At 41.1% G+C, this 143141-nt stretch overlaps 9 protein-coding genes and 1 long non-coding RNA gene across 18 annotated transcripts; 7 read left to right on the top strand and 3 right to left on the bottom strand.

Annotated features, from left to right (window-relative positions):
* The first annotated feature begins 12228 nt into the window (after positions 1-12228).
* tmsb2 (thymosin beta 2) lies at positions 12229-14285 on the top strand. The gene is made up of 3 exons (XM_046407114.1): positions 12229-12355; positions 13474-13578; positions 13820-14285. Exons 2-3 carry the CDS (start codon positions 13479-13481, stop codon positions 13855-13857), a joined length of 138 nt encoding a protein of 45 aa, XP_046263070.1. The 5' UTR covers positions 12229-12355; positions 13474-13478; the 3' UTR covers positions 13858-14285.
* Positions 14286-17268: 2983 nt separating this feature from the next.
* On the top strand, positions 17269-19532 carry LOC124068700 (protein Wnt-8a-like). The gene is made up of 6 exons (XM_046407115.1): positions 17269-17416; positions 17538-17571; positions 17738-17876; positions 18058-18183; positions 18273-18415; positions 18650-19532. The coding sequence occupies exons 1-6, from the start codon at positions 17346-17348 to the stop codon at positions 19214-19216; spliced, it is 1080 nt and encodes a 359-aa protein (XP_046263071.1). The 5' UTR covers positions 17269-17345; the 3' UTR covers positions 19217-19532.
* A 184-nt stretch (positions 19533-19716) lies between these two features.
* LOC124068317 (protein Wnt-8a-like) lies at positions 19717-21834 on the top strand. Its single transcript, XM_046406474.1, has 6 exons — positions 19717-19906; positions 19997-20030; positions 20130-20259; positions 20660-20785; positions 20923-21065; positions 21156-21834. The coding sequence occupies exons 1-6, from the start codon at positions 19839-19841 to the stop codon at positions 21711-21713; spliced, it is 1059 nt and encodes a 352-aa protein (XP_046262430.1). The 5' UTR covers positions 19717-19838; the 3' UTR covers positions 21714-21834.
* A 6506-nt stretch (positions 21835-28340) lies between these two features.
* Positions 28341-29484, bottom strand: syce3 (synaptonemal complex central element protein 3). Its single transcript, XM_046407126.1, has 3 exons — positions 29431-29484; positions 28985-29090; positions 28341-28856 (listed from the first exon to the last, which is right to left on the bottom strand). Exons 2-3 carry the CDS (start codon positions 29088-29090, stop codon positions 28672-28674), a joined length of 291 nt encoding a protein of 96 aa, XP_046263082.1. The 5' UTR covers positions 29431-29484; the 3' UTR covers positions 28341-28671.
* An 821-nt stretch (positions 29485-30305) lies between these two features.
* foxi3b (forkhead box I3b) lies at positions 30306-32634 on the top strand. Its single transcript, XM_046406993.1, has 2 exons — positions 30306-31126; positions 31327-32634. The coding sequence occupies exons 1-2, from the start codon at positions 30526-30528 to the stop codon at positions 31902-31904; spliced, it is 1179 nt and encodes a 392-aa protein (XP_046262949.1). The 5' UTR covers positions 30306-30525; the 3' UTR covers positions 31905-32634.
* Positions 32635-33683: 1049 nt separating this feature from the next.
* LOC124068602 lies at positions 33684-39795 on the top strand. The gene is made up of 3 exons (XR_006844947.1): positions 33684-33888; positions 34117-34203; positions 38980-39795. It is a non-coding gene; the product is annotated as an uncharacterized LOC124068602 (long non-coding RNA).
* Positions 39796-49096: 9301 nt separating this feature from the next.
* LOC124068152 (gamma-aminobutyric acid type A receptor subunit pi) lies at positions 49097-54285 on the top strand. Its single transcript, XM_046406120.1, has 10 exons — positions 49097-49333; positions 50383-50459; positions 50621-50733; positions 50842-50909; positions 51007-51224; positions 52121-52203; positions 52384-52521; positions 52609-52761; positions 53117-53310; positions 53417-54285. The coding sequence occupies exons 2-10, from the start codon at positions 50407-50409 to the stop codon at positions 53747-53749; spliced, it is 1353 nt and encodes a 450-aa protein (XP_046262076.1). The 5' UTR covers positions 49097-49333; positions 50383-50406; the 3' UTR covers positions 53750-54285.
* Positions 54286-76767, bottom strand: afap1l1a (actin filament associated protein 1-like 1a). 4 transcript variants are annotated; one of them, XM_046406115.1, is made up of 19 exons: positions 76593-76767; positions 63683-63808; positions 63456-63539; positions 63286-63365; positions 62763-62901; positions 62485-62580; positions 62172-62386; positions 61879-62058; positions 61632-61715; positions 60940-61015; positions 60558-60677; positions 60267-60478; positions 59670-59815; positions 59489-59561; positions 58829-58943; positions 57407-57574; positions 56042-56217; positions 55832-55957; positions 54286-55237 (listed from the first exon to the last, which is right to left on the bottom strand). In XM_046406115.1, exons 1-19 carry the CDS (start codon positions 76612-76614, stop codon positions 55211-55213), a joined length of 2265 nt encoding a protein of 754 aa, XP_046262071.1. In that variant the 5' UTR covers positions 76615-76767; the 3' UTR covers positions 54286-55210. The 4 variants fall into 4 exon arrangements, with proteins under 4 accessions (XP_046262071.1, XP_046262069.1, XP_046262070.1 ...); XM_046406113.1 differs by lacking the exon at positions 76593-76767 and adding an exon at positions 67111-67272; XM_046406114.1 differs by lacking the exon at positions 76593-76767 and adding an exon at positions 67111-67271 and having other exon boundaries at positions 62763-62898.
* Positions 76768-77463: 696 nt separating this feature from the next.
* ablim3 (actin binding LIM protein family, member 3) lies at positions 77464-118800 on the bottom strand. 2 transcript variants are annotated; one of them, XM_046406119.1, is made up of 23 exons: positions 117495-118800; positions 109221-109358; positions 99405-99588; positions 95371-95486; positions 93114-93240; positions 92843-92936; positions 89642-89729; positions 89482-89540; positions 89320-89391; positions 87310-87471; positions 86482-86511; positions 86217-86343; positions 85371-85466; positions 84611-84661; positions 82076-82204; positions 81818-81888; positions 81410-81578; positions 80237-80266; positions 79829-79884; positions 79439-79505; positions 79334-79341; positions 79123-79203; positions 77464-78733 (listed from the first exon to the last, which is right to left on the bottom strand). In XM_046406119.1, the coding sequence occupies exons 1-23, from the start codon at positions 117505-117507 to the stop codon at positions 78620-78622; spliced, it is 2082 nt and encodes a 693-aa protein (XP_046262075.1). In that variant the 5' UTR covers positions 117508-118800; the 3' UTR covers positions 77464-78619. The 2 variants fall into 2 exon arrangements, with proteins under 2 accessions (XP_046262075.1, XP_046262074.1); XM_046406118.1 differs by lacking the exon at positions 84611-84661 and having other exon boundaries at positions 79334-79344; positions 117495-118798.
* A 2226-nt stretch (positions 118801-121026) lies between these two features.
* sh3tc2 (SH3 domain and tetratricopeptide repeats 2) lies at positions 121027-139718 on the top strand. Of its 5 annotated transcripts, none has more exons than XM_046405555.1 (22): positions 121027-121046; positions 126407-126505; positions 128121-128252; positions 128968-129095; positions 129268-129373; positions 129918-130061; positions 130898-131099; positions 131250-131323; positions 132150-132345; positions 132565-132701; positions 132933-132983; positions 133106-133410; positions 133986-134180; positions 134374-135234; positions 135335-135555; positions 135660-135826; positions 136146-136323; positions 136430-136580; positions 136838-136960; positions 137132-137282; positions 137423-137619; positions 138578-139718. In XM_046405555.1, exons 2-22 carry the CDS (start codon positions 126496-126498, stop codon positions 139367-139369), a joined length of 4521 nt encoding a protein of 1506 aa, XP_046261511.1. In that variant the 5' UTR covers positions 121027-121046; positions 126407-126495; the 3' UTR covers positions 139370-139718. The 5 variants fall into 5 exon arrangements, with proteins under 5 accessions (XP_046261511.1, XP_046261508.1, XP_046261509.1 ...); XM_046405552.1 differs by lacking the exon at positions 121027-121046 and adding an exon at positions 121087-121639; XM_046405553.1 differs by lacking the exon at positions 121027-121046 and adding an exon at positions 124057-125040.
* The last annotated feature ends 3423 nt before the right edge of the window (positions 139719-143141 follow it).

Below are 143141 nucleotides of genomic sequence, written 5' to 3'. Positions count from 1 at the left end.
AGTGCGTTCTGTATGAGAATAAAATGTCTTGATGAGATTAAAGAAAGTATGACATTTCCATGACATGACAATTATACCCCATGATGCAACTCAGTGGTGTTAACTGTGACTGTACGCCAACAGTAGAGTGAGTTAGAAAATAACATTTGGCTCCCAGGTGGGGAGCAAAAGCCAGTTGATTATCCTGGGCATTATTCTGGCTATGGGCCACACACATGACAAAGCGCATATGACATCTTTGCACTGGGAGCTTTAAAACAATTCACACATCCATTCATGTGAATCTGGTGACTCTTGCATGAGTCTCACGTGACCTTAACAACTCTCATGTATTAGCAAAATGCAAATCAACCACATAGCTAAAATAATCATCCACCAGGATGTTGATTCTCGATTGACGCATATTATCCAGCCCATAGTCCCGAGGAATTACATTCATATAATATGTTTCTGTAGCTCCAGCTGCCAGAGTTTGAGTAATTGTCGCCCATTACTTTCTGATAATGGACATTATCCCTTACGTATCTAACTGCATAGATCTCACTGAAATGCAGCCTGCTGTGAGTAAATGAATGTAACTGGATACATGATTTTTATAATGATAATAACAAAGAAACTGTTTAATATGGATCTGTCCTGTCAGTGCCTGATCCCCTCAATAATGCAGATTTGAAATATTGCATCAGTGCATGCCTAATGTTTTATTCTCAGAAGTTACACAGTAACTTGAGATAACATTCATCTTGCCAAGTATTATACCAGCAATGCTTGTTTGCATTGACCATGTGTTCTTGACTGATGTTTAATTGCACTGCAAATTAAGTCATCAGGCATTGAATTTTCAATTATCAACTGTCGGTCTTAGCATGAAAAATAAACAAGGTCTTCCCATGATCAACATGTCAGATTTTATTCCATCAAATCCATTCACAACTTTTTGTGGTATTGAGACAAACTGTTGGAATGGGATAAGGTTTGCCTTATTGCAATACTCAACAGTGAAGGAATGCGCAAAAGAGGAAAATGTTCCAAAAGCTGATGATGATACCTTAAGATCCGGTGAGCAAGCTGGCATGGCAGTGAAGACAATGGGATGCAGGGGACCTGAGGGGAAGGACAGGTGACCCATGCTGTGGGTCAAGCATGGACTCACACCCTGTAGCATTGGCTAGACAAAACAATACTAATCTGATCAGAGTAGGTCAGGTCAAAAATCTGTGCACTCACAGGTAAGCACACTCAAACAGTTACACTCACTCACACACATATGCACACGCACACACACACAAAAAAGCCTACACACAGTTTACTCATAGCTTTGACAAAAGGTGCACAGGCTGCTCACAGCATTGGCAAAACGACATATTCAAAGGTGTGAAAGAGGGGGAGAGTTTGGGTGGAGGGGAGGAGTAAACATCTAGGTCAACAATCAGTATCTCGCTCCCTCTAATTATCTACCCTGCATCCTAATTTTTCCTCTCCATACAGTCCTCTCCGTTTAGCATCTTTCCATCAACAAGACTCTCATCTGTTCTCCATTAACCCCCCCCACCACCACCACCACCCCTTTTCTTCTTCTTCCTGTTCTTCTTCTTCTTCTCTTTCAGTGCATCAGGAGGCCCACATTTCTTCTCTGGGTTTGGCTTTAATGGAACCATTTTCAACGCAGAAGCACACATGCACATACACCAAAACAGGGAGACACAAATACACACACACACGTGGTTTGATGTAAGGTTAGCTTCTAATGCCATCGTCATAGTAACGCTGCCTTGCTCCTCTGCTCACACAAACGAGAAGAGCACACACACCAGGAATCTGTATGTTATGTAACTACACAACCCCACGCAAAGATAAAGAGACAGACAGACGGCTAGATGGAACTGAGTCAGTGCTGAACCACATAGTGAGAGCATCTGTCATCAATGTTATACCTTTCACTGTGACAAGAACAGTATGTACCGCTGTGTTACTTCAGCCTCATTATAAGACACACTCCAGCACCACACAAATGCACACCCCCACACACGCACACACATACACAAACACGCACATCAGAGGCTTCGTCACTGTTTCACTACATAGTGAGAGGGGGAAGTAGCTGTTTAACTACTTACGGCAACACCAGGCTCATGTATCAGCATACTAATTACTCGTTTTCCTCCCTTAGGGCGCTGCGTGTGGAACTGGTGTGGGTAAGAGGGGAGAGGAGGGCTGGAGAAATATGAATGGGGTCAGTAGAGGCATCACTATTGATATAATGAAGTAACTAGTAATTTCTCATGGTACAGCAATGCGGGAGAGAAACATGAAGGGAACAAAAGAGGAGATAACGACTTGCGCAAGCCTATTTACGCCCTGTGTATGGGTTTAAGTGTGAAGGAATGAGCAAAGTGCAAGTGTGAAACGCATGAGTACATGGCATCCTGCATCAGAGTGTTCAGGAAATGGAAGGTGGTGGAGTGTGTCCACATCCTCGGCCACTTGTTTACCTTATGTGTGGAGTATCTGCTGTTTTTCCATCAGCCTTGGTGTTGCAATGATACATTTGTATGTGTGGTTGGTTGATGCATTGCTCTCACTATACCGGATGCCTGGTGTATGATTTAAAACAGGGTGCCAAATGGGTGAACAGGTTCAGAGAGGTTTGATTAGTAGGTGAGTTTCCACCAGGTTGATTCAAGGTGCCAGAGTTAGTTGTTTTTATTTACAGATGATACACAGCAGATTCACTGACTGCAAAAGTTAACAAATCTGTTTGCTTCTTTTTACGCCAAATGAAGCTATGGTAGGTTGCAACTCGCTGATATGTTCACATTTAGCAGATTTTCCATAAGGGGGAGCTGTTCAGAGCAGCTCTACACATGCCAACCTGAAACATCTGCAGGACAGAAAAGTAACAACAGCTACAATTTGGACCTGCAGCTACTGTAGAAGGCAGATTTATAGTTGTTGGGGTTAGGTTTATATGGCCGTTGGGCTACGCTTGTAGTTCCTCCTTAGAAAAGCAGCGATTCTCACAATCCCACTGTTGTTCTTATCAGTGCAAACAAAGATCCTGTAAAGAGTATAATGAAAGCACAATACGGCCAGATCATGGACATTACATTTGCGCTGATGTTGAACATAGAAATCCAGTGTTAAAATATGGAAAATTAATCCATAGGAATCTACAGTGGGACACTCTTCAACCATCAGTGTTAAGTATACTGTATATCCTAAAGAATACAGTATGTCAGTGTCACCACCTACAGGCATGTAGCGCTACAGCTGTTGTTTTTCTTGGTGTGAAAACACACACACACAATCCAGTTTGCAGCTATGAAACAAAATATTACATGAATGTCAGAAATTGTCTTTTTTGTAATACCTATAGATGATTACACATCAGATTTCTAGCTGATCTTATTCTCCCTGCCTATGAGTGAAACTGCTTCTCTTCTCTCCTCCTACAGTGCAGGACTGCATGTCAGAAACATCTGGTATTCCAGTTTTGTGGACTGATGATATTGGCTGGATGCTGTGCTCTGCATCTATGAAACTGTGTCCTCACCAGTTACACACTCATCTCTGCCTTTTTCCTTTTTTCTCTTCTTGTTTGTATCTCTAACAGCCAACCACTGTTATGCTATCTGAAATGCATACAGCATCAAGAGTGGCAAGCCTTTCACAGCACAAGCTAACATACATAAGCACATTTTAATACACATGCAAACGAGCATATGTGCACATACCCACAGCTCTTGTTTAGGGAGATTTACACAGTGTGCAGGCTAAGCACAACAGGCTGTTCTATGTACTCCAATGGAGAGTGTTTCTATTTGTAAAGAAAGGAACGTATTATATCCACATATAGTGCAAATGTTGAAATGTGTTTATCTTCTCCATCTACTCTACTTGGTAAGGCTGTCTCACCATACTAACAGGATCAGAGCTGACAAGTAGTACAATCTCTGCAGCTTTGTTTTACGCTCATACAAGGAGGTGAGGTGAGGAATGTATGGTAATCAGCAGCCAGTGGCTCAGTCACAATTGGGTCCTCAAAATCGTCATGTCTGTGAAAGCTTCCTGAAGGAACTGCAAGACCAATCATCTCTTCTACTCCAAGAGAGCACGGCCTGTGGTGCATGAAATCTGACTGTCAGGGTCTGCTGACGCACCTGCCTGCAGAAATGCACTGACGCATTAACAAATGCACACGCACACATAGACAAACACACACTGAAGCAGGTAATTGGGCTCATAAAGCCAAAGGACAAGAACAGCAAAATTTCACCTCCTGTCTTTGTGTGGTGTGTGTTTTCAAACATGTGTGCAAGTGGTTCTCTGTGCTGCAGTTCAAATGCCCTGACATACTCGCGTCCTCCTAAAATCGGGCAATTTCCTGTGAGACCATCGGAGTGTGACAGCAGCAGGTGCCTAATGGGCAAAGCTTAAGAAACAGGGCATTACCAAAATCCAGCAAACTCAATTGTATTAATCCTCTGGATTAGCGGCTTTAATTCTCAACAGTTTAAAAAGTCTTATTTCCTCACTGAAAATGGGAGTAGCACGTGAAGTGAATATGCAACTATTTCAAGTGTGGCAGGAGTTTGCCTCCTTGTTTTTGTTGGAAAAAACTCTGACCACACGTGTAGGGCTCAGATCAGAGAATCCTGTCAGTGTGTTTTCTACATGAACGTTCAAATCTATGGTTTACCTGTTAGTTTCATGATGAGCGCAGTTCTTGCTAATTAACTCTGTGATCAATCCCTTGCTGATACTAAAGGCTGATTATCTTAACCCCACTCTGCACACTGCACCCAAGACCACTGAAAACTGTCAGTCTTAATCTCCTTCCTGCCACTGCCCTCCCATCTCTCTTACACACACACACACACACACACACACACACACACCCACACTATACATACAGAGAGAGAGAGAGAGAGAGAGAGAGCACTTTCAAATAAGGGATTTAGATTACAGTGAACAGCACTGGCTTCATGATGATGAAGTGTGTGTACTCTGAGGGTGAGCCTTATTGGAATTCATATGATGTTTGTCGACTCCCTTCATATAAACAGGTGGCTGTGTGGAGATAACATACAGCATATTGTGCAGACGATACATGCACCCATACACGCACGCGCACAAGCGCATCTGTTTTTTGTTTTTTTTTTTTAAATCCTAAAGCAGTCAGAGGGACATTTATTAATCTCTCTATTTCAGAAGAAGAGTGCCAAAGCCTTTCAGGTATATGAGCAGGGATTCCTGAACAGATGTCACCTCATATCTACACAGTGCAGAGATGCAACAACAAAACAAAACAAAAAACTGTTTTACTTTGTTGCCAGTGCCGCAGAAAGGTGCATGACAAAAGGCTCTATTTTTCTGCTCTCCATCCCCTGCTGTTATTCTCTCACATATACTTCCACTTTATTATCATGGCCTCATATCACCAATTTAGATGATTCCTAAGGTCAGATGAGTAGTTTGGATACGCCTGACAGAAAAGATGAATACAGTTTTTGAAAAGCATGAAAGAGGAGTGGGAGAACTCACACATGCAAGCACAGTGAAGCACCTTTATTTGACTCCTCATTGTCAAGTTAACAAGAACCTGACTGTCACCTTAGAAGAGCACAGTTCCTCTCATTATGAACTGAGTGTCGGGGGGAATATATGCAGGGGATAGGTGTGTTTGTCTTTTAGATAAGTGTGTGTCTGTGTGTATACAGCTACGTGTTTTCCAATGTGAGCAGTCCTTTCTTTGATCCTAACAAAAGACTATGTCTGACTATGAAGACGTCCTGACCTTGCCCCTTCACATCCAGTGGTGGGCCTACCTCTGCACTGGTCCCTCATTTCCAAGGCCCAGAAACACAGGCTGACAGAGCCATTATATTACGATCAAGTCTGTGCTGAACTGATTTAGGGCCCTTGTTAAAGATGTTTTAAATAACACTTTTACACAACAAAGTAAGATACAGTATACGCTACACAGACAAAAGCATCCAGACGCACCTCTTTATGGGTCTATTTTTTCAGGGGTTGGGTTCAGCCCCTGACTTCCATTGAAGGGAAATTTTAGTGCTTCAACACATTTCGGACAATGCTATGCTTTCAACTTTGTGACAACAGTTTGGGGAAGGCCCTTTTCTATTCCAGCATGACTGTGCCCCAGTGCAAAAAGCCAAAAAGTCCATAAAGACATGGTTGGATGAGTTTGGTGTGGAAGAACTTGACTGGCCCACACAGAGTCCTGACCTCTACCCAATCCAACACCTTTGGGATGAACTGAAATGGAGATTGTGAGCCAAGCCTTTTGGTCCAACATCAGTACCTGACTTCACAAATGCTCTACTATGGGAATGAGCAAAAATTCCCACAGAAACACTGTGGGAGCTGATAAAGCTGCAAAGAGGGGACCAACTGCATATTAATGTCTATGCATTTAGAATGCAATTACCCTGTTGGTGTAATGGGCAGATGCCCCAATACTTTTGTCTATATAGTGTATGTGCAATGTAACATAGTATAAGACTGAGCTTGCATTTCCAAATTAAGATAGAAGACAGCGCTTTTAGTGACTGCTGCAGTAAACTGCATAACTGTTGCATCCTAAAATAGCTTTTCTGCACCAGATGTTAAAACCAGGTTTCAGTTAATCTGCTACCTTATTGTATTTCTGTCCCTTAAAGGCCCCCATACGCTGTGCCAGAAATGGAGATGTACAGTTTCTTGGTCACCATTAGATGCTTGGACAGTATAATCCTTTAACAAATAACCCCTGCTTTGAGAGCAGCTATATGACTCAGTCAGCACACACAGTTTTTATTTGAATGTTACAGTAAACCACTAATAGCCCTCTTACTGTATGAGGTCATAAAGGCTACAACATCATCATCATCATTGGCCGCTGGCAGAGGAGAACAAAATGCATATTCTACTGGACTGTGAAGAAAACAAAAATAAAATGCTTTTAGCATTATTATAACAAAGAGAGAAATGTACTGAAGAATTACCATAAATGTGTCTGCTTTAGTCTATGTAGAAATACTTATGCTGTATACTGTACATTTTGCTCTATAATGTGTGTCATTATTTTTGAAATATGCAAATGGACAGCTCAGACACTGAAGGGCTCCAATGTGCACTTGAATTGAACTTTCGGTGGTTTCATCATAGATGCCAAACGAATTATGAAGAAACTGAGGAAAATATTTTAAAGGGGAGTTTCTGAATTAAAAGGGGACACTGTCGGCCAGTACTTTCCCCCAGCTAGTTTGGCACAGTGTGGCACTATCAACGTCACTATTTTTTATGTAGTATTATGTATTTACATTCCATACCCTATACAATGCGTGTCACATTAAAAAGAAGGTCGTGAACTCCTGCACACTGCTCACTGCAAACACTAAGTGCACATGACCTGACAACTTTGGCTTCTGGCAAACATACTACTTTATTTCTACCCTCACTGGAAGAGGCAAAATAAAATAGGAAGGTAAATTAGGAATATATTAAAGAAGGGATGGGATTAATACGACTAGTTGGCAATGTTTCCCTCAACATGAACAGGAGTTGCTGGACACTTGACTTCTTTTCTGCTTTTCTCTTTCTCTTGCTAATTAGTCAACAATATAGGTGTCCAGCGGTCACATGACAGACCTTTCTACTGATCATGTTTTTGTCTTATTAGCTGAGACTGACTTGGTGGAATTTGAGCTTTCTGTTCTGCCCATTTCCGCAAACTAACAAATACACATTTGTTATGCACTTTAAATGCCAGGCATGAATCAATAAAATAACTGCTAGATTAATCAATAATGAAAACCACTGTTAGTTAGAACCCAAGCAGAAATGTATAAAAAAAAATGCTCTCTTGCAACTGCTCTGATTTATCTGTAAGAAATCCATACATGGGTTATAAAGCTGTGTTACTGCAACAACATTTAGTCACTAATTGTTATTTTAATTGCCAGCGATAAACAACTTAGCAACACATTCAATTCTGTATTCCTTAAGGCAAGTGATCACTCTTTCAAAGCCCTTCCTGTTTTCAATTTTAACAAATGAGTTAAATTGTTTGTGTTGTCACTCATTTGTTCATTTAATTTACTGATGCAAGGATTTAAAGGATTTATCATTTGCTTAATCCATCCAAGCCTTCACTTGTGTGCATGCGTAATGTACTGCATTTGTCCCTGAGAGAAAGGCAAGGAATCACCATGAGGGAGGCATGCTGAAAGAGAGAATCCATTTAGAATATTTACTTTGATGTGTTAAGCTTTGCAAACAAAGCTTAAACTCACCCTCAAAGTATAGATGTTTCGGGAAAAATTATGTTATACGCACACAAACGCCATTACCAACACCATGACCACACACAGACTATGATGGGCATCAGATTTGGAGTCATTACTTCCTAATACCTGATAAGGTACCAAAGGCTTTTTGTGTTTATAGCAATGCTGCAATCTTCCATCTATCGCTTCATCTCTCATGGATCCTCAACCCCCATCTTTGTCTCCATCTCCACTGTGTTCCTTCTTCTCTTTTCATCTCTGTCTCTGTCCTCCAGCTGGCTAGGTGAGATAACTCCACCACACTGAGATACTCTCAGCTCATTGGTTTGGTGATGGAACACAGGGCACCAATCAAATGCTGCATCATTAGTTGTGGAGATCATGAGCTGAGGCAGTGCGTTTATCTGGTCTTACTGATCCTGTACTGTCCTAATCAATCATACATATCCCACAGACTCTCTAGAGACACACTCTATTCTGGCTTCTCTGCACAGTAGCTCCATTGTGTTTAAACACCTAATTCTCCCTTGAAGGCAAAGTAATCAGATTTGTTTGAGCGACAACTCAGCACTCTTACAATGACTGACAAAGTAAAAGGATTAATTTTGCTGCTGCATACCTGGGTTCCTTCATTCTTTTGGTTTAAGGCTGATAAAAGTGTCTGGCAGAATTTAATTTGTGTGAATGTGGTTTGTAATTACACTTCATTCAATGACAACACACAACTTGCATGTGGAAAAATAATTTATGTGCAAGTTTGCGTAAGTGCGAGCTAATGTCTGAGCCTATTCCTGTGCACATTTAATGTATCTTAGAGCGCAGACACTGCTTTTGTCCGGTTTGTTAAAAAATCTATTATGCACTAATGCTAAAAATGTTTTGTTTATTGTTGCACAGGCTTCTTCATTTCCCCCCTATGTGAGTTTGAACGTGATATGTTTGAATAACGCCAGGCAAGTGTACATTTAATATTTCATGTCTCTCTAGAGACCGATATAAAGTTTGGTTAGAAACCGAACAATATAATGACCAACATGCGAGATTTGCAAAGAGTTTCAGTTCCACGGAGAAGAAGAACTCACAAATCATGCCAAGGGAACAAAGCACATCCAGGATGAGAGATGTGAGAGATGGTTTTCTAGTGCAGGAATTTTTCAACTCAACGAAGAACACAGCGAGACCAGCGAGTGTACCAGGGTCTATCTCTAGTCAGAGCTATATATAGCACACATCCAGCACAGATTTTTACTGTGACTTCAGCTACTGACACACACAAGGTATGTATGACCTGTGAGGAACGTATGTATTTATAATACAATGTATTAAGATATACTCTGCCGTATAGTACACACACAGACTGGTTAAACACATTTTTACTCATGTGTTTACAGGATGTGAAGGCAAAATTCTGTTATGGGTCCTTAAAGAAATCATGGAAAGATTTTATTATTTGTTCCATTACAATGTGTGGCAGCCCTGGGAAAAGCATTTTTATCATCTCCTGCTTACTCTTAGAGTCAAACTAAGCAAACTGGCTTGAAACTCTGCCGTTAAAACACAAGTTTGGAAGAAACCCCGTTTGGAAACGTGAGTTTTCTTCCTTTTTTTTTTTTTTTAATTGTCATTATCACATTAGTAACATGGAATTCAAGCTGTTACAAACTGTTATGATGAGTGTGCTGAGGGACGAGTGCACCCTTGTGGTGCTTCATAAAGTATTCACCTCGGTGCTTGGAATAAATCTTTGTAAGAAAACAGTCCTGTGCTGCCATCCTGTGTTTACACCACACGAGTGTTAACATTCACTATGCACCAACAAGTATTTCAATCCTCTTCAATAAAGAGTAATACCTTAACTAGAATTATCTATCCATCTATCTATCTCTGTATCCGTCTATCTATCTACCACCACATCTTAAACTGCATGGCGCTGCCACCGCCTAGCTGTTTCCATACATAACAACAAAGTGTACTCATCACTCACACTATCATCCATCTAAACATTGACAAATAGCAAAGAAACAGATTTCAAAAAGGTTCCCTGCTCTAATACCATCCACCAACAAGCAGTGGTCTGTCTGACTGTTGTGACAGGCCTTTGGCTGCTAGGTCTGACCTTTGTCAGTGTGTATCTTGTCTCCAAGGCTCAAATATGATGACATTTCAAACAGAAAGGTTAATAGGGGTGCTGGGGCAAATTTAGAAAAGGTCAAAGATCTCCACCCCCCGACACACAACATTACAAAGAAATAAACAACTCAAAGGAAGCACACGTCTGAAAGGCTGAATCTGTAAGTTATTTGAAGAGCATAATTAGCTCTATAAGACCATCACATAGCTTAGTCTGGATTACTAGATATTGTGCTTAGCAATCTTCATGTCAGGCAAAGTGTTAACAAGGCGGCAAATTATCATCCATTTTCTCTGAAATGTGTCAAAAGTCCACAATGAAGCAGTTCCAAACTTCAGCCAGCAGGTGGTACTGCAGAGCACTCAGAGGTATTAAATGACCTCACTGTAAGCCAGTAAAACCCATAGTCATAATATGATGTCATACATTAACACAGTGCTTACCAGAACGTGCACCCCCTTGCTCGGCTCACTGTATCATTTCAAGAGTTGAGATCATGTTGACTCATCATCATTGTGCTATTCTGAGACGACCTGTCTGCTAAACAGATAAATGTCCTCAGCGGCTGGCATCAACGGGCTGTAACCGTTTCTCTGGGAAGATTAAAGATGTAAGACAAATAAGTTTCATGATGTCAGCAAAGTGCAATAAGCCCGACACATCATGGCTTTATTAGAGCCTGACGTAATCAAGAGCTACTTGATCAGTCGCAAAATGAAGGATGTGACACATAATGTAGCTCAGATTAACACTATAGCAAGCTAAAAAGTGTTGCAAAGTAAAATGTAATTTGGTTGTAACAAAAAGTTAATGACAATGTATTTAAAAGATATTAACACCATTTAAATTAGCTGACTGATTCTTTTCATTCATCATTAATACACATTTTAAAGAAACAAAGAATAAAGACAAAAAAAACTTTAAAAAAAAACAAACTACTTCCAATCTTTTTCTTGATAATAAAAGCCCTTGTAAGGGTGGGGACTTCGGCTATGAATGCATGCTATGTTGCAGTGGCCCATTATCTATATTTGTCCCATTAAAAGTAAATATTAAATATATATAATATGCTTTCATAGAGTGCTTTGATGGCAAGAACAGGTATGAGCTGTAATACTGTCCTGTTTTTACAGGACATATAAATTCACAGACTACTGTTGAAGTGTTATGGTGATTCTAAGAGATTTTAAGGTAAGGTTTTGCTTTTAGTGATATTTGATTCATTTTTCTTCTCAGCTTTGCGTGTTTGTATAAAAGGCCTGTCTAAGCATTCGCACTGCAAAGTAGCTTAGGCTATAAACACTGCTGTATGTGGCTCTGGTCCATGTCATATAGTTGCACCTCTAAAAATATAACAATACACACAAAATGAGCACAAGAAAATATTTCATCATAAAAATAAACATCATCATTACATGGCTTGGTGCAATTTTTAAAAATTCATAGTTCTCAGCATGAAATGGATATTTATTTTTAGGAAAAAAGGTGTTGGAGTAAATATAAATTTCATATAAACCATTAAGATTAGTTATAGAAGTAGACAAAATGCAGTGTGCCCCTGGCCTACTCAGCAAAAACACTGCATGATACAATCTTTAATACACGCAATGTATTAGCTAAATAATTTATCATAATCAATCTCAGATGAGCTTATTAACACAGCTGTTTCCTATCAATGGTTGGTTTCCTCGAGTCTTTTCCCTAGAGAACATTAATATTGATGACAGAAAGGCAGGCTGACCAAGCTTTCTCTCTCTCTCTCTCTCTCCCCCCTCCCTCCCTCTTATACCCACACCCTAGATTCAGGCAGGCGTGCACACACCGGCAGATTCTCTCAGCTTCTGCATCGCTGTCCCTTCTCCCTCTCTGTGCCTCTATCACTACCTACTCTCTCCGCTGGTAGATTTAAACCCACTGCTGTACAGCAACACCGGTAAGAACAAATCATCTCTCCTTCGGTGTGTCCTTTATGTCTCTGTCGTGTGTCTCTTTCTCGTTCTGTTTTATTAGACTCGAACAAAGGATTGGGGTGTGGCTGGATGAGGAGAAGCTGACTGCTGATGGCAGCTATGAAATGATGTGAAAGAGGGATTCTGAAAATGATGATGATGGTGGTGATAAGGGAACAACAGGGCAAATGTTGTAATGATTAGGTTTACTGACAAATTGAAGAAAGGTGAAATTATGACTCCTACTGTTGATAGTCCAGATTCGGCAGGGCTGGATATAGACACCATTTCCAGCTGGGGGTAAATGAGAAATGATTCCTTGCTTCAAGAAACAACATTATTTATAATTCTGGCCATGTGCCCAGCATGTCTATTCTTATATATCAGGCCCTTCAGACCAAATTCAGACCAGTGAGAATAATTTTACAGTAGCTTGGTTTGCAAATGACTGGCTGCAGGCTGGTGGGTTTGCCACATTTCCACAGCAGTCTCAGACAGAGCAGTGGTTCAAACAGGCATGACTGGGCCAGACTGTGCAAGACAGATTAGTCAGACCAGAGGGTAGGTCAGAGTATATGACTGCAGTGGAGCCTGTGGAGCCTCGATCCACGAGGCTGCAGGGGTGGATGCAGAGATAGAGGGAGGGAGAAGGAGAGGGAGAGAGAGAAGGAGGAGAGGGATACAGAGGGAGAGAACAAAGACCTCAGCCTTGGAGAAGGAAAAGAAGAGACAAAGGAACGAACAGACAGCTGGATAAAAATAGGCACAGGCTAGCTATATAGGCTTTTTGGAGAGGAGAATATCAAGACAGAGCATGTGTGGGAGGCAGCCACCACCTACAGGCATGCATGTGGATGTGTCTGAGCTGCACATGTTGGAGCCACTCCCTTTATGTGCAGTCGGTTATTTCAAGTGTCAGACGAAGCCAGTAAAATTTTTGGCCTCTCTTGTGATGACTTTATATTATTATGACTCATTACGGTATCAAATGTATCTTACACAATATGAGTATGAGATCTTTAATGTTATTTTGCGTTATCAGTATGGGCTGACAGGAAAGGTCAAACCTGCGCACTCAGGTTTATCTTTTCATCTCTCACAGGCAAGATGTCCGACAAGCCTGACATGACTGAGATTGCCCGTTTCGACAAGACGAAACTCAAGAAGACAGAGACAAAAGAAAAAAACCCTCTGCCCACCAAAGAGAGTGAGTGTCCCTTGTGTGTGCATGTTTGTGAGCAGTACTGAAGGCTTGGTCGCCCTGCAACAATTTACTTGTCAGTTGCTCATCATTTGCACTGCTGCCAAAAACACTACATACTCAGCAGGCAGAGCAGTAAAAAAAAGATGCTGCAACATCAGCACATTACTGATTTACAGCATAGCTCTCACATATTCGCTAAACACATGCCTGCTGACCTAAACTATCTTACTCTTTTCTTTCCCAGCCATTGAGCAAGAGAGGAAAGGCGATGCCACGCCTTGACTTCAGAGCACATGAAGAAAAGAAGCTGAGATGCCGCAGCAAAAAGCACTTTCTTTTAATCATCACAGTATTTCAATCTCTTACTTTGTCTTCAGATAAGGGTGCTCTTGAGCTCCTTGGGGTGCCATAAGGGTACATGGCATCTTCACATGGGGGCTCTCTTACCACTCGGGTGGAAAAACTTTAGCGTGGGTGCCTGTCTTTTACTGTTAGCCTATAGCTAACATGTCTCCAATATTGCCAAACTGGAGATGGTGTAATGATGTAGCACAGAGAGAGAGACAGGCATCCAGGCTAGGGAGAGGTATGTGGGGAGGGGGGTATGAACAGACGTGGGAGCAATCGGAGTCTAATCATGTGGGATGTTTTCTTAATAAACTTTTTACTTTTCTTTATCAAATAAATATGAAGATGTGAAACCAGTCAGACCATGCTATCTACTTTATGTCTATTTATGCAAATTTCAGACTATGAGGCATGGACTGAACATCCACAGCCAATAATAAATACACTGTAATAAAAAAAATGACAATAAAGTATTTCACTATACAGTTATGTAACTCACTTCACTCACCTCATATATGAAAGCAAACTCAAAGTCATAGACATCAGTGGGTGAAGGATTGAAGGTGTGCCCACAGACAGAAAAGAAAGGCAAAGTTGTTCAAATGCTCAAACAGGCCACATTTTAGTCTACATGTGATGCTTGTGATGAACATTTCATCATCAAACACACTTTTCCAAATGTTAATAAGAACAAAATATTCCAAATGGCTAACATTAAATGCATACCCATATGCATATACTCAGAAAACTAAGCTAACTTGTTAATAAACTACAAAACTGTAGAATAAATAAATGAATTATTCAAACTAGGTTGCTCGGAACGACTTTGCTTTTTGATTGCCTCAACAAGGCAGCCTTGGGTCCTGATAAATTATGCTTTGTCTGTTTTCATTCTTTTATTGACCAATCAATTGTTGAAATAATAGCACAGAAAACAATGGGCAGAAGGATCATGAAAATCACCATTAGTTGCAGCCCTGCTTGTCAGTGAAACAGTAATATCACTGATATGATTTTAAGATACATCATTCTGTGAAGTGGGACACAAAGACAGCACTGTGGGTTTCTCTTTTGTTGCTATAGCTGACAGAGCTAGCTTCCTGGATGCAGCATGGCACGTGCTGAGGATTGAGGATATGTGGTTGGCTGAAAGGCGAGGGGGGCGGGGCTTGGTCATAACAATACCGTCAAGACAGGTGACGAAATATTAAAGTGTCAATGTAAAAAATATGAATATGAAACAAAACAATAGACAAACTCACTATCAAACACAATTAAGATTGAATGCTAACATTATATTTCAAACCAATTATTTGTTTTTTAATGTCTTACATTAGTTCTTCTTTTTTTTTTTGCTTAACTGAACTTTTCTGCATTAGCGCCTATTGTGTGTTTACTGGGCTAAATTATTTAATTCCACAACAGCAGCCTACGACAGCGGTCATTTACATCCCAACATCTCGGCCTGACTAATGACTCTCTGGCGTCACCAGTCCTGCCACCCTTCTTCGGCCTGTCAAACCTCTCACCTCCCGAGCCTTTATCTCACCTGCGCGCTACCATAAATCAGCCGTCAACGCTCCCTGGTCGGCCTAATGTGTCTGAAATGTCTGTTGGAACAATTTAATTAACACGCATTTTTACTTCATGTTATTCTAAGCATAGCGTAACTCAGATATCTTGACCGTGCCGTTTCCTCAGCTGTAAGGTTGGAATACACATCATACGAACCTGCATAAAAATAATATGCATAATTAAGTACTTGACATGCTATTGTTATTATATTTATTATTATTAGTAGTAGTAGTAGTAGAAGTAGTAGTAGTATTTCAAATATTCGACTTCATACCTTCGGCAGGTGACGAAACTTTAAGTCATAATAATAAAGACATTAAATATATTTCTTTAACCGACAACTTAACAGCGCACGTGAGTTTCGGTGTTTATGAGGCATGTAGCACCCAGGCTGAAACACCCCCATCTAGATAGACTACGAGGCTTTTGTTTGCAGGTTATTAACCCATTAAATTCGTTAAAAAGAGCCTTAGCAAAGTACAAATTACTAAGCATCCTAGATTGATTTTTAATCGCTCTGTATCATTTCCCAGCCAGGTGTTGAGGGGCTTTGAGTTTCAGTCATATTGCAGAATAATGTGGGCGACATCTAATTAGTAAGGATTATCCTCACCCACACCTTTCTGCTGTTGTGTGGAGGACCTCGCCCAGCAGTCCGCCTATTGTCCGCCGCGCTGAGTGAATTGTTGTTTTAAAGGATTTTGAGTGGCTTAAAGGGGATTTGACAAGTGTAAGCGATTTAATTTAAAAACTGTAATGTTAATCACTAACTCGGAAACTTCTCTCACATCAAGTCACAGTATAAGCAGGCGATGACAGAAACTGGCGTGATGACTGTTGATGATCGCAGGATCATCCCAGATTTCTATAATGAATGATCAATGTGATTTTAATCTTTTTTTTTTTTTTTTTTAGATTTGGCCAGAAGTCTACAAATTACAACAATATGTAGAACACAATGCCCAAGCATACAATAATCGCCGTTGCAATTTAATTCTTAAAACTTTCAAGCCCATACTTGTTTATACTCTTGTAAATTCCAGACTGTTTTCACACCAAGTTGTTTCCCAGGGAAACATCTGTTATCCTATTATCACGACGATGCCAATGTCGCCGATGTGTGAGGCAGTATTTACATGACTATGTACCATCAGCTCCTGAAAGACTTTATGGCTTTGTAGTCACTGTCTTTCCCACTGGGACGCTGGTGCCATTTCCCAAATGTTTCCATCAGCACATGAAGGTTCACGACGGCATTCACTGCCATATTTCCATAATGTAGGGGGGAAATAGGAAGGAATGTATTTTGATGAAACCGAGTTGTGCTGTTAAAGTTATGTTCGTGGCCTTGTCGTTTTTCTATGTCTATATAATATGATGGAATGATTACATGAGGTTGCTCAATTATGGTCGCCTCCTTGCATCATTTTATTATTCTCAACTTTCTGGCTTTATCTTAATTAAGCCAAAGTTAAATAATTATTTCAACATAGATTGTTTATTTTTGTAATGAATATATGTGATGATGTGCTTCAATTCGTGGGAAAATGTACAAGGATTAGCCTGGGAGCGACAGGTGAATGAATGAGGGGCTGTCCGCGTCACGTCTTTGAAGTGCACTTATGCGCCGACGGCTCCTATTTGTCTAAGACGCGGCAATCAGTGACGTGGTTGGCGCATTTTCACAGCGAACCGTTACCTGCAGGACAAATCTGTCAATCAAAGGGGCAAGACCATATAAATATCATCAGCGTGGAGTCTGGCTACAGCTTCAGTTGCTTCTCTCTCTTTCTTGGCATTCACATCTGGGATAGGAACGAACAGGCCTCTGTTGGGATACAGCCGCCATGGGATATCTGAATCTCCTTCCAGTCATGGTTATATCCATGTTCTGTCATGTTCAGTTTGGATCAGCTTGGTATGTCGCTTACGTTTGGAAGAAAGGAGGAGGAATTACTTTACTTTAAATATTACAGTGCAATGTCTGCTTGCTGTTTGTGATCTGGGATTAAGGTGGTTGTCTTGTTTTCTTTTTACAGGACGGTGAATAATTTCCTCATGACTGGACCTAAGGTAATTACGTTTTTTGCCTTTAGGCTATCTGGCCTCATAAACATAAAACAGCTTCTGTGCCTGCATTCAAAACAAATACATTAGCTGATGTTTTGTCATGAGTAAATGCCCTTTCCTGTCGGTTACATGTAATAACGACCTACATTTTTCTTGTCTCCCTCCCAAGGCTTTTTTGACTTATGCCAGCAGTGTGCAAATGGGCGCACAAAGTGGAATACAAGAGTGTAAACACCAGTTCGCGTGGGACAGGTGGAACTGCCCAGAAAACACACTCCAATTATCCACACACAAAGACCTTCGACGTGGTAAGAAACAAATACAAACGGGAATCACCCACCCATCCAACATACCCAACGCTGTTACCCTTTGAATCTCAAGTAATGATTTTACGCACGGTTTACGCACAGTATTTGAGTGTATTTACGGGTGCCAAATCGGACTGTTAAATATAAAGCTGTGGTTTGCGTTCTTTGTGATTTGTTGTAGCTACAAGGGAGACGTCTTTTGTCCATGCCATCAGCGCAGCTGGGGTGATGTACACGCTCACCAAGAACTGTAGTATGGGAGACTTTGACAACTGCGGCTGCGATGACTCCAGAATAGGACAGACAGGTACATCTACGTTCTAAGTTGTCTAAATTGCGTAAGATTGAACGTTTGTGTTTGGAGCTGAATAACAATATGGATTTTTGAATCTGTAGGCGGTAGAGGATGGATCTGGGGAGGCTGTAGTGATAATGTGGCGTTTGGGGAGAAGATCTCCAAGCAGTTTGTGGACGCGCTGGAAGGTGGACATGATTCGCGAGCAGCTGTTAATCTGCATAACAACGAGGCAGGCAGACTGGTGAGTTATGATGAGATATTACTGGACTCACTCAAGTTTTTGTTTCACATTACTTTTTATGGGCTGTGTTGTCAAATTCAGACATTTGCTGACACCCCAGGTCAGGAAAATAAAAATGAATAATTTTCATGTCTTTTGTCAGTGGCAATTACGCCGATGTTCAATCAGAACAAGAGCAAAGTCGTTCAGGTTTGATAATTACAATTCCCTCTAACTCTCTCATTCTCTTGTAAGGCCATCAAAGCTACAATGAGGAGAGCCTGTAAGTGCCACGGAGTGTCTGGGAGCTGCAGCATCCAAACCTGCTGGATGCAGCTGGCCGACTTCAGGGAGGTCGGCAACTATCTAAAGATGAAGTACGAACATGCAAAGAAACTGGAGATGGACAAGAAGCCTGCGAGGGCAGGGAACAGCGCAGACAACAGAGGGGCCATTGCGCACACCTTTCGGAGCATCGCAAGGACGGAGCTCATTTACCTGGAGGATTCCCCGGATTACTGCGTCAAGAACCAGAGCCTGGAATTTCAGGGCACAGAGGGGCGGGAGTGCCTGAAGGGTGACAAGAGCACGTCCCAGTGGGAGAGAAAAAGTTGCCGCAGGCTGTGTTATGAATGCGGCCTCAGAGTGGTGGAGAAGCGCATTGAGGTTGTCAGCAGCTGCAACTGCAAATTTCACTGGTGCTGCACAGTTAAATGTGACAGGTGCACGCAGGTTGTTACTAAATATTACTGTGCGCGTAAGGAAGGCGGGAGAAAACCGCACAACAAAACAAAGCGCAGACACCACGCGCGGCGGAGCTGATTGGTGCGTGGTGCATTAAGTCAGTGTCCTTATCACTTTTAAATTAATCATTATGGACATCAGTAGCATTATTCTGTATTATATGAATAGTAATTTCATTTTGAACTGTTACATCACCTGAAACCTTTTAATGCACTTTAGCTCAACGACTTGATTCTGTACATAAATCAAATTAAGTTTTTTTTTAAGGACCAAACTCTCCACGCATGCTCAGTAGGTTATGTAGTTGTTTATGAGACAACTGGTCGTACTTGTTGGGGTTGTCTTCTATGAAGTCTGAAAGTGGTCTAATATTTTATATGTATTTTTGATGAAAAATGTGACCTAATAAATATTTTTTCTACAATATGACTCAGTCTGATTTGTCAGCAGCAAAACTCTGATTGCGTTATTTTGTGTATTGGTGTCTGGAGTCAAACAGCTCTGGGTAAGAAAATAAACGGGCGCCTAATGTCTTTGAAGTGCGCTAAGAGGCGTTTCCTGAACCCATCAACCAATCAGCTTTCACGGACCCAGGGGGCAATGAAAAAGAGTTCCATTTGTCCTTCATCCAAATAAAAGAGAAAGCTGCAGCACACAGGGTAAAATAACGAGATCTCTGCTTTGAGGGCGAACGGTGTAGATGACAATGCTGCATCCATTATTTTGGCTCCTACTTCTTTTACACAAAATGTGTCCAGGGCGTGCTTGGTAAGAGACTACACCATACCTACATGTTTTTCTATATGTGTAAACTTCAGACAAACTGACCTCATTCTCTGTCATCTATCTTCTTCTCAGGCTAGCAAGTAACTTTCTTATGACCGGGCCAAAGGTAAATAGCAAATATCTGATTGCTGGAATTACCGTAACAAGTGAAATTTTAAAGTGGGAATCAGAATGAGGCCAACACATAACTTTCCCTCTTCTGCAGGCCCATCTGTCCTATGCAAGAAGCGTGCAGGTGGGTGCGCAGAGTGGGCTTGAGGAGTGCAAACACCAATTCGCCTGGGATAGATGGAACTGTCCCGACAGCGCGACCCAGCTCAAAGGACTAAAACGCGGTAGGCTGGGTTGTAAATGTGTTTCTTCGATTGAGTTCTATGTGCAGGTCTATGAATGCTGAAGAATAATATAATTAGTAAAGAATAGAACCGTTTTCATGCTCCTACATAAAAACACATTTGCTGTACAGGTCAACAAAATGAACGTGAATGTCATTTTTTTTCTTTTTTAAGCAGGCTATTTTCATGTGGCCTAGTCAGGCCCATACAGAACTCCATTTGAATTTTATGTAATTTTTAAGGTACAGTTGTAGGTAAATATATATATTTTTTTACAGTAGTATTCTTAATATCTACTGGTCCTTTTAATTTTTGAAGGTGAAATAACCAATGAATGTTTGAAATGCATTTGCTCTACATGAGATACAAAACGTGATTGCCCATTTTCTCTCACTGACAGCCACCAGAGAGACTTCGTTCGTCCACGCAATCAGTGCAGCGGGGGTTATGTACACTCTGACCAGGAACTGCAGCCTAGGAGACCTCGACGACTGCGGGTGCGATGTCTCCAAGAACGGGAAAATTGGTGAACATACATTAGACTGCTCAGAATATTATACCTTGCTATGTGGAACTTATATCTGATCTGCAGACAGCTAAAGTTATGATATTCCTGTTCTTTAGTGGGTGATCTGATTTTTTTTTGTTATATTTTGTGTGCAGGCGGTCGCGGCTGGCTGTGGGGTGGCTGTAGTGATAATGTGGATTTTGGAGAGAGGATTTCTAAACAGTACGTGGATGCGCAGGAGACAGGTCAGGACTCCAGGGCTGCTGTCAACCTGCACAACAACGCGGCTGGGCGGCTGGTAAGTTCAAAGTTCATACCACAAGAATTTATCTGACGTTACACGATGTTATGTCAATGGCAGTAATTAATTTCCCCCGATTTCCAACAGGCTGTGAAGGCAACAATGAGGCGCATCTGTAGATGTCACGGCATGTCAGAGAGTTGCAGTGTCCAAACCTGCTGGACACAGCTTTCAAATTTCAGAGAAATCGGCAACTACCTGAAAATCAAGCACAGTCAAGCCCAAAAACTGGACATCGACAAAAAGCGCCTGAGGGCAGGTAACAGCGCGGACAACCGAGGTGCCATCGTGGACGCGCTGGGTAGCATCGCTCAGACAGAGCTCATCTACCTGGAGGACTCCCCGGACTACTGCAAGAGGAACATCAGCTTGGGGCTGTACGGCACCGAGGGCCGGGAGTGTGTGCAGCACGGAGAGGCTTTAACCCAGTGGGAGAGGCGCAGCTGCCGCAGGTTGTGTCATGAATGCGGCTTGAAGGTGGAAGAGAGGCGCACGGAGGTGGTGAGCAGCTGCAACTGCAAATTCCACTGGTGCTGCACGGTGAACTGTGATGACTGCTCTCAGGTTACAGTGAAACATGTGTGCGCCAGGAGGGAAGGTACTGATGGGCACGGTTTCAGACGCAGACACCGTGGACCCAAATGAAAAACAAAAAAAAAAAAAAAGAAAAATCAGATGGATCTCTGTCCGGATCTGAGTCTGTTAAATAAGAGGTTAAATGTTTGTTTGCACTTTTCATCGCTTTCATCGTGTCTTTTCACGTCCATTTGTAACCTATTAATTCTTGCGTTTCTATTTATAAATATTGTTCTTTGTTTCATTAAAATAAAAATGAATGTCAAATTTCGTTATTTTATTTTTTAAATTACAGATTCATTCGATTTTAAGACAGGGCGCACAAGTATCTTAGTGTATTAGAATATGAATGGACTGAATACACTTAACATAGGATTACATGGATAACATGGTGCAGTTCGCACCTAACCTAGGTGTTGATCCTCCGTTGATCCACTTTGATGTCAGCGTGTATTGAGCTCATTCAAAAGAGCAGCGAGGCTTTCAAAGACACATTAGGGAAGTTATTTCTACTCCTAGAAGTTAGGCATTTAGTCTGATAATCCGGGTCACCGCAGCCCGTCTTTGTCACATGCCACAGGCGACGCACATGTATCACAATACATCAAAGCCTATGAGGGGAAATGCGTTGGCAGAGTCTATAATAGCCTTTAAAAAAAAAAAATCAAAAACCAAACTTCAAGATAGTCTTCCTCAGCATACTTGAGTCCAGATGTTACACTAAATCCAGCGAGGATTTCAGGGGAGAGAGAGAGGATTCACATTCCTCCTTGGATGCGAGTTCATTTCTGATCTTATAATTTGCAAGTAATTAGTTCTAAGAGGAGTCTCGTCTCCGCCCTCTGGCCTATCTGTGTCTTAAGAGCCATTCACTCTTGCCTCTACCCCCCGTGTCTCCAAAAAATCTTGCTCTCAGTTGGACGTGTCATAAATCTGCCACTGTCTCAGCTTAAGTGAGTGATGGCCTGGATATTACCTTCATAAGGGGGTCCATGCCTGAAGGAGGGATGCAAAGAGGGGGTGGAACAAAGCTGTTGAACTATCTTTAATGAACAGCAGATAACAAGGTTAAGTGAGAAATTAGAGCAAAGATTATCTTCACATCATACTCCAGACCAGCTGGTGTGATGTTAGATCCATAAAAACTGTGCCAGCATCATTTTTCTCCATTTGAGCAAATGCTGCTTGCTATTCAAAATTTTACATATTGGGTACTGACAAGAAAACACCCAGACCGCATAACACTTAAACACCACGTCAAACAAAACACAGTTCCACATAAATGTAAAGCATATGGAGAAATTTACTTTTCCTTTGAGGACCAAATGGGTTATTGGCACAGGAAATGTCAGACAGAAAAGCTGAGAAACTACAGAGAGTAAAAGTACTCACACAGACCAAAACACTCCCTCCCATCCTTCCCATCTGTCTGTTTGCCTCCAGGGATGTCCTGTATTTCCCATGCTGTCCTGCTGTGTGTTAATGAAGGTTTCACCCCACTGGAAGCCCTCACTGATCCACCCTTTATCTCTGGCCTCTACTGAGTACATTACTGACTCCATACTGGTCCCATGTGATGCTGTTTGGTTGCGCTCCACAAGTGAGATGACCACATCTGTTCTTCTGTTTGTCTCTGCTGATAATCTCTCTTTTGCCTACAGAAAGAGTAATTTCTACAGAGAGGGTCAGTTATTCATTCCTGCAACAGTATTCCTCCTCTACATGTCTTTCATTGGGGGGGGGGGGTGCTTCTCAATCAGGACAGAGGAGAAAAACAGAGGAGGGGGCTGATCTCCCACAAGGACCCCCCAGGAGGACTCATGTATTCACTCAGACATGCCTGGGGGTCTAGAGGTATCCGGACGTGATTGATCATCCCTCCTCTCTGCTGCCCTCCTCTCTCACCTGGGTGTGAGATACCAAGAGAGTACGGGATGCAAGACCTGACACACGCCTTTGACAATGCATTCATAAAATGTGACAACATGACTCAGAACAAACAGCAACATTAACGTGTGCACACAATAAAATAATTGCATACAAGTGTACATTGCTTATGAATTAAAAAGTTAAATATTAAAAAAAAATCTCTGTTATATCTAGCACACCTACATATTCTGCATATGTAGGTGTGAGACAGGAAATCACTAGTGTGTGACATATTCTCAGCTGTGACAAAGTAATGATGAATGGCAGCGTAACCGGAGTGCAGTTCATGAAGTAAGTGTGTCTAAATCTGTCACGGCTTTTAAACTTACTATTCTGAAATAACCAGAGTAATGGATTTTATAAGGCTTATTAATATTCAAATCTATATCATCCAGCAAATGAGCAAGTGTGACCTTCATGTTTTCCCAAGCCTTTATGTCCCATGAGTGACTGAAAATATATTTTTTTTCTTTCACACCAAGAAGTTTTCTAGTCAAAATATTGCTAAACAATCCACCAGTCAGCCAATATATGTTAAGGCATACATGTTCAATGTGGCCTTGTATGTATGGCAAGACACAAGAGATTATATATTATCCTCTAACATTGTATAATCTGTATTAATTTGTTGCAGCTCATGGTAGTCTGGGCCACAGTCACAAGCAGCCTGGCAGAGTAGTACTGCAATACCAAATATATTAGTCTTATTTTGTTATCTTTTGGTCTTCTATCTTTACAGAATAATTACTAAGATCCAAAGTGACATCAAGAAAGAGGAGGAGAAGAGTACCTTTGGTCCAAAGTAAGAAAATAGATTTTATTTTATGGCATCTACTGAATGTGTAACTGTAACTGAGCAATAATGCACAATTGCAATTTTTATTTATTGTACAGATAAAGGGAAAAATCAAGATACGGAACACTTGGGCTTAAATATGGCACTGATATCATGAAGTTATCTCTCATTACTTAGGTCTAATACTATTCTTTTCACAGTTTTTATACAGTATATTTAAAAGAAGAAGTTTGAAGCTTGCATGAGTTTGTAAGTAAACTACACGTTATCTTAACAGAATTTTATCCAATTTGTAATGATAAAGAATTCAGGGTCAAAGTACATTATTGAAAGCATGTGATAATCTGACTACTTACTAATTCACACAACTGTATTCTGTGATCTCAGTTGCACTTACAACTTATGTCATGTCTGGGCCGCGATCAGGACAATGAGAGTGAATGTAAGGATGCACACCAGGAGGGGGCAGGATGCAACTGTATTTGGGCCCTGACCGAGCCACAGACAGCTGACCAAAAAGAGTGTGAAGAGACCAGTGCAGAAGACTATGAGCTGCATCCCTCTGCTTACACAATGAAGCCACTTCAACGTCAAAGACTGGCTCCACGTCAGGATGATCTCTACAGACGTAACAACAAGCAACCCCAACAACAGCAATGTACAGAGAGAAATGTCAGTGTATCTGATATTTTTCTGCTTTTATATTCTTTAGAATTCGTGTTCATGCTTCGTTCTGGCCCTACTTAAAAAAATCTGTGTATGTGTAGATCCTGTTCATGATTACTCCCCTGCTGTTAGGACCTCAAAACCTTCCATATGCCCAGCAATCAAGAATGAACCATGCCCCTCTAAGACCTTTCAAACTAGCAGGTAACTGTATGGAAAATGACTCTACAACTGCCCGATTTACTGATAATGATCTAAAAATAGTGTAAAACACGTTTCCATTTCTAATAACATACATACTGACAGGGAGCAAGACGGACAATCCAGCCCACCCAGACGGATTTTACAAAATGAAAATATTATGATTATTATGTAGCTTCGAGGGTGGTTATAACATTTGAACAGCCAAGTGTTTTAACGTTGCCACAATATTACACTATCTATCACATCCACAAGAGGGCAGCACTGTCAAGGCTCCCACCTCATCCACCAGCAAGATCTCTGAACAAAGAGCCTCCAAACATACAGATATACCCAACTGCCAATCAGAAGAATTTAGTCTGGCAAGCTTTTCACTCTGAGTAAAGCAATTATTAAAATCTAAGTTTAAAACTTTGATGTTCCATTTCATTTATCCCCTCCCAGAGCCAAAATACACATTTCAGCTCAAACTCAACTTGCTATGTTTACGGGTTCAATACCAGGGTGAGAATCCAAACCAGAATGACAATTAAGTCAAAATTTTCAGATGTAATTTTTCAGATACAAATGATACTAAGGATGAGCTTTTCTGTGCTTTTTTGTACTTTCAGAAGGGAACCAGCAGATGGCAATGTTGTAAGAAGAACACAACTGAAACACATTTCTGTCACTGCAAAAAAGAACTCGAGGAATGAGTTAGTTTATTTAATCCTTACTATGGCAGTTTTATTATGGTGTATCCAGGGATGGATCCTAAATGGTATAGGGGAAAGGTGACCAGACATCAAGCTGAAGGATTCTCTCAGACAACTGGACAATGTTGAGTACTGACCCTCACATCCTCACGTTGTCTTTCTGGAGCAAAGCAAGATGAATGAACACACAAAAACTCAGCTGACATTTCACAGAATTTTACTTACAATATTATTTTAAATTGACTGAGGTTCTGAACATGTAAATTTGCACGTTTGTGTCTTTAGGATGGGGCATTTGTGGTGAGGGACAGCTCACTTACACCCTGATTCCAAGGAAACAAGGCAAGATTTACAACATCAAGATGCATAACTAAAGAACTTCCTATTCTCTCAGCAGCGCTCTCAACAGCACCAAGGTGAACTGAAAATGATGACGTAGTTATCAGCACTGTTAAAATAATAGGAAAAGTGTTCACTCAAAGTAAACTGAAACATTCACATCTTGTGGTACGCCTCGGGGAGTGTTTGCTGTTGACTTGTGCTGCGCTGCGTCATTAGGTTCCTGTCATCTTTTTTTGTTTTGCTGTGCTGTAGTTTCCCCGGGGTGAAGGAGATGATTACCCATCCCACACACCCCACTGCTGCTCATTGATGCCACAGACCGCAGCTCTGAAGCACTGAGCCAGTGCTGCCTGCTGTACCCCACGGGACTCTGACCGGCACCAACACCAAGATAAATGTGCCTGTTAGCGTCTCTGTTTCTTTATGCTAATGTGTGTGCACGCATACGTGAGGCTTGTTCAGAAGCCTTTTGGGAATATCCAAACAAATGTCACAGTTTTCGCAAAGGTCATTGTTATGTAATTCCTTGTTTTGGTAACTTCAATTTTTGGCAAAAAGAGAGAGAGAGAAATACATTTCTGATGGTTTGTGTATTTTATTGCATTCTTCAGACACCCAGCATTACCTCTGTTCAGTTTTGTTCACCTCAGTTTCAGTTTTCAGATCATGCTGGGGGGCTGATGCTCCTTCAGTGACTCCTGGATTTTCAGCAACGTCAACTTATCAGGGTGGCCAACGCAAATGATCAGATCACATTGCCTCTGCTGGGTGCGCACTGCAGGCAGAGAACACTTTGTTTCACAACTGCCTCAGGTCAATTGCAACTCAAATTTACATACCAAGATGATAGTACTTAACAGGAAATCACCTGAAAGGTTTAACTGTATGTATTCAACTGTTTTGTTTTGTTATTCCGCAGTACTGGTTGCTCAGTGTGTGCAGCTGGCACTGAGATACATTATTCAAACAGATGTACATCGCACTAACACTTATTAACCCCAAATACTACACATCTTCTACAGACTACAGATCATTGTGAAAATAGTTTTCTTTCTGCTTTTAAAAATCAGTTTGACTGACATCTGTTGGAGCATGTCTTTTATCATTTCTTACAAAATGGTACAAAAAATAGTTCAATTTTTAAAATATTTCTTACATTTTTAAATAAAATACCATTTTACTTGTATTCAAAACAGTACATACAGAAGCAATAAATTAACAGCAATAAGCAATAAATAAACACACAAAGGACAAAGCACTGAGTGTCACACCACCACAAATCCTTCCACTTACCTTTTTGGTTGCTTATTGGTTTCAAGGCTTTGAGCAATTTAAGTAAGAGGATATTTATAACCACTTAAGACAACACAGTCTGACTGCCTCTTTGCCCACAACTGTCCCCCGTGGCAAAAAAGATCTTGCAACATCATGCATCACATCAAATGGTCTGATGAGCAACCATGTGTGTGAAATCCTTCAGTTACTCCTATTTACCCATCAGTAGAGTGCGATCTGACAGACATCGTGTAGCATCATGTAACTCTGCACCGCACTGACATCTACAAGCAAGGCTAAGTTGCACAGCAGCTGGTGTACAATAATCCACTTTTGGCTATCATATTTCAGATCTAGTATAACAGTTCCATCACGTGCTTTGCATAATTGCAAATCGATCATCAGTCATCTTATCCCATAATTGACACCTACTGACATTTTAGTAGTGCAAGGAGTGTGGGTGTGAATAGACAGTCATACATACATGCCAGTTGATCCATGCAGTTGGACAAGGACTCCAGTCCTTTCAGTATGTTTTCCAGATTAATGCTGGCAGTTGAGGTGGCTTGTTCTGTGGTCTTCTTGTCGTTGTCCATCTGGAAATCAATTACAAAAGAGCAAAACATGCCACATCAACTAAAAATCTATCCCATACACAAACCTGAAATGCAAATCTGAGTGGTGGTGTAACATTTCAATTGCAAGTTACACATTAAACAACATTAGTACAATAATAAAATGGCACCAGACATTCAAGTCTATGCTGATGAAAAACAAACAACAGAACGCATGCTCATTTAATTTTTTTTATTACTCAATTTCACAGGCTAAACAAATCAGAACACTTTAGTAACTACAAAACAAACAATTCGCAGTCCATGTGAACAACAGTTAAGGAGCTGCAGTCGGTACATTACTCACTGAAACATCTGTTTCACAGAAGACACATCAGCCAAAATACTGACTTATCCATATCAAAATAAATTTAGTGCTTTAACATTTACTTTAAAACACCAAAAACATTTAAAACATTTTTAATGACACCTCAGTGGGGTACTTTAATGAACTGAAAACCCTATCGGTATCAGATCATATGATCTGATAATATATCATATATATATCATCATATCTGAGTCAGTGTTGTGGTATTAGGATCAGGACAACTGCACTTCTCTGTCCCCTCTTCTGGTTCTTCACAGACAGCAGCTCTGCACCTATGATAAGTCTCTTCCAGTTTCCGCATAGAGGCCTCCAGTTCGGGACTGGTACGCAATGCCACCATGTCATAAGCCATCCAAGTCAGCTGCACTACAGGTGGACAGAACACATAAGGATGAAATTGCACCTAATTATTCATTAAGACTCCCAAAATACTGCAATATGAAAAGAAAAGGGTCTAACACTGTGCTATAATACATTGAGATGAAGTTACGTACCTGATACAATTTCAATGTTTTCTATTATCTCTTCTAAATCTTTGTTGAGCTCCCACACGTCGTTGTTGTTTCGAGGAAGTTCGGGGAGCGAAGATGGACGGGCCATCTAACAATCATAAACCGGTACACGGGTTTAGGCAGTTGTTGGTTAGTCACACGGAGCCCAAATAAATCAAGTAAAATAACGTCAGCTAACACCGTCCCTGCCTTTAACTTGTCATGGTAGCAAAGGTAAATGTCAGTTAGGAAATGTTAATTGTTAGTTAGCTTAAAACGCTAAGGTGTAAAGTTAGCCAGGTGACCCTGGAAACGTTAGCATGGTAAGGTTTTCTATTGATTGATTATCAGTTTTCAAGAGGAACAGCGGTATCTGCAAATACTATATAGAACTTGTCAGTTTGTTGGGCTAAGGGGCAATATCCAATTAAAAAATATGTAAAACTTACGCTAGAAGGCTTTCCTTCTTTAAGTTAGCTTGAAATAGAAACTTCTCACGGAGTTGAGGAAAAACGACGCAATGCGCATTCGCAATTTCACAGGCGATGATGTAACTTCCTACGATTTTCGGGATCGTTTTCGCGAAATTAGGATTATGTAAGAACGGTGGTTTCTTACATAATCCTAATTTCTAATAACTGGCTTCTGTCTTGGCGAGGATTTGGCATAAAATGATCAAAAACAATAATCTGAGATATCAGTAAATAAAAATTCTCAAACAATATTAACCTACACATATGAGAGGCAATAGGTTAAGTCCCCTACAGTTACAGAGGCAAAAAAATGAATTGGCTAAAAAATATCAAAGTTCTAATGTTCAAAATTAAACAATGTAAGCAATTTTATTGCAGTGGAGCCTATTGTTCCTACGTCTGCAACAGACTAAGTAGACATGATATTTCTACTGCTAAAGAATATCACAATATTGTTTTGTTCATCATCATCATCACTATTTATGAATAGGCTTTCAATGGGAACCCAAGATTTAGGCTACAGAACATATTAATATAATAGACAGTATTGTATAATTTAATATTATATAAATTAAACATATTCTAAATAAGCCAAACTATTATTTCAGTCTGTTTACATTTGCATCATAATCACCAAATTTACAGAAGACTGAACTCAATTAATGTTAGAATAACAGCTTGAGTGGAAAATTATTTAATTGTGGGTGAACAAAACCCCTGGAGGAACTGAACTAGCTGACAGCGGGGAAAAAAAAGAGAAAGCAGGAACAGGCGGCTCACCTGAGAAAACAACCAATCAAACTAGACAGGGGGCGTTTCCAGGGAAACAGATAAAGCAGGTATGACAGGTGACATCTTGACATAAAGCAAGGGCAAGCAGAGAAGAACAAGGTGGAGAATAGCAGCCTATCACTTGGATGCCATCATTTGGATTAGCTCACATTCAGTGCCTACAAATATCTGAAGAGGAACAGGACCGGACAAAATCACTGCAAAGAGTTACACACAGAAAAGGACAACTAAAGGCAATAGGTTAAGAAGAGAATCTGAGAGCTGAGAAGAAATTTGCCAATGTCTTCATTTGAGGCACAGGGCCAGTCTCCTCCTCGGTGTGGCCCGCAGTTCCCCAGCCTCGGACAGGAGCCCCCAGAACTCAGCATGTACAGTGACTGTTACTATCCGCCTCCCTCTCTGCCGAGTCCTCAGCGCACCACACCGACATCTTACGACCTGGGGGACTACACGACCTCCTCCCCAAACCCTTACCTCTGGTTCAACGGCTCCAGCATTAACACACCTCCGTATCTTGCTGCCACTGGCCCACCTGGTAACCCGGGCCCCCCCTTTGTCCCGCAGCACTATGGCATGCAGAGGCCTTACCTGGGTCCTGCTGGAGCTGGAGGTCCAGGAGGGGAGCTGGGCTGGTTCTCTCTCCCCTCTCAAGAAGACTTGATGAAATTGGTCAGGCCACCATACTCTTACTCTGCTCTTATTGCCATGGCTATCCACGGAGCACCAGACAGAAGACTGACCTTGAGTCAGATTTACCAGTACGTTGCTGACAATTTCCCTTTCTACAATAAGAGTAAAGCGGGCTGGCAGAATTCCATTAGACACAACCTGTCACTCAACGACTGCTTCAAAAAAGTACCAAGAGATGAGGATGATCCAGGTAATATTTTTTAATATGGCTTTGTTTCATATCTCTCTCTGACCAGGAAATACTTAAGAGTTTAATTCTCTTCTATTTAGAGTTTCATCGCACTGTTTTTTTTAGAATGTGTTGTATTGGTCTGTTGTATATTATAAAATATACTTTTCCATTCTCAAATTGAAATTGAACCATTCCAACTCTGCATTCTTATGTCACAGGCAAGGGCAACTACTGGACACTTGACCCCAACTGTGAAAAAATGTTTGACAATGGAAACTTTCGCCGCAAAAGGAAGAGGAAGTCTGATTCCCTCACTGGTGGTGATAGCGTTTCAGGGGCTCCAGAGTCAGGTGACAGTGAGAGGGGAAGCCCCAAACACTCTGGCAACTCTGCCATTAACATCTCTCCTACCGCAGAAAGGATCCCCTCTCCTTCATCATCAGGTCCTGCATCTTGTCTTAGCAGCTTCTTATCCGAGATGTCTGGAGTGACCACTGGAGCAGCCACTGAGGTGGGAGGCGATGGGCTAAGCAGGCCATTGCAGATCAACCTTCCTTTAGATGGGCCTCAGAGACCCACACAACCTGGGAGCTTCAGTAGCTACTCCACCAGCTCAGGTGGCCCAGAGTGGGGACCACAAGTGCCAGGTCCCCCTGTGCTCTCCTCTTCACCCACCCACTCTTCCCTAGGTTACACTAGCCCCATCCTCAGCCAGTACAGTGGGTCCAGTGGGCATTTCTACCCTGCACTGGGCTCGACAGGAATCATATACCACCGTGAGGGCACAGAGGTCTAATAAGACATTGAGGGATGAGAAAATTTGGTTTGAAAAGACTCTTGACAGGAAATTTTACCTGTCTGGTCACTTTTGTTCTTGAGAGGGTCTGTTGTGAAAGACAATACACACACACGCACACACACACGCAAAGTTTGTAAACGCTGACTGAGACAGTTGAGATCACTATAGCGTGTGACAGTAGAGTAAAAAGGCTTTGATTCCCACAGGAACAGCTGAGTCAGCCACAATGGACGACAAGTGTCACTCCCTGAAACCGCAGTCAGTCTCACTATCAGATCCTCAGTCAGCTTTTATTCTACCTAAAGCTAGTCTCTATCAGATCTGACTCATTATTAACAGATCTTAGATCCGATCTGCTGACATCAGGCCATTCCACACCATGCTATCTGTGTTCATTCTTTGATGATATCACCCACACAACGCTCAGACAGCACATTTAGAGGAGTAGTTAAATTACGCTATTGTCTACGTAAAGTGTGTGAGTACTGCAAACAAAAGGTAAATGGTAGACTTTCTGTCATGTTAGTAAAAAGATGAACTTACAGTCTTGGAGAATGATACATAAGTGATAATTGTACTTTGTAAATATGTCAATGTGTTGTGTAATTTCCATTTATATTGTTGGTTTGTTGGCACAGCTGTTATTGTACAAACTGGATTCCTAATGTATGGTGTATGCTATGTATCTTATGTTTTTGATATGAATAAAAGGTTTTAGAGTTCTACATTTCAAATTTTCAGTTTATTGTTTTATAATTGTTACTCAGGAGTAATTGGATATCATTCCTCAAAGGCACCCCCCATCCCAACCCCCACCCCCCTGTAAAAAATAGCAAGCAACACAATAAGAGCTCCTTGACAGAAAACAGTCCTGTCAGAAAAGCAATGACCAATAGTGCAGAACCTGCATGTCGATGTAACCTGATCTCTGCATGATAGATAGTTAACTGCTTCTCCTAAACGGTGAAAATCCACATTCCCATGCTGTCTCTCCTCACTCCAGTAAACAGTGACTTCCTTGCACAGATACTGCTGACTGGATGTAAACAGCTTTCTCATAAGAGAGGAGAATGACTGTATAAAGCTATAAAGATACTGAAGCCTGTATTAACTGCTCGATCACCACTAGACATAGTTCATGACAAATGCGAGGAGGAATTTCACCACCAACATCATAGTTATTCAACATCATAGACAGTTGAGAGTCTGTGAAAGATAGGCAATAGATAAGCAATAGGTGTGTATTATGTCTGACACTTTATTGCCATAAGCACAGAGAAACAAGTTTGCAGAGTACAAAGAAAATGATGGCTTGCTTTCTTATGGCACTACCATTCATAAAAAGGAAAAAAAAAAAAGGAAAAACTAGAGTAATATGTAATGTACATTAAAAGATCACAGAACTGAGTAGTACAGTCAGATGTGAAGTCATTTGTACATTAAATCAGAAGCTCTTAAGTTACAAAAATCTGAGCAGAAGATTCAAATTTATTTATGAAACTATTAATGTGTTGCTGTTTATTTTCTCTCTTGATACATCAATTGTAATCCATTTAATAACATAACATCACAGATCATATTTCTTATTCAAACACTTGGAGCATGTCATTGTATGTCCATGATTGTCTCGCCATTTGGGGTTTACTTAATCATTGGCCATTTTCTATATTGATTAATTTAATAGCCAAAAGTGGTTAAGTGCTCATAGCATTTTGCTCATTGTTATCCTGTTGTCCTTCACGTATCTTATTTTATAACCTCTCTGATCCGTGTCACCCTCAGGCCTTTATTTACCCTGAAACATAGGCAGCATGACAGTCATTTACACTAAACAAAAGAAAGAAAGAAAGAAAGAAAGACAGAAAGAAAGAAAGACAGAAAGAAAGAAAGACAGACAGAAAGAAAGAAAGAAAGACAGAAAGAAAGAAAGAAACCCAAGTGGAATTTAACATCTTGTGTATCAGTGTATCAGTGGTTGGAGGTAAGGGGGTCAACCTGTCAAATTTGCATAACTGATTTTAAAATAAGTGAAGAGTTTGAATTTGGATATCTTGTGAAGAACTGCTTTTTTAGTTGTGTCTGTCTTACAAGCATACCTGATTTACCTGTGTGAAATGTCCTGCCTAATGCTGTGCCATAAGCCTCAGAACTCATTCATGCTTCATGATATGCCAAGTCCTTATGAAAACAACATCATCTTTTCCTGCAGATATTACAGAGTGGATCAGGAGCTTTTTTGAGTCAAGAGAGCAAGCTGTGGGGGATAAGCAAAGACGAAGGGAGACAAAAGAGAAAGGTACTTTAAATATCAGAGGTACCACTGTTCCAACACGTCATACTTCCCTCCCAAATTGTCTTGGCACTTTGAATCATTTGTGCAGCCACCTGCTTTGTTTTGTCTCCATATCTTATCCAGCCTTTAAGCTGGCAGGTGAAAGATGTGCCAAAGTGAATTAGGGTCTTTTGCCTCATCCATCTAACGTGAGCTCTTTTTTAACATTATAGGGCTTTGTCTCGGAGACTTCATTAACAGTAGACATCGCCTTCTGCTGTCCTATTCAGACAGTTCTGTTGTCTGTTTGTTCAGACAGTTTCAAATTGATGCAAATTTGCAGCTGTTAATCACGCCAGTGGATGGGGATGACAAGGTCAGAGGGAGAACGTGTTTCAGATGGAGTGTTGTAGATAAAAAGCAGTAAAACCTGAGGGATTTACCTTACATTAAGACGACAAATTGTCTTAGGTAATGTAATTTACTGAAACTCTAAACACAGCACACATTTGCTATTCCTTTGTCTGTTTTTTACTTTTTGTATTTTGTACTGAATATCTTCTTTGTTTGAAGCCTCATCCACAGGTCACCCTCTTATCTAATTTGGTGTAATATTTAATGATTAGTTTTAATAAAAAATAAATTAAAAATAATAAAATGTTTTCCCCATCTTATTTCTTCTTCTTCTGATTTTTTTCCCCCTCTGTTTTTGTCCTTTTCTCAGCAGATAGTAACAATTGAAACCCATACTGGTTTCTGGTTTCTTTACCTTACAGTGAATTCAGTTTCAAAATTAAACTGTGATATATTGACTCTCAAGCTGTTATACATTGTGTGTATTTTGGAACACACTAGTTTCACTATGATTCAGGGATACCCAGCACAGCATCAATAAATCACGTGTTACTGTAGCTATGGACCTTCCTTGCCTTAGGCAGTAGAATTATTGCTCAACAGAGTGATACGATTAAAATCTATAAATCCTCATCTCCACCTGCCGCCTGGCTCGTGGCACTCCTCCACACACCTGTCGAACTAACGGAACACACTCTCACAAACTCACGTTGTTTCTGTGTTTTTGCGTGTGTGTACGTGTTCGTGCAGTGCAGGACGTACAAGTGGGTGGTGTTTATAATGTAAACTCAGACAGAGAACGATTATACCAGAGGTGCTATGCTTGAGAGATTTGTGTTTGTAAGAACTGTCCTGATTATGGAGGCGTAAAAAAGATTTCATATCTCTGTGTGTAGTGGATAAAGACTTTGTAAAGCATAACAGCTTGTAAATCTGTTTTATTCCTTCTGAAGTGAGGAGCTGCACTACTTCACTTTGGATAACTGCTTCCTGAACGGAAAGCTAACTGTCCTGGTAACAAATCAACCCAAAACACACACACACACACACACACACACACACACACACACACACACACACACCTTCTGTATTTACTAAAACAGTCAAGTCCTATCAAGGCTGTTTAGTAAACGGTAGAAGAGAACGTCAAGTCTGGAGACATGTCGTCATGCCCAGTGCACCAGCTCTGCATTACCAGCTTGCTGTTATGTGTAAACATCTACACACTCCAGACACACGCATACAGGTGATGAAAGGAATGAAATACCTTGCCCTTAGTTTGGAAGTTATTGAACAACCTTCTTCTTTTATGAACTCTTTCTTTAGAGGTCAGTGGAAAATGCTGTACACTTTCTTAGATCAGATGTTGTATCCAAGTGCTGTTGACACATTTTTGACACACATGAAATGCTCTTACATTGAAAATTCTCACTTCTAAAACACAATAGTTGTTCTATTGAATGTCACAAATCCTAATGTCATTCCTTAACATTGGCAATGCCTCAATGTTCAGAAATCCGCCAAGTTGTTATCACCCAAATTCCAGCAATGTTAGTCCGTAGAAAGTCCCAGTTTGCCCAAATCCCATTCAAGTTCTCCATGACAAAATGGATAAAAAAAATTAAAAATGCTGCAGCTCTGTCTTTGCAAAATAGTGTATCCCAGTGTCTCTGACTCCACACAATAAGGCGGCGAGTGATCTCCCCTTCCTAAACATGGCTTATATACACGATTTGGGGAAAAGCGAAGTTTAAAGACAAACACAGACTACAGTGCGAGTGTGTGTATATATGAATCATTGTTATTTCACCCTAAAATATTTTCCATGTCAACATGCAGTAAACATGGCGATATGAACAGGGCTTTGCAGTGAGGGAGGGAGAAGAAGGGGGGATAAAGTGTATATGTTTAACTGGATGTCCTGCTTGACTGAGAGGGGAATTTAAGAATATGGAAGAATTGTGTAATGTGAGACTTTCATCCATTTTTTCCTCCATTTCTCACTTGGTGACTAATGGCACACTGAGAATTGTACTTTCATGGTTTTACTTGATGGGTTAGCAGAGGACATGCAATACATACTACTTTGCCTGTACTACCACAGTTAGTGTAACATTTTTAGCTTTAATGAAATATTTTCACATTAATTATATGACTTGAAAGTTTCGTAAAACGAATGGTTGGTGTCCGAATGAATCCTAAGGACTTTGAAGAGCACTTTTCTTACAGTGCCACACTGAGGCTGATGGAGTTCTGGGGTTCTGAGAAAAATGTCTCAATAACTATTGGATGGCTCGCCAAGTAATTTGGTATAGACATTAATGCCCCTGTCAGCGTGATTTCTGATCACTTTGGTATTCTCATGATTGTTCTTCTAGCCCAATCATCAGATCAAAACATATTTAATTTAATTTGATTTATTTAATTTTATTATTAGCTTCTTCTTTTATTGTTTCTTCTGGAATAAGAAATAAAATTGCTCTCTGACTATAAAGCCCACATGACCGGGTCTTCGAGATAACGGCCGACTGACACTGATTTTACAGGGCTTTATTTCAGTTGAGGACCGAATCTATTTAGAAAATATAGTTGTCACAGTTCAAATTCAGATCCAGGTTGCGCCCATTTAGAAGATAAATCACTCAACAGAAAACAGGAATGACTTAGTTTCCAGTCTCCAAATGAGGCCATTACCCTTCAGACATGAGCTCTCCTCCTCAGTTTTGCCTCTGGCAGGTGCAGTGTAAGGAAGAAAGACCAGAAAGAAAGTTGTTTGTTGTGTCACACTGCAATAATGATAATGAAAAGCTGTGGTGTGCTGTAAAACCCCACCCGAAACCAAAATCTCACTATTTTCAATATTCTGAGAGAAGGCTTTTTTAAAAATTTGTTTCTATTTTTGGGTCAGCAATGATGAATGTGATAAAAATGTCAGAGTGACAGCTCTGTTTGTACAGTCATTCAGATGCAGCAGTGGAATTCTTTCATTAATGCATTCTGTGCAACTCTGCGCAACATCTTTATATTTACCACAATTATTACATCATGTATATTTGTCATTACACAGTTATCTAACATTTTAACAGATTTATTGGGATTAAATCCAAGTTTTAACCTGTTTAAAAGTTTTCTCCAGGCTTTACATTTTGTCATAACTGATATTTTTGTAAATGCTGTACATTATACACTGAACATTTATACACACCAAGAATGACTAAGTCCACAACAGGCTGTCTAAGGTCCTCCTAAATTTTGAATGCAGCATATGCTCGATGTGAATAACATGGTTTAGGCTAAGAATTTCAGCCACCCATTCAAACTTAATAGGCAAAATACACAAATAAAATTAGGTGTCAGAGACAATAAATCTCACCACAGAGGGCATCACTTATGGTCATAAAGCCTTCAGTCTCAAACCAGTCTGTTATTGTGAGTGCCTGAAGGTCACAGTAAATAACAGTAAATGTCTTAGATATATTGTTGGTCCTACATCCTTGAGGGGACCGAACCCTCATAACTGTTGTGTTATGACACACTGCTCTGACTTCCATGACAAAACAAAGGCTCCTGACTCCACTGGTTAGATGGGTACTGTTAAGGATTTTCCTGCTGCCATTTGATATCTTAGTATAAAAAATATGTTCCTAATATTTTAAAACCAGCAACATAAGCTAGCTTAACATGCACAACTGCACAAACTAGGGCCAGATCCAAACTTTGTTTACCACATTTATTTTTTATGTTTGGAAAAAACGTTTTTGGCGACATGGGCAGTTTGGCTCAATTGGCAAAAGAGGATGAAATGAGTTTGATACACAGCAGCTGCAGAGCAACAGTATTTAGCCCATATGAGGTCTAACGGCATGGCAAATTCCTTCACGCCTCATGCCATCAAGCTTTTGAATTCTCAGAATGAGTTATCCATATTGTATTTTATGTTACACTGTCACTGATGCCCATTGTTTAATGTGAACTTGGGTGTATGACACATTTTAAATATATAATAATATGATTCATTTGTGTTTTATATTCAAGTCTTTTTCTGTGTTTTATGTGGTTGTAAGACAAAGTGCAGCTCATTAATTACAGTCATGAATCTTAAACATGCTTTTCAATAACTGCCATAGTTTATTGAATAACACCCAACTGTGACATTTTCTAGTTGTGTGGGACTGTATGGATTTGCATGTTGTTACTTGCACACATTTCCAATGAATAGTTTGATGATATACATGATTTGACTAACAAAGAGTCATCGAGGAGCACTTTTTTTTTGGTAAAAGTGATGCAGTTAGGTGAGTATTTTCATAGATTTTAACCTCTGGCATTATTAACTTAAATGGAACTGCGTCACAAGAATACTGGGCTATACCAGGTGTGTTAATGAAGATACAAAAGCCACCAACCTTTTCTACAAAGTCCATCTGCTTTGTCATTACTTTGCAGGTCTCTGAGGGTCAAAGTGAAAATCAATGGCAAATTAAGTATCTGCATTGTGCTGGAGAAGTGAGGGTTTCACACATGGCTGGCCTGGATAGATAGTCAATTCACTGGAAGACTGGACTGATACGCTGGCCACTTAATGGGTCTATAAGCACATCACAAACTGGATTATCAAACAGATGGAAGCATGGTATATGCCGTAGTGAATATATTAATGATGTACTGTGAATGATGAAGAATATATTATCCATGCAGTGACATTTGTGCTGATTATTTTTGAATTCCCGTTCTTTTATTCTGTGCTATGGTGCAATCTCTTGATGCCTTACTTGAATAATAGATCATAACGTTGGAGACTGGAGACACAGGATATGACTTTGCGTTTGCACTGACATTTATTTCGGCAACTGCAGAACATTCAGACAACTTGACGATATGGAGAATTTGTACTGAAATAAGCCACTAATGTGTGACCATACTCGGAAAACACCAAGGAGCACTGGAAGCTCCCAGAGCAGGAATAAATTACTTTACTTTCCACATGACAGTCATTAAAACAGATTTTTCCACCAAGGACTCCAGACGCCATTCAATATGCTGTTCAAGTTTCACATTGACAGCTAAATGTAGTATTTACCAAGGAAATTGCAAATCCTTACATAAGTCAAAATATAGCATGTGGCACACAAAGTGGCTGCACTCATTGACCCATATATTTATTGTTTTCTTCCTCACACTAATGTTTCAAAACACCTTTTTTTCTGTGCAATGTGACACAGACGTCACACTGAATATTTGAATATTCAAATAAAACAGTGTCAAGTTCATGTTTTTCATTTCTTAATGGAGGAATCTTGTAACAATAAATTGAAAATGAAAGCAGAGCTGCATTTGCTTGAACAACCACACTAATCTTTGAAAACCCAATCTAGAAACATATCAATAGAAAATAAGGCTGTCTAGGTTAATACCTTCACTGTCATATTTTGTTCACGTAGCTCATCACCTGTAGGAATTTACATATTGATGTGGGAGAACCAGTAAATGAATAATAATTTGTTCATGTCGTTGTCTTATCACTACAGAAAAGGGATTGCTGTGATGTGAAGTGGATAAGAGCAATATGAATGTTAATGCCCATTACCCTGTAACTGGCTATTTCACTCTAGCTTCCCTCAAAAGTCACTTACACTTTCAAGAAACAGCTGTGTGCCACATTATTCTTACTGTAATGTCAAATGTTAGTCTAATGTTAGCTGAGGCTAAAAACACAGCTTTGGACCTCTGAACCTTCAGCTTCCCTTTGAGCTTCACTTCATTTCCTGAGTAAATCAACTGGTGCATCCTAATTTGTGTGATTTTATCCCTGCGGCAAAAGGAGGACCAGCATGTGTGTGCAAGTGTGCATATATTTGAGCGTGCGTGTGGATGCATATTCCTGTAGTTGTGGGGACAAAAATCTGTTCACACAGTCACATTGTGAGGACCCACCTTACTTACGGGGACAAAAGACTTGCTTTAAGGTTAGGCTGAGATCAGGGTTAGGTTAAGGTCAGGGTTAGGATTAGGCAAGTAATGTTTATTGTTATGGTTAGGTGGCGGTTAAGCTTCCAGGAAATTGATGTAATTCGATGCAATGACCCCAAACGTGATGGAAATAAGGCTGTGTGTGTGTGTGTGTGTATTTATCAGATTTTTTTTTTTTTTTTTACGTGTTAGGAAATATCAAATGGAAGGCCCTGTATGAGTTAACAGACTGAGTCAAGCAGATGCCATATGATGTGTAGCTCTGTTTGAATCTGTGCACTTCTTGCAGTTGTCTTGTAAAACAGCCAGCCACGTAAAACATGAAAGCGGTATCAATCTTCTCATTTAATCCTCTGCAATCCTCTGACCTGGTTTGTTGTCACACATTCATCTTTACAATGACAGTCGTAACTTGCTATCACCAATTTCAACGTAAAACAAACATGGTACACTCTGGACTGGTAGTCACAAAATTATGACCATTCTGTTTATAACAACAAAACATAAGGCTGAAATAAAATTCCTAACAGATCATCCTGACTAGCTTAGAATGATTTAAAAAAGACAATGCAAAACAGACTTTCCACATATACACAAGGCAAAGACACAGGCTATCAGCATTATATTTTCTTCTTCTAAGTAACATTAGTCCATCAGTGCTGGCAGGATGAAGGTGACATGGCAACTTATTTCTGCTCACCTCTTACCATCCTGTGGAATTAAAATGAGATGTCACCCAGGTTGAGACGAAAAATGCTCCTGACACTCCACTCATCTGAATTTCAAGTAGAAAGGCAAAAGGGACAGGACATGCTCCAGGGAGAGGGGGTAATTCTGGAAACTATGGGTCAGCAGACTGATTTGATAATGTAAGAAGAAGTGCCACTGTAAACAGAATACAGTCGAGAAATTACGTACGAGAGAGGTCAGTTGTAAAAGCTAATGCTGTGATTAGACAGGTGCAGGTCAGAAGAAAGGAAACGGATGGAAAGGAAATGAGTCATAATGTAAATTAACCTACAGGTAATCGACCCACAGAAAAATAAACACCATGATAACAGCAATTCTTCTTAGCATTAACTAGAAGTGCTTCCATGTGGTACACCCTTGAATCTGCCTTTTCTGCAGTTGCTTCCAGAGTTAAAGGGTTATTAGATGACCTGAACCAACATGAGATCCTATTGGATCCACTGGGATGGTTGATGGATTCATATTTCATGCTAAATAAAATAGTACTCACTTGATTGGCAAAAAAAAGGATGACAGAGATATGGAGACAACTGAGAAGATGTCATAGAGACAGCAAGAGATGGAATGAGGAAGGACGGTTTAAAGAGAGTTTCACAGCAAGCATGGAGCCTTCAACATTATGGGAAATATGCTTATTTACATTCTTGTATTCTTAGATGAGAAGACTGACACCAAGAATTTATGGTAATTATATAAAGCTACAGCTAACAGTGTGTCGGCATAGTGCTGGAAAGAAACAGCTAGCCTGGTATTGTCAGAAGATAACTTCTAATCTTATCTCTGAAAGCTTACAAATGATGTTGTTTCTTTAGCCTGTAAATTGTTGCGTTCACACCCTATGTTTATTCTTTTATGCATATTAAACAAAACTAGAAGATAAATGACAAATGTGATGGGGGTATTTTTACTGAAACACCAATCTCTATTCGGGAAGGTCCTCCACCTTGGCGCTCAGCATCTACTTTTCTCTCCACACTGCATCCATCTGCAGTTAACTAGTCCCACTGGTACCTTGTAGTTTAATGTCTGCATGTGCATTTTAAAGCACTCAAAATGTAAAACTCTGTCTCAATATTTTTGCCATATTTTGCTTCATTGCTCGTGGAATTATCCCATGACAGACAAGACCGACTGATTGAATGGAAGCAAATTGCAACTGGCGAGGCAGCGCTCCAATTCCCAGGCTATAGTGTGATGGCTTAGGGAAATATTGATGTCCCACAGCTATGCTAAGGAAGAATAAAATTGAATTTCTGATGTGATAGGAATACTTATTCAAGGTAGGGCTTGACACATCTTGCCTATAAGTGGTGGAAGAAGTATTACTTAATGAACCAAAAGCAGGATTATTAATAACCAATAATAAAACCAGTCCATAAATACTGTAGTTTAGTGTGGCTTTTTTTTGAGATTTTGCTGCAAAATAAAAGTCACAAACTTGTAATTAACTTTAATTTTACTGAAGTCAAAACACAGAAGTATGCACAGCATATCACAGAAGTATCTGAATCTGGACTGAATTAATGTACTTTGTTGCTGTCATTAGAGTGGATCTTTTAGTCTTCTCAGCTGCTGACAGCTCTAATAACAGCCTGAGTGGACCTGAGGGCAGAACACACAGGAGCTATTGTATGTAGCCAAGAGAGCGTGGCTCATACTCTCGCTCTTTGAGCATACATTTAGCTAAAATAAATGCAGTATAAATGATTGAAATACAGTGCAATATTATTACTGTATCAACAGAAAATTTGCTTATTACTGAATGCAAATTGATAAGGCCAAAGTTAGCAATGCTATATTTTGTAAAAAGATGGGACTGGTTGCAGATGGCTAATTGAGTGTTATTATCTTGAGACTAAGATTAACAGTCTGTTAAAATCATGCAAATTTTCTCTGCCCTACCAGCTACATTTCAGATCAAACAGTCAATGACTTACTCACTTACTCGGGTGAGTGTCTGACTTAATGGATTGTCAAAATGTCAGTTTGCCTTTTCTGAAGATAATTATATCACATCACTGTCTGTAAGACCACCTTAAAGTTGAACCTGTATTCTAGCCGTGATGATTTCCAGTTTGGGGGATACAGAGGTTTGAAGCTTAAATGACCTCCCAGCCATTTCAAGTAGCAGTTGGCTAAAGACAGAAAATAAGGTAACATGGGTAAGCAGCTTATTCCTCACTAGATTGTTATATTTTTCATCCCCTCTGGTTTGAAGCCCAGAGAAGCTGCTTCTCTTCTAATAAATCCAAAAAGGCTGCTGTGTGACTCTGCCTGCTATACAAGTTGTCTTGAACACTCATCCTCACAATGTCACCTCTACTTGACGAACGAAGTCGGTGTTCAGTCTACAACCTGCATTAGGCCTTACCTACATTTACACACTTAGTCCACTTATTCTTTGACCTCCAGTGGTCCACAGCAGTAACAGCATCATCATCAGTGTCAAAGTGGTGATCACTAATCTCTTCCTTCATCGTGGGAAGAGGCAGTAGTCTGAGGGCACCACCCTTCTCTATGTTGCTACAATGTCTTCACGGACCTCCTTTGGTGATCGGCCCTTGAGAATGAGGCAAAGGAAGATGGTATGAAGGCCAATGTTGTCCATTTTCTCAGACAGTACTGACTTGCAATTATCAAAAACAGAAATATCACATATGTTACTTGTTTCAAATTTCTTACTCAATCACTCAAAGAGTTTGATTGCAGGTGCATAGAATTAGAGTGATATAACTTTCTTCTGCCTTTAGCCACAGACTCATCAATCCCCCCTCCAAAGTCACTGTGTACACAGCGACATCCAAGGGGGTGAATACTTTATAAAAATATTCACCCCCTTGGATGTTCTCCCCCTTTATTGCTTTTATAAATGGGATCACAGTCAATATAATTTGGCTTTTTTATTGGACAAAAATTTACAAAAAAGCTTTTTAATGTCAGAGTTCTACAGAGTAATTTCAATTAATTAAAATAGGTAATGTAAAATAAGTGACTGTCATTGTGTTGATGTGCAGTGTTTGGTGCACATCAACACATAGCATCTTGTCTCCCACATGTCTTTAGATGAACAGTCATCAAGATTTAATATGAGCTTTCTTCAGCAGTGGCTTTCTCCTATGAACCTTTGACTGGTGAAGAGCCCGGGCAACAGTTGTTGTCTCAGCTGCTGAAGATTGTAACTTCTTCAGAGTAGTCATAGGTGTCTTGATGACCTTCTTTGCTCATCTCCTTCTTGCACGGTCACTCAGTTTGTGAGGCCACGTGCTCTAGGCCGATTTGTGCCACATTCCTTCCATTTCTCAGTGATGGATTTAATTGAACTCCAGGGGATGTTCAGTAACTGAAAATTTTCTTTGTATTCATCTCGATTTATTCTTGTGAATAAACTTTCTGAGTTGTTGAGTGTTTTTTTTTTTTTTTTCTTCATGGTGTAATTTTAATCAGGAATACTGCTTAAACAGTGACCAGACCTTCCAGACACAAGTGTCTTTATACTGCAGTCATTTGAGACACATTCACTGCACTCCATTTCACTAATTGTGAGACTACCAGCACCACTTGGCTGGAACTATATATATATATGTATATTCTATTTATAAAAGCAATAAAAGGGAAAAATGTCCAAGGGGTGAATACTTTTTACAGGGAGTGTAAGAGAAAAGATCAAGCATCAGTTAAATAAGATTTTTTTTCAGCCTTAATATTTGTTCGTTTTAGGCCAAAAACATAATTTTTATATTCAACACACACCTAAACTTGTAATATTCTTTTCCTTTAGATGGTGAGTTTAGTCTGTATTCATATCGATGATTTTTAGAATCCAGGGATACACAAAGTATTCTTTGTGTATCCCTGGATTCTAAAAATCAAAAATCAAATCAAAAATCAAAAATCAAATTACACCTACTAACAAACACACATAAATTTTAATTAATCAGGTAATCTAACCTAACTGGTTGCTAATCATAACGTATTCACAAATCATATGCATAGACATTCAAGTTGGAGAAAATCTGCTAAAAGGGGGGAAAAGAGAAAGAAAGCTAACTACTTAATTTCACAAAAAATGCTGGTAAGTCTTGGGAATTCAAGAGATTGTCAGTATACTTTTATTATACTTATTATTACATCCTAACCTGTATTGATTTATGTATTAACTGATGTGCAGATTTCAGGTTTTATCTGAAAGCAGAGGTTCCCTTCAGCCATTATTTTATTATGTTGTTTCTATTTCTCTGAGGGTCGGTTTTAATATGATATTCTAGATAAGATATGCCTGTAAGTTGGTGTCTGCTCCCAGTCCCAAACAGAATGCTGTGCCATGCTCTATGAACACTGTCTTCAAAATAATTATGCTTTTGTGAATATACACTTCTTGTGAGACCAGGCAGCTAATGTCACACATGTGATCATATCTCAAGGGACAGAAGCTCCACCAAAACTTTGACAGTGAAGACATGAAACAATAATAACATCAGATTTCTGTGTCTGACAGGAACTTTTTGAAGCAAATTCCACAGCGAGAAATAATGGATGCAGGGTAATGGATTTGGGATCAATAAGTGCAAATGCAGGAGAATAAAGAGAATGAGACACTGCACAAAGACACAAGTGTCACAAAAGAAGCACTGCCTTAACCTCTGCCAAAGATAAAGCCAAAGACACAAGCCAGCAGAGCCTGAATGAGTAGGCCCTTTGGGAAACAAAGAGTAATATTTAATTACAGTTTTTTTCCATTATATCTGAAGAAAGTCAACTGAAAACACTTCATCTACATCAAGTAGTCACATGGGAAGACATGACAGGTGGCTCAGCATGCAGGGCTCAATTTCCACATTGCATTAATTCATACGTGTTCCTTCTGGGCATGGCTGCCATCATTTAGGAGAGAATTATCTCTGTCCTTCTCACAGGCAGTAATGTGACATTTCCATTTGTCACATATCAGCAATTCACCGGGGCCAATGTTTAGGCTGTGATGTTTCCATTTTCTGGTGATTCTGTGAATGAGAATATGCAAAATGCAATATACAGAGGGATTCAGGGATAAGATAATTATGCAACAAGAGACTGATAGGAAAAGAATCAGAGTGCAGCATTAAGTGTTCTTGGCTGGACAGAAGATGATGGATAAGGATGTGTGCATGTATGTTTTATGGAATTCTTGGGTAAATGGATGAATGGAAGAGCAAGGGAGAAAGTGACAGCTATATACAAAAGGAGAATGGATCAGAAAACTGGAAAGGAACTGCCAACTGCATTTAAAAGTTTTTTGGTTTATGTCAGAAGTTTAATTGAGGACAGCAATATTGCTGTTCTATGTTCATTTTAAATAATACTAATTTAAGTGCCCTCCATATGAGCTTAACATGAAAAATTGGGGGAAGTGGCTATCCTGGCACTGTCCTCTCCCCTTCTCTTGCCTCTAAAGCTTAGCCTACGTACTTGTTATAGCTTGCTTAATCCACACTAAAACCAAGGTATGAAAAGGACAACGCACTGCTTCACAGAGGTGCCAGAGCAGCTTTTTCTAGTGTCTTTGTTAAACTAAGCTAAGGTTTGGTAACTTGCTGCTGGCTCTATGAGTTTATATTTAGCAGACAGACCAATTGGGAGGTTTTCCAACCAAGTGTCAGAAGTTATGAATCAAGGATGCATCCACCCAAGTTTCCTGTAGTCTCAGCCCAGCTTAAAGGAGTGGTATTGATCTCCTTATCTAACTCTCCTATCTAACTCTCTAAGCATATTTACCAAATGTCAGATTATTTTAACTACCAGTCCGTTATAAATTGAGAGATGTGTATTTTTGCAGTGAACGATAGCCTTCATGGTTTAGAATGAGTTACAACAAGTCAGTTGATTCAGATAGCTATTGAAGAAGTTAATGATGTGCCTGAAAACTGAAAAATACATAAATAAATAAACATTCATAACAACAAATGCATAAAGCTCTGCTTAGTAAATACTTAGAACTAAGTGTGAACTGGTGAACAGCTGTTGCAACTGGCTCCTAGTCCAGAAGGCTATTAGTTCAGCTTTAACAAACCAAATCTCGCCAGTTGTGTCTCAGCCAGTGTCAGGCCTCATCAGCTTTTGGCATGTTTCTAATCTTGGACATTTGGACTTAACAGCAGCCACAATCAGACTTTGAGTATATGAAGCATCTGTGATTTTTTATAAGACATTAAAGATGAATTTACTGAGGAAAGCAGCCCCAAAGGAACATTGAACTGCCAGATAAACAGTCAGAGGATTTGAGTTAGGTTTTAAAGAGGCACAAACACAGCATCAAACAACAAAATATGAAGAAGGAGCTAGCTAATAACCAAGTCAGAGAAATGAACTGGCGGACCAGGTATGGTGAGAAAAACATAGAGGCGAAACATACTCAATCACATGCAGATGAGAGAAATTTACATGCAGAAAGGTAGGCACAGGCAGCCAGTTGGATGCTGACTAACACTGACTTGTCTGCTGCTCCAACACACCGCCACACCATCTACTATTATTCATTAGCCCCCTAACTCACAGATCAAACATTTACATCCTCCCCCTCAGGTGCTTCACATCTCCATTTGTCTCTTTCACATGATTTCCTTGGTGGGTGCAAATCAGAATATCTTATGCTTTTCACCATTGTCATTAATGGTAAAAAAGACTGTTTATTTGAGAATACAGTCAACAGAGAATGAAACCAACAATAAAAAAGCTTTATGACTAAAGTGAGTTATTGATCCAGTAAATAATAACCTGGGGTAGTGACATATCATCTCGTTAGCAACCAATTAACAGTAATCAGTACTGGGGAATGCAGCCTGGAAAAGCAATAGGCTGGAGCAGGTCAAGCGCTTACACTGGGATCTCATAAGGCCTTATTTGGCTGTATACCCTGTGGGCTTTCTCACATAGCTCCTACCGGTATGCTCTGAGAGGGCAGGCTATATAATTAGACCTGAAGCTCTGCTGTAAAGCCAATAGCTAATAGAGAATAATCACAATTTCAGGAACAAAAAGATTAACGGTGTAGCACAGAAATTGCTTGAATCTCTAGACTGTAGTTGATCGCTCTTTATGGAAAAGTCATCATCATTGCTATCATCATCATCGTCATCATTACCATTACCAATACCAAGATTCACCTATGGGATATTATAGCCAGTAATAAAGCAGCCACATTAAGAGTCTCAATGCACTTTTCAATGGCCAAAATGTGGAAAGTAGGGGTAAGCTGCAGTAGGGGGGAAAAGACAAGACTAATATTTTCAAGAAGGTTTTATGAGAGACAAATCGAGAAGTGCTGTTGAAAATGGTCCTTTCCTCTTATACATGAGCCACATGGGTATTTTATTACAGTGACAATGCAGTAAGGGACAGAGCTGAGGGGAATCTAATCTAGATGATGACGTTGATGAAACGGAACAGAGTTTGAGGTGAAGAGCGAGAAGGCATGAAGGAATGAAACAGAGCTTCAAAGCCCAGAAGGAGGTGTGATGTCAGGGTAAATTGGAGGAGGAGGACGTAGATAGAGACTAAGGGTCAAAAGAATAAGAATGTGTGGGAGGAGGAGACTGAAAAAAAACAAAAAAAACAATAATAAGTGAAATGGCAAACATGTGTATGTGTGCATACCGAGTTTGTGTATGTGTGTGTGTGTGTGTGTACGTGTACGTGTACGTGTAGGTGAGGGGCAGTGAAAAAACAGGGGAGAGGTGCAGTGCAAATGAGAGGTGGAGTGGCATAAACAGAGGAAGAGAGAGAGAGAGAGGGAGGGGGTGCATAGAGGCTCTGAGGGGAGATGAATACAGCTGTGCAGAGAGGCATGGGGAGATGCACAAACAGTAAAACAGCCAACAGTAGCCCACACACCAGAACCACATAATAGAAGCAGCTATGGTTTTTATAAGTAGATGGTACTAACATTGGGATATAATCACAAATAACCAAGGAAGAAGACCTGTCTCAGCCAATCACAGCATCTGGAACAGGGGGAAGCAGAAGAGTGGGGGAAGGAAACAAAAGAAAGAGTGGAAAGAGAAGAGTGACCTGACGTGGAAAAAAGGAAAGCAGAAGCCTGGAACAGGTAGGAGACAGAGAGAAGCATGATGAGACAAACCTGACGATGAGAAAAATATGAATAAATGTAAAGGTAGATGGAAAAATCTTTATTTGTGGGATCAAATGAGATGTACACATTTCTTTCAGATGTGCATGCCCACACAAAAAGAGAAGGAAGGGAGCATGCACAACAATGAATTAATCATCTGCCGGCATGTGTAGAAAAACAAGCAGCGTTTAATAACATTCTTTAATCTTCATTTAGGGAAATCAGCAGTGTTCATGTGCATCATCATTTACAGTGGCAGTGCTGTGTAAATAATTCATTCAATATTTAATGGAGATGCTTTGCTGGAGGTTCTGGTAACATATCAATATAATGTTAGCAAAACATTGTTTTGGGAATAACTGGAAACACAAACACGCCCCTGATGCATTTATATTATTTGGTTAAAAGTAAGAGGGAAGGCTTGTTGAAGGCTATTACTGACAGTGAAATTTATCTGCATGTGGCAAAGGGAGGGGAGTGACAGTGGGTAACAACCAGACAGTGGGGAATCCTTGATGAGTTGGAGACGGGGTTAGTTATCAGGGAGGCTTTGTGAATAAACCATGAGGTAGCAGTCACATAAATCAGCAGGTCTCAAGTGGTGCTACACACTTGTGTGAAAGAAACATGCAAAAACAGGCATGGAAATGCCTAGATGGACTCATGCAACCTTATCTAGACACTGTCTTTATCTCTTTTAGTGCTCTTAAATGCACGTGTGTGAGGGACCTAATTGGAGCAGTTACTACTATATTCATGGAACAGGGAGACGAGGATCGATACATGTTTCCACTACATTTTGCAAGTTTGAGAGCAGAGAGAAAACACAGTTTTGTAACATCAAAGGGTGAGAATGGCTACCATGCTGCACATTTCCCACAAGGTCTGTGAGCACATTCGGTTAGGTGCTGCCACCACATGGTAAAACGGTGTTATTCTATAAAATGTGAACGTACAGGAGAATGATTTGTGGATTTGCATTTATCAGTTCATGTTTTGAGTTTGTCACATCTCTCTGAGCACAGCTGACCTCTGCCTGGTGAATCACAATGTCTGTCCAGCTGCACGCACTACTGATCCTCTTCCTGAGCTCCACACAAGGGTGAGAGATGACCTGAGGGCAGAAACACCTGTGCAGGCTCGAGAACACACACTGATTTTGATATTTAAATTGACTTAAAATGGAATACCTGTGCTAACCTTTATAGGCCAATTATCCATCTCTTGTCTCATGTCTTTTTCATTTCTCTTTGTTGTTATCAGTGGTTGTATGCATCCGAGCCCCCACTGGGGAGAATGGAATGACTCTCAGCTTCTGCCAACAATTCAAAAGCTGATGAAAGGATACAATCGCTATCTCAGGCCAAATTTCAATGGTAAGAATGAGCATGATAATGATTAATTTGGACCAGAAGAGACTGCTCTACAGCAGTTATTGCGAAACGGACTAATTTCCCAACCTTCTGTGTCTCTGTCTGTGATAGAGGGCCCTGTGGAAATTGGAATGAGTCTCGATATCGCTAGCATCGATGCCATCTCCGAAATCAATATGGTATACAGCTCTTCCCACTATTTTTAATGTTGGCAGGTGGACTGGAATGAATCAAAGCATTATCTTTTTTATATATATATATATATAATCTTTTCAGGACTACACTGCAACTATCTTCCTCCGTCAGCGTTGGCGTGATTCCAGACTGGTATTCCCAGGAAGTGAGAGCATCAGCATGGACGGACGCCTCGTGTCACTGCTCTGGATCCCTGACACCTTTATCCCGGACTCTAAGCGCTCCTTCCTGCATGACGTCACGGTGGAAAATCGCCTCATACGCATCTTCAGCAATGGAACAGTTCTCTATGCCCTTCGGTACTTTTCTTCTTTTGTTTTAAGGTTTAGATGTATTAACATTTAATGAGTTTTTAAGCTGTTGCACGTGTCACGGATTCTGCAGAGCTTGTCTGAGGAAATTTACCTCAGAGGAGCGAAAATAAAAGGACACCACTCACAGAAAAATGTAGAAAGATCAAAATAAGGATAGGAGAGGAAGAAAAATAGACTATAAGTCATGTTGTTTTCAGTTTTTGTCAGTTTTAATGCTGTTTTTGTTTCTTGTGGTAATCAACAATGAATTCTACTAAAGTCTACTAGTTCTACTAAGTTCTAGTTCTACTAAATAAGGAAAAAGAAACACTTGTGTATCATCACTCTGTCATGTAACTTAAGGGGAATACCACTGCATTTCTGTATTTTTCACGCCCTTCAATTTCATATTATGTTAGTAAAGATTGGCAAGGTTCCCTACAGCTGCAGTAAGTTTGTCCTGATGTCTAATGTCTAAAAAGAAACACATTTTGATTTGTCAATGTTTGTGGAATGTGATTTTAAAAAGCTGATTCAATATTTTAAACAGTAACAGGAGATCCATGTTAATGTCTGACATTTTCATAGCAATTAGTATCACTATAATGTGCCTATATACACAAATAAGTCCCTATGATGTCCTCAGCAGCATTTCCAGCATTGATATCATGAAAATATCAGCAGAAAAATTTTAATTCTAATGCATTCCAAATATTTCTTAATGCATCTGATACAGAAATGACTGATGTTGATAAAATCTTCGATATGAATCTCCGTTCTTGTGATTGTTGCTCAGGGGGAGTTAATTACTGTAACTGCCCTGTCCTACATCAGAGGATATACAGTGTTTCGGAGGGAGCTTTTGAAGGTTTTTTAATAATCTTGCTCTGAATACACAACAGCATCACAGCAACAATTGCCTGCAACATGGACCTGACCAAGTACCCCATGGACAGACAGGTGTGCACCCTGCAGCTGGAGAGCTGTGAGTACCTGTCTCCAACCATCCATCAAGTGTGTATCACCACCATCTCACCATCACCATCACCATTTTCATCATCAGTGTAGTGAGTATTAAATGAAAGACCCAGTGTTATCCTTAGCAGGTCAGATTCATCAAACCTTATTATCAAACCTGTTTGTGTGTTCGTGTGTGTGTGGTCAGGGGGATACAACCTGCAGGATGTGGTGTTCTACTGGACCAGAGGGAATGACTCAGTGAGGGGTCTTGACACACTCCGGCTGGCTCAGTACAGCGTAGAGAGCTACCATACATCAGTGTCAGAGGCTGTGTATGAGACAGGTAGGACACTTCAATTCCCAGAATTCCCCCTCACATGTGGAGCTAAATAAGAATCATCTTTAATTTTGTTGTATTGTCTCTTCACAGGACAATACCCCAAGCTGGTGTTGCATTTTGCACTGCGTAGGAACGTGCTGTTCTTTATCTTGGAGACATATGTTCCCTCCATCCTGCTAGTGGTTCTCTCTTGGGTCTCTTTCTGGATCAGCCAGTCCTCTGTCCCAGCTAGAACCTGCATTGGTCAGTAAGACAAGTATAACACATATTCCAACATAACCATGTATTTTCCAACACAAAATATTTTATTGTCTCCATTGAAAAAAATCTATTGAGTCCTAAAAGTTGTCATAGCCTAAATACTCCGTACTATATACTGATGTAGTCAGCTGTGAATGTTCAGGAATGCACTTTAGCTGTGCTGAATCCATAAAATCTAAATATCAATACCTCATCATCATGTTAGCACCTGTTCAACACACGTTTTGATGCTTATATGATGCACTCAGACTAAGAAATCTGAACTTATATACATGTATTAATAATACATGAGAGATTCAACCACTGCCTTACAAAACAATGCTGTCATATTCTCAAGGAGTGACAACAGTCCTGACGATGACCACGCTGATGATGGGCGCCCGTACTTCTCTGCCCAATGCCAACTGCTTCATCAAGGCCATAGATGTTTACTTGGGAATCTGCTTCACCTTCATTTTTGGTGCACTGCTGGAGTACGCCTGTGCTCACTTCTACACCATGCAGCACCAGACCATAGAGGATTTACAAAGGGTGAGAAAATGGTTTACATTTAAATAACACAAAACAAAACAAAACACCACCATCATCACCAACAAAATGTTAGATAATGAAACACTGTAATTTATGCATCTGTCAGGATCTTCTGCGGGAGTTCAATGAATCCAGTGGAAATGGCTCCATCCCCGTCGTCACATCCACCCAACCAAACCAGTCCCTGGAGGTCGCCTCCGCTGCAGAGGACCCTGTGGAGAAGCCAGCGGACAGTGATTCTCGGAACAATGCTGGATCAAAAGAGAACACGCCAGGACAGGGCTGCGGCCTGTCTTCCTTGAAGAACGCATCGCGCAGGGCAGCATCCATCTTCACTGTGGAAAATCCTCACAACATTGATTGTCATGCTCGCACCATTTTCCCCATGGCCTTCCTCTTTGTCAATATCCTCTATTGGCTTTACTATCTCTTTCTCTGAGCACTTCTTCCAAAGCTACTGCATTGTTAATTTCACCTTCCTGAAGCTGCTCATTACCAGTCGCCACTGCCCAGATCTGATCAGAGAAGCGTCTTATATCACACACATTAGACCTTTGTGTCACACAGACAAGGTGACAAAGTGATGAAAAAGCATTTGACTTTCTTCTTTGTATCACACTGGAAAGCCATTACTGATCATTTATGAATGGATTCCTACCAAATTATTGACATGTAAGTGCCAATGCAAAGCGTCTATCTGTCTATTTAGTGACATCCATAGAAAAATAAAATGAGGATGAGTTAATTAGCTATAAACAACAGAATGCCTGAACTGTATCACACTATACTGTGCTGCATTGAATTGCTGTCATCAGCTGATGTAGATGTGTTTTGGTTTTCATACATTGTTTGTATCAGACCATATTTACTACCATGTGAAATTAAAACAATAAATCAGTGAATGGACATGTTGGTGCATTTTTTAATATATTTCCATTCGGTGTCTTTATGGCAATAAATGAACAAATGATCAACTGTTTGAGAGTGAGACACATTTATTATTCCCTTATCCAGGCAGGAGAGCAGTAAAGTGCAAAAGTGAAGCATAGGTTCAACAGAAAAGTTGTTAGAATGACATACAGTGGAGATTTTCCCATTCACAACAAGATTTGTCTGTATCTTTGAATTTTGCTGGTCACTCAGTCATCTCTGCTATGGGTATTTAATGTGTGCCAAGGAGGGTCAAGTGGGTGCAGGTTCTGGTTCCACAGAAATTACTCAAGCAGACGGTTTTGCTGTGTAGCACAGCTTCAACCAGAGCAATCAGCACTCAGCTGATTACTTCCATTACGTGAGTCTTAAGGTGATGGTGAGAAATGAACAGTATAAAAGTAAGAAACATAAAAAACAGTAGTCGTAACACACCTTGTACGACACAACATGGCATAAACTGCCTCATCCCCTTATTTTCAAGACACGTTACGTTTCCCACATAGCACTCTAACAATGAAACATTTCACCCCATGCAACACTGGATGAGAACACAATCCTATGTTGCATTTCCATTACAGTTCTGTAATCTATGCACATGCTGTGCTTTTCAATACACTTTTCATGAGTCCTTCTTTTACAACCCCTGCTTTTTTTTCTCTTTCCTGATTGCCACGTTTGAATCATTGATCAAAGACAACAAAAACACTTGGATACAGACAGCCAACAGTCTTTGGTTTTCTCACATTTGGAGTAGTGCTTTTTGGAAAACAGAAGAGTAGATATTCAGTGAGATGTACCTCCACCTAGTGGTTAATTTCTTTCATTACACTTTATTTCCTCAATCAACAATGAAACAAGTCTGTGCTTTGGGATGTACATGGAGGATTATCCTATGCAGGTCTGAATGTCACAATTGTTATCCTGAAATCTATTCATTCTTTCTCCAGTCCTTTTCAGCAAATTACTCCTAGGTTCCTTTCTTTGACTCCCATTCCTGTAAAAATAGAAAACATGTAGGCAATTTAGTAACAATCCAAAAAATATAAGGTTGTTCGAGAAAATTTCAGTTGAAATTTGCACAAGCAATAAGCTATGCAAAATACAGAAGAACACCAAATCAGACAGTTTCAGCAATGCTATTGTACTATAATAAAGAAACAAACAAGCAAAACCAAATTTATTGAAGCCCACTGCCCTGGTTTGCAGTTTGGAATGATTATTATGATTATGATTATTAGAGTTAAAAAGTTAGACTATCCAGCTTGAGAACAGTGCCTCACTGAGATTTTTAGAAACAATTTTTTGACAAAATTGAACAGAAATGCAATTTCCTTTTCAGCCCTCAGGGCAGAAATAGGTAGAAATATTGTGAATCGTATTGTACAGGTCGGAACAGCTGATCAAAGTGGCTGCACCACCACATGCAGACTGTCTATCTATCCATGTGGGAACCGTGAAACCCTATTAGGCAAAGGCACATGCTGCTGTGAATATACTTAATCCCATTAGAAACCTGACACACAAATCTGTCCATGCTAACAGAGAGGAATTCATCTAAAATGAGTCTGGAGAAAACAGTTTGCGTTACCTTTGCCTTCCGCATGACAGTTCCTGTAGAGGAAGCACAAAGGGATGGAGGCCGCCTTCGCATTTCTAAGGCACAGTTTACTGGTAAAGACTCACTGTAGATGTTCTGTGTCTTCTTACTGGACGCCTGCACAAAAAAGTAAATACAAAGAAGTAAATATAATATGTGTATGCAGGCAGGTATGAACATGTACTTCAGCAACGAGTATACCTTAACATGGGTTTTAGTCTCAGCAGGTGCACCAAGCACTCCACCAGCCAGGCTCTTCTTTAGGTTGTCTTGGACATGAGTCAGTCGCAGCTCCAGGTCCACCCTGTCTGCCTCTTTAGCTCGACAGGTGTCATCGAGTTGGGACAAACGCTTATTCAGGGAGGACTTCCTCCACTCTGATCCACAGAGACACAAGGATGCACACAACCAATGAGACAAGCGGAGATCATAAAATCAGACTGCATCAGTGCAATTTTGCCAGACTTTTACTTGACTTGAGTGTTTCCATATTATGCCACTTTGTACCACTTTGTACTCCATTAAATTAAAGAGTATATTAGAGTATATTTACAATCTGATATGCTACTTTTACTTCAAAACTACAAATACGTCTTCCAGCACTGCCAGCAGCATTCAACTGTAGGTAATTAATTAGATTGAGAAGGAATTTTATTTAATAATAAAAACAATTGGCTGTTTTATTTATCCCTCTGGGAAAAATCTGTTCGCATAGCCCTCTAATAATTGAGGTCTGACTGCAGGGTCACATACAGAGCAGGGATACAGAACATGCACTTGATTTGCAAGCCATCTGGTTAATTTGCAGATAAATGCTCAACTGTGTGGCTGGAGAGCTTTAGAGTCATATTGAAAATTAGTTCAGCAAACGCTGAGTTTGTGAAGCATTGGCTTTGTGTTTTGCTTTGTATCTTACTTTGGCAGATTCTCTAGAAACATAATATATTGCTACTATACCATGTTCTACATTATAATAGAGGCCTACATCAAAATGTACTGAATATCAATATCAACACACAATATGCCATTTTACTCACATTTAATGTTAAGTTGCATGATTAAAAGAAAGCAATGGGGTTTTGAAGGGGTGTGACTGAAAAGTTTTGAATCTCAAGGGTGCAGGCAGTCCTCATTAAAATGCCTAAGCTCAGCATAGAGCATACCCAAGCATACTATACGTTAAGTTACTGAAAAGCATTGGAGCACTGGATGCCTTCCCGTTCATTGGCATATAAACATATCAGACCTGTTAGATGCCAGTACATGCATGCCTAGACATGTATTGGTATTAAAAAAAAGTGTTTGCCTGCAATTGCTTCAGGAGATGAGAACTTTGCAATAAGAGCTTAAGTTTAGGAAAAAAAGGGGTTGCACAGTCACTCTGTCTTCAGTTTGTCTCCAGAGGTAAACTCAGATTTTGCTTATCTGTATGACAATAAAACTCGATTGTATCAAAATCTGACTGTCTCCAGTGCGTCTTTTTGACTCAGTTAAGTGTTGGAGAGGAGGTTCAGACTTATATCCTGTCCCTGTCCCTGGACAACTCATCTCTATCAGTCTCCTTACCAGAGGCTGTCTTCAGCTCTTCCCTCAGCTCTCTCTTCTCCTGTCGTAGGGTCACTAGTGCATTTCGAATTGCATCCCTCATTCTTTCCAGCTCCTCTTTCTCTTTCAGGTAACGCTTGGCATCCTCTTCAGCTCGCGTTTTCCCATACCTTCCATACTGGTTGGCGTCTAGGTGAAGATGTCAGAGGAGAGCAAAGGTGAAGGGTTAAATGTGCAGAGGTTATGGGAAAAAGACAAAATATCTCACTAAATTATTTCTGCCTGTCTTTGTTAATGTCATGCTCATTCCATCACTTCTACACCTCAAACAAAACCATAGCACACAAACTTTTCCTTTTTCAGAAGTCAAAGAGTGTTTGGAGAGAACAATTACATTTTCATTGATGCATGAATAAAAGATAAACATACACACACAGACACACACACACTCCTCCAGATGGAGAGGTCAGGAGGCAAGACAGTGAATCTAATGTGATTGTCCAATAAATCTCAGGTTACATCCTGATGCTGTCAGCCATGACGAGCCCTGGCTCTTTGATGTGTCAGATTGTCACAGTGAAGGCCTGTGAACCAGCAGTGAGAGGAGCACTGAGACATCAACCATACCAATATCACTTTCCTATACTCAGGACGCTCATCTCCACAGGGGCCAGCTGACAGAATGAAGTAAAGAGGGATGAGATTATGGAGGGAAAGTGAGAAGATGACTGAGAGGAGGGAAGAAAAACGGGAATATTGAGCTGGATAAAAGCTCAAATTTTATGACTGTGGATTGGTACACCACTGAAAGGATGAAGACTTTAAGCCACAGCAAAACAAGAGCTTTGCCATATAATTACAACTATATTAAGAGGTGTAAACTGTATTATTCTTGTCTCCCTCGATGGGGAGCAAGCTGCTAACTTTATTTAATTTTATTTAAGGAGTGTGAAGCCAAAAGACCCAGGAGGGGAGCCTCTAAAAAGATTTGGTCCTACTGCACATACACATCCCAAATGTCCGGTGGTTGAGAATGACTAGTTTACATAAACGTTTAAGTGTAGGTCTGTTCAGCAAACTTTCATTATGTTTTCGATATAGTACAAATCACAATCTGTAACCTCTATCTGTAAACAGACTTTCACGTGTAAAATTGGCAAAATTGATTTCAATTATGGTGATGTGGTTTATACTCACACATCAGTTGACCATTTCACTACTTGCACTAGCATCACTACATCCCATACAAAAAAGGAAAGTGGAAATTTCTATCCCAAAATAATAATAAACGCTGTGTCTTTTTTTTTACTTTTAGAGAACTGACTCAAATGCAGCCTACATATCTCAATGCACTGCATAAATAAAGCAGTATAGTTCATGAGAACAGGCTCAACACAAGATGTACAGATATGTTACTTCAGAAAATCAACTAAACTCACTTACTTGAGCCTGTTCGTTTGAGAGAGACTAAAGGCTTGGTTCTGTCAGAGTCACTGCTGGAGAAACTTGAGCGTCGCTTCCCCTGATTCCCAGACTGCTGCCTGCGGTTCTCCCTTGACTGGGTGGAGTAGAGAGGGGGGTGTATGGAGTGTGAGGTGGGGGTGGGGGGGGCATGACAGATGTGGGAGGATGCAAAAAGAAAGATGATGAGAGATGAAAAAAGGCAGTTTGTATATTAGGTTAAGCAATAAACTAAACTTCTGACTGTCTGATCTGAGACCAGTGAGGTGTGTGTTTGTGGCTGTAGGTGGTGAGAGGTATGTGTTTAAGTGTATGTCAGTTGGGTTAAGAAAAGGGTTTACAGGCTGTAAAACTGTCATGACCTCTTGCCTTCCTGTCACCAGTTTGATTGCTTTTTCTTTTTTGGTCTTTTTTCTTCCACTCCCACGTCTACACACCTTTTTCTCTGGTCTACAGAAAGCCGTCAGGGATAGGCATGTAATAGAGTACTGTCTGTTCAGGTGACTGACAGTCACAGTCCTCAACAGCTGCACACACACAGACCTGCTTCTAATCTTGCCACATCAAAGTGAAGCATTGCACATAAGGTTTAACTGAACTTGAAAATATATATGTGTGTGTATCTGAGCACATGCGTCCCACCTGCACGTCCTCATTAGGGACCTCATCATATGTTCTGGAGTCTGTGGAGGTACTGCTGGAGGATGTGGCCCACCTAGGGTCAGAGAAAAAAGGGAAATGAAATCAGCATCAATGCACTGATCTCTGGCCCTGCTTTGACCTCGTCCAAGTATTTCGACTCCCCCCACTTTGTCTCACTCACAGGAAGGAATGCCGCGCGGCATCGCGGATGTTGGCAATGGTTTCCACGTCAACATAGTCATAATGCAGTGACTCTGGACCTGTTGCGGAGCCTGTCTCTGCCAATAGCACACCAAGCCACCTTCCCAGGTCCTCAGAGCTGCTAGCCTAAAAAGAGGAAGGACAAATCAGCATTTAAAATGTGAGTATTATTAAATCAGTATTCATTTAGTTTGTGGCCACTTGTAGGCAGCAGAACAAGCTGGAAACCCCACACTGATATATTATCCCATGACTGTTACTTGTTATGTAAAATTTGTTAGCAAGTGGTTGCCTGTTTACATATCCAGACAACATGAACCCATATCAGCACTGATTTGGAGTCAAGTTTCTGTCACCACAACACATGAAAGTCTAATATTCACTCTCCTTTTAGTTCTGTTTGGGTCCCAACCAAACTCCTGTACAAAATATCTGGCTCTTCAACTGCTAAATGCTTAACCTCTGCCTGATGCTGGTCAATATATTGGAATTTTACAAAGCCAAGCAACCAATTATTAAAATAAAAATACTGATTAGTTAGGCTTTTAAATAAAGAATAAATGGCTCAGTGTTTTACCTCCAGAGCAGCTAATTCCGTGCTGTTCCGAAGGATTCGGAAGGCAAAGGGATGTTTGGGTCCCAGCCCTGGGACAACCTCACACCCTCGGAGAGGAAGCGAAGGCAGGGACGTCCGAAGGTCTCCTTTGTCATGGTAGAAGTGCAGGGAGCCTCTGCACACACAAGACCACTGTTCCCGCCACACCTGATTCACCAGCAATGACAGGTAGCCTACGTGGACAGAAAGGGAAAAAAATGACGCATCTGCAAATTTGAACACTTAAAGAATGACAGTAAAGCGGCATCTGACCTTGTCGAGGGTCGCTGTAGGATATCCGTGGATCTCCTGGCCGAGGGGGCTTCTTCTTGGAGAAGCTGATGATACGTGTGATTTTTCGGCCTGCAGCAAAAGCCCCCCGTTTTACCTTGCCTACATCAAAAACATAATTACACAGTTGCTTTTTGTTTGAATTTATCTTTACCGTTTAAACACTGCAATTTACTTAAAATGTCCCTTAAATCCCTTAAAACAGTAAAGATTGTAGCACAGGTTGTAAATAGCATTTTGACAAACAAGTTGTTTTTTTTTTCCAGAGGCATCATCTGCTTCTCATCATCAGCAGATGAATATTTTGTTTATGACACACACAAACAAAAGTAGGTGGACCTTGAGTAAATAGTTTTATTCTCACCATTTTCTCTGCCGTTCTCTACAGATGGAACACCCACACCGTCTGAATCTGATGTGTTCCTCTCTGTAGACAACCTCTGAGGAAGAAGCAAACAAACACAGGCTTATACTTTCAATGGCAGAATCCAAGTCCTGCTGAACTACACAAACAGCTAAATAAGATAAGGATATATAGATATGTGCATGTATATATGTATATGTCTGTGTCTGTGTGTGTGTGTGTGTGTGTGTGTGTGTGTGTGTGTGTGTGTGTGCCTCTGAGTTCTTTCATCCTCTCACACACTGTCTCATAACCATAAAACACATAATGACACAGAGCAAATGTATTCTGTGCCTTTTTTCTTCCACCAGCTCGATGCTCACTCCTCTCTTTTCAACCTGTGCTTTCAGTCATGACAGGGTCTTCTGCAGTTTATGTCTTGATGATAGACTGGGATGCTTTAAAGAGGATGAGCCTGTTACAACACCTACTCACTACAACCCCTATCATTGCTGTCTTAACACCCAATTATGCTACAAGCCAAATACAGGTATCACAGTGTACTGTGCCGAGCCAAGCAATTGTTTAGGAAGATTGATGGTGACAACACAATTGCTGCTTGCCACCAACTTTTTCTCACCACATCTGTGAATAAAAATTGTGTATTCGGTGTAAAAACAACAGGGGCGTGCTGAGATGTTTTCTACACTTACCTTGTCAAGCTCAGTTTTTCTTGGAATGACGGGAGATGCAGATTCCTCAGGGCCTGTGCTCTGCCCGCTCACCTCTCTAACAACCTGTAGGGATGTTAAAACGGGCCACTCTGAGCTGTACACTTAGCATTGAGGTGTGTTTTTCCACATTGTCAAACCTACTTACAGTGATTGATGCCAAGACTGATGAGCGTGTTGCCAGTCTGTACTTCTGCACTCCTACATTTCATTTCAAAATGTAGCTTACCCTGAGCCATCTGTGGGCCTGCTCCTTGCTTTGTACTGCCAGCACCAGTGCATCTCCATTTGGCAATGTGAAGCGGAGTTCATGGTGTTTCCTCTTGCTGTCTTTGGGTGCGTAGACCACAGTGCACTGGGGCAGCAGCAGGTCCACATAGGGACATGTGTCCTTAGAACTTTTGTAGCACTTCAGAAAGGTGGAAACAACGGGACAAGTTGAAGATGTGTAAGCTAAAGAGAAGAAGAACGGCAGAGGCTGTCTATGTATCTCGCATGCAGGACCACATGAAGGCTTCTCACCTGTAGTCTGTTTTCTCGTATGACAGTGAGCTGTTTTGCCCATTGGCCGAAGCGTTTCTTGCGCAGCAGGAAGGCACAGATGCGACAGTCTCTTGCAGGAGGCATGGAGCTCTCATCCGAGGGCCACTGATGAGTGAGTCGGACGCCAGAGCTCCTCTCTTCGTCGTCCTCCTCGTAGGACTCGTAGGAACTGCTCAGAGCATCTGAGTCATTGACTGAGAGAGCAACAACAGAGAAGATAAAGTGTGTTTTATTTGTTGTAAAAGAAAAGGCTGCTTTTACCTTCTAAATGTTGAAGAGTAACTCAACTTACATGAGTTTTTGCGGTGTGAGTTTATGCAGGTAGTCGGGTAGTTGTTTTCTGCATCTTCATACCCATCTTCTATAGAGTTTGGAGGGCTTGGCCTGACTGAAAGTGGAGGATATGAAAGAAATCCCTAATTAGTTGCTATGTTCCAACTTGTACTTTGTAATTATGTTTTTAAAAGTGCTAGATGACTACATTTATGTAATTTAAATGCTGAGTACTGACTTAGGGATTTTTAATGGGAAAATGTCACTGAGTTCAGCAGGAGAGGGGAAGATGCTGACCTCGTGTAATGATGTACTCTGGCATCATGCCAGGACTGAGGGGCACAGCCTCCTCATAGTACTCCTCAGGAGGAGGCGTTGTGGGCAGAGGGGGAGGAGAGTCAGCTGAGTGCAGGGCTGAGGAATCTGCACAGTTCTGCTGAGGGAGACACAGAGACACAGCTCTCAAATTTTTCCACAACCACAAAAGACTTTTTTTCACAGAAGAACTACATGATCAAAGAGATACACATGTCCTCAAAATGGCATCCATTAAACAGATGTATGGGCTCTGGGCAGGTCCTTAAATCTTAACATCTTACACAGTGATGAGCATGTAAGCATGGGAAACCACAGCAACATGAAATACGATCCCTATTTTCTTTACTTTTTCTCCATAAGTCATTTAGAGGTGTAACAGTCTTTTGCAGAGTTGCTTTTCAGTGAGTGCTGAAAAGACACAGAGCACATGATGTACATACAACAACATACATCCTTCATTTTACTTCTTGATTTAGGAATTTAATACATATTGGCCACTTGCCTGTTTTAAAGTGTCAGCTTGGGTGTTCTCATCTTCTTTCACATCATCTGTAACATCCTTCAAGTCTCCCAGCTCGCAGTCTACAAAAAGACAACAAAGTGAAGTCACACTTTGCATACATAAAGACATAGCAAAGCATTTAACAGCACCATGTCGGAACTCAAACTCACCAAATGTCTCAAAGAGTGACTCTACAAAGCTGGTGCCATTTCTATACACTGCTGAGTTCATGTAGATGTAGTCTGTTCCTGACACTGGAGTTGGGGAAAGAGGAGACATACTCACTTAATGTTTGGTAAGAAATGATCTCTGACATTTTACTACAATTTAGTGCAAAGGTTCTCTGACCTCCATCCCTGAAATAAAACAAAAAGTGTCTCCATCTGTGTTTCCAAACCTGATGGCTGTATCTGCTGCAGGAGGTTCCACACAGAGGTTTTCTTCTCCTGCGTGGAGGTGCTGAGGTTCTCCTGGTCCAGCATCTTCAGCAGTATGCCCAGCTCACTCACCAAGACCTCCATCGCTGCACACAGAGGGGGCAAAGGTCAGTGGGGCACGGGTTCAGTATATCAGCAGAGAGGGCAAAGGTCAGACTCACAAGTCCAAACAAACCCCACGGTGTGTGTCAAAGAGTCTCTCTCTCTGCTTTGCTTTTCCTGTGCCTCTCTTTCATTTTCTGTCACTTTGCTTCACAGTTTGCCAATAACAAGCCACCATCTTCTCACACAGTCTCCCTCCTGTCTTTCTCTGTCTGTTACCAGCCAGACTAAACAACGATGAAAGGCTCGGGGGACAGGAAATAAGTTTGCTAATTGCTCATTAACCCCCAAAGAAAAGTAAAACTGAAGCGACCAAAAACCACTCTACGACACAGAGCATGAACAGATCGTCCTGCACATGGCGCAAAGAAAACCAGTGTTGTGTTCCTACAACAGGCCTGATATGTTACTGGCTCACACACTTATGGGCACGCACCCAAATTTCAATTGTCACTTTCAGTGCTGAGAGGGTAAATTAAGTGCACTGCAAATACTGTCAAGATGTTGGCAGAAATATGAGATTCTGACAAGAATAACTGAAGGACCACTTTACAGAGCCCAGGAAAGACCAAATGTACCAGCAAGCAGGGACATGATCTTTATCTAAGCTGGCTCAGTGTATAGGAAATATATATACTTCAACATCTATGTTGATCTGAGAGGTGGGATCGGTCCACTCCCTGATTTTGGAAGACAACTTAAATAAACCATCTCACTCCCCCAGCTGCTGGACACCCTGAGAACAGGTCCACAACCTGCTGTATTTGTACTCCTCCTTCAGCATCATTTGTATTGTCTCCCTCTGAGTTGATGTGCCCTGATCCACATTTCTCTACCCTGTTAATCCTCAAATCCTCCATGAAACCTGACAACTGGCTGAGTCACTGCTGATCCCCACCTCCCACACGCACACCTCCATCTCTCCCTCTTTCACTCAATCCCCCGTTTTCACAGCCCAGCCACATTGGACTTGCTGAACCATGCATCTTGCTGGGGTCACCCATGGGACAACTACTGAGCCAGAAAAGCCTTTGCTCGGTGGGCGGTCATATGAGAACAAGACCTGTTGCACTGAACAAACTGAACACATAGACATGTAAAAATGTAAATCCCACAGGAGCATACTGTATGATGCGTGTTTAGTGGGCTGAGTCAAATGCCTGTTGTGTGTGGGCCAGTCTGAGGTGCATATTACGAGTTTCGGCAGAATGTTGGACTCATAGATGTGTTACTCTGACACAGCCATCTCAGATGTAATCACCACTGACAGGCCGAAAGTCTTGAAGAGCTGGGAGATGTATCTGGTGTTTGTCACTGATGTGTGCTCTACACTGCAGACTGCTCCCACTCCTTAAAGACAGACATACTTTCCTGAGGTGGGTCTTCCTATGGGCTTAACAATGCCCTGACAAGGCCGCAGTCAAGAGCAATAAGAGATGCAGTAGGTGTGTGTTTGCTTAAGCCCGTGTTACCACTTTATTATCTTTACTAGTGCAGTTTCCTTCGATTGTGATAAAAGCATGCTCACACACTGAGATGTGGGCATGAGGAATTAATTCGTGGAGGGATCCAAAATGCTCATTAAGATTTATTTCACTCTGGGGAAATAAAGAGATGGAAAGGGAGGAAGGAAACTCATGAGAGTGGGATATCTTTTCCTGGTGAGTGCTGTCTCTCTGCCAGAGGTTCCAGCTGTTTAGATTTTGGCTCTTGCACAGCATTGGGCTTCCCCTAACCGAGTGGAAGACATAACCTTATCCACAGCATGACTCATTTGCGGGAGAGAGACATCGAAATTCACACTAGTCAGCATTCAATCAAATATAACACAAGAAATCGAGGATTTCTTTTCGAACACTGAAAAAGGACATGAAAAAGGTCACGACACTCAAAACTATTTCACTGTTTCACTTGGACGCATGTTCTAAAGAGATGATCATTCAAATAGACAATTACAGCGTTATTCCACTTGTGCCAAAATAAGCAAAGAGGAATTACTGTGTAGTATCTGGCATGTGAGGCACACCCTTTAGCACCTAGCCATGCTTTTATAATCAGCACCACACTACACACACATCTTTAACAACACACGATCCAGTAAATCTCTGCTGTAAGTGTGTAATCTGTGCAAGAGGGTGATGTGTGTCCTTGATGCCTTTAAGAGCCAGAAAAAACAGATTCTGAGTCATGCACCTGGGGGAAGCTATACTACTACCCAAACATATGATAATAATGCTACGTTAAAACAGGTTGGTATATGATTTGACTAAAGCCACACCAGCCTGAAATTGTAATATGTTCATCTAGAAAAGCAAACCATAACCTCAGTCCATATACTGATTACTTTTTAATCATTAAGGGAAACCTTCATAAATACAGCTTTAGACAGGACAAAAGATGGGTGCAGGCAGTGCACCTTACCTTCTGGAATGTGAAAAGCCATCCAAAGCTTTGGATACACTCAAACATTTACCTCCTCACACTAGTCTGACAACTGCTGTTAAACACTAAACACATTCATCACTTTGTTAAAAGAGTGAGACTCTGCAAAGTGCTTTGTGTGTGTGTGTGTGTGTGTGTGTGTGTGTGTGTGTGTGTGTGCGTGCATGTGTAGTGAAGGTGAGACAGTAGTTTAAGAGTGCAGACTCAGAGATTTAAAAGAGGCTTGCATTAGCAGACTTTATGTACAAACTCTCTGAGGGAGTGAGAGAACAGGGGAGTGGGGGTGAATAATGTCAGCAAGTTGAGCACCTGTGCTAACATGTCCAACCAACTCTGATATGAAGAATAATGTGACCTCAGTGGAGTGCAGTTTTTTTTAACTCCTTCCTTTTCATGCCAAAAGTTTTCTTCACGCTGAACTTAACTTGTCTTGCCACACATCACACACAAATTACAGCATGATGAAAGCGACAAAATTCAGTGGTTCGGCAGCAGCTCTGTTTCACAATATTGTTGCAGACAGGCATTCCAGCCAATCATGCAAGAAACTGCATCCCACAAAGAGTCTCTAGTGGCTCAGCTATTGAGCCTGGTTGGCGAACTGTTTCTTTCTCAACAATTCAACATTACTGCCTTTCTTGGTAATTCAGCGAGCTGGCATGATGCTTAAGGCTTGAAGCAAACATCACCTGACGTCTTGCATTCAGTTTCATGTTTACAACACCTTTACAGCTTCACATTGTTCCAGATATTTACATACCTTTACAAATCCTTGCACCCTCTTTAGCTTTAGATGCCTGCTGTGTTAATATCCTAACTATAAAGACTTCCCTTCAGCACTTACCCTCCACAGCAGTGGACGAGAGTCCCACCATTTTCCAAGGTTAACAAGGAGACAAACTGGCTCATTCATACATAAGCAGATTCTATAGGAAGATATTCCGGAGTCAAAGCCTCCCTCTGTGTGCTCCGTCCTGTGAAGTCTTTGTAGTGGAGGTGAGCTGAAGTCTGCCTACTGTTGCATTCACACTTCCTTTACCTCTCCCTTCCTCCCTCTAATCTGTTATCTCCCTCCCTCCCACCAGCCTGCCCCCCTTCTCTTTTCTGGGGGGGGGTTGGGGGCTCCCGTGTGTGTGTGTGTGTGTGTGTAGCCCTTTTGAATCCCCCTCAACTGTAATCCTTGGGATCGTATAGCACCTGGGAAAGGCTTGCTGTGTAAACACACACACACACACACACACACTCACTAATAGCCAACTCCCAGGCTTTATTCTTTCACATTCCTTCCCCCAATACATTAACCTTTAACTAGTTGCACATTAACGCTCACATCCATAAGATGCCAGTGAACCCACTGGCACGGTAGTGAGGCACTGTATTACTTTAAAAAAAAAACAAAAAAAAAAAACTTTACAACATCTTAAACACAGATCTAAACTGTAAAAACACCTGTAAAAAACCCCCAGTGAACCTGTCGCTGCAATCCCTATATTTTAAATGCATTTATTTGAAAGTATAAAGCGAAAGATACTGAAGCGATTGAGTAAAGGCTGTGCAGTGGAGGCAGAGGCAAGTTGAGACTCTTCAGAGTTACACGTGGATGACTTGTTGCCTTGAGGCAGACTCATGTGCCTCGACACGATGCAACATGCTGCCTTTCAATCATATGCCCACAAACGCTGCACAAACAAACTCACAAGCACACACAGACACATACACAACCATACGGACAACAATGCAGAAACTCACTTGCAGGGATAAAACAAACTTCTTTTAAGAGCAGAATTTTGCTGGATATCAGTCAAAGAAATGAAAACAGCAGGCTGCACAAGACTGCTTAATACATGTGCAACATAAGATCACCTCTTGTTTTGGATGCTGGTACGTCCCCTTTGACCCCTCATTCTGACCTCAATAAACTTTAGGAATACATTTTTTGGAGTTATTCAATGAGAAGATCAATATCACTTTTATGTTACTACTAACAAATTAATGCTAAAGTCTTTATGCCAAGCTTACTGGTTAGACATCATACTCTGTATCACTGATTGATATATATATATTATATATATAATGCATAATATATAATCCAATTATAGCTGGGTGATCAAAGCCATATTTTCTATTCCAGTAAAAATTGGTAGAAAAAAAGATATCAGTAATGACTAAAGATCTTTAAAGTTAAAGGTGAGCTTGGTGAAGAACATGATAGAAATATCCCTGAACAATGAATGACAAAAAAGGGAAACGAGTGGCCTAATTATGTAGACAGGACTACAGTCTGATTGGATACAGGCCAGAAGGTTTCCCTGAGGCATTTACTTTGTTTCACAACTTTTCCCAAAATCTTCTCTTGCTGTGACAAATGCCACAGACACACCCTGCTAGTCTAGGTTATAGCCTGAAAAACTGCTCCTCGCTGTGACTAAATGTGACCTCTGAACTTCTCGGCAAAGCTGTGAACTCACACAGGACAGTGGATGCCAGAGGAGGGGGCAGGAGAGCACACCGTTATGTAAAGAATGCATCATTTTTTTCCCATTACGACTTGGTACAACAGCTCTCATGTCTTTGAGTAAACATGACATAAACAGCTAACTGCTGAAACAGGATGAACTATTAATCAAGGAAACAGCATTTTCCAGGTTTACATCAAGTCCACAATACAAAACTTAGAACCACAAAGAGGTAAGTCCTGCCAGACAAAGCTGCTGTGAGGAACTCAAACAAGTGTACCATCTGAGACTCCGCAAGAGATCAGTATCTAATGAAAACTGCTGCGTTTTTCTTGGAAGTCTCCCTTTCCTTATTGTCTTTGGACATGCTGGATAAGAGCAATTTCCCAGCCTGGTCTGACATGAAAGACCACTGCAAGGTTGAAGACTTTGAGGTGTCCAGAAACAAAGTGTAGGAGCCCGTCTTTATCTCATCTCTAAGTGCAGTTGAACAATATGACCCAGCAATTTTTGAAAGAAAAGGAAGAACATTCTTGTTTTAGAAAAAGCATAATCTTATCTCATCTGAAGTGAGTCACTGGAGAGGTTTTTCAGCTAAGAGACAGCAGGATTTGAATGTAATCTTCATGCCGTGTGAGGCTTATCTATATACCATCATCCAGCTCAGTCATCAAAGCTGGGCCATGCATGTTTAAAGAAAATAGCTGAATCATAACACTGATGAAAAACTGATGTCACATCTTAAGTTCAACAACAACCAGCTTATCATAACCGTTTGCTCCAGATGTCGAGGTGTGCAGCCAACACATGCTAACAAAGGTGAGGTAAACCAGATTGCCAGACGTGCTTGAGGTTTTTAATTGCATTAAGAGCGGGGCAAACAGTGTCTTCTCTCATCAGCCTGTGCCCTATCATAATGAAATCCCCTCCCACTCTACTCCTCAGATTCCAGGCATTTCCCAGGTCCGATGGTTCTCCTCTCCCTGGCACATAACATGTCTGGGCATTCACAAACTGATAACTCCAGAGCCCACAGTAGGTAAACAGAGACAGCATTGGATCATTCGGATGATGATACAAAGCAGCAATGGCCGCAACTGTGCCTGTTACTTTCTTTCTGTTGCTATTTGGTTTGTGTGTTCATCATGGGTGGGTGAACACAGCTTGATTAAAATATGCAATTCTGATAATATTTCTGAAGGCCGCAGATATCTTAAGCTGTTATTATCTGTATCTATAGACTAACAGGGAATCAAATTACTATATTCATGTAAAAGAGCTCACTTGTAGTGATGATTATCATCCAACTCTGCAGTAATCCTGGTTCTACGGAGCATTGTACCATCTTCCAGCTCACTGTCTTGGTTTAACAGCCCATAAAGTTACCGTCTTGCTACCTCCTCAGCACCAAACAGCCCAGCTGGTTGCTCAGGTTGGTAACTAGCTGGTGATCACGGTGGAACAGTCAGCAGCTGAAGAGCCAGATATTTCCATCAGGAGTTGGTGGAGAACAAAACAGAGCTAAGAGGACACTGAATGCTGGAAGGTATTATTAATATTATTGTTGGCACTACCACCTAGCAGGTAGCAGAAATACCTGCCATACTATGATGGATATAAAGAGACTAGGCTGCAAATCATCAGAACAGCCATTGTCTGATAAGCGAACTACTGAACACCCTTAGAGACCGATTCTGATCTTATTCCACATGTTGCCAACAAAACACTCCTTCCTGTCCTACATTAGTTAATGGGCTGACCAACTGGGGATGCCCCATGTGCCCCCTATAGAGAAGGACTTCCTCCTTCTACTGATGACATCACTTATCATCTCTGGCCTTCTGTTTCCTCTTCCTGTCAGCTGACCCATACCCCCTTTTACAGTACAGTCTCTGGTGACCCCATTTTCAATGCAATCTCTAGATCTTACAATTGATAGAATTGAATGTGGCTGCTTCTACAACTGTATTTCAAAGAATGACAATATAATAGAGCACTTAAAGCACTTAAACATACTATTGCAGGCAGCGCCCTTGAGAGTGAGAATTCCTTTCACATGGCTTTGACATGTACATTTATTATACAGGAGGACATATTAAACAAATACGTATTCTAAATAATACAGTACACTACAAAATGTGCTAAGGTTGAGCCACAGGTGAGGGAAGCATGTGGAAATACTTATTTGGTTTGGAGCAGTTGTAAAGGTGTGCAAATTAAGGGGAGAGGGGGAAAACAAGTTCTCCCTACTGTTTTTTTATGGTATATGGGAAGATGCTTCAGGTTACCATAAAATACAGCAAGGATCCCACACTCCATGATACTCACTACAAGTCAAAAGGTGGAAAAAGTTGAGGAAAACAGGTTTGCTTGCCTTTGTTCATACAGTGGGTATTATTCTGTCCTAGTTATTTATTGTGGGATTAACTGATGCACTCACTCATAGACTGACACTTAAGCTGACTGCTTACTTGAAAACACCATATCATAACCTTGAATTAGGCAAAACGTAAAGTATTTGGACAGTGCATTCCACAGCACAATTACTTTCGAGCCGTACATCTTAGTTCAAATCTGACAAGTACAGCAAGGCTTAGGTTGAATTCCTTCTTAGAAGATATTTCTAGACATTATTTAAACAGGGTGTGTATGTATCCTGCAGTCAGTGTCTATGACAAATTTCTAGTTTGAACGTGCATCCTCACTCCTTCTAATTAGGCCACTCTAATTAGCCTGTCACAGAGACAGAAATCTACTCAAAGTCATTAGGCCTCTTGTGCGTCTGGGACTTTTCATGGTGATGGAGCAAGAGAATTATGGGTTGGCGCACTCCCGCTCACCTGTTTAAGCATTAACTGGCTTTTAAAGGGCAGCAATGAAGCACTGAAGCTTTTGATGTTCACAGATACACACACACACACACACACAGAGCAAACCACGGCTTCACTGCAGTTGAGAAATTTAGTTTTAGAAAGTTAGTTTTAGCAATCTTAAAACTGCTTCTCCTGCATGTATTAATGTAAAATACACTGAATTGCCCCTGTGTAATAAATGTGCTATATAAATAATTTTCAATTTGCTTGCGTGCTTAGATGAGTTTCTCCTTATCATATTAAATCTATTGTGTCTGACAATGCACAACAATAGCTCATCATCAAATCCTTCTGTTTAGCATCTGTTGATAGATTGGCAAGCTCTCAAGGGGATTTCCCTTGTCATTATGAGATAGGCTGGGAGGCTTGAATAGAAAGATGGACATAAATGGTGTGTTGGTGGAACTGAACAGGTGGTAATGGCTGCATCTGTGTATTTCAATACGAATTTGGGTTCAAGGTTCAAAAGGTCAAAAGTCACACTACTGACCATGATGTAGGGGGTGTCTGTCTGCTAAACCCTCTTCTGCTCTTTCACATTTTTCATCTTGTGCTTCCCTCATTTATTCAGGTCTGAGATGGCACAGAGGCCTTGACTCAGCCTGCTGCCAGACAAAGACTCTACAGTGCAGTCAGTATTATTCAGATCCCATATCTGCCCTGACTCCTATGAGATCATCACAATGCTATGTCTCCCTCACAGAAAAAGTATTCACATACTGAGAAAGATGCGATTCTGCAAGTGGAAGCACTGCTTTACTGATGTTGCACAGACAAGGGTAGACAGAACACACATACACGCACTCACACACAGACACACACACAGAATCACCAGCACACAGAATCACCAGCACACATACACAAAAGGGAAAAAGGAGCTGCTTTGTCTCCACTTAGGATTTTTTGTGTTAATGGGATTTTGACCAGAGCAGAGTGCTGTCTTCAGTCATTCACCAGAAAACTAGGACACACACTCAGTCTTCTTGCTGTTGACTGAATGTAACCATCTTTAGTTCATGAGGATGATTTAAGCTGCCTTTTGCATTCTCCTTATATTATGTAGTGTAACGATTTACCTCATAAATTTCGGAAATACAACATTGCTGGGGTTTTATTGCGTAAAGATATCATTAGTCTTTATTAAACATAACATTTCTGCACACTGTATATCTGAAGACAATACAGTCTTTACAGTCACTTGTAAATTATTGTTAAATGACCATTGTTAATGTCGTTGCTGTAGGATGAATGTTACGAAGTGCAGAAGCGCATTTACATTTTTGTTTCTGGATTAACAGGTGAATCCTTGCTTAATTCATCTTCAAAATTTCCAAAATCAGTGAGTTCTAGCTTTTCTATATTCCCAAATGCAAGTTTCACTATGCATTGCTAAACAAATGAGACCAGAATGTCAATTCACCACCACAATCTGATTCTTACATTTCTTACAAGTACAGTGCTTAAAAGAATTCTTGTTGATATCACACATTATCACACATACTTATCTGTGGGATAAAATGGTGGTACACAGTTTTCCAAGAATCATGTTTAAACACTTCTGCGTGCACACCAGAAGCACATTTTGGCAGTACACTCTGCACACTGTGAATAGCTAACTTGGATTTATCCATAACGCCAACAAAATTACACTTTCTTTACCTGTATAATAACATAACAGTCATATTTTATTACTAAATTATGGCTCTTGTCAAATAACCTATAGTAAAACTGATAAAAAAAACTGAGGTAAGGTAAGACCCTCTTATATTCTGCCAAGCCTCTGCAATAAATCTGAAATTTCCTCACAAGTACACTGCTTGTACCTGTATGCATTCATACCCCAAGCAGACTCACTTTACAGACTTTCTCTTTCTGCAGAAAAAGAAAAACATCATACAGAACCATATACTGTCATATAAACTTTGCAGCCCCCTGCTGTAATGTTATGCAGCATATCACCATGGAAACCTTAGACAAACAGATGTACAGAGAATGACCATTGCCATATACACAATGCACATGTGCACACCCACACAGGCACACGCATGCCCTGCACGTATCCGAGTCATTTCATGATCTGCTCATCTCACAAGGGTTAAAGAGGGGAATTCCATTTGGGCTGGTCCACAATCATCCATGATTTACAGCTCACGCATGATAGGGCATTTACATACATGTACAGTATCATGTGTATGAGCTTCAACTTGTCTGCAAACTATGCCAAAAAACTCTTCAGAAAGTCTAATATCAGAAGCAAAACAGAGTTAGACCCAGGATGTAAAATACTGTATCAGTCTGTGAAAAGTTTGGAGTCAAGTTGTATCCACAAACTGCTTCTGTGATGCCAAAATGCAGATTAAGTCATACATAATGAGAAATATGGTATGAGTATACATGCAGTGAGGTCACTCACCACCGGCCAGATGACGACAGCAAACTGAATTTTAATTCTGCCCTTTTGCTCTGCTAACCCATATCCTGTGAACCATGTTTCAACTTCAAATCTTAACAATTCAAATCCTTGTTGACTCTCAAAAAATATTCTCCACATGCCTAAAGATGTAGATTTGTGTCACAAAAAAATAAATTATCACTCAGAGCGTCATTGGTGACTGTCGTATGTGAATTTGATGGAATAAATCCAGCTCATGTGTTGAATAAACCAGGGACCGACATGCTTAAAGAAAGACATGCTCATGCCAGCACACAGGTTCTTTTTTTCATACATATCTCAGTGGAATTTGGATGTGTGCAGCACTCAAACTATCTCATTAGAGGAATGACACTGATGCATAAGGGATTTCACACACATGCAGCAGACTTGTGCTTACATGAGCAGTATGTAACATTTATGCATCACCGTGGAGTCCACAGCAGAAGACTGTTTGGGTCCTCGAGTTCTTTCATATGCTCCAAAACATCCTGACAATGGCCATGATTCATCAGGATCTGCCGGAGTAATTCATAGACAATCCCATCGCAGCAATGCATGTCTGTAGGGACAGCCTCTCCCCTCTCACACCCACCTGATGCTCTGCTTCTCACAGTGAGCAGTGAAAACAAAACCTTTATTTCCATGCTGCTCCAGCTGAATTGGATAGTGCATAATAAGAAGCTTCCACTATTCAAGCTCATACCTGCCTCTCATCAATCTTACCAAGCTTGATATCTGAACTCATGTAAAAACACGAATGATTACATGATCAACTGAACGACACAAAATTAACACTTAACAAATAATCCACACGGAGCTATAGTATAAATAAAGTTAGCGACTGGTGGTAGGCAGACATGAGCATGACTGCCAATGAATGCTAACATTGTTACCTCTTTGTCATGTGTGTGAAGAGGTTGTTTTCCCCATTGACTTTTCCACACCAATTACTGATTAATGCTGCTTTAGTCATCAATTATTTTAAGTAATATATCAAATTAAAATATTTGTATCTCCTCAAATGTGAGGATTTGTAACATTTCTCTATAACCGAATCCCTTTGGGTTTTTAAATTGTTGCTCAGCCAAAATAAATGATTAAGGAGGTGCCACTTGGGAATCTGGTAGCTTGTGAAAGGCATTTGTTAAAGTTAAACCTTTTATAAGACAAGTCAATGAAAAGTAATTCATCGACTGCCACCCAGAGGATTCAAAGACCATATAAACAGTAAGGTGTCCCTCGGGGGTCACCAGCCGTCATTGTGTGTTTTCTCTTGTGGTGTTTACACAAACACAAAGCTAAGATAGAGAGTCAGTCAAGCAAAATTCCTGTGTGTTTGTAAGTGACTGTGTGTGTGTTGAGAAAGACAGGAGTGACAGGCAGGGATTTCTCTCAACATGGACAAGACCGAAAGACACCTCCCCCTTTGGACACACCAAAGTACACTTGACATAATCCACATTCACTGACAAGGTGATGATGGATAGAAAAGAAATAACTCGTACAGGACGACAAAAGTGACACATATGACTAGGAAAAAATGGATTTTTCTTGTTGGCAAAGAAGGTCTTAAAAGGTGTTGTGAATAAGTTTGCCCCCATTTTCTTTTACCTCCAGCAAGCTGAGTCAAAAAAAGTCTTTACCTGTCCAGTGGCTGGAAACAAGTCTATGAAAACAACCCTTAAGTCTCTGCAGCTTTAAAAGGAGTAACGTGATACAAGCAACATCAGCTGAAATGCAAATACAAGATCAAACAAACTTAAATCAACTGTACACTGAAATCATATCTTCATATTTGAAATGCTGATCTGGGTCACACCTTGCCCTGGGATTTCTTCTTTCTTCTAACCACATGCCAAAGCCCGCAAGGGGGCCAGTGTATTTGTTTTCTATTACAATGTGGAAAAATGTTGTACTGTGCAGGGGGCCAAGTGTACCCCTCCCAGAAAAAACACATGGGGGCGGAAACACATTTTGTATTTCTTGCTATTTCAACACAAACGCACTGCAGAGCATCAGAGTTCTCTGTCGGTGGGGTCCAAAAATCATACATTGACTGTCTAATCTCCAAATATCTCATCTCCACATCCTGATATTTGACTTGAGTCAGGATGAGTTAGATCCACTTTTCATGAAAACAATCAAACTTCAAATGAGCACTTGGTTCTCTGCCTCTCCAAGCAGCTGGCGGGGAAGACCAAAGTTACATTATTTATATTTTCAGTGCACCTCCATAGTGAGTAAGAATTACGAGTCGGTGTCCTCAGACAGCACGCCTGGAAATAATAGAAATTTAGAGAATAACATGAGAGCAAATTGTGCAATTTGGTCATAAGTTTCCCACATGTTCTGATTAAGGCTTAGTGAAGGTGGTGCAGTGAGAGGTGTGGTAGAAAGGAAACACACTCGGTGGGTGTGTGAAAGGCTCCAACTGTTTTGGACAGCCGCGAAAAACGACCAATTAACACACAAAACAAACAGCCATTTACAGCAGCACACTCGGCACTCAGCGCAGCAGTCAGTCTCTTTCGCAGCGGCGTTTCAGGTTGAAAAATGAACTTACATTTTGTGCCTTTTGTGTCCATTCCGCTGCTGTTGCTGTCCAGTTGATGAAGTTTAATACAGGATCATGACTGAGTGTGTGAACGTGTGTGTGTATGTGTGCATGTGTGAGTAAGTGCGTGAAGGTGTGTAGAAGCACTGCTGACAGATACGGTCTCTACATTACAGACTCTCAGCCCCAGCGCTGGTCGGGAACTTGAGGCAGGCTGCTTCTCTGCTGGGTCCTAGCGCCTGCCGCCACAACGAGCTGCAGCGTCGAGCTAGATTCATTATTCCTAAAGTTCGATGAATAGTTTGATACCTTATTTGATTATATTATTGACACTCCATTATGATTTATTAGTTCGCTTTCTTGCCGAGTTAGATGCCCAGAGTGACATCACTTTTCTGTAAGATATTGGTTTAACATGCAATTTAGGTAGCTAGCTGAAGCCAGCACCTGGGCCACTTTATAAACACTGTGTTGAGAAACAGCTAGGCTAACAGCTAAGGGAACTCATGAATAAGTTTTTACATGTAATTTTTTTTATTTCATACAAAAACCTGAGTAAAACACATAATTTTGGGGGTATTATATGCCCCAAATTGTGTCTTGGCTAAAGAAACTGGGATGTTTGTGAACTTTTCACTCTCCTTAATAAAAGGCCTTTGTCAGCTGGCAAACTGTCTCCCCTTGTTTCCAATCCCCTTGTTTTTTTGTTTGTTTGTTTTTTGGTCCAATCAAAAAGCGAGTTTGACTGTTTACTCCACGCAACTAGCTTATTTCTCTCAAGACAAATGCATCACATAATTCCCAAAATGTCAACAATTTCTAACTATTTGAGATATACAAGTGAATGGTTCCTAACTACCAATAAAAAGAGGAGACTGAATTTGTTTCAAGTTTAATTTTTAATGACAAAATCAAAAATAACCCTGGATCTTTGTCTGCAGAGTGTTTCATTGTGAGTGAATATAATCTCTGTAGCTACAAAATTATTGGATTATCATTCTAAAAGAATATAAATAATGGTGAATGTAAATGTGTGGATGACTTAGCCAATACATTTAGTCATTCTATTGCAATGAGCTGGGAAACATGGAGCAGGAGGACTGAATTCTTGTTTCCCTTATCTATTTAATCTAACATTACTGGGTTGCACATTCTTTAAGGTTACCGTACAGCTGCACAGTGAACTGTATCTACTGGTGACCTTTAACTATTTAACCAGAACATTACATGAAAGTGATATGCTAATCTGTATAATTGCACCCTCACTTTGGTTCTCTTTGCACACAAATATTGCAGGTAGCGCGTAGAATTGAAAAAGCTGTGTCCACCTCGGATTGTTTCTTGTTTCACTCTGTATCAATTGGTGTAAACCAGAGGGACACAGTACTGTATGTGAAATAGCAAAAACCAGAAAACAGGTAAACAAAAAGCATCTTTATAAACCAAAGTAGAGTTATACCATGTAACCACTCACCCATTCTTCTCATCTAATCATTCACCCTGATAAAGTTTCATAAATGATATACTGTATCTACATTCTACTCATTCAGATTGCTGGTGCTGCACACTCATAACTAAGAGAGCATAACAAATAAGGCAAAGCCAAAATTCTCCTCTTCAGCCTATGTTTTAGTTCTGCGGCTCTGGTCGCAGACATCCCCTCATGTGGCCTTATAGGGGCACAGTCATGCTTTACTCCATTCCTCAGGCTTAAGAAAAGCATAACACACCTGTACTACAGTCTCTATTGCTTACACATCACTCCAGCACACAGCCACAGTTGCACTGGCAGCCATGTAACAGTTTATTAGTCCTTCTGTGCATAATATCTCTATGGCTTTCCCTCAGTATCTCAGATGTTCGCGCTGGTGTGACCGGAATTTGGTTGATCATATGAGAAGATCTAAAGTAGAACAGGGTCTCAGCCATGGCAGTGAAACTGAGTGGAAGTCTTCCTATCTCTTTCTTCACCCTCTCACGGTCAGTCAAGTCTCTCGTTCTAGTTATGGCAGTATTCAACAGATGTCCGTATGTTATTAAAACAATCGGGCCTGTTTCTTGAGCTCATTTCTCTTCCACAGAGCCAGCCGGTCAAAATCTTCCATGGTCATTCCAAACACTTGGACAAACTCCTCTGGGGACAAGTGACGCTGAGAACCCAAGGACAAAGAGACAACTCACAGTTATCACATTATATACTAAGAGTTAGCAAAATTATAACAACAGTAATGACAACAACAACAACAACTATAAAAATGATAATAATAATACATGTATTGAATAAATATTAGAAATAATGCACTTTTTCACCAGAATTATGCAGCAGGAAACACAATTTACAGAAATCATAAATTATATCTTAACTATTAAATTAATAACTTTCTTTCTACATAGAAAGAAGAGTGTTTGGTTGGAGGCTTGTCAGAAGTTTCTTAGGTGGACACGGTTCTGCTGTGGGTGCAGCTGGAGCTAAATTCTAACTGAACCAGGGTAAACTTCCCAGCACAATTAGCCAGATGACCCATTCATAACCTCTTACCTCCAGCCTGGCTCGGTCTACATCTTTGGGGAGCCTGTTGCGACCTCTGGTGGTGACAATGAGTGCTTCATAGGGGTATATCTGCAGAGGGCGAGAGGCAGCCATGCTTTATGAAACCTCAGACAATGCATTAAAGTAACACTGGGACAGTTCAACATATCATTCAGTTCACATGGAATTAATTATTTAAATGGTTATTTTAAAACCTCACCTTGTATTCTGCTGGGAGGAAAGAGAAAGAAAATTAAGTCAGTACACCAGAAAAAAAATGTTGAATTAACTGTTTCAATCAAGTTTTAAATTAATATTAAATTACCTCTGCTTCCCCAGTTGACCTCACTCCCACTGTCATACTGGTACTGATAGCAATCTGCACTCTGAGGCTGAAGGTGTAGAGAAGGACGACAGCTTCTTAAACTTCTTATTACATTCGTGCAACAAACTTGTAAAACAAACATAATATTACACGTGTAAACACATGGTATGTGAAAAGATTTGGGACAATAACAGCCCTAACAATACACAGTTCTACTGCCATAAGGTCAGTGTTAATAATTATATAATTATTAATATCATTTCATATAACAGATGCGATGTTAAAGATGTGACACACATTAAAAATAAGCCCCAGTGCTATAATAAATGTAGCTGATCATGCTGTGTTGTGCTGTGTAGCTGTCTAGTGTCTTGTTCACTGTGGTCTCACCCTCTGGATGCCATTGCGTCCGTATCCTGGTAGTGAGGCGGACTTACAAACAAAATCTAAAATACAGAAAACAATATAACAATAAAATATCTACCTAATCAAGCCAAAAGTTGCTTAAATTTCCAACTTTTTTTCATTTGGTATGGCAAATTAGTATCATACAGTATAGTTAGTGCCAGGTCAATGCCAGAAGATGGCGCTCATGACTAACCCAAAAATTCCTTAAGTTCCAGATGTGAGATAGATGTGACATAATTCTTTAGCTTTGTTGAAGTAAGACCATTGAATTTAGCACAAACACATCCTTAAAACAGCGGTAATCTAAATAAGCCAACATTACAAAGTGAGCTAGTCTGCATTAAGCTTAAATCATTTTAGAAAACTTTGAAATATATTTGATAAACTCACCACTATCAGCACTGTACTGAGATCTGGGAGCTGTGAAATAAGGAGATCATGTAATTACATGGCTTCTTCCTTGTTGCAAAAACACAAATACTGCAGCATCTTTCATCTGCCTTGCACTACATTTTGATTAAATTCCTCAGAAAATAATTGTGGAAAATTGTGGAGATTTGACAGCCATCTGTCTAGTTAGAGGCATAGAAAAGAACCAGAAGAGAACAGATAAGAACACAAAACACTAAAGTTCACATAAGGCAGAGAGAGGCCAGGCAGGACTGCTTCAGGGAAGAAAGGGAGAAATTCAAAATATAAAACCAGCATACATACAGCCACTGCACCATCTAATCGCACAATACAGCTTGGTTGGTTACAAGCCTTTGCTGCCTTTCAACCACAGCCAACAGATTCCCATTCAGTTGTGTCCCCTCCCATCAGGGAAACATCTTTAATGAGAGATCTTACAGCTCATAAATAAACCAGGACATGGGACACCAGCTGTGAGAGGGAGAGAGTGAAGTACATACACAGATAGATGGATGAATAGATAGAGAGTTGGAGAGTTAACAGAGGAGAACATAGAGAGTCATAAGGAGAGAGAGGAGGAGAAAAAGAAAGCTGGAATAAGCATGCAAACCGAAGAAGATGTTTAAAGAGAACGAACAAGGAAGTGGAAAAAAGAGGAAACCACGTCTGAATGTCAGGCACTAAAATAACTGCTCCAATATGCTGCAGGACGAGTGGAGCTTGGTCCTCACAAACAAACAACTCTTCCAGCTTCAGGTGCGGCTTTATCACATATGGCAGGTCTGCACACATGGTTGCAAAACTGTTGGTAGCTTGAAATGTTCAGCGTGATCAGATGCCTCAACAACAATGACAGGCCACATCTGCTGCTCGGCAGGAGCTGTTCAGCCTCAACATCTTTCCAATCTCAATAAACTGCCCAGCCTACAGCAGCCATGACTCTCTCTGACCTACATCCACAAGCTCCCTGCCCTTACCCAAGCCCCAATGACAGCATATTGAGGCTCATAAAAAGTCCTTGTGGGAACAGAATATATGATCACACTGGGAGAGTCAAAAGCATAGCTGTAAACAAATACAGTCATAGGTGTTTATGAACTTGCAGAAACAGAAAGAAAAGAAATATGTGTAAGGGGCAGGGTGCATCCTTACATCCATTGACAGTGTTATTGTATGCTGTGGTGCCGTAGCCTGTAGTGTTGAGTGTTTCCTTGCTCCCACTTCGAGAATTCCTCGCACTGCCCCAGGGGTCGTTGTCATAGGAACCAGATCTGGCTTTCATCTCCTCCTTTAGGATCATCCTCCCGATGCCACTCCCAATCTGAGAGGGAGTGAGGAAAGAGGCAGAAGGGGGGAGGAAAAAAAAAGAAAAAGACATACGGGAAAACTGCTAATTTAATATACAGTGAATGCAAAATGGAGAAAAAAGCAAGTGAAGAAAAATAGGATAGTTTAGGAACCATACCAAAAGAAGTGCATTATTTATGTATGTATCTGAGGAGGTGGCTTTCTACCACCAGATGTTGAAGAAGGAGAGTAAGAAAATAATGAAGCTCTTACTCTTTGAAGACTGTGGCTCCAACTCTCTTCATCTCCTCCTGTCGAGAAGCGTCTTCTCGGCATGCGATAGGCTGAGAGCAAACAGATAAAAGAGATTTCCTTGTACGAATGTAGAGCTCAGAGTTGAGGACAACAGAGTGTGTGAGTGAATAAATATGACAACACAGAGCTATAAAAGAGAGAGAGAGGAAAATGAGAAAATGCATCTGATTATGCAGCGTGCCATTCTAAACTCAGTGAAATGATACTGTTTCCTACCCTTGGGGGATCTGGTGTACGGGTAGTAGTCTGACTGGTTGTACGGCTCAGGAGAGAAGGTGGACAGTCTGGAGGCTCTGAGGATGTCCTCGCTGGTTCTGCTTTTAGTGGCTGCATTCATGTGATTGTCTGTGAAGAAATGGATCAGGTTAGTAGAGAAAGAAAGAACACAAGTAATTGGGAATTCTGAAACATATAATTATTCCCTTTTTGGCCTAGAGTGAGATGAGATGAAGATCAATACAATAGAATATTACTATCTATAATAGAATATTACTAATACTAGCTGTTTCCCCCTTTTTATGCTAAGCAAAACTGACTCCTGACTCCAGCCTCATATTGACAGATATGAGAGTGGCATCAATCTTCTCATCTCGCAGCTCTTGGCAAGAAAGTGATTACCGTAAGTGTAGTTCCCAAAATGACAGTATAAGACAGTGTACTGCCATGTTGTATGGAGGAACATGTGAATACCACAAAGATGTACAGTAAGGGAGAACAAATACCCTACAAATCCTCTGTTCCTGTCCAAGCTCAATATTTCGGCTAACATCATGAAAATAACCAGCATCATCTTGAGTTCAGTTCCTGCTCAGGATGAGGCACATATCGTTTCATGAGTGGTGTGAGGCAAGGATATTCATGCCAGTCTGCACTAAAGCACAATCAATGGAACTCAATGGGGGTGACATGCGGTGTAATGTCAGATAGATCACTCTTCACTCTGTTAGCCATTAGCCATACCAGTCCCAATCCATAATACATTGAATTCCTATATACATGATGCATGACACCAATGGCAGACATTCTTTGGGACGTACACTCTCAACTCAAGCTTCTACACTTACACACACACACACACAAACACACGCATTCACACAGAGTAAATATACATTATTGACATGTGATGACAAACACAGGAAGAAAAATATATACTGCACACAGAGAGAGAGAGGCATATGAAATATCTATCTTCCATCAGTGAGTGAAACAGCCTGACAAGGAGGGAGATACTTACAGTGGTAAGGTCACCAGGGAAAGTGGAGCAGAAGGTGGGGGAAATGAATAAAAGTGATTGGATGCAATAAAAAAAGAGATGAAAAGAAAAGGGAAACATTATTGGAGTATCCCCAAGAGAGATGTGGCATTGTGAGAGCTACCCATACAAAAAGCCTATAAACACGACTCTGATCAAGCCTCTTTTCTATACAGGTAGCAAACTTGTTAAATAGTACATAACAGGCCTTGGATGCACACAGTAACACAACTTCACATGTGTTTGTGGTGGATTTGGATTTACGTCAATCGTGTAAATGCTGAAACAAAAATTAATACCGTAATAGGAAGACCAAAGTCCAAAAAGGATCAACATGACTGATGTTGAGGTGTGTGTTGCCTCTAACAAGGCAAGCTTAAAGGTTTTTGAACTTGCCACTTACAGTAGATGTTGAAATTACTTTATGAATTATTATCTTTAAACAAAAATGTGTCTGTGCATGAAAACACGGCCAGTGATGTACTAATTATAGCTGAGAAACGTGGAAGGGTGAAAGTGTCCATATGTTGACAAGGTTCACTAACTACTGAACAAATACCAACAACACACAGTACAGAAGAACATGCATGACCACAACAAAGAAAAACTATCCTCCATCAAGAGCTCACTTGTGACTTGGGAATGAAAAGCCTTATCCAATAAAATGTGACAAGAAGATAGTGAATCTTTTTCTGATGAATGTACACTATCCAGATGGCTGAACTGCACAAGTTTAATGACTTGCAAAAAAGGCAAAAATAGCATCTTGTGCCAGCTGCACTGTCATGGTATTTGAATGAGCGACAAAATAAATCCACACAATTAAGATATCAGACTTCGGTTCTCACATACTCCCTATGTTTTCTACAACAAAAACAAGCACAACAGCTTACAATTACAGTCACAACCACATAATCACACACTTGTTAACCAGGCTAGGCTGAGAAATAAAAAAAAAAAGTCTCTACAGCAAATATAAATTCCAGTTATAATACAGTTTTCCACTCTGCTTTGTTCCATTGTTCTGTTTAATTCTGGTGAATTGTGTGTCCTCAGAGTCCCATTTACTCAAAACTTGTTATGCTCGAGCAACCTTCACTTCTTTCATGGACTATTCAAACCCCATTTGCAGACAAGCACCTGCCTTGCTGAGGTAACTGTGAGCAAATCTCAAGCATGTGTGTACAAAGGAAATAAGTCTAATTGTCTGATCTGAAAAATCTGATCTTCAATTTTGAGAAGAATCTTAAAAGCCAAACTCTTTTCTCGAGGGGCAACATAAAACACCATCCCTTCAAGTTCATCCTTTTCATTTATGTGGTTTTGTTATTGATGGCTTCAATTTAAGTGATAACTGAAACGTCAATACTAATAAATTACAAGGGGCAGTTGAAAAACATGAATAGGTCAATAAAAACATCTCCACTGAGGACTCAAGCACAGCATGACTAAAGCGACAGGAGGACAGGCAGGCTATGGCGGGGCTAACTGCACTGTACCCGCTCGCTTATAGATGGGAGGCTTCCTGTAGATGTTGGGGTCTCCTGTGGCTGAGGAGAGAAAGAGGAGATGGAGAGTTGAAACGTGGAGGAGTAAAGGAAGAGAGGATGTGAGATTGTGTCTGGTTGATCAGAGGAGCGGAGATGGAGGTCGACGGGACGATTGTAAAGGAAGGTTTAAAAAAAAGTAACGGTGCAGTATGAGATAAAAATGCCAGAGCAGCTACACCGATCAGCCACAGCACTAAAACCACCTGCTTGATATTGTTTAGGTCCCCTTTGTGCCACCAAAACTGCTCTGACATGTCAGGGGTAGGGACTCAGGACCTCTGGGGGTATTTTGTGTTCTGAATGTTGGATCCTTTGGGTCCTGTGGTCCTGTGCAAGTTGGGGCCTCCAGGTGGGAGGCTCCTCCAGGTGGGGGTCAGAAATGTTTGGGTGGGTGGTGTGTGTGTCAAAGAATATCCACATGATTGCCAAAATCCAAAGTTTCCCCACAGAACATTGTATTTTAAGCATATTATTAGTGTTATTCACTTCAATTGTCATTCACCTGTCAGAGGTATTAATGTTTTGGCTCAGTGGTGTATATGTGGTATGACAGTATGATACATTTTCATACCCCCCCCTTTCCTATGGAACTCAAAATGTCCCTTCTGCACGATTTGCATTAGTGAATAATGGCTGATGAAGTCTTCCCCACAGAAAAAAAAAATCCATGAGATTATGAGAAGTGCAATGAGGATATGTGGAGTCATACCTGGTACATGAAAATGTTTAGGGGGCTGGTTTGTGGTGGGTGTGCTTGATCGCCCTTCTTGGCCGTAATAAGGTGAACTTCTGCCACTTTCAGAGCCTGCAGCCAGCCACAGCCAATCACAGCAAAGGAAACATGGGCATGACGGAAGGTGTCAACACAAGTCTCATCCATGCAGATGGCAACCAAACACGATAAACATTCATTCAAATTGCACAGTGGCATAACTTTTCCACTTGTGTGATGACAAAGGTTATTGACTTGTCTTCTTACGACAGTAATTGCATTGTCAATGCACATGTGTAAGAGTTAAATGAAATGCCAGCCATGGAGCAACTGCAGCACATGAGATAACAAAACAACTATTTTCTATTTAAAGTGAAAGACACTAAGGCCCTAAGGTCATGAATTTGTACATCTTTTGTCACCACCAATTCTATGATGGCATATTCATTAAAACATAAGAGCAGTGATGACACACAAATGCAAATAGTAAGCAATGTGACATTTCAGGAAATATGCTCATTGTTTTGCCGCTTGAATTTATCAAACATCCAGATGTAGGTTAGCTTATCTTAGCCTAAATGCCAGAAAGGGGGAAGCAGCTTTCCTGGCTCTGTCCAAAAATGACAAATCTCTAAAGCTTACGTCTCAACTCAATATCAACAAGAGAGCAACTATGCATATTCCTCAAAATGTCAGACTAATCCTTTAACTTAAGTTCAGTAGAATCAGTCCTAAAATTCTGAATTCAAAAAAAGTATTCAGCTCAGAAACTCTATTTTTCAATTTTTCAATATACTGATACTAAACTCTGAGGTTTTAAGGAGTGAATGCCATTTGACTCACCAGGGTAGCCATAGTGCTGCGGAGAGTGAGGCATGATGGGGGACATGCCTTGACGACTATATGTTGGAGAGTCAATATAGCCTGGACTGGAGCACCGCCTCTGCCTCATATCCAGACTGTCATAATCCTGAAGAGACACGGAGAAGGTGAAAGAAGTGGAAAGGGGGCAACAGCGCTCTTCTGCTTAGTGACAGACCAAAATGACAACAGTTCACTTGTGTAAACCTGGTGCTCTGATACATAAAGTGGGAGAAAGAAGGCTTACCTGAGAATAAGGAGAGAGTGTCCCGAGAGACTGCAAATCAGTGAAGAGAAAAAAAGTTGTTATTTATACTGTAGCACCACGATAAAACGAAAAACAATGTACAATATATCCTATATAATGGATTTACAGACCATACAGTCTTTCCAAATTCAGTTTGTGCAATGTTTTACCCAACCGGAATGATTGGCTGGGTTGTCTGCATGGGTGTGATGACAGCAGCCACATTATAATTGATTCAGTTAGATGAATTTAAAGCTGTCAGTTTAAGCTTATTCACTTTCTTGCCAAGGGTCTGATGAGAAGATCCATACCATGCTCATGTCTGTCTAAAGCTCACTAATTAACACTGAATATTTCTTTTGTTTTATCTGTACAGAAAGTGAAACATAAAAATGTGAAGTGTGGTGCACTTGGAACAAGACATTTAAACTAATGTGAACTGTCTGTATGCAGGAAGAAAAATCCACCAATTTGAGACTCATCGTTTTTATATTTTAAGCAAATTCCACTCAAAAATCCCAGGATTTTAAAATTAAGTTTGGTTAAAAGTTATATTCATCTTGATCATATCCCCATGCATTCGTAAACAAGGTCCTCTTAGCTCAGTAAATGCTTCCAGACAGTGCTGTGTCTCTTGTTGTCAGCAAAAAATAACTGACTTGAAATAGATAATAGACAACAAAATTTTGAAAAATAAAATGTGTCAACAAAGACACATACTTCTTGTCAGCACAGCTCCATTGAAAACCTAAACAAAGTGTTTTCTCTGAAAACAGTCCAATGATGAGACCAATGCTAAATCTGGCCTGGAGTGTGCAGCAGTAGTACCTCCCCATAGCTGTAAGTGTCTAGCCTGTCATCAGAGGTGTATCTGTGGTAGGGCTGGTATGAGGAGGATATGAGGTCTGGCTGCTGGACCTCATATATGGCTTTGACCTTTGGCAGGGCAGCTAGGTCCTTATAATCTAGGATCTCATTCTTCACCCTGGCCTGGAGAGAGGACACACACATACACCAAAGACAACAACAACAACAAGACCCAACATCAACCACATGGACGATGCATATTAACAAATGAGCTGATCATGCAACAGTCAGAGGAAGTGAGAAAAAGCTGATGAAGCGCGCGCAAGCCTGTACATGCACATACGAGTGTGTGTGCGCGTGTGCTCATCGAAAGTGCACACGCACGCTGCAGAACCTGACAGCAGTGTCAGCTGTCGACCTTCAGGAGCTCAGAATGTGAGAGAAAGAGCAGAGGAAGCAAAGACAGCTAGAGAGAGGAGACAGTATGCAGGACAAGTGTGCTTACACTGCACTTCTCCCTCATCCATCACCTTAAACAGAAAGGTCATTGTTTATGAGACGGGAGCAGAGCGGGGCAGGGCTGAGCAGAGTGTGGTGACTCCTGCTTGCATGCAGACAACCCTTGACACGCTAATACTGCCAACATGCAGCAACACTCAGCAGACAAGCTGCACTGTTGGACACTTTTCTGAATGCAGCTGAAGCTTCCTTTTTAAATGGACGTGGTATGACTCTGTACAAAGGGACAACCCTCACATAAACCTGGTAGATTTATGTTTAATCAGGCAACACATTTTTTTTCATATATATTTTTGGGGTTTTAAATGGGACTAATATGGTGTTTTGCACATCAAAACATGTATAGGTGCCAAGATTATAACTGGGTTGGTTGAAATCTTTCTTTTAGACATCTAAAACACATTTCAAATTTTAAATTTGAATGTATCCAACTTATTGCTACTCTAGAGAAGCCTGGTTAAAGTAACTAGGTCCATGAATGTTTGTACAATTTTTAATGCATCCATTAATAAAGCTTATGAGAATTTTAGCCTGTACCAAAGCAGTGCACTGACTGACACCGCCATTCCTGGTGCCATGATGCTAGCATCGCTGAACATTTTCATCTGAATTTAACCCAGTTTTAACCTTCACTCCAGGGTCATTTTGACTTGTAAATAACCAAGTCAATCATCTGTACTTCTGGGAACTCATGACTGAAGATGGTCAGATATAACACATTAACACACAATGTGTTGTATTCACAATGTGACTACATTTATTTTGTCGCTTTTTTAATTCTTTTTAACTCTAGTCCCATCAATAGTGACAACAGGTGAGGACACAGACACGTGAACTGGCCAAGGGAGTGAGCAGCCTCTCAGGTTGGTGCTTCAGACTGTGGCTTGTGTTACTGGTGTAGGAATTGTGCTTTTAGGATAAGCAAATAAAACATGTACTACGAATGCCCTGTGAGTCACACAGCCTGACACAGCCTGCTCTGCAACACCATTAACAGAACTGATGCATTTTGTTTGTGCATGGACATTGCAACTATCAAACAAACTCACAACGTATATCTAATACATCACTGTAAGTCTCTTGATTGGTCAAATTTAAAAAAAATAATTGACAATAACCATGCCTTGGGTCTGCGGACATGTCCTATTCAAAGACAAGTGTAAATGAACTCTTAGCACCACCTGCTGTTGCGGAGGATGAAGTACTCAAGACATTTGAGAGAAGCACAGAAGTATACTGGGCCACAAAAAGTGATTTTTTTCTTTGTAGGATATATATTTCTGTACTTAAAAGACTTGCTCTATTTGTTTCTGGAGCAAGATGTATTAGAAATATGTTTGATTTGTGAAATAAAATGCATTAAATTTTATAATGGTGTATTTGCAATGCAGACTGTGCTTGTTAGTGAACTGCATGGCATTTGTAACACGTTTTGTTTAATTGTTTAAGTTTCGGCAGGAAATTAACTTCATGTAAATCTGACTTAAAACTGCAAGATTACAGGCTACTTACACATATAACCCTATTGGGTGAGCCTATGGAAGAGCCCGGTGGGGAGATGGAGGCCTCTGACAGGCGTCTGTGCTGTGAGGTACAACAGAAGAGGGGAGAACACATGCTGTGAGGAACTTACAGTTTTCACTTTGAAATTTGTCATTTCAAACTCTATCTTACCCTGAGTCTCCTCTCTGCCCTCGCTGCCTGCTTGCATAATGGGTGCCACACCTCACACCCTTAAGACAAGCAAGAGAAGGTGAGAAGACAGATTGGCAGATTGTGTGTGTCTGTGTGCGTGTGCATCTCAGTTTGGGGATATACTGGCATTGGAATTTACCTGTCAGGTACATTTCCTCTCCTTCTTTGAACATCATGTTACAGCGGGAGCATCGAGCGCAGGTTGGATGGTAATGTTTTCCTCCTGCCTGGGAAAAGAGAAGAAGAGGCGTGACTGAATATAAATTAGCATCATGAGCAGTTTCACATAGTGAAGCCTAATATACAGATTGTGCCCCCATCATGAGCAGGTCATTATCTCCATATGTTTTCTACTGTATATTACCTGACCACCAATGGCCTCATAATGTTCTAAGACATCGCTGCATAGCCTGTAGTTGTTATGTCATGTTATAGCCACCACCCATTCTCCTCCAATGTATAATTAGAGCAAAGATCCCTGTGGGTCAGTCACATGAAGAAAAGTGTGTGGGTGTTTGTGTGTGTATGTGTGTGTGTGTGTGTGCATCCTGCAGAGAGAAAGAGGGAAGTAGGTGGTCACTTAAGTGAAGGACACAAGAGCACGATATATGTCTGTGTACATTCAGAGCACCTTGAGGGAACACGTTCGACCACACATGACACAGGTGAAACAGGAACATGAAATGATGCAGTCTGATGTCACTGTCTCCATTAATCCACACGGTCATGATGTCTCTCACGTGTCCCCGTGGGGGCCGAAGGCTGAGGTGTGGCCCCGTCCCATCACCTCTGCTTCCCTGATGTACCACTAGAGAATTTCTATTAATAGAAGCACTGCTGACATGTGGCCTGTGTCAAGGAGACCTGAACTGTTTCATCTGAACACACCCACACCGTGAATGTATGTGTGTCTATGTGGAGTATTATGTCATTGTATGCTGCACTGACATTTCTTGCATTCCATAAAACTGATTCTTTCATGTGATCTGAATATATTTTATGTGATCTGGAAATTGGGCCTTTATGAGTGTGCACTGTACAAGAACTGCCAAAGATTCTTTCTGATGTCTGAGCTGTATTTGAATCCCTTTTCTGCTCGTCTGTCTCAGGTTACTCTGAAAGGAAAGCCAGGAGAGGATGTGGCATTTCCAGCTTGTGCTTTCCGAGCAGCGAAGCATTTACTGTCTGTGGTTATATACCATCAGTACAACAACTGCTATTAACACTTCGAATGAGGCCTCCATTTTCTCCAGTAGTATTTAATAGGCTGCTAAATTTATGGGTGGACTAAGGATGGGGAAGCAAAGAAGTGACACTAGAGAAAGGAGGTTTTATGCTCATCTTTCTCATGCTTCTTGTCTCTATTTCTTTCCTCCTTACTCTATTCTAAACAACTCATTAAACTAGCAACCTTTGGCTCTGAACAGTTAAACTGAAAAGGGGCTCTGTGGATCAAGCCTAATCATCAGCACAGATGCAAACGCAGACAGATTAGTCTTTGAGGTTTTCCGGTAGGAGATAAAAGAAACCAGTGCACTGGTGAAAACAAGAAACTTAAGATAAGCCAAATTAATGGACAAATAGACTTATTACTGCAATTCAACAACCTGCTTGCATGTATGGAATCACAGCATTTAGAGTTTCTCCAAGTCTCACACATGTAAACAAATCTCCAAGCGTATATGAATATACAAGGTGGTTACATCAGCCAGCAAGTTGCCCTGCATATAGATCCCCATGCAATTAGCCAACTTGGCTATTCCAAGGTGCTATTTTCTGTTTATTTTTGGTCGAACTCAGAAACGAGCTTTTTGAAATGGTTTGTGTAAAAAAAAACAAAAAATGTTAGTTTAAAAACTGTCCAGACACATGTGATCTGTGCAAGTCCTCATCTCCCCAAATTTCTGTAACAGAGGTGCTGTGGGCAAAACTGTGTGCAAAACCACAGTAGCAACATTTAGAGAAAACACCAGGTTGAAATACAACAGACCGCATTTGACTAAAACTATTTCTGTCAGAAGACTAAAAGCCAAGTCAATTTTATTTATGTATCAGAAATTTGCCTCAGTGGAATTTACAAACAGCCTGTGTAACACCCTGTACTATATCTAGACCTTTGATACAGATGAGGAAAACATCCCTGACAATACCCCTTTAACAGGAAAAAAACAGAAGAGCGACAGAGACAGAGAGACATGCGATAAATGTCATGTGTATGGAACCAACATAAAATGACAGCATGACAATCGGGATGGCAAAAGGTCAAAAGATTAAAATCAGGTAACAAATAAATTGGAATTTATATGTTATTCTTACTTGTATACTGTTTGCTTGGGGAGTTCTTAAATATGTATATCATTGTGATATCAAACAAAGACGAGAGAAAAGAATGTCATGTGTGCAAGCACTCTCTCAAATGTTCAGAGAGTGAGAGAAAGAGACATAGAGAGAGGGAGACTCGCAGATAAAGGCTGACATGCCGCCACATCTATAAATAGCCCAGAGAGGCTGATAGTCAGAACAAAGCACTTTACACCAGTCATTCTGACAAGCAAAGGAGCAGGGGGACAACAAGGCACTGCATGTGTGTGTGTGTTTGTGAATGCGTCTGGCAAAGTTTTACTATGTCTGTTCTCTTTCCTAATGTCCCAACAGACATGAGACACCCTCCAGGGACTCTTCCAAAACATTTAATTAGCATCTGCACTTTATCACTTTCATTATTTCAATCCTACTCCCTTCATTACTTTCCCTTCGCTACCTTCTTAATCACTTCCTTCACTGTGCTCCTCAGCCCTGTCCCCTCTGCTCACCTCCCTCCAATCCTCTATGACCGTTTAAAATTGCTTCAGCGTAAGAGCATGCAAAGCTCAAATGTGCATTTCTATCACTGCAGAATTTGCTTTTTGAGTCTCTTCTCCTCCCATCTTTACCCTCTGATCTTTTTATAACTCCCTTTTCCTCTCAACTCAACTCCTTGCGTGTTGTTACGATTCAGCCTAGCTTCTTTCCTCCTGCCTGTGGTCTGTTTGGCTGCGTGTCTAGAAAAAACAGGGAACAAGGGGATGGGCACCAATGTTTGACCAGGCTAACACACAGCAGCTGAATTTGTTTTGATTTAGTAAAGCAGGGTTCCTATCACCCTCGATCTTAGGTCGCTCACTCCCTCAAGGGCTTAAAGGCAGCCGACCATGAAATGCTAACCGCTCAGTTCTGATAATGTAGATTACCCTCAGCTACCAGTCAGCTACCAATTTAGATTTACTGTATTGCTGCGGAATACTGAACAGTTAAATCTCTGTTAACCTCATGTCATGTTGATATCTGGTCCCATTCTCACCTCCAGAACCCTTCCACTGATGTATCTGCTGCACGTCTCACATTTCACCCCATACTGGGCATGGTAATCTGCTTCACAATATGGTACTCCATCCCTGCAACATGGAGAATAAAAACAAAACTGCTTTAGTGTTTAGCCTATCTGGAGAAGAACTGCTTATGAAAAATCAAATGTGTATTTTTGTAGGTCATTTCTGGTTATCGATCAAATGCTAATCAAAGGCTTTGACTGAAATATTTTCTCTGTAGATCTTGTGTTTTTACACACTTACTTGCTGATGTACTCTCCTGTGAGGACCATGTTACAGGTCCGACATCTGAAGCAGCTGACATGCCACTGTTTCTCCAACGCCAGGAGAGACTGACCATGCTTGATCTCGTCTCCACACCCACCACAGTCTTGAGAGGAAAGAAAAGGAGATCAGAATGGGAAAAGAGACAGGAAGAGGGGAGGACAGAGAAAGAGATAAGAGGACATGTAGCGATGAGGGGAAGGGGGGAGAGGAAAAGACAGAGGAAGATAAAGTGAGGCAAGGTTTAATTGTGCATCTTTAAACACCTGCTGTTCCAAGTGTAGTGTTCTACCCCTGTGGCACAGCCACCTCCTTAATCAATAGTTGTACTAATGCAGTATTTTGCAGAGCTCTGAGCCTTGTTCTCTCAACTGTACACACTGTTAAACATGACTGAACGCAGGCAGGAAGCAAGTATCACTGAAACAGCCTCAGAACGAAGACAGTTGCTTAACCCCCACCCCCAGGCATGTATGAATCTTTCTCTGTCTATCTATATTGCTTGTATATTCCATTTCCCTCAGAACGGTGCACTAGCAGGCATTATTGACCACTACTAACAGGATAAGAAAGACGCAGGACAGCACAGAGGCTGCAAATGATGCACAGTTGTCAAAATGCCAAGAAGTCCAGAATTCCATTTGTTTCCATTTAGAAGACATTTGGCTTAGCTTAACCTTTTCTGACCAGGTTTGCTGGCCCTGACAGAAGCATGGAGCCACAAGGGACCACTCTACTCAGCCCTGTCATCCAAGACAAACTGCAGTTAAAAAAAAAAAAATCTGCAGTGTATTGAGTTGTTCCTCTGCAGTCCAAATAAATCTTAACTGCCATTTGATGGTGATAGTGCAGAGTCTATACAGCCAAGTCTTCAGCCCAGACTGTTCCTGTGCACAATTGATTTTCTTCTGAGTCATGATACAGTTGCTGTTTTAAATCAGTTTTAGATCATCTACGTGATGTAACAGAGCTGTGAAATCATTAGGTATGGTTACATAAAATTTTACACTGAATGACAAAGTGAAGAAAACTGCCTCTGCACTCTTGCTGTGCTTGTGGATCTGTGCTGTCACAGAAACAGGTGACAGGTTTCATCAGCTGGCAAAAGCAAAATATGACATTATTAATCAAGGCATAGCCAGATGCTCAACATGTTTTGATTTAGCTTTTAAAGGAGTTCAACATTTTGGAAAATACGTTTATACACGTTCTTGATGCCAGTTAAATAACAAGATCAATTCCCTTTCATATCTATCCCTTTAACAAGTGGTTAGCTGACCGTAGCTTAGCATAAACACTGCAACTGTAGCAGACTACAACTAGGCTTGGTCCATTGGTAACAAAACTCACCTGCCAGCACTTCGAAAGCTCACTGTTTAACACATCCTATTTTGTTGCTTTCTGAAAGAGCTAGTGCTGTGCTGAACTATGCTAGCATCAATGTTCTCATCCAAACCAGCAGGAATGTAGGTTTGGATATAAATTAGAATATAATAATTTGTATTGTGTACTGTGTAATATATTTTTACAACTTTCACACACTGACCTCACTGTATATCTGCATTCTTAAATGCTAAAATCACTGAGGAACAGGCTGTAAAAGCCAGTGCATTACTTTCAGTGTTTTAGACTGCCTCCTCATAACACAGAGTGATGAACATGTACTTGGGGAGCTGTTTGGATTTTATGCTCTTGAATGGAGCAATGTGGGTCGAACAGTTATGCACTGCCTCTCCATTGTCATTTATTACTGCACGACCAGTGAGCAGTAGCCTGTTGTCCATACTTAACAACAAATGATTGGCTATCAATCACTATTGCTCTGCTGTGGGATCACAGCTTGTCATTTTCCTGCTTAACACTGAAAATGTGACAGCTATCTTCCCACATATACCTGACATACGGGATATGCAGTATGTAAATAACAGCATGTAAATGAGCATACCATAGCATGTGTAAAAGGTGTGCAGTATGCAGGAATACGTGATCCAATGTACAATGAGCACACAACATCCTCTATTCTCTGCATGCTGACAGTAATGAATGAATGATGTGTCTGTTTGTGTTGCATAATTCTCAGCTGGCTGATCAGCGCGGCAGGTCGAGCCACTGATCTGACAGACACTTGATTAGTTAAATGAGCTAAATGAGCCTCATGGACACATTAGACTCAGAACACGTTAGCGGCTGGTGGCCCTAAACGGAATGGACAGAGCGAGGCGGACGCTGGACTTACGGCTGGGCCCGTGGATCTTGATCGGTTCATTGGACTTGACGAGTGTGTGAGAGCACTGCTGGCACACGCAGTCCTTTCCACTGAATGTCACTCTGTCTCCGATGGGGAAGGGTTTACTAAAGAGGATAGAAAAAAGATAGTGAGGAAATTAGACAAAAAACACACAACAGGAGATACAAATGCCTGTGGTGATTCTGGAGGAATATAGCAGCTTATTAGAAGGAAGTAACAAATAGGTGCTGGCACAAACTGGGTGACAGACATGCCATAATGCTGCCATCACAAGCCTAATACATGCTGACATCCTCTACGAACCTGAAAATGCATTTCCAAACAGTTGGGGCAGCGAGTTAATTGGACGCTGATTGTTGCAAGAGCACCTGGCTGCTCTGTGATTAAAGCAGCAATAATGTGATGCTTTTTTCTTTCTTAAAGACAAACTGGCTCTCTCAGTGAGACTGAAAACTTAATAGGGAGTCTATGTGGAGTGCATAATGCCTCTTTCGCTTTCAGTCTGTCCAGCTAAACTCACTCTTCCCGAGCTCTCTCCTTACATAGCTGATGCCGCCAGTTCACCTTTTCCTCACCACTTTAAAGCTAAACCAAGATTAAGAAGCGTAAATAGGCACACATGCAGACAAGAAGAGAACATGACAGCAAGACAGAGGCTATGAAATTAAATTTACCATATCATGTTACAATGTTTCATTCCTCTTTCCTGTTCTATAGCATTTTCATACAGACAGATTGATTTCTTGAGGATGCGAGAATGAATGGGGAGCTAAAAGGCTTAGGGAAGGCTGTTTAAAAGACATAGACAGCAGTAATCCTTTTACTACCCTGCTGAGTCCTGGAGCCAGAGCCAAGACCCAGAGGGAGGCTTGATTCTCCAGCAGAGTTCACAGTCAGCGCACAAAAGTGCATCTATGTACACACTCACATGTACAGAGGCAAGCATGAATAAAGGCTGGTACAATATACAGTTCATGCACAGATGTGAAGGTTGTAAGCACTCAAAATGCGCTTCCATAGGAGCTACAAGTATTTTACAACTGTTTCTGTTGTGGGACTGGTACAAATAGTATTCCAGGTTTGCTCCTTTGTGCTTTTATATTATTCAAAGAAAGACAATGTTCATAAATAAAACAAAAAGCACACACAATTAAACAGAACATGTGAGCCAGGAGGGACATTTCACCACACAAACTATTCAGCAAGGCTCTGGTAAAGGGACGCAAGTTGATGAAAACTGGTGCGTTATTTATTTAGATTTCATGTTAATTTCAGCCTTCAGATGGCTGACAGGTCACACTGAGCAAAAAGGCTAAACACAGAAAACTAGAAAAGTCTGTATTCAAAACAGGAAGCCTATTTTTCAAGATCTGTATGTGTGACCACCTTTAAGGATAACACACATACACACATTCACCGTGCCTGGCTGTAGTTACCTCAGCTTATAGTTCAACTTGACCACAGAAAATGCTGCTGAAGAGTGTGCAAGTCTGTGTCTGACCTTGTCTTTACCTGTGTGTTGCTCTCACTGCCTTAAGACATTCTTGCCTTGTCAGCCTTTCTCAGCCCTTTAAAAATTTACTCTGGTAACATATTTAATGCATTTCTTTCTCAAACTGGCCACAGAAGTAAAGTTATTTTTGGATTTAGCATTTTGAAGTACAGCTTTGATCACCTCACTGCAAAAACATCAGCACGGAGAAGTGAAACTTGCAATCTGCAATATGTTCATTGGTTCCGAGAGCCGTGATGACAAAGAGAAAGTGGGACAATGATGAAGACTTAAAGGAAGATTACGTGATGCAGATGATGATTAAGGGCAGGGAGATGATGATGGTAATTATGAGGATGAGAAGGAGAAGACGAGCAGGGGGGATGCAAAGACATACAGGAGGGGAATAAGGGGAAAAATAGAGGAGGTACAAGAAAAGACTGTGAGCAATTTGACAGAGGGCAGATGGAGCAGGAAAGAAGAGGTTCACCCCTTGGCTTCTCGCTGTCTCTTCCAGTTGAATACACATATGCTGACACTCACTCACTCACACGCTCACACACACACACACACACACACACACACACACACACACACACACACACACACACACACACACACACACACACACATTGCTGTCACTACCAGGACTGCTGGCTTTCTTTGGCCAGTTGGTGTCAGTTCAGAGTTCAGTTTTTTTTTTTTTTGCCAGTGGCTGCTGGGCATGGTCGCATGTTTATCAGCCAATGTCAAGCAGATACACACTACACTCCTGGAGGGAGGAAAGGAAGGGTGGCTCTTATGTAAACCTTATGACACATCAAAACAGACAGGGAAGGGAGGAAGAGCAAAACAGAGACGGCTTTTCCCACATAGCATGCTTGTATATGCAAAACAGAGAGAAAAGACTTTTTAAGAATGGAACATGAAAGAGAAAGAGTAAATAGAGGATGGTGCGCAGTGTGAAATGACGAAATAAACAGAGGAAAGGAGCCAACATGGATGCTGATTCTGAGTTTGTTCAGGAGGAGCTTAACATGAACACGGAGGTCAGAGGAGAGATGGCCCACTTTTACTAAATTTAACAGCATGAAACACTGGGTCAATTTTCTTTCTGGAATCGTGACTTGGATAACCAAAATGACAGACTGCTTGAGCATTCCAATCAGGCATTTATTGACATTTAAGAGCCAAAATGAGACTGAATCATAAGTTCAATGGTTGGCATTACTAAATTCAGAAGTGGTGAGACATGGCGGTGGAGCTGGCGAAGATTCACATTGCTATGGCTCTCTCTTAATTGGATCTGACTGAGAATCCCAGGAGCAGCAGCTTGCCAGTTACAAGGTAGCCACACCCTTTAGTATACCCTACTTTAGCGTCTATTTTACTCTAAATAGCCACATAATTTATAACCTTAAAATCATACTCTACAGAAGAAGACTTGAAGCCAGCAAGAGATAATACATCAAGATGATGTTACAATCATACTTCTTTTTGGAACCACTGCTTGCCATTGGAACTAATGCTGCTTTAAGGCACATCTGCACTGGCTTCATTTTTCAGATTTCAGTCTGTGTACATTATGCACACACTTAATGTACAGTATGCCTGTTGTAACATTACATATTATAACAATGTACCATTGGTAAATGTGTACTCATAACAGCAGGCAATATGAATTAAATACTTTATCATATATTGCAATATCAACACATACTGTGATACCAGAAACACAATTCTGTGTCTGCTGAATGTGAATAAGGCAAGCTGTTAGTCAATATTTTGTTTACAGCTTGTTGCATAATCTCCAAGTGGTCAAAAATAAATGTATGCAGGTTTAAAAGTACTGGGATACCTGATCATTTCACCAACAGGGACTTTAATGACATCGCATTCCAAATACACAGACAGCTTTTCAGCTCTAACAGCTTCCACTCTTCTGGGAAGGCTTTCCACAAGATTTTTGAGTGTTTCTGTGGGAATTTTTGCCCATTCATGTAGTAGAGCAATAGTGAGGTCAGACACTGATGTTGGACCAAAAGGCCTGGCTTACAATCTCCATTCCGGTTCATCCCAAAAGCAATAAAGTCTGAAGCATTGTTCAAAATGTCTTGGTATGCTGAAACATTAAGATTTCCCTTCATTGGAAGTAAAGGGCCGAGCCCAACCCCTGAAAAACAGCCACAAAAAGTGTGATTTGTGGCAAAGAAAATCTGCATTTGCTGAAGACATTAATGGATAGCTAATACAGAATGAACACAGTACAATTCATACTGTCTCATGTATATACTGCGTCATAACAAATGGCAGAAAGTCTGTTGAACATAGCTGTGAACCTAGAACACTGAACATATTTTTGTCATGGGTTGCTGGATACATAAAAAAGCTAAAGTTAATGGTGTACTTTTTGTTTCCATGTGATCAGAAACACTAGTACAAATGAAAAATGTTATTGTATTCTTGTTCAACTGGTTGTACTACTTAAAGCACATAGGAGATTGTGCGTCTGTTGTTTGAGCATGCGTACCTGCAGACACTGCAGACAAAGCACTTGGGGTGGTACGTGCGACCCAGAGCAGAGACCACCTCTCCGGTGATGAAGCTGTCGCAGCGGTCGCAGCGTGTACCATACAGACGCTGGTAGTCTGCCGTACAGATGTACTCGCCCTTCTTCTGGAAGAAGCCAGATCGAGCCAAATCACAGTTGCACACTGTGAAGAGAACAGGTGAGGGAAAGTGAGAAGTCAGGACACTCAAAACATTGAAGCGTTTCCACATTCTCGCATGTACTTGTAAAATCAAACAAAATAACATCCATTAAACTTTTTTAAGTCTGTTTACATGTGTTTATGTGCCTGTTTGTGCTGTGTGAATGTTTGTCTCATGACTGCTAGTGAAGTCGTTCAGCTCCAGACAGTGGTGAGCCAATTTCCTCTGATGGGAAAATAATGATATAATCAGTGGAAAAGTAATTTTTTGCTCGACAACGTGAGGAAGGAGACAAAACAACAGGCCGCAAGTTCCCAGCATCATCATAAAATCTACAACAGACTCATTAAACACCAATGGCGAAGTCAACGAAATAATTTGCTGTGTACATGCACAAGGTGAATATTCCTTTTGTGCATGTGCGCCTCCACGTTGTGAAATCTAAGCAGACAATATGCGCTGCAGCTCTGAGACTGAATTCCAGTGGGTGTAACAAAATAGCTCAGAGGCGTTTTCAGGGAACAGTGGCCAGTGTGGTTGCTTGTCTCTGGTTTCTCCCAGTCTGTGCGGTTTACCAGAAGGAGGAGTTGACAGTTATTGTAACCTCTGGCTGGAAAAAATGTATGGCACTGATTACTGTCACAATGCCATGTGAACAAATCCAGATTTTTGTTTACAGATAAGAAATTTTCACAAAAATGTCTTAAAACTAGTATAAAGCGAAAATAAACCCTTACCACTGCTGACCTTCACACCTTGTCTGAGTATCACAACCTTGAGCCAGCGATTACTCGACTGCAGTGACACACTGGCTCTATGATGATAAAACTGGGATTTTCATACAACCCATCAACAACCACCATACCAGCACCAACCAACGAGCTGGAACTACTAAGAAAGCGTGCTGCACATCCTTGTACGTCGCGTCAGTGGACCTTTCATTTACTGCAACATCAGGCTGAGTCTGTATACATTTTAAGTTTTCTCAGCTCTTTAAATCAAATTATTTACTGAATGTGGTAACCAAACTGACTGTAGTGCACACCCAGCAGAAATGACAATGAAAGCATACTGTTTCTACACTGAGGCCAAACCAGTCACTGTTGACAGCCTGAAACTAGAATCACTGCCTCACAGTTGTATGCCTCCATGTGCTTATCAAGTTGTACTTTACATTCAAGTCTGTCCGTTCATATAAAAAAAACCCAGTGGGGACTTTTAAGTGTAGTTCTTGGTGAATCCTGGTGTCTTCATTTAGAAACCGTTTTTACAGACAATTACAGAGGACAGTTTTGTGACATGCTGCAAGGACAATGTTAATACCACTTTTGTGTGAAATTCTGTCACAACTGGCGCATTAATTCAGACTTTATGGTCAAAAAACTTTGTGAGGTTTCAGTAGTAATAATGGAGAAATGGGAAGTGACATAACTTTATTTGTATAACTGCTTCCATACAGGAAATGCAGCTCAAAATGCTGCACAACAAAGAAATTGCAAGCACCAAGTGCTTCACATAAATAAAACACAGAATAAACATAAAAACAGGGATAGAAAATGTATGTAAACAAGGAAAAATACAATAAAGATGCATAAAGTATATAAGTATAAATAAGTTAAAATAAGGATGAAATAAAATACAGAGAAACAAAGATGGAACTACTGAATAAAAATACTTAAAATTAAGCTAAAATCTGTAGAAATAACTGAATAAAATCACATAAAACTTTTTGCTGCAACTCCAATTTTATTTTGGCTTTTGCTGGGCAACTTGAATAAACAGATGATCAGTGACCTTTCATTACCAGTAACATAATACCTCCAGGCACAGACATAGAAAGAGAAATATAATCTAAGTGGAAAACCTGTTAAACTTGAGATTAACAATATCAGGTCCAAACGACGATGCTGAAAACTTTTTTGCAAAACACTGCCAGCAAAAGAAGGTGGACTGTGCCTCGGTAAATAAAGCAGTAAACATTGTAGACTCAACAAAGCATCATTCTGTTTGTGGTTGAATGAAGCGCCTTGAAAACCAACTACTGGCTGCAATTAAATGGCTTCATCCTGGCTGCTGGCAGACTGAGGGCTCACAGACACACAGACACAGACAGACACACACACACAAGCACATAAACCCTTCAAAGGGGCTCATTTAATCTCAAGCTGTTTATGAGTGGAGCATATTGACTTAATGGTGTAATAAAAGATCAATGGGCCTTCACTTAAAAACAAAACAATCTCAGTTGCCACAGGAGGATGGAAACACATAAATTTATCCCCAATGAGATGGCACTGTACATATGCAAAGACAAGATGATGAAATGGCACTGTGTGTATGGAGATATACAATGATGGATTGTTATTATTGCAAAAGGTCATTGGCATCAAAGGTATGGCAGCTGCAGAAGTGCAGGAGAATGGAGAAAAGAAAACAATAAAGAAAAGTGGGATGTATGAGGAATGTATCAGCCATAGCTGAGATTCAAAATAGCCTGTTTATAAAATGTATGGTATGTGTGTGTGTGTGCACGTGTTCCTGTAGTTGTGGGAACAAAAATTTGTTTACACAGTTTACACCTTACTACGGCCTAAACTGGGGGCAAAATGCAAGTCGATAGAATGAAATCATTGAATATTGGTGTGAAGACTTACTTTAAGGTTAGGCTGACGTTAGGGTTAGGTTAAGTTTAGGATTAGGATTAGGCAAGTAATGTTTATTGATATGGTTAGGTGGTGGTTAGGCCTCCAGGAAATGAATGTAAGTCTATGTAATGTCTCCAGAAGTGATGGAAATAAGACTGCGTGTGTGTGTGTGTGTGTGTGTGCATGTGCAAACCACATTTCCAGAACCACCAAACAATGGCAACGACCTTCAAAAAGTGTCCCTGCTGCTGTATTTTTTTAAACCAAACTAAAATTCTTACCGGAAACCCAAATCACAGGCTATCTGATGCCTTCATGGAAAGGGGAAACGGGAGAGTAAACATTTCCACATCTACTGAACTCTCCATAATGTAAAAAAATGTGTGCTATACTGTAGTAAAATGCTCAGCCATCATTTTCTCCTGTTCATTTGTCCTCTTTTTCTCCCTCCTCTGCTCTAACCCCTCTCTCTACCTCAGAATGACTTGCTTTTCAATCATGTGCCTAGATTGATTTTTAAATTACTAGAATCTGCTCAATTAGCCTAATGCACTTCATTAGCATACGGACACCTGACCATATCGCAGCTGGCCGACTGATCTCCTTAGACCGGATTGGTTCACCTGTTCTGGCTTATCACATTGTTTTCTTCTGACTGGACGATTGGCTGGTTGCATTATAAAGGACGTCCCCCCTCCTCAGTTGCCATAGGAATGTAAACCTGCCACAGTTGCCCTAGAGACAGTCTGAATGATGCGGTGGGGCTGGTGGAGGCACATTTGGTTGTGTTGTTGATTTAGCTGGGGGCTTATCAGTTTGTGTGGTTGCCTTTTCACTTTTCTGTTTCCTCTAAGTTCTCTCATTTTAGCCATAAACTCATGCCTCCATGTGTTGTAGTTGCTAGAACAGTGGGTGGAGTTGTGTCAGAGCTTGGTGTCTCTGCTGCTGCTGAGATGTGGCTTAGCTTGGCTCTGAGAAGAAAGGCTTTGCTAACAGCCACACCACTGGCACCATATGATGTGGACACCCACCCATAAAAACAACAGCCCAATACAACCGACGTAGGACCATTATGGTTTGTTTAATTGTCCCATGACTGGCCTTTGGAGATTTATACTGCAGCTAGCCATGGGAAACTTATGTAGAATTGCTGATGAAAAGTTTCACTTGTATTATTTTACAGAGATATACTGTAGTCAGATTCATCATTAGTTAGCCTCCTACACCAAACATAATCAGCTTTGCAACACCCAACTACATCAAAGACTTCATTTCATGAATTTGCTCTTTTTCTGATTTTTCTCTGAATGGCACGCTAATGAGGGAGACTAAAAGATGCTGCATCCCTCATTCATATTGCTCTTTTTTTTTTGCAAGGCAGGAAGTTAGCATCAAGAGATCATAAGTCTAGTGATTAGAGGTTAGCATGTAGGATGGTGTCTGCAGCTGTGGTCATTAGAACCGTACTGATTAGGCACCCACAGGGGGTCCGCATGATTGGTATTTATCTCCATCCAACAGACGCAATTAAAATTCCCTTCTCAAAGTCGGCCCAGGCCGGAACCCCAAAATAGTGCTGACAGCCCCCGCCTCCTCCCCTTCTCTTTCTCTGTCTTTCCGCTTCAAGACAGCTTCCAAATATTTGTGGCTCTGAGCACAAGGTCTCCACTTTATCTCAATTTGCACTCTCTTTTCTCACTACAAGACTACACCTCCATACATCCCCCCTTTTTCTCTGAAACTCCCCTCTCCCTGTATTCCCCCACAGTCACAGTCACTGTGGCTCTTCCCTGAGCTCATCATCCTACTGTAAGGTCTTCATAATGGGATATTAGGTAAATAGTCATGCTTTGTGCAGTACATCAGAATATCCCTGCTGCACTTTCTAATTGTTTTAGTTTTGCTGTCAACATTATGCTAATTTCCAAATCTTTTTTCACGATAATAGGGGCAGCCACAGTTTAGCACAGAGGCATGTATGTAGTGGGAAGTGACATGTTTCAGCAAGGGAGGTACTCACCTATTCACCCTCACATCTGTGCTACCAACGTGAGGCCCACGCTCCTCTGCCCTCCCCCTGCCCCCTGGACCTGAGCCCTCTGACAGGAGGAAACACTTCAAGAGTAAATAATGTGTTTTCTCAAGTTGTGCCAAATCACAGGGAGGGAGAAGAGGCTGCCAGACAGACAGGAAGAGGAGTGAAAAAAAGTCTACAAGGACACTAGCAGCTTTGTGAGGCTGTGCTCAGGCACGGTGCTTTCAGCTAACATTCACCAATTAACACTGAGCACAAAGTACAGCTGAGGCTAATGGGAGTGCTGTCAATTCTGGTCCAAAATCAAAGTACTGACACTCATTTTTACCTGATGTTGGCACCACATGAAAACTCAAAGGATCATCAAAATTATTACAATTCATCTTCTGGGTCAACTAAATTTCATGTAATGCCATTTGTTTTTTGCCATTTGTATTTCACACATCAGGATTCCTACTTTGTTCCTATCCTGGAACCTGACATGTGAAATCCTGGTAACAAAGTAAAAAAAATGTCTGAATCCATTGAGTATATATTTTATTGAATGTCAAAAAATTTACATGCTGGTGGCCATTTAAGATCAAAGTAATATAATTCATTCTCTAAGGATGGATTTCACACCAATCCATTCAATAGCTGATATATTTCAGTCTGGACAGACCGACACTGCCATCTCTACAGCCATGCCGCAAGGGTGGCTATAAAAAAGAAAAGCAGTAATAGAAAACAGAAGGAGATGTGGTCGTGGAAAAGGGAAAGGGGAGGGAAAGGGAGAGAGAGAGGCAGCTAAAGGCTACAGCATAGAGAAATTCTGCATGAGTGACAGGGTTCCCCCAGCATTTGGCTGCAGTAGTTGGTGGAGACAGATGGCTGCCCAGTGGAGTCCCTTCATACCAGCAGACCAGCTTTGCTTCTGAGGCCTTCAGCTTTTAACCCTCTGGGGACTGATAAGGCACTCAGCTGAGGGGATGACAGACAGCTAAAGATGAGGCCTTGCACTGTAACACACAGTGGAAATGCTCAGACTACATGATTTAGTGTTTGTCCAGCACGGTGGTGTCTGTCACTTAATGATTCACTTTATCATTTAAGAATCACTCCTACACTGAGCCAGACACTTAGGCAGCGCCTCCTCACCATGGCACGCACACACATTCACACACACTTACACACACACACGTACACACACACACACACACACACACAAAGACAACAGACAGGGTGTCAACGTGTGAAAATCTCTCCGGACAGTGACGCTGGAGTGAGACGAGCTGAGGAATAATCCTGTCATCTATCCCAGATCCTGAAGAGTCGTCAGGGAAAAGCGCTGCCGCCTGCTGTGCTCCCTTCTCTCGCCACCCGAATCTCTCCCTAGCAACCAGTCATTGGCGTGGTGATTGGACCAGCGTGCCAGCGGTTGCTATAGCTACAGGAAGCTCCCCTTCCCAGTAACCCCCCACTTTTTCTGTGCTGTGTGTATCCCTCTTTTTATGTTTCTCTTCATAACCTCTTTGTTTTTCTCTTCAGTTCTCTTGCTATTTGTATTTTCTCCTCTTCCATCAGAGAGACTTCCTATCCCAGTCTTTTGCTCGCCATCGAAGAACAGAACAGTGGCACAGTACTGCAGGTTACTGTTATTAACACAGATGTTGACTGACGGCGATAATGGCATCTGATGGGAGGCTAAACTGACTGAAATGGGTCTACAGAGAAAAAGACACAGGGTCTGTAATTTCACAAGAGCCCTGGCGAGAATACAGGCAAGAAATGGAGCATTAGCAGAGGAGTCAAGTATCTGACCTGTCTGTATAAATCTGCTATTCCCTTTAGCACTATTTCATGAGAAAAAAAAACAGCCTGGTCTCCAAAAATAAATAACTACTGCCTGGCAGTTTATATGTCTGTGTTTGCATCTGTCTCTGTCTGTGCTTGTGTATTTGTTTCTGTGCCTCTGTGTTTTTTGTTAATATGAGCTGGCAGCAAGAGAAACAACAGCCCATTTTTGCTTCCACGTACGATTTATCTGTGTTAGCTTTGCACTCCTGCCACTGACAGGCCGCACTGTTTCTGTTGGAATCTAAAAGTGCCAATTATGCTTCAGAGGCAGGCTAAATGTGGTCACCATGTCATTAGGCCAGTATGCACGAGTCAGCCCGTCTGCTGGTAATACAACACCACATCATCCATACAGTACAGTGCCGAGCTGAGAAGTGCCACAGGGTCCACGTAAAGCACGCACACAGATACACACACACACACACACACCCACGGCCGTCTCTATGTTTGGAGTTGATGCATCAATCTGTGAGCTGGTTTCTGTCTACAGCATTTTTCCACAGACATCTCCTGCCCTAATCAGCCACTGTATAAAGGGTTCGAACGAGAAGTTAAATGCACTTGATTAGTGATCTGTTCTCTTCTGACTAATGCATGAGAGGGAAATTATGATAATGTGGCATCTATAAGACACAGAGAGGATAAAATAATGGATGAGATGGATGGATGGATTTCTACATGTGAATATGTGAACTGTGTGTGTGACTCTTAAGGACTACTGTGATCATAATCTGTTTATGGGGCTTAGTCAGCCCCTTTTGAGGAAAAAGAAATAAGGGAAAAAAAGAAGAGGAGCTAATAACTAGGGTAACTAAGATTTTATGTCATGGATTTACAGTGGAAATGAAGGGACAGAGGAGCACACAATACCATTGGTCACAGTAAATAAAACCTGAGTCCACACTGATTGTCTGCTCCACAAAGAATGAAATCAAATGTTGAAACACGCCCCAGTCACAGAGTTCATAAACACAGCCGACAGATAAGGCAATTGGCTGCTGACAGCGGATTGCCACTCTGGTGCAGTGCTGTAATACAGTTTAGCCATTTGCCCCAAAATTGCACGCCCCACATGCCAATGTCATCCCGTCCCAAGATGAGAAATTGATTTCATGCTTGGGTGACAGTCATCAAGAAAGAAAGGGAGAAAGCAAGAGACATAAAAAGAGGGAGAAAAAACTGAGAGGGAGTAAGCAACAGACTGATGGAAGAGAATAGAGAAATTCTATCTTAAATCCTGCTTCTACATTCACAACCATTCAGCCTCAGAAAAACAGAGAATAGACTGAGTTTATGAAGCTGAAAAGAACATGCAACATGTTTGTGTGTGGGGTTAGACAGCGAAGAATAAAAGCTTTAGAAAACTGCTGGCTGTGCAGAGGCCCCTACATGACAGCATATTATGGGCAGGGATGTGGCATAGTCTGGCTGTACAATAGTGCCCTGTTGCCTCATGGGATGCTTGGAGCTCTCTGGAACAGGAGAGGGGAGAGCCATCTCGTAAGTGCATTTAACATGATGTTCATAAGTGACACTTTTACATTACTGTGCTGCTGCTATGAGTGAGGGAAATAAAGGGAAGGAAGAAGACCAAGCAGGAATTAGGTTACACTCAAATGATGATGTAATGTTTAGGCGACACACACAGCACCCCCATCCCCCCTCTTTTCTTTCCGGCTTGCTTCCTGTGTTCACCCCCTTTTTCTCTGGGGCACAGAATAGCGTCGTCCGATTGGTTGATGGCACCACAGAGATGCTGAGAATATCCACCAACCAGGGCCCGGGTGCCCCTTCACACCGTTACCACAGCAACCCCTCACAACCACAGTGAGCGTGCACACATGTATGGATCTGCACGAGTGTCTGTGTGTATGTGTGTACCATATGCATGTATTTTTGTGGGTGACGGCTACATGTTGGGAACATGCAACAACAACCCTGCAATGAATAGCCTTCAGAGAGTTTATCTGCTACAGAGCAGCTTTGTGCTGTTGTGTATTGCAGCTCACACAGTAACAAACATAACTTGCTCTGCTTCTTCTCATGGGCAACAGCTGCTGCCAACAGATTAGCCAGGAAAGTTTCTTCTGTAAAATGTCCACCTTATGGAGTCATTTCATGTACTGGCTATGAAAGCCAGTGGCTCTGGCTGTGTTTTCTTAAAACAAGAAAGAGCCAATTTTGCCTTTGTACTCTGTAAAATTATTCAAAGGCTATATACACTATACATTGTCAGCGCCATTTTCCTGGATAAGTTTTGCAATCTTGCTGAAAAAAAAACTGTGTGACTGTTACATTTTTATTCACGTAAACATGAAACATTTGCCTTCATGGTCAATAACATGCATGCAAAAGTTTGCTATATTGTTGATTTTTACCGTGGGCTGTAATAAAAGACTGCTCAGTTTTAGAGTCTACACTTATTTCTAATAAATTTGGCCTATATTCTTAAAGCAATAGTTTAACTATGTCTAGGCATGGTGGGTATTTCCCAAAATGCCAAACTATTTCTTTGAACAGATAAATAAGTCATGTTGCAGATTTCCTATCTTAAAGAAGATAAAGAACTAAATTGCTTACAAACATTACAAAAGATAAACACACACTAGACTGTTCCTGTTATAAGTGGGTGTGAGATTATGATGTCACCAACGTATTTTTTGTAGGTCACCAGTGCTTACCTGTAGCACTGCAAAGCCAGTTGAGATAGTCTCATTATACCACAGTATACACCCGGGGGGTGGGGGGGAATCCTCTCCAAGTTGACAGCGCAATAACAAGCAATCTTAGCAGGAGCCTAAGTCCCCTGCAAAGCAACTCTGATCTGTTCCAATCCCCACTGTGGGCTAATAGTAGCACTCAGCATGTGCACTCATTGATGGATGAACAAGGGGATAATGTATATCTGTCAATGTACATGTGTGGGTGTGTGTTTGGAAGGCAGTGACCAAGGTAGAGTCCCACCTTATTTAACCCTAACAACATTCATGACCACAACTGCCCACACCTAGGACCTCCGTAAGACAATACGTGTTTTCATGCGATCACTACAGCTGTTTGTCCACTGTTCTAACACTAGCTGTGTTGTGTCATTATGGATCAGGTTGCAGTGTCTTACCGGCACAGGTGAAACACTTGACGTGAAAGTGGGTCTCTTGTACTCGCACCACCTCTCCTTTGCATACTTCTCGACATCGCTGGCACCGGATTGGTCCGGAACTTCGTTCACCGCCTGCAGAGCCTTCATGATAGGCTGCTGAAGACAAAACATACACATTTTAATGTTCTATTTCTCCGTTAAGCTGGCCTGTAAGCTGAATAAGCTAAGTGTTCTTGTTGCTATGCCTGTCAAACTTTCCATTTTTGCACAGCACATGCAGTTTGCAGTGATAAAGGGGGCAGGTCATTGCTCTTTGGTAATTTATGAAACACTGGCTTCTTTCTGACAGTAGCAGATAAAGGCAAACTCCTCAATTTTAGCATGCAACATCTGATTTTGCCTTTGAAATGACAACTGTGGCGTGTTGAGAGTAGCCTGTTTTGGTGTCATTTACAGGCTTCTGTCCTCCAGTATGTGTCCACATAGGAAATTGATACACATACAAGGACTTCATGGTGCAATGAAGTACACCCTGTAATCTCTGAAATCTACATCCCTTTGTACTGCAAAGCACATGGGCAGGAAACAGGGAATTCAGTGACAAAGACTTGGTCCCACCTCCACACCACAAGGTGCTTGTACTACTCATGAATGGGCTCATTTTTAACGTGTAACCCTGCAAAATAAAGTATTATGAAATGCCTGGCTTTGGAATAATGATAAAGGAGTAAGGTAATGGTGGTAAGATAACGGTACAGGTAAGCTAGTTAGCTGGACAAGGTAGCGTTCACAGCTTACAGAGCAGACGTGCACACTGTTCAACCTATTCCTTGCACACTAGTATTTTTGGTTTTGGAGAGAGTTAAAAAAAGAAGAAGAAAAGAAATCACAATTCAAATGCAATTCAAACTCTCTCTTAGAGTAGGTTATTGCTTTTACTAGGGCGCTGTTCACCACTTTGATGTGTAAAGAAATGTAAAGCTTGGCAGAATACCTTGCTAAGCCATAACTAGACAGTCATAGCAAAGCATACATAGTTTAACCTCATAGCAACTACTATACAGTAAAAATATAATTTGGCTTATCAGGTAGCCTAAAACCTGTATAGCCTATTGTAAGGTCTTAGCAGTGTCACATAGATATAACCCATAAGTGATATTTCTATGCAAGACAAAATACAGCAAATGCATATCATCCACTGTAAAGGTCATAATAACATTGTATTAATTCAAAATCACAATAGTTCGGCTTTTTTGTGCATTTAGCACAATAAAATTGCTTTTAAAATTTACAGGTCTTACCAGTGTGTGGAGCAAACCACCAACAGGGGCTCTAAGCACACCACAGACTGTATTGTGTGCAGTTCACACAATAAGATCAGTGTGTAGGTCTGTCAACACTTCTTGTAAAGCTGTGAGGTCTGACACCTATGTAAGCTTGGTAAGCCCGAGGCTTTCTCTCCCACTGTCTCTATTTTTCACACATACACACACACACTGCAGTGTCAGGGTAGAAAGTGGATGGATCCCCTTACCTCATTATGTATTAGCTTACATGTCAGACTCCTGTAAGCCCAGTAGCTATATCACAGTGTCAGGAAGGCGAGTTCTCACAAACAGCCTTAACAGTAAAGGAATAATGCTATCACAAGCAAAAAGCTAAAAATGACCTATTAATTGGAACTTAAGTGAGCTTGGAAACTGAACTCATCTAAGACCTCTTAGGTTAATGAAGGCTTTTCAAAAGGTCCATGTACTCCTTCAACGCCGATGCTTCCACAAACAAAGACAACCAGCCTTGCTGTCTCTCACTTTGCTCAATCTTTCTTAAGGAGTACCAGAGTGGTCCTACATACTGTGGAAGTGGAATAATGACAGGATAACCAGTTGGCTGCCTACCTGAATAGCTGACTGAAGGACTTTCTTGCCTCAGTCAGAGCAGCACCAGCATACAGGCTGGCGTGACAGAGCTGCTAATTCCATTTCACTGGATGAATCTCGAAGGACTCACAGCACTTTAAAAGTCTAACAGCCTTCCATGCATCGCAGCCTGAGCACCCTTTGGATGCTTCACATGTGAGGAAAGTATATGCATAGTGTAAAGTAGAGTGTGTGTACTGAGCGTGATGGCATACATCCATTATGTCCAAGAGAGAACCTATGCATGACTGTAATTGTTTATTTTCTCGCTCAGGACATCAGTGTGGGCACTGGAAATATGCAAGTATGATTAATTCCCACTCCCAATCTCCCACACTCAAGTGTAGTTCATTGTTTTCCTCACAATGCTGGCAGCACCACTTGAACCACTACCCAGCCCGTCAAATAATGTCACCCTCTTGGAGGAGGGTTTTTGTGCATGTGTATATGTGTGTGTGTGTGTGTGTGTGAGAGAGAGAGAGAGAGAGAAAGACAGAGAAAGACCATGCAATGGAAGCCAATATTTTTGTTGTTGTAAAACCAAATGAACAACACTGATCCCATCAGGTATGAATGAGAGATAACAGGAACCAGAGGCAATACAAGCGAGCCTGTGCCAGCACCTACTGGAAACACGCAGGGCATTTGTTTACAATGCTGACCTTCTGAATCTGGGCCAAAACAAACCTGGCATACTATACCAGCCAGGCAAAGTTGTATAAAAGAAACAACATATATCAAAATTGAGCAAGGTGCTAAATGAAGATTATTCACACAGAGTTGCAGTATTTAAGGCAGAGACAAAGTAAAAAGCAAAGATTCCTGCTTATTTTCATCAATTATGTTTTAATGAATGAGGTGCTTGTTTAACTTGCTGGATGTGTGTGCCAAAAGCTGTTCCTCAGCAGAGATTCCAGGTACACAATCAGCTCAGGAGCTGAGGCATTACATAACTCTATCAAACTGTGTCAGAGCGTTCACTCTCATTGAATGCAGCCAAGCTCTCCTCGTCTAAACCCATTACAGAGCTCTTGAACATAACCCTTCATCCTCTCCCATGCTGAGGTGTTGAGTCATTTTTCTAATGATAGCCACCAGACTACAGGTGTAATCCACTGACTCCAAATCAGTGAGTGAGCGCCCCGGGAGAATACAGCCTCCGGCAGACAGATGATAAGAACAGGGCCAGGGTCAGAGAGGCCGACAGCATCCCCAGGGACTGAAAGGCTGCTGCTATTCCTGCCCCTGACCACCTGACAGCCCCAGGGAAGAACATGCTGGGAGCTCAGTCAGAAAGGATGATGGGAGATCACTGGTGACGAGTGAGTGGAGTGAGGAGTAGGACAAAGAATCAAAGAGAAGCAATACAAAGGCAATGTAGCTTTAAGAGAAATTATTAAAAAACATATATGTTGCATCAAAACCCAAATTTACTTTTACATTCATATGGAATTGTTTTTCTCATTGCATGAATATTGAACAAAGGTACAACTTTACATCATCATCTAGTGTGCACTGACAAGTCTAATTCAATCTAAGCCATGTATAAATGATACTTGCCTGTAGCTTAAATGTTCATAAGGCAATCTCTATAATCCAAAGAACAGTAATTCTGAATCAAAAGCTAAATATTAACTGGACTATTACAAACATGAGAGTTATGTGAGGGAGGGTTTGTGACCAAACAGAAGTGCTGTCCTGCTCAGTTCAGCTCAGTGGTGCTTGCAAAACTAGTAGTGCACTGAAGGAAACCTTCACAACATGTGCACATCTCATCCATGACTGCTTGCATGTATAATTCTTCTCTAATAGACCTAGTACTTCAGTAGAAATTATGAGAGACATCGCTAATGAGTTTTTGAATAAAACAAGCAACAAACAATGGTAACAGCAACTAATGACAACAATTTACCAGCTTCAAGAAATCACTGTACTGAAGGGACTGGGAAAACCTCCAACTTTTCTCTATAAAAACATTAAATATTTTCAACAAGACAAATTTATAATGTATTAGTTCACTAAGAATCAACCTCAGATCCATCTAGGGCCCAGGTCACTGGAAAAAAAAGATTTACTTGCTTCAGCAATTGAGAAACATGCCATTCAGGAGTAAACCCAAATCTCGGACCCAAGCTTCATCTATCAGTCCAAGCATCTCTTCAGGTAATGAATTTAAGAGAACTGTGCACTACATAAAACGCGTCTTCCTTTGTTTGTAATCCAGTGCAGGCAATGATCAGGTCCCTCCCTGTCTCCCCCCCTTTCCCCCTCTTTGTCTCTCTTGGTCTCTGTCAGGACCTTGGCCAGAAGCATTCATCAGAGCAATGATACTGTCCGGTGGTCATCACAAACATACTGTCACTGTATGGAGAGAGAGAGAAAGGTCAGACTGCTACTGACAGTCTGAATGATCACTCAATCCTACCAGAAGCCAAGGTCACGAAGAACAGCCTTGAGGACACAACATACAATAGAACCACAGTGGTGCAGCTTTGATCTGAGTGAGTCTTCTTTTCATTCTGTTCATTCAAATTAAAAAAGATCTTGGAGCTCATATATTAAATGGCAACTTAATGATTTTTCCATGCAGTCTTCATAATTTCCTTTCTGCAAGGGCTTTAACTATTGCATAAAAAACACAATGAATGCCACTGCAGTAGCCACAATAACTGTAACTGCAAATGGACAAGAAAAGCATGTGCTTAATTTCATGTTTGCCTGTAAATACAAGCCAGTTGTACATGACTTTACTCTGAATATTCATGTCTGCATCCCAGCATCTGTGTCAGCATCTGTGCATCTGTCTCCCACCTTTGTTCTCTGTGTTATTGAACTAAGGCGTCTGGCAGCAGGAGTGATAAATGGTGTTTAGCTCTGGTTTGGACTGCTCACCAGATGAGGCAGAAGAGCAGGAATCATATATGATACAGCTCCTGTCCGTGTCAACCCTTGTTTCTGCCATAAAACACAACTGTCAAGAAATAGCACAGAAAATATCCATTGTCTGTACTGTTCTCTGTATTTATACATTTATTTTAATATACAGTATTTTCCCTTTGAGAAGCAGGGCCTAAGGAGGACACTGTCTGTCAGTGGGTCATTCTGACTATTCATGCACTTTAGTCCAGACCAAGATAGTGTATCTCAATAAGTACTTGTGATTACATTTTATGTGAATATTTATGGTTCCCAGAGGATCTCCTTGACTCCCTGACATTTTGTCTTTCACTATCATTGAGTCAAAAATAATTTCCCCTTGATGGGCACTTTTATCTATGACAGGCTATCTTAAAAACAATCCACTTTGCCAAACAGTGTTCGATAGAAGATGCTTGCTATATCAGCAACTGATTTTTTTCTGCTATTGATACCATCAGATCAAAGCAGTCTTTTAAGGAATTACGATGAGCTCAGTTCAAAGCACTTCCATGCAGTCACTGATGCCAAAACTTTCACTTCAGACCAAAGCAGGTTTAAAGCAGCAAGACAGGTTATTTCAGCTGAGGCTGCAGCATTGCACAATCATGGTAGTGCTAGATTCAGGGTCCAACATTGGTGCCTAACATGGCTAAAACTAATTAAATAAGGCCAGTAGCCACTGGGAGGTTGCTGAAATAGCTCTTCTTCATTACAAGCTCTAATCACTAAAACATTGATTGATTTTATGATTATTTTCATTATGCATTAATCTCCTGTTTAATTTCTCCATTAATCGGTTGATCGATTTGTAATTATTCTGAAAATAGTAGTAAATGTCTTCACAATTTCCCAGACTCAAAAGTGACATTTTCACAAAGGTTGTTTTGTCCAGCTAACCTCAAAACAATTTTAAGAAAATTAAAATGAAAAGCAGCAAATCCTCACGTTATGAAGATCTAACTATGACATGCTTTTGCATGAAAAATAATAAATGTTAAGTGTGGCTATAAAACTGTACAAGAGACTAAATAGACAAAAGCTCAGTGAAAACTGCAAATGCAGCTGGTGTTAAGTGTTTAAAACGATGTATGCTATCATACTGAAAAAATCAAGGCTATTAAAAAAGCTTGTGCTTGTGGCGTGTGTTCAGTGACGTTCTTTGTACCAGCAGTTCATGCAGGTTGTATTGTATTAAAATTCTTGAATCGTGATAATCTTTCAATTGCCATACTTATGATTCATTCAAACCATATGTCTTGATCAATAGGTTGCATAAGATGCAGCAAATGTATTTAAAATTTAGAAACCTAAATGGGAATGTCTTTCAAATGTATTTTGTCTCCTGCTTAAGAACTCTCTGCTTTATGACGAGAAAGAGAGCGAAGGAAAGAGCTGTAAGCGCTGTCTTTGATGCATGGCTCTGCTGGTCCCCTCAGGTCCCAAACCTCAATGATCGGTGTATTGGTCAACATGTATTTTATTATTCCCCTGAAACCCTGTACCATGTTTACACTGTAGCTCAGAAACGGACTGGTTCATCAGTCAGGCCAAATACTTGCAAAACTGTATCTTTATTGCGTGAATAATCATACATCATTATTTCTTTCTCAGTGTTTGTTAAACCCCTCCTTTCCATATGAGAACTAACCTGACAACTGCCATAGTCCTGCATCATCTGCCAGCCAGGCAGAAAATAAGAGTCTGACCGGACACATGCACACAAAACCCAGTGACCATGAGAGATAGAAGGCCCAGAAGATGAAGACAGACAGTCAGAGTGGTGTGTAATTACTCTACGTGTGTCGATGGCCTCTGGGCTATCACACCCAATGCAGCGGAAAACACTGCGAGCAGCCCAGCTTAACAGGCCCATTCATGTCCAAACCTTGCGAGTGCTGAGAGTGAAGGGGGACATATGTTTGACTGACTGTTGTATGGGAGTGAGGAGAGGAGGAGAGGAGATAGATGTTCTTTCTTCAGCTCTAATTCCTGCTGTGTTTTCCGCCTAAAGCCAGACTACAGTCACATGTCACACCACCATCTGCCTGCTGTGACAATGCTAACCCATACACGGTTAAATGCAGACATAGAAAGGTTCGGACAAAATCACATGCGAGCGGTATAACCACAAGTTGATGGGTTGTTGATGTTTGTATTCGTGAGCATTTCTGTTTGTGGACGCATGCTTTTAAATCACGAGGGCCTGTGACAGCTCCCCACATGCTGGCTGCGTGTGCTCCTCCTCCCCCACCTCTTGATGTCAGCTGAGAGAAGCATTTGAAGCATTTTGAAGCTTAACAAAAGAATTCAACACATTTTCTCTCCAACACACGCACTGCATGGGAACCAGCAGTCAGGCAAGGCTCGGTACCAGAGGGTTAAGAGCACTGGATGAATAATGTAGTGGCACACAATGACAGGCTAGATTATGAATGATGCAGTAATACCCGGTTCCTCCTGTAGACACAGAGGGCGGAAGAGGGAGGACAGGAGGCACATGACACCCTCAGCTCACTGAGCACCTGACGCACATCAACCTCAACCAGTCCTATTGACAGCTAAGGGGTGGAGGATAATTTTCTTCAAAAAGGCTTTCCTTGGAGAATCAAGAGGCCTGCCTTGTAAATTAACCAGTGATAACTTGCAAACATAACAAAGTGGAGGTTTGCACACAAGTGTGCACAAGCACACACAGCTGATCACCAAGCCCTACAGGGAAAGCCCTGATTCAGCTGACAGAGGATCAGGGTCACAGTCAGCTGATACAAGGTCAGCTTAGCATCATGGCAGCCCCTGGGCCAGTCTAGGGCACAGAAGCCCTCTGGCTGTCAGACTTATTTGTCATGTGCTGCATCACAGCGAACTAAACTCAGCAGTTGGGTCAGAGACCTTTAGCTCAAGGGTTTCCTGCAACTCGTGTGTTAGAAGACAGGTGGACTTTCATGAAGAGTAGACAGCTGAAAAACCTGGGTGGTCTCCCCAGAGAGGTCGTACGTACTACTGGTGGAAGAGGATGAGGGAGGAGAGAAGAAGATGAAAGACGGGAGAAGCAGACCTTAGCAGTGCCCAAGCAACAGCTGTTATGTGGATGAGGAATCCCAAAAATGTTCCTCTATGGATGAACTCAGTGCAAAGGCTACTTTGACCTCCATATATAATTAGCTCTCCCATCTTCTCTAAATCTGCTGTATTGGGAGTCATGCTTCACATTAGTTCCATTTTTCCTGCATGTAGATGAAAATTACAATATAGCTATTATATTAAATTTGCATATTAAGTTGTATTGGGGTAAAATTCAGTTACAGGGGTCAAGGCTTAATTTTTAGGTTGGTACTCTCTGTCTTCTCTTCCATCACATCATCTAATGTGCAACGGTAGTTCTTCTGTCTTCCCTTATCTTTCGGCATTGTCCTTGCGCTTCAAGTGGAGATAAAGCGCGCAAGAACGGACTTACCGCTGGAACTCATGATGCCCAACGTGTTCTTATCTAAAACAAAGCGTCTCCGTCGAGAATAATCCCATAAAGCGAGAGGAGATCTTCACGGAACAGTTTACTCCTTCCCAATTGAGTCATTAAGAACGAATATCCAGTGAACGTAAATGATGCTCCTCACTGTCCTACAACACTGCTCCCAGTCAATGTGGAAAGAGCCCGAAAGAGCGCTACAAAAATATATAAAAAAAAAAGCTAAGAAAAATAAAGCGAGGGTATTTCCAATGAATATAAAGCTCCTGTTCCTGCTGTGTAGGAATGTCGTTCGTGTGTGTGAGTGTGTTTTTCTTCCTTGCAGAGAAGCAGTCGGCAGGTACAACAATGCTGCTCAGTCGGATTCCACCTTCACATTTCGCTCCTGGCTGACACCAGCTCCGCCGCGCTCTCCCCGGTGGTGTACCGCTGCTGTCACCGTGCGCCTCTCACTGACAACACAGCCTTGGCACTCCTGTTCCGCCCGTCACTTTCAAAATAAAACGGATAGTGCCAAAACCGCGGTATCTAATCGTTGAAGTGATTACGAAACAAAATAAAATACCTTCAAGCTGTATCAAACACTTAAATTGATATCAGTGGTGTTACATTGGGCGTACCTTAATTTGTTCATTATTCTGAAAAGACAATAACAAAACCAGTTCAAACACATCACAAGTAAATTTGGAAGCCTCCAATTAAGCATAAGGTATAAGATCATCAAGATCATTTCCGAACTTTCACATTATCTGATGTAGTTTAAAGCTATATGAAGATTACATACACTAAAGCACTTTTATATTAACACACGCCAAGATAAGGCACTGCTGCAACTGTCATACCAGCAGCCTATTTGATCCCACTTGGACCTGGAGGCCAAGTAGGCCATTAACGAATTAGCATGATTTTATTATGAAAGAAAAGTTTTTCAGTTTCCGGTATTGCGCTAGCTGTTTTGGGTAACTTGGCAGCTTTCTCGTTTTATCCTGGGTTAAGCGACGTCACCTTGGGCTGCTGTGTGCGCTCTGGGGACACCACAGACCACATCACGCTGCAAAAAGTGTTAACTGCTCAGAAGTCATCAATGTCCGCCTTCATTCATTTTTCACACCGAGATGAGGGCTAACATTCTCAGCGCCCGAAGCATTTTAAATGAATTTAAGAACCAGTTAAGCCATTGTAAATTGCATAAAACAGCAAACTCTCAAAAAACTACTTGAAACAAATAAATTTGAAGACCAGAGGGGAGACTTGATGAGAGGACTTGTTGGTGTTTGTTCTGCTGCGCGAGGCTCGGCTTGTTGCTAAAATTGTTATGACACCGCCCTCTTCTGGAAAGTCAACGTAAGCAAATTAGTTAATTGGATTATTCACGGTGGAGGAGGAGAGTTAAATGTGTAAAAACAGTGTGTTTGGTTGTAGAGCAGCAGTAATTTCTCTGACGGGTCTGAAATCTTAGGCCAGACATCTCAGCTCACATACAACTGGTCCCAGCACTTTGATTTCCTTCGTCGCGCACCGCGCACCGCGCACGCTGTAGTATTGTTTGCTTTCAATGGATCAGTGGTCTCTGCGTGGAAAGATCTCCATCTAATGGTGGAACACCCATCCGCTCTTTCCCAAGCAGTCTCGGTCGATACCAGCCATTTATTTTAAAGCAACTGAAGTTCAACAAATACAACAAAACGTCAGACAGACCTTAAGACTACAGAGAAAACAACTGGACTTAAACTTACTGGACCTGGACCGGACCTGGTTTTAGTGGCCTCTGAAGTACATTCAGTGTGCATCACTGTTACAAAGCACCAGGTCTGACTGTGCACACTTGATAATATTTTCATATGTTACTCCTCTCTCCCTCTCTCTCTCTCTCTCTCTCTCTCTCTCTCTCAGTGTGTGTGTGTGTGTGTGTTCTGATTTTTTTTTCTGAAGTAACTGCCTGGTCCTGTGTCCTGAGGAAGCCCTGGTTCTGAAGCCTGGAGGAAGCTGGACAATGGAGGGATATGAGAGGCGCCTTTCTCTCTCTCTCTCTCTCCATCCCTCCGCTGCCCTTACCTCTTACCTCTTTGGTTCTGCAGCTCAGTGGTTGTACAAGTTGTTCTGTTTTTGTCCTTTAATCTGCTTTACTTCCTCACACAGTTTCTCATTTTAGCAGGGAGCTTATTAAAACTGTATTGTGGATTTCAGTGAAAAAAAAAATGTTATACAAATGATAAAATGCCCCAGTTTCTTAATTTTGAATAAAAACTCTTTGTTCTCTCCTCTTTTCACCGTCCACTAATCTTAAGTCATCACCTACGTCAGTGTCGTGAAAAGATAATGAGTTATTTAAATGAGCCACCACTCTGTGTGTGTGTGTGGCGATGACATGATGCAGGTGGGTGCACTGTGGGCCCGACGCTCGCCGGCTGCTGATTTGGCTCCTCTGTCAATCCTGCATTGTGCTTTTGTCCTCCAAACCGATGGGGCAGAAAAACAGGAAGCTGGCCTTCCTGTGCTCTGAAGGCAGCAGGGCAGGAGGCCATCAGGTCAACACACTGTTGTCGCTGTTCGCAAAGGCACCAGTTCCCTCTAATCTGCGATAAAGGTAAACATCACTTGATATGTGTTAATACAAACCTGCACACTGCTGACATCACTCTGTGCTCTCAGATTTCTTTAAGCAAGCAAAGCAGTATAAATAAAACAATACTGAGCACAAATTCTGCACTTAATGAGCTGCTAAACTCCTGATGGAGACACTGTCATGTTTATGCTGCAGTCCTAATGCTGGACGGAGGTATTTTGCCTTTTGTTTGTCAGTCACACTCAAACCATGTGCCCACTATCTGTAGCACCGATCAGCAATATACTGCATTCTTCACTAACCCTCACAATCCTCGCCCTTTGTCCAACCACATGGCCAATGGCAACTACACACTCACACACACACACACAGTCTGCCATCCAACATGTAATGCTCGGCCGCTGTCTCCACCCAATCATGCTTATTTCTAATGTGTTGCCATTCAATACACTCACATTCCCACTCTGCCTCTCTCACACACACACATACTGCACACACACACACACTTTTGCAAACAGAGCAGAATAAATGGTCTGTGTCCTGCAGCCTTGCGTAGCCAATTGCATGCTCACATGTTCGTGCAGGGCTGATATTCTGTGGTCAGGGTGACTTTGTCATGGTTCAGTGGGGGCTAGGGATACACAATCAGTTCTATAGTTTATATTTAACTAAGCAGGCAAAAAAAGTCCCAAAGAAACCAAAGCAATATTAGTCAGGAGATTGTTGTTTCTCCTCACACAGACAGGAATGGCTCGTGAAAAGGTGTCACTGCTGAAGAGAGGTCAATTTGAATCGTCATGTAGCACATGAGGGTAAATGCTTCTCATTTGCAGGCATTACAGTAAACTCAGTGGAATGCTGGCAGTATGTGTGTGTGTGTGCCGGCATATATGTGTTTGTGTGTGTGTGAATTGATGAGCTGAGCAGGACTTTGAGGGCCCCGCACCTCTGGAATGAAGACAGTGATTTTTCAGGTATGCAATCTTGTTGTACAAACCAGCTGATTGCTTGTTCCTTTAATCTTCTGTAATCTTCTGACTGTGGGTGCGCCAAACCAAACTGGTGTGACGGGTGTTGCAGAATGAGGAAATAGACTGTGCTTATTGTACTCTTGCTAAGGTAAATGGGAAGGTGATTCGCTTAATTGCCATGTGTTTAATAGCTGTGTTCTTCAAAGCTAAACTAAAATGCAATGACCCTGGAGGGTGGAGGAGAGAAAGAGAGAAATGGGAGAAGGGGAGGCTGTGGCCTTGTCCCAGAGAAATGATGGGAGGAGTTAAAAAGAAAAACTCAGTCAGTGACATGCTGCTTGGGAAAGCCTCTGCAGTGCTCTCACTCACTTACACACTCGTACTTTCTTTTTCTGCTTCCCCTCTTCCTTCTGTGCTTTTGGAGTATGACGGATGTTTCGGCAGCTGTCATGATCTGCAGTTCACCAGCTAAATGGTGAAATCACACACAAACACACACACACACACACACACAGAGACAGATATATATAGATCTACACTTTCTGCCACGCACATGAGGAATGAATTGACAGAGGAGAGCTGGAAGCAACACAGAGGTAAGAGTTGTTTATTTCTGTTTTTAAAACAACTTACTGCTCTCTTAGTCTTACCGTAGCTTCTGTTGAGCAGGTTCAACGCTGCTGTACTTTGTACTCAGTCACATAACCATGAAGTCGTTGTCAGTCCACAGGGTGCAGAATGGACAGCAGAGCTTTAAAAGGGAATGAACTGTAATGTAGTGATTGCAGTTCCTTATTCTGTTTACTAATGACTTGATAATAAAGGTAAATGTATCCAGAGTCTCCTGAAGAGCAGAAGAAATGACTGTAATAATAATTCTCATGTGTTTGTCCTACGTCTAATGAAAGGAATAATGTCAGATTGGACATAAAACTGGTGTATTCAGTCTGACAAATTTGTATTTATACTTCCACAATGTTTCGGTGGGAGACATAGTGGGAATCTACCCTGCAGGGAGATCTGCCGCAGACACACAGGCATGTGAGGGAGCTAACAGGGTACTAGTCTAAACTTAGAGACCATAACCCCCGTCTCATATTACTGTCCGTTAACTCCTGTACCACATTTTCGAAGATCTACAAACTCACTGTACACCCATACGAACACAGCCGCAAAACACCCCAAACAACCCCTGCTTGTCATGCTTTTGAACGGAGCCAGACACTGCTGACACCATATGTTTCTTATTAGGCTGAATGCTATTGTCATGGACTGCCGAGTGTCTCAACTGCAGTCCAGGCTTTTACAGTGGTTTCAGACTGCGTGGAGACCATAAGGTCAATTATGGTATGTGGTCACTGGACTCGTCAACTCCTGTGATTACAGGCAATGTAAGCTGTGTTTGTGGCTCAACATGTTTTTAATCATATGTGTTATTTGTATGAGAATTTAATAATGCTGTCCACAGCGTGCAATCTTCAGAGGAAGAGTTTGAAACCCCAGCACCCGGGAGACAAGGGCTAAATCAACAAGTGTTCTTACTTACTGTACACAGCATCACCAGAAATCATAATACTGAACATCATTTTTGTATGTTTATATGTTGCTCTGTGTTTTGAAGTGTATGTCACTGGAGACAACTGTTTGCCCTTGTGCAGCTTTTGGTGCTAACAAAGGCCTTGCATGTGACCGCACATTTCAGCCTTGAACAGTTTGTGTTTATTAGATTAGACAGAATCTGTCACACTATAAACAAGCAGGGGAGTCTAAAGAGCTTCAGGATATGCCCTGACACGCCTTCAGCCTGTTTACAGCCTTCTGCTTCACATGATACACACACAGATTCAATCATGACCATTCAGCCACCACATAAACAAGGTGAAGAAAGTGGTCTCAGACAAAAACATCAGCCTCTTTGTTTCCAGTATGGTCAAACAGTGGAAAGATCTGGAGGCTTAGAAACTCTGAGTATTTGTTTTTTCTGAGCAGTACAGTGGCCACTTAATGTACTGTACAATGGGTATTTCCATCACCTTATCAGCTGATTTGGCCTCTTGCTGTGTGTAATTAGTCCATAGAATTCATCAGAAGAAAAGTTTTTAGAAGTTTTAAAGTTTTGTCTTGCAGAGATTCAGAAGATCCATGAGTTTATCCTATGTTGAGTAAGCATGAAAAAAGTTGACAGTGCCTCCAGTTTGAGAAAGGTGGCAGACATCGCACGCAGCTCAGCACACAGCTCCTGAGCAACACTGAGTCTGACATCGTCATAAAAATGTGATCATTAACATGTTATCTAATCCAGCGAGAAGTATGCAGTTTTACTTAAAGTACCGTCTTATTTTACAGTCAGTAATCTGTAGATGGGGTAATTAAACAATATAACATGATGGTTCAGACTGATGCATGAATAATAGCTGTATATATTTCCCCCATATTTCCCGATATATTACCCATTAGGACTGCAGCATAAACATGACAAAAAAATCAGATAGCATTGACAAAAAAAGTTCATAACTCTTCCTATACAAACTTAAACCTTAGACAAAGGATAGTGACATTATTTGCCAGGCTGAAACAGTGTTAGTCTATTTTATTCATCACATTATTATATTTTAAAATATTTCCACATTAAAGAGCTATTTTACAGTAGAATTTGAATTGCTTTGTATTGTGTTTATATATTATAATTCAATCCATCCTAATCTCAATCTCAGTCTCAACTCATTCTCTGCAACCTATAGAGAATGAAGAGATTTGCTTACTTGTTGGCTTTTACAGGTTGTTGTACATTCATGAGCACCGTCGGTTATACTTTATTAAGGCACACTGAGATCAGGAGTGCCACACCCATCACACCTTTAAAGTCAGCCACTAATGAACCCTGAGTGAACATATTGTGCTGAAAGCCTGTGAATATTCTCATTCATCCAGGTCATGGTTATCTCAAGGAAATTCAATCGAATGCAACTGGACTTATTTGTCTTATCCAAGAGGCTTCATCAGTTCATGAACTGATGAAGCCTCTAGTCTACCTCTTTCTCAGGTTGTTTCACCTGTCAGTGATTCTGACTTCTCAGGACGGCACAGTTTGTGTCACACACATCCTTCGTTCAGGGTCTACGTCACCATTAAGTCTTTGACAATCAAATCATTCATGGACCTTAAGTGACTCCAGGTCCCATATATTCTCTTCTTTGTGGTCCTGGTGTGCTTATGGCATATCATCTGTCTGTTACTCATCCAGTGGCAGAGAGCAGAGTTGTGTTGAACTGTTTGATGGATGTGGATAACGTGATCTGTGATCTATGCCACCGGCTGACTCTGACCTTCCCCCCCTTGCTGTGACCTTGTAGCCCGTCCCTATGTGGCATTGCTTTACAGTGGCTCAGCAATACCTTCTCCCAGCAACGCTCACAAACGACGCACACATTGTCTTTGTGACACACATTCTGCGCATATTTTCACTGACCCCGACGAACACAAGTACTGTAGGGGACACATAGGGAAACTGTCACTGAGGCCTGCACCCCCACACACACTCATACCAAATGCAGAGAGTGCTTTGTGCATTCACTGACTGACTGGGCAGCTACTGAGGAGAGAGAGAGAGAGGCTGGTGGGAGGAGGGAGATGGAGACAGCAAGAGACAGAAGGATTACAAAGAGAAAGAGACACAGACAGATAGAGAAGAAGAAGAAGAAGAAGAGCTACAGCTTGCAGAGGGGGAGATGAGACACTCCAGTAGTCTGTAACTGGTGGGATGACAGAGTGAACGGGGCAGGAAAGGAAATACAGACATAGGAAGGGAAACGGGGCTTGTCCAACAGAGAGGAAGAGAGCGAGTTGTTGTTTAAGAGTCTGGGAGGAACTGATGGGATGGCATTGATCTCTGGGAGCTGCTGGCTCTTGGGCCAGATGGCGTCTTGTTGCTGCAGACCCCTGCTCAACTCCGCCTGCTGTGGACCGCTCATCAAATTCTGCATCTCCTCCTTCACAGGTCTGTCCCAGCCCACTCTGTGCTGCTACTGTACCGTCATGAGTGCTACTTTCAGATAGACAGGAGCATAGGTCTATACATAACATGGGTAACACACTTAACCAAGAAGGTAAACAGAGAATGGCGTGTTTCTGTAGAGTAGCAGCATGACTGTGCTTGTGCTGACAGTCCTGTTGGTGCTAACTGTGCTCTGTGTTGTAGGAAGGAAAAGAAAGGGCTTTTGTCCTTCCTGGCCTACTGTCATGTTACATTGTATCGCTAAGTTGTGCACCCCATTGTGTTTTTGTGAATGCTTTTCATTTGGATAACAGTGTCATGTTTTTGCACTGACAAAGCATGGAAGAAAAGTAGCATTTTATTGCTACTTTTATACTTTTACTTTTGCTACAAGTTGCTACATTTTTTTGTCAATGCTATCTTATTTTTTTCGTTTTAAATGGTGTCTGACTGTGTGTCTGAAAACATGTGACTGTGCTGATACGAACGTGAAGGAGTCAGGGGAAGGGCGGCTGCATGAGCTTGGGGGTTTTTCTGATGTCAGAGCCGCTGAGTGTCCCAGCTGGGCCTGTGTGTGTTCAACATCCCTCCGAATCCAGATAACTCCTCGGACTAACCAATGACTTGAACCGGTAGACACTGCTGCACCCAACTCCCCCAGTGATATTATACCCTCCTCGACCCAACACCAATGTAAAAGCCTATTTTCAACATTTTGGAAAATGTTGAAAACTTACTTTGCTTTCTTGCCAAGATGAGAAGATTGATACCATTGGATACAGCTTGCCTGGGAACAAGGAAAAGTTAATTGATTGGCATGTTATATGTTTATTAGCTTGTTTGTTTGTTTGTTTAATCCATAGGGGAAAAAAATGAATTAGCAATCCAAGTCATTTCAATCACCTTTTTGTGTGGGCTTATTTGCCTGAACTATTTCTTGACCTGGAGTTGAACTTCGTGGAGTTGCCCCTGATTGCCTCACACCTTCCCAGCCAAGAAATAATTGGGCACATAATCCTGAAAAATGGTGAATTGTAGTTTTTAGCATAATATAACATACTTGCTTGTGTGCCTCAGAGTTGTTAGAAGGCTTATTTTTGTGTTTCAAGGCTTCATGCTAAGCTATGCTAACCAGCTGCTGGCTCCAGCTACATATTTGATATGAAGATATGGTATCAATGTTCTCATCTCACTCTTGGCAGGAAAGCGAATATGTGCATTGCTCAAAATGATGATTCCTTTAAAATGTGCTGTTTGAAAATCCTTCAGAGAAACTGATTATGAAAGTTACTGATAAGTGTGGCATAAAGGGGGGTAAATGCGTTTTGCACATTCAGGTTCAGGAACTGATTTGTTTCCTTGTTTACAGACATTTCTCCTGCTGAGCTGGATGCTCTTTGGAGGGAACCACCTTATACTCTTAGTGGAGCAAATGGACACTTCTCAGGAAATGACATCATGACTCAAGGTAAACTATTGTTCACTGAACATCTTTATCAATATGAAACCATATTATTATGAAGTCCTCTTTAAGTTTGGAGCCAAAACAACAACACGAGACTCATTTGAGTTGTGCTGCTGATTTGGGGCCACAAACTGAGGAAGTGTTTGGGACATCCTCCCTGCACAATGGAAAAAATCAGGGGAAGCCCGTCACCACTGCTGCAATAGCCAACTATTATGCATCCACCTGGCTGATATTTATAGGTTTCAAAAGTATTAGATCCTGTTCATGTGCAGAGATACAGCTAACTTACTAAGTACTCTGTGTCAATCAAGTCAGTCGATTCCCAAATAAAGGGTACTTTTTCACTTGCCATGCGGGGTACAAGGAAAAATGTGGAACAGCTCAACCATATATATATAATATATTTAAAATATATGCATATATTATATCCATAGAACTTTCTAAGGTATATGCTGACATCTTGATTAAATTGTAGCACCTAAACAAAGCAACCTAGTAAACAAGCAAGCAAAGAAGTCTAAACAGAAGATGGATAAATAAGAGAACTAAAAGTAACGGTATAAAAGATCAAATAGTTAGCTTACATTAATGGATGAATGGCTGAAATGTTTAGCTTCTGCCACGTCACATACTGCAGCATGAATGCTAACTTGCCCAAATAAACTTTCATAGACAGTTTACTTGAATGGCTCAAGACCAAAGTACCTCTCTGACAGTCTTTTACCATATGAACCCTTTTAGCCTCTTCAGGTCACCTGGCAAAGGGGCGTTAACTCTCAGAGTGCAAACTAAACACGGAAGAACAGCATTTAGCGAATGTGCACTGAAGAACTGGAACAAAGAGAAATTAGACTTGCAACAGCTCTGGCCCTTAAATCTCACTCTTAAATCCAAAACTAGAACCATCTATGACTGAACCTCAAATACTCATCATGAACCTCTTGAAATCTTACCCATTTATTTATGTCTCTGTTGACGCATTATGTAAAACATGTTGAACTACCTTTGTCCATGAAATGTGGTATAACAATACACTTACTGTAAAACGTGACTTGTGACAATATACAGAATGACACAATATCATTAATAGTATTCAACATTCCGTTTAAAATGAAATGAAATTAACAAATCTGGAATTCAACAGATGGTGTTCATGAAGGAATTAGTGGAGTTCATCTTACAGGGCTGATGGGGTGCATCAATCAAACAATAGTTGGAAGCCATTGTTAAAATTTACATGTTAGACATGTACCATATGACAACATACTAACCACAGGTGTGGTTTCTTAAAAACAGTGATTGCCATCTTGTGTCAGCTGGTAACATTTCCAGTTAAATCTCCACAACAGTCTGAGACTTACATTGTAATTGCAGCTTACTTTCAGCAGCCCTGATGACCCTTTCGATAAAATTGTTTTCATGTAAACACACACCTGTTTTTAGCACACAAAAAAAATTCAATCCTCTGGTTGGCAAACACTGGCTTAACCAACACTGGATTGGGTTTTCTGTCCTAAAAGTCATGTATGCTATCCTTTTTGGCAATGAATCAGAAAAAATGATGATTTGAACTTGATCCAGTAGCTTTTGTACTTGACTTTGCTTTGTCTTTCAGGTGCTGGTGAAGAGGAGGATGGCCCAGTGGTGGAATCAGGTGAAGGAGAGGTGGAGCCTGACAGTTACTGGAAGAAGAAAGAGGCCTTCCTCAGAGGCAGTACCGTGTCCCTGGGGGAGAAATTCTCCTCAGGTACATTTAAGGATGCTTTCAACATAGTCCATTGCTTGACTTGTAGTGTGTTTCTACAGAAGAAATCAACTTTTACATCAGCCTGTCTAAACTTGCTATCTTTGATATGCAAAAGCATTTACCGTGTATTATATTTATGCATACTGATGAAGCACATTTCCCTGTCTACTAATGTTTTACTCACTCAGCAGTCTAGCTCCATCTACCACATTCCCTCAGGTTCTTCCTCTCAAATGGATTTAAATGGCCACACTGAGAGTCCAATAAGAGGCCCTAATAGCTTTGTTATTCCTGTGAGGACACACATTGTGCTCACTGAGCATCTCGCTGAAATATGAGCTCCTGCAGAAAATCTTAATGAACTTATGAAAGTTTTGTTTCTCTCTTGCTTGTAGACAACAGACTTTGCATTTCTGTCTCAGTTTTATCATATTTTATCCTTCTTTATGCATTGACTACTGCCAGAACTATACAACAATGTACTTATGCAAATGTCATGAATTGGCCAAAGATTCTAAATACATTGGTTGTGTATACCTTTATCAGTTAATTCTGGAAGGCAGTGGATATGAAGTCTTTTCCCTTGTTCTCTTCTCTTGTGTCCTGTTAAGCTTATTTGCTTTGGATTTGTTTTTTATTGCATAGTATTTCACAAGAAGAAACAATTAAATCCAAGATTGATGAAGTGGAGTGTTCCTCTTATCTTTTCACCTAGAAATTGTGCTGTTGTTCACTGGGCGGAGGCGCTCCAGTGTGTCTCCCGACCGCGCCCTACAGGAGGCGCTACGCACCCGGCTCAGAGTGGTGGAAAGCAACAGCCAGGACGTCATCCAGCTCTTTAAAGTAAGTCACACTACACAGGAAGTACTGTGCAACTCAAACCAAGGTGCATTATAACATACAGTATAAGGAGTCCACATAATGCAATATAAAATGTTGTACTCTCTATGTATTGTGCACTTTGGGGAGATGGATAGGTGTTCTGTTGCTGACACATGAAACTTTGCTTTTGCAGGACTTGTCTGCACGTCTGGTCTCTGTCCATGCTGAGAAGGATAGCTTTGTACTCACATTCAAGACTGTGGAGGAAATCTGGAAGTTTTCGACTTATCTAGCATTAGGTAAGAAATTATGAAATATACTTCCCTATTATAAACTATAAAATATTTTACCAAAGTTTAGCAGATTGTTTTCAGCATCTGTTAATTCTAATAAGAACTTTATTTGGATTTGTGTTCTGTCTGTGCTCTTCTCACTGATTAGGATAGGTTGAACTTGTTAAAAATTTAAACCATCTGAAGACAGTGGTTGGCTTCTCTTTCTTAAAGAAACCACACAGACAGAAAAAAAGAAGAGTATTTGACTAGTAAACTCTATGAAAATACTACCTTAAGACTTTCAACTTTATTTTTTTTGCTGTTTATTTAGAGTATTTGATGTTGTGGAAACAAATCTTTGAAACCCAGCATTCAGGTGTTTTAAGGACTTCAATTTTTTTTTTGTATTTGTATTGTATTTCTGCATTTATTGTATTGCTGTCCTTCTCATTTTCATCATAGTCTCATAATAAAGTTTTCTTGTTGAGTATTCAGTGATATTAGCATATACTTGTATATTTGATATATAGTAGTATACCATATAGTAGCTGCATGTGCTCTGTCGCAGGTTATGTGGCTCGCTGCTTGGAGAATTTCCTGTGTGATCAGTCCTTCTGGTTGGACCCAGAGCTGCTCAGTGACCTAGAGATCAATGTAACTGTGGATGAGGAACATCTGGCAACCCTCTATCTGGGACTTTTACTCCAGGAGGGTCAGTAACACAGTTTTGTTCTGTTATTTTAAGAAAGTAGAAGTTTTATGATAAGTTTGATTATCTTGAATGTTGTGCAATTATAAAGTAACTGATTAGAACTTCCATTTGGTCCCTTGACTTTTAATCCATTTTTGCTGACCCCAATTAACACTATGAAAGATTAAGGAATATGCTGCCACATATGACTTTGAACAAATTATAGCAGCAGTGGTCTTTTTAATATTAGAAGAGCTTATGTGTGTCACTGTGCACAGCCAATGTCTTAAGTGTAATGGACTTTTAACTATAAGCTTGAATTGTGGTCTCATTTCTGTTAATTGCCACAGCTGCCCTTTTGTGTACTATTCAAGTCAATTGAGTTAAAACTAGACACCAATGATTTTTAGCAATTTGCTCACATTTTTTATGCATCACTAATATGCAGGTTTTCCTTTAAAGCAAAAGTATTATTCTGCTTCCAACCAGGAATATATATTGATTTCCTCAGTCCGGTCTACACAGACTTTCTCCTGAACATTTCCCTGAGGCCAAAAGCTTCACAGAAATGTATAATAGGACTGCAGTGCTGGCAAATAGTGATGAGAATTACATTAACTTAATAAGAGGGATATAAAACATCCATCACTTGCTGGTGACTGAATGAGGGCGCACTCGCTGAAGAACTTTTGCTGATCTTTAACTAAAGTGTGGTGACTTTTATCAACACAAAATAGCTGACTGAAAACATTTTGCATGTCTGGATCCACACATGCAGTTTTTGTACTGTCGGTACATGTTCGTGTGGGGGTTTCTCGAGCTCTAATCTATCCACTAATCAATCAGTCTCTCTGCAGGATCCTTCTTTGCTAAGGCACTATGCACAAGACGTGAGCAGGATGAGGAAGACGAGGAACAGCTTTCATTCAAGAGGAATGACTTGCTGATGGTCCGGGACACGGGACAGGGAGACATGTGGGAGGGCACCATGCTTGCCACAGGAAACCATGGCCTGGTGCCAGTCAACGCCATGCAACCACTGCCTTACCCCTTCTATCAGTGAGTCCTTGATTCATACTGTAAGCAGCGATATGATTAACATGTTTGCTTGTCAGAGAATGTGGCTGAATGAACAGAATAGCACTACTGTGAACTTTGAAACGTTTAAGTGGGCATGGTTTTGTGAAACTATACTTCCTTATTGGTCAGGTGGTTCCTGAGGAGGTACCCAGGCAATACTGGATGCTCACCAATAGAAAAGGAAGCATTTGAACATTCTATCGGTAAAGATACTCTGCATTTAATACACGTCTACACATACAACACACTGTTTTGTATACTCGTATAGAGAAAGCTGTAGTCTGACATAGATGCTTAAAACCATGTCTCCTGATCTGACCATGGGACGCTGAGACCAAGTGGCTTAAAACCCGTTCCATCAGAATGAAAGTTTCTATATTCATATAAAAAGTCACCCTCATAGATAAAGGAAATATTTTACTATCATTTATTATACTGGTATTTTATACAGTAAATTAAAATGTGAATGTGTTATTGTGAAATGAGCCACTCATATCAAGCGGTGTGCTTTATGGACATTTACTATCTGTTGGACACAGTGGAGCATTTAGCAGTTTGAAAGCAAGATATTTTGTTGAAGGATTTTTCAGAAAGTCCATACCGGACTCGGTGGACGAAAACACAACTCCAAATGAATGCTAATGTTGCTCAGTGTCTGTCAAATGTCAGCTGTAATGTACATGACATTTCGCTACTTATCCAAAGACAGACGCATTCATGTTTGGTTTTTATGATTCTGCATGTGACACACATATGTTGAATATGTCAATATGTCATATTGACATATTTCAGTTCCTGGTTTTATGTTATGTGAGGTCAAGTAAAAATCCCTCACAAAACTGTGGAAATAAATTGTGACTAAGTAGGCTTAATGTCTTGAGTTGTTTACACTAGTAACTCAAACCTGTTTGCACTTAAAGCATTTAAACTTCATTCATATGTTGTCATTTTCTAGATAAGACAACATTCTTACATACCTACTTCAATATTCTCATGCCTTTTGCTTGTCCTCCTCATCAAACACCTCAGTGACAGGTTCCTGTGTAGCAGTGGTTGACTACAGTCCCATGGGTCCAGATGAGCTTCAGCTAAGTCAAGGTGACGTTGTGGAGATCCGGGGTCTACTGGTCCGAGGCTTGGGCGTGTTTGTAGGAATACACACTTCCACGGGTCACATTGGTTTTGTACACAAGGCTCATGTAAAGCCTCTGGACACCAAACCCCTGTAAGAATTTTCTTTTTTTTGTTGTTGTTGTACATGCATGGTGTGGCTTGAACTTTCTGGCTTGATGATGTTGTGTGTCATTTCAGCTTCAGTTTCCTCTTACTTATAGTGTTGTGCTACTCTCTTATGAAATCCTATATAGTGTATCTGCAGACTGGACAGGGTGGATGGGGTGAGGACAGCAAATGGGATAATGCTGCCTTTGTTTCCCTTGTGCAGAGATGGACAATTGGTCTTTCTGACTGATGAGGAGAGGGCCAGCCTTGCTCAGGTTAACCCATGTAGCTCTGAGCCAAGTGATAGCGGCCTGCTGGACAGACTCTTCTCATCTGACGTCAGCTCTGTGTACAGACTAGGTGAAGGAACAACTGTCTGATCAGGAGTTATTGTGCTTTTAACTGGGCTGGGGGAAGGGAAGGATTTCACCACTGAGTCATAATTTATATGTAGGTCATGTTTTGACTTACACTTCCTGCTTGTTTGCTAAACACTGGAGCTGTTAGTGTTTCCTTCTGGGAAAATGTTTCCATCCTTATCCCAAGCTGAACAAAATGATGCTTAAAATGATTTATCCTCTGTGTTTCTAGATAGACTGGATGAGATTGACTTCATGTATATCAGGAATAGGCCAAAACATGGTAATGATTTTCACTTTATTAAGGAAAACAGCTGTTTATGAGCCAAGTGCATTTAAATTGCTTTAAAATTTCAATGCACAAACCAACCTCTCTGCTACACACTGTATCTGTCTTTTTCCTAGATCATAATATATCATCAAGCACCCGTCAGAGCCTCATGTCAGAGAGAAGTGGAGGGACACCCCCGTACCACTCCTCTCCTCGCTCCTCTCTCACTCACTCCCATCCTCGTCTGTCACTCTATCACTCCCACAATCCTTTGCCACAGGAAGGGGAGCGCATGTCCTTCAGCCTGGATGATACATTCAGGGAACTGGATGAGTTCCAGGAAGACCCACCTCTCTTCTTGGAGGAGAACTGCTGGGAGGGAGAGGACTCTGAGCACAGTGGGCCCACACTGACACTGCTCAACCATGAATGCTTCCAGGTCAACTCCGCTGATTTATTTATTCATTACAAGGCCAAGCACAGAAGCATAGCAACAAATTATAGCCTTTGGACTTTTTTTTTGTGTGTGTGTTTCTTTTCTTCTTGTTGTTATATATTATATATCTATGGCAGCTAGTAGATCAAAAACAAGTGTAACAAATATAATGTGGTCATTTTAAGTCAGACAATTTAGCTGCTATTTTGAGTTTGGTCAGAAAAAAGCAGGTTTCACTCACATTGCTTTCATCGCCACCATATATGAAATGGCAGATCTTTGTCGTGCCTTTACTATATTATGACTTATCAAAATGATTCAGTAAATGTAAGTTGATTTGGCAGTGCAAAGACATTAAATTACAAAGTGGGCTATATCAGTGCATTGTCTTAACAGATTGTGATCAAAATTTTCCAGCAGAAAACCAAACAAAAGCAAATCTAGTTGAATTAATCAAATAAAAGTGAGAAAGCGTGCTGGGAAAGACACAGTGGCGACTATTCAAAAAGATTTTTTGCACTGTACCAGCCTGTCAAGACACACTTTTTGATTATTTTGTTTGCTGTTTTTTTTTCCAGGAGGAGTTCCTGCCTCTGTACGACCTGCAGTATTCCTTCCTGTGGGTGACCTTCAGTGGTAAGACTGAAGACGAGCTATCAGGGCATCTAGAAAGCGTGAGGGAGGGCGCCAAGAGGATGCACATGCACTGGGCACATCGACGGGCATGCTTCCTTCTGGGAAGACTCTGTGCCAGGAAGCTGAAGTTCTCTCAGGTTAATTTCCAGCATTAATACGTGTGTTGTGTAAATGTTAACATGGTAAAGAAAGTGACTTGGCATCATACCACAATACACAAAACAGTGTCATTCATAATTCTACTGTCATTCTACTTGCGGAGGAGTTGTCACTGCAGACGACATCTGTTTGAGATCAGCTCCTACAGTAACTGTTTCCTCCTCTCTTCAGGCTCGAGTGTACTACGAGGAGGCTCTCAGTGTTCGCGTGGACAATTTTGCTGACACGCCACTCTTCGTTGCTCTGTTCACAAACCTCACTGCTGTCTACCTGAAACAGCGTATGACAGACAAACTACCCCAGACTCTTGAGAAGGCCAGCGCTTTGCTCCTCTGTCTCCCCTGCCACACTTTCACCTCCACAGATGAGATTGAAGTGCTGAAGCTGCTCCTGAGAAGATCAGTGGTAATGGGGGAAAAACACCTGGAGGCTCGCATCTGCTATCTCATCTCCAGTCTCTTCCTACATCTCAGGAAGACTGATGATGCCCTTCCCTTTGTTGAGCGACTCCAGTTTCTCTCAGGGACTCTCTCTGCCGCTGAGGGGGGACCTATTGTTCCTGTGGACCTCAACTGGCTCTTGAGCTGGCTCTATCATCGTAAATACATGCCTTATTTGGCACTGGCCTCTCTGAGCCTGGACTCAAGACAAGACCACTCCCTTCGCGATGCATTCCAGAGGATCGGGTTGTTTGTCAAAAACTCTGTTCGCCTCAACCCGTGCTGGAAGGACGGAACCTCCCTGCTCCCTGCCCAGATTGTCATTTACCTACAACAGGCCCTCGCTATAGCTGAGCAAGTGGAGGACATGAAGACCCAGAGGGACCTATGTCAGGGCTTGGCCTCAATCTACCAGCAGTATGAAGCTCTAGATAAAGCAGTGCAATGTGCTCAACAAGCTGTGGAGACAGGAGCCCACATCAACGAGGAGGAGAGTTTTGAGGCTTCTGTGCTGCTCGGGTGGCTGCTGGTGTTGACAGGCCAAGCTGAGAAGGCTCAGAGTGTCCTACAGCCACTGCTCACATCACTTCAGGTACAGCGAATAATGCTGTTCACCTGGATATGTGCACTACCAGTTCTTCTGTATCAATTTCATGTACAATCTTTGCCTCTGTGTGTACATCACTCTCCAGGGCACTGACAGCCCCACGCAGAGAGGAGTGATCCACAACCTCTTAGCTTTGTGTCTGAGGCGGCAGGGTCACATCCGAGAGGCAGGCTGGCATCTCCACTCTGCTTTAGTAATCTCCAGAGAAAGTGGAAACCAGAGGAACCAGGCTCTGGCACTGGCCAACCTGGGTTGCCTGGCACTGGATGTGGGGGCATCTTTGGTGGCAGAACGCTTCCTGGTCAGGTCTGTCTTACTGTTTAAAGTTTTGCTCAAGGAAACTCCACTAGCTCAATATATAGAAAGAGTTTACAATGAGTCACTTATTGTGATCCTAATTCTGTCACCAGATCCCTGCATCTTTTTCTGGAGCTCTGGGACAGTCCCACAGATGAGGAGCATGTTCAGACCTACCTCTGGCTGGGGCGGAGCTACAAAGACAGAGGGAGGAGACATGACATCAGGGCCTGTTATGAAATGGGGCTGCTTATTGCTCTTCATGCTAGAAACTTATACAGTAAGCACAAGTTAACAGATTAAAATAATATCTTGACATTTTGGGGAAATACCCTTATTTGCTTTCTTACCAAAATATTGACTTTCATGTATACCACCAGCAGCCAGTTATCTTAGATTAGCTCAAAGACCGGAAACAAGAAAAACAGCTGACTCTGTGAGATGGTAAAAAAAGTATGTCCATACAAAAACCAGTAGGTCCAGTATGTAGGATTTAGGATTCTTGTGCATTTTTGTTACCTCAAACTACCTGGGGGGGGGCATCACAGTGTATTTAGTCACAGGGTATAAGGTAACATATTTGCTGTATTTTCTAAAAGGTCAGATGGTCGTGGCCAAGGCACTGAGTCGTCTGTATGCTGACATGCTACTGTATGGCCAGAGTATCGTCTACAATGAGCACTGTGTATCGGTATCCAGAGAGCTGAAGGACAAGAGGCTGGAAGGAGAGCATCTGGAAATCCTCAGCAGTCTCTACCTCTCACTCAACACTGAAAGGTGCCTCTTCCCACTCCTCTTCTCTATCGAGCTTTTCCACGATATCTTGGTTTGTTAGTTTGTTTGTAAAATCAAAGCATTCTTAATTCTGTGTTTTGTATTGCAGATCATCTCGTAAATCTCTGGATTACACCAAGCAGAGCCTGAGGATTTCCATTGATTTGGGCAAGAGAGAGGAAGAGTCAGAAACATGGCTACAGGTGGGACGCATCTATTACCTCATTCATGAGGATGAGCTGGCTGACATGTACCTGCAGGTGAGGAGGAGGGGACGTATGACAGTGTTTACATGTTGTGAACAGCTTGCAGTCTGTGTTTATTTTCTTTTAATTCTCATTTTTCTGACATGTGCTCCTCCACAAATCCAATGATCACTGAAAACAGGCACCCAGTTTCACTTTTTATCAGCTCATTTATCTGCAAATTGTTTAACCCCCCCCCCCCCCCTCAAAAAAAATCACTGGCCTTCCCTTACAATCACAAACATTGACTCACATTGTGTTTTGATTGATAGGCAGCAGTGAAAATAGCCCTGAGGATGAATGATCCTCACTTTGCCATGAGCATCTATGAGGAGGCAGGGGACGTCTACTTCAAAGGCCACCACAACCAGATGGCATCGCTGCCTTTCTACAGGGTAAGAGGACACAAAATACGACACATATGAAGTACTTCGTCTGTCTCCAAGTTTCGATGTCATGATGCAGTATTTTCCATCCTAAACAGTGGTTTTCTTTTGATTCCATTAAAATGTATGGTTTGGCACTACTGCACTCATTAAAATTGAATTATTCATACTTGGTTACAGGATGGCAGTCTACCATTTGCACGCAGCATCAAGGACATCCATTCAGAGTTCCGTTTGTTGAGTAAACTGACTGAGCTGTTAATGAACCAGGGAGAGCAGGAAGAGGCTCTGCAGTATGCAACGCTGGCTGTTCAGATTGCTGGAGAAACAGGTACTAGCATGGCCTAGAGTAGAATCAGTGCCTTGACTGTTAATAAACTTTTAATGATTAGGCAAAGGCAGCTGCAGTAACCATAATGTAGCTGGTTTAGATGTAATTTGTCAGTGGAGACCATTGTTGTTTTCCCTCAGGTGTGCATGCAAATGAGAGAACAGCCTACCACCGACTGGCTACAATCTACTACAACCTGCAGCAGTATGAGATGGCAGAAAACTACTACCTCAAGTCCCTGGCCCTCTGTCCACCCATAATGCAGCACCCTATGGAAGCTCGCTACTACACTAAGGTCTACTGCAGACTGGGCAATCTCACGCTACACAAGCTAAAGGTAGACAAATGTACTGCAGTGTTCTGCGAGCAGAGAGAACATACATGCATGTTCCTTAAATTAACATTCTGTTGGACTTCTCCTCCACCAAATTTAAAAACACAAGCTTTATACCTGCAATAACCTCCAGATTAATGGACAGGAAATCAACCATTTTAAAATATATGGGCAAACTTGAGAAAACAACAATATCTTATTTATCTTGGAAATTAACATTTTGTGACAGGGTGTCATGGTGGCCTCAGGGTTTAAGGCGGCGACCCTGAGCCAAGCTCATGGTCCTCAGTGACCTGATTTCAGCCAAGTTGAAATCCTTAGCTGCATATCATTTGACAGTTCTGCTCATTTCCAGGAAGTGAGGGAAGAGAGAACTGAATGAAAGCACCCAAAAAGGAAAAAAATGGACAGAAAAAATGCTTTTTGACGCTGATTCTCTGTTAGTAATTTGTGGAATTTAAAAAAAAAACAGCCTTACCTTTTTAATTATGCTCAAATATGAAACACAAAAATAAAAAATGATTAGATTATTTCAAGTAAAAGTTCTCATTCACACTTCAAGTGTTTAGAAAAATACACAACAATGTTAAATGATAAAGATAATCAACCTTTAATAAATATCTTAGCTTCAGTTTCTAAAATCTAATTCTTTTTAAACAATATCTGCTTCTTTCCCTTGCTGATGAATGCATGAATTTCCTGTCAAAATGTCCTCAAAATATTTCAAAATAAGACCATTAATGGAAAACATTAACCTAGATTTTCCTCTTGCTACAAGTGTGTTTGGCACATTTTTGCCCATTAAAAAAAAATGATGGCAGAGAAACAATAACATTGACTTCACCTTCATCTAGTGTCCAATAAACGGTGGAGATCAAAAGTCTAACCTTCAAATGGGAAGATCATGTGTTTGATTTAGACAACACCAGGTTCTGACGTCTGCTCTGTTCACCCTCTCCAGGATGCTTTTGATGCAGTGGGCTACTTCCAGTTAGCTCTGGCAGCAGCCCTGGAGGACAGAGCTAACCCCGAGGCTCTGTATGTGGTGTACATGAAGCTGGCTGAGATTCATGGCAACCACATGCCTGATGCTCAGCTGTGCCAAGTTTACAGAGATGGAGCCCAGAGTCTGAAGAGAGTTCTGGCCGGAGAGGAAAACATGGAAGATGCAGACACAGAGCCTGGTCACCAGAGGGAAAAGGACTTTGATGCTGATGTCAAAAGTACAGACAGTGCTGGCATTTTCACTTCTATGCCTGAGAATGAGAAATGTAAGAACATCTCATGTCCAAGAACTTGTCTAATGCATGGAGACACAGAGGATGCTTGCACAGACACTATTAGTGGAGATACCAGTAGAAAAGAAGATCACAGCTTTAATCTTCCACACACAGATAGTCCTTTTCTGGATGCCTCCGGGTCTGAGACGGAGACCATCACCAGTCAGTCAAACAGTGACAGTGTTTTTACTGAGTCCTTTGATATAGCAAAGGAGCAGATCTCAGACACAAGCGTCTCCACTGACACTTTGCAGACCCACCACAATCAAACACATGGGAAAGACTCAGACTCTGACACTGCCAACAGCCTGACCAGTCACACAGCTCAAAACTCAGATTCTGATATACAGGATGAACGAGACACCCTCACTAAAGAAACAGACGCTCAAGAAGATCCTATGCAAAATTATGTCAGTCAGTCTGTTGCTGACAAAACAGAAACTGTCGGTATGAACAGCGACACAAAGCTCTAAGAGTGGACGACATTTGTGACCATGCAGAGACAGACAAATCTGGCGACACACACAAACTGGAAACACATGGATTTAGATGATATCTATATCTGATCTCTCATGTTCTTCATGTTCTTCCTTTGTCTGGTCTCTGTCCTCTTGACCAACAAACTAACTCCAACGTTCCAGCCACACGGCAGTTATTGTAGGATGCCTCATAGTGTTTCAGAGCTTTAAAGCATGTGCCTTCTGACATGCATAATATATTCTATTGTTACTAGAATGCATTGGAGTTGTAATTTATGTTTGTTTTCTAAATGTGTTTTAGTATCTCTGGAAGATATGACTCAAACATAAAGAGTGTTATTTTGTTTGCTGAGCGTTTATTGTGCTTGTTTTCTGGCAATTCAAATACAGAAGGAATATGCTGCAAAGTACAACGACACTGGATATAACTACCAGAACATACAGTGAATCTGAAAAAAAAAGAAAAAAAAAACTTTTGAAGGAGAAAACAGTAAACACAGCAACAAATACAACAAACACACAATCACACACTGTCATATAAATCTCTTTATGTAAAGCAGATTAATGAAAAGACCGACTCTCAGCCTTTTAAATCTTTGAAAACAATTCATTAATTAATTATTATTTTAAAAGAAGCTCAGTACAGTTGGTCATGGTAGTTTATAGCAACTTAATCAAACAGGAGAAAATAGTTTATTTTTTGGCGATTATGTCTTTTTAGATACGTTTAAACACATTTGATGAGCCAGTGTACAGCAGCAAGACAGAGTTTCGGACTCTAAATTAACCATTGATAAAGGATTATGTGCCACCCAGTACACAACAATGGACCTCTATTGCACAGAGGAATAAAATATATCATGTTTGGGTACATCAACAATACATGAACAATACAAGATCAGTTTAGTGTTGGTTTTGGTATTTTAGTTACTAATAGGATGGGTTAGTCAAGATTGTTAGTTTAATCCTGAATTGATAGACTATACCCCCATAAAAGCCAACTCTTTCATTGTACAAGGTGAAATGTGAATTGTGCATTCACAGAGGACTATTTTCTGTCACCCTTTAATTTACATTTGGTGCTTTAGAGAGTACATTTGGCATCATATGAGGCATGTGCATGTTCCTCAAAATAAACTACAATGTCCGTGTTCATCATATCTAACAAAAACAAACAAACCAAAAAACACGCTTACAAATGTCACATTACAGCCCCACCATCAAGGCAATGATGGCATCATTAACAGCAAGTGGAAATAATTTCACACAGTTTCTTCACACAGTACATGCTAAGCGTAACATTTCTCTTCTCTTTATCTGTTTCTGTCATGTGCAACTCTAGCATTGATTCTATTGACATTCTTTTGTGGTTTGTGTGTGTGTGTGTGTTTGTTGCTTTTTGTTGCTTTACTCCTCGAAGCTACCAAAGAGAAAAGAAGCTGCAAATTTGTTTGGACAATAATGTCATGACTCAAAAGCGCCACAAGAGTGAGCTATCATGTTGATTTTGCGCTTTCCTGCAAAAGCCATCATGGTGATGTTGTTCCTCAGTTTAGCCACAGGTCGGCAGTGGAAGACAATTCCTGTGAAAGACGATGCATGTGTTGCATTTGCTGCTACGGTCATTTTTAGTACATAAGAGAGACGGGAGGAGGGACAAAAAGATTTCAATCATCAGTCTGCTAATGGCTGCAATCCAAGCTGAACATAATGGGAAGTGTCTGGAGTTCACCTAAAGTCCAATGATGATGTCTGTTTGTGCAGGAAGGCATGACGCTATGAGAATGAAATATGAAAATGAAAAATATTACAACTGAATTACAGTAGTAACATACTGACTAGTATGTATTTTATGCTTCTGGCACAATGGAAATGGCAGCAAATAAGTAAGCAAGTTAGAGTGAGAGTTCAGGCCGAACAAAGAGGAACTGCTAACGATTGGATTGTGGTTGTTTAAGCCAAAGGAAGGAATGTTTGCGTTCATAGTCTGCACGCTGAATAATGTTGCAGAATGTCTTCCTTCCCCCCACAGGCATAAGTTTAGCACAAGTTCAAAACACATTTAGTTGTGCCAAAACAAGCACTGAATTGTTCTTCCTTTTCGAGTATTCCCAGGGTTGCTATCAATTGATATTTGGGGACTTTTGCTTAATGAGTTTACGCCCCTCACTCTGTTGAATACTTACGTGGAACTGCAGAAGCTAATTAATATCAAAAGCAGGAAAACACAAGGTTGTGGAATCTCATGTGACCAAAAAAAAAAAACAAAACAAAAAAAAAAACAAAGCAACAACTTTAAACCAAACAATATGATGTGAAAGCCTGAGGGCAATAAAGATAAAATTCTTACTGTCCAATTTATTTGGCATTGGAGAGGTGTGAAAGTTAAAAAATAAATGAGTATTTGGTGTTTAACTGGTTCTCCCAGCCTTAGACAAGGAAGTTTATAACTGATTTCAGCTCATAACAGCGAGAGACTTCATGAGTAGTTTCTTTCATACTGTCTTTGGACTTCCTTCTCAGACGAGTGGGACTGTCAGTGCTCCTTTGTCCTACATGACATTCTTAGATTAAGAGATGACAACAGCAACAGCTGTTAACCCAAAGAGTTTTATACCAAAGAGGGCTATGATTAGTCTCAGTAACCTTTGCTGCAGAAATATGCCACATTATTTTCCCCTAACTAACTATGATGAATGAGTTTGGAGAAAAAAAAATAGTTGTAGAATGCACTTTCATCCGCTTGCATTATGAAATTATTTGTTTTGTCCACACAGTCTGAACAGTCTTACACAAATTGCCAGTACTCATTCAAATGCATAGTGTGCAGTTAATGCAGCTAGGGTTCTCTCAGTAAAAGCAAAAGACATAAGTAGGTACTGTGGAAGATGTTATCTTAATTGTTAAAGAACTGCCATTGCAGATGAAAATCTTTCTTAGGCAGAAATATTTATGGATGAGATGGATGAGTTTTATTCTTCAGTTCCATGATGTGTATAGGAAGTAGATTAGACAATTCTAATTAACCAGAACAAGTGAAAACTGTATTCCCGTCCTGGTGGAGGGCTAAGGATGAACTGAGGATCTCACAGCCTGAGGAAACAAGCTGCTCTGTAGTCTGGTGGTAAGACAGCAGATACTTCTGTATCTCTTGCCAGGTGGCAGCAGGGCAAACAGGCTACTGCTGGGGTGAGTGTTGTCTTTTAGTCCTTTTTTTCCATATACAGTTTGGTTATTAATGCATGCATGTCACATTTAATCTGATATCCCTTTGCTTAGTACTGTTGTTCAAGCTTACTATTCAAAAACATGAAATAAATGCTCATTTTATTGATTTTATTGATTGAGACAGTTGACAATAGTGTCAGCCTATTTTTCTGATGAAGCAGTAGGAACAAGAATGGCTCAAATGAAATAACACTACCTGTGAAAAGCATTGCCTGCAATGTGTTTTAAATTCAATTCATAGCTTCCACACACTTTCACACGTTGTGCTCCTCTGTTTAGTCAGGGTTTATTCTTAGATATTTCTTTGCCACAGGACATTAACCATAAGGCCATAATCCCCCCAACACACACACACACACACATACACCCCACACCCACCCACACACATACTTGCCCCCTTATTAGCTATCTGTTAACTCAACTGACAAGCATCTTTGTCTCTCATTTAGTAAACACTGTGAGTATCTCAGGGAATGTTTGGAGAGATCATTCTGGTGTCAGAAGGATAAAGGGAGTAATGACAAGGCCTGACAAGTCT

This window comes from Scatophagus argus, chromosome 12, assembly GCF_020382885.2.
Source record: "Scatophagus argus isolate fScaArg1 chromosome 12, fScaArg1.pri, whole genome shotgun sequence".
NCBI lineage: Eukaryota > Metazoa > Chordata > Actinopteri > Scatophagidae > Scatophagus > Scatophagus argus.
Note: the sequence above shows the minus strand (reverse complement) of the source record. Positions and strands in the feature narration are given on the sequence as shown.

What these genes read in the sequence shown, in the direction of transcription:
- tmsb2 (XM_046407114.1), top strand. Translation starts at nt 13,479, where the DNA reads ATGTCCGACAAGCCTGACATGACTGAGATTGCCCGTTTCGACAAGACG. An exon ending in CCCTCTGCCCACCAAAGAGA is followed by an intron (nt 13,579 to 13,819) that starts GTGAGTGTCCCT and finishes TTTCTTTCCCAG; the next exon opens with CCATTGAGCAAGAGAGGAAA.
- LOC124068700 (XM_046407115.1), top strand. Translation starts at nt 17,346, where the DNA reads ATGGGATATCTGAATCTCCTTCCAGTCATGGTTATATCCATGTTCTGT. An exon ending in TCCTCATGACTGGACCTAAG is followed by an intron (nt 17,572 to 17,737) that starts GTAATTACGTTT and finishes CTCCCTCCCAAG; the next exon opens with GCTTTTTTGACTTATGCCAG. An exon ending in ACAACGAGGCAGGCAGACTG is followed by an intron (nt 18,416 to 18,649) that starts GTGAGTTATGAT and finishes TTCTCTTGTAAG; the next exon opens with GCCATCAAAGCTACAATGAG.
- LOC124068317 (XM_046406474.1), top strand. Translation starts at nt 19,839, where the DNA reads ATGACAATGCTGCATCCATTATTTTGGCTCCTACTTCTTTTACACAAA. An exon ending in ATGTGTCCAGGGCGTGCTTG is followed by an intron (nt 19,907 to 19,996) that starts GTAAGAGACTAC and finishes TCTTCTTCTCAG; the next exon opens with GCTAGCAAGTAACTTTCTTA. An exon ending in GCTCAAAGGACTAAAACGCG is followed by an intron (nt 20,260 to 20,659) that starts GTAGGCTGGGTT and finishes TCTCACTGACAG; the next exon opens with CCACCAGAGAGACTTCGTTC.
- syce3 (XM_046407126.1), bottom strand. Translation starts at nt 29,090, where the DNA reads ATGGCCCGTCCATCTTCGCTCCCCGAACTTCCTCGAAACAACAACGAC. An exon ending in AAACATTGAAATTGTATCAG is followed by an intron (nt 28,857 to 28,984) that starts GTACGTAACTTC and finishes GTCCACCTGTAG; the next exon opens with TGCAGCTGACTTGGATGGCT.
- foxi3b (XM_046406993.1), top strand. Translation starts at nt 30,526, where the DNA reads ATGTCTTCATTTGAGGCACAGGGCCAGTCTCCTCCTCGGTGTGGCCCG. An exon ending in AAGAGATGAGGATGATCCAG is followed by an intron (nt 31,127 to 31,326) that starts GTAATATTTTTT and finishes CTTATGTCACAG; the next exon opens with GCAAGGGCAACTACTGGACA.
- LOC124068152 (XM_046406120.1), top strand. Translation starts at nt 50,407, where the DNA reads ATGTCTGTCCAGCTGCACGCACTACTGATCCTCTTCCTGAGCTCCACA. An exon ending in TCTCAGGCCAAATTTCAATG is followed by an intron (nt 50,734 to 50,841) that starts GTAAGAATGAGC and finishes TGTCTGTGATAG; the next exon opens with AGGGCCCTGTGGAAATTGGA. An exon ending in CCATAGAGGATTTACAAAGG is followed by an intron (nt 53,311 to 53,416) that starts GTGAGAAAATGG and finishes TGCATCTGTCAG; the next exon opens with GATCTTCTGCGGGAGTTCAA.
- afap1l1a (XM_046406113.1), bottom strand. Translation starts at nt 67,141, where the DNA reads ATGGTGGGACTCTCGTCCACTGCTGTGGAGG. An exon ending in CGGAATTAGCTGCTCTGGAG is followed by an intron (nt 59,816 to 60,266) that starts GTAAAACACTGA and finishes TCCTCTTTTTAG; the next exon opens with GCTAGCAGCTCTGAGGACCT. An exon ending in GCCGCGCGGCATTCCTTCCT is followed by an intron (nt 59,562 to 59,669) that starts GTGAGTGAGACA and finishes CTCTGACCCTAG; the next exon opens with GTGGGCCACATCCTCCAGCA.
- ablim3 (XM_046406119.1), bottom strand. An exon ending in CAAGATCCACGGGCCCAGCC is followed by an intron (nt 93,241 to 95,370) that starts GTAAGTCCAGCG and finishes TTTCCTCTCAAG; the next exon opens with ACTGTGGTGGGTGTGGAGAC. An exon ending in CAATAACACTGTCAATGGAT is followed by an intron (nt 80,267 to 81,409) that starts GTAAGGATGCAC and finishes CTTATTTCACAG; the next exon opens with CTCCCAGATCTCAGTACAGT.
- sh3tc2 (XM_046405552.1), top strand. Translation starts at nt 121,516, where the DNA reads ATGGTGAAATCACACACAAACACACACACACACACACACACAGAGACA. An exon ending in AAATGACATCATGACTCAAG is followed by an intron (nt 126,506 to 128,120) that starts GTAAACTATTGT and finishes TTTGTCTTTCAG; the next exon opens with GTGCTGGTGAAGAGGAGGAT. An exon ending in AGCATTTGAACATTCTATCG is followed by an intron (nt 131,324 to 132,149) that starts GTAAAGATACTC and finishes CAAACACCTCAG; the next exon opens with TGACAGGTTCCTGTGTAGCA.